General features: G+C 45.3%; 6 protein-coding genes across 16 annotated transcripts; 2 read left to right on the top strand and 4 right to left on the bottom strand.

Moving 5' to 3' along the window:
- The first annotated feature begins 4,430 nt into the window (after positions 1 to 4,430).
- CLDN14 (claudin 14) lies at positions 4,431 to 5,216 on the top strand. The gene is given in 5 exon segments (XM_032681139.1): positions 4,431 to 4,589; positions 4,591 to 4,627; positions 4,630 to 4,707; positions 4,710 to 4,808; positions 4,811 to 5,216. Coding segments are annotated over 5 exon segments (684 nt in total). The 3' UTR covers positions 5,122 to 5,216.
- A 16,413-nt stretch (positions 5,217 to 21,629) lies between these two features.
- On the bottom strand, positions 21,630 to 35,665 carry CHAF1B (chromatin assembly factor 1 subunit B). 2 transcript variants are annotated; one of them, XM_032681137.1, is made up of 14 exons: positions 35,607 to 35,665; positions 35,018 to 35,148; positions 33,078 to 33,210; positions 32,829 to 32,946; positions 31,431 to 31,534; positions 30,160 to 30,256; positions 28,677 to 28,761; positions 27,605 to 27,698; positions 26,336 to 26,405; positions 26,116 to 26,207; positions 24,925 to 25,087; positions 23,907 to 24,332; positions 23,047 to 23,138; positions 21,630 to 22,588 (listed from the first exon to the last, which is right to left on the bottom strand). In XM_032681137.1, the coding sequence occupies exons 2-14, from the start codon at positions 35,141 to 35,143 to the stop codon at positions 22,470 to 22,472; spliced, it is 1,719 nt and encodes a 572-aa protein (XP_032537028.1). In that variant the 5' UTR covers positions 35,144 to 35,148; positions 35,607 to 35,665; the 3' UTR covers positions 21,630 to 22,469. The 2 variants fall into 2 exon arrangements, with proteins under 2 accessions (XP_032537028.1, XP_032537027.1); XM_032681136.1 differs by lacking the exon at positions 35,607 to 35,665 and adding an exon at positions 35,271 to 35,492.
- A 3,658-nt stretch (positions 35,666 to 39,323) lies between these two features.
- Positions 39,324 to 61,677, bottom strand: MORC3 (MORC family CW-type zinc finger 3). Its single transcript, XM_032681135.1, has 17 exons — positions 61,551 to 61,677; positions 56,755 to 56,827; positions 55,231 to 55,363; positions 53,116 to 53,330; positions 52,180 to 52,327; positions 51,259 to 51,406; positions 51,040 to 51,171; positions 50,743 to 50,862; positions 50,205 to 50,302; positions 47,006 to 47,110; positions 46,786 to 46,908; positions 46,599 to 46,673; positions 45,952 to 45,994; positions 44,814 to 45,001; positions 43,615 to 44,464; positions 43,336 to 43,499; positions 39,324 to 40,540 (listed from the first exon to the last, which is right to left on the bottom strand). Exons 1-17 carry the CDS (start codon positions 61,587 to 61,589, stop codon positions 40,387 to 40,389), a joined length of 2,808 nt encoding a protein of 935 aa, XP_032537026.1. The 5' UTR covers positions 61,590 to 61,677; the 3' UTR covers positions 39,324 to 40,386.
- A 3,146-nt stretch (positions 61,678 to 64,823) lies between these two features.
- On the bottom strand, positions 64,824 to 113,892 carry LOC116783505 (protein dopey-2-like). Of its 4 annotated transcripts, none has more exons than XM_032681131.1 (37): positions 113,799 to 113,892; positions 110,601 to 110,775; positions 100,718 to 100,899; positions 100,435 to 100,605; positions 97,922 to 98,111; positions 97,191 to 97,289; positions 96,067 to 96,190; positions 95,320 to 95,420; positions 94,761 to 94,878; positions 91,932 to 92,052; positions 91,358 to 91,477; positions 90,646 to 90,751; positions 90,370 to 90,561; positions 88,533 to 89,226; positions 86,510 to 86,781; positions 86,158 to 86,310; positions 85,164 to 85,264; positions 84,150 to 84,340; positions 80,647 to 82,225; positions 79,976 to 80,087; positions 79,393 to 79,578; positions 79,106 to 79,231; positions 78,375 to 78,509; positions 77,574 to 77,629; positions 76,328 to 76,432; positions 76,183 to 76,249; positions 75,252 to 75,393; positions 74,968 to 75,050; positions 74,598 to 74,707; positions 73,519 to 73,665; positions 73,150 to 73,211; positions 72,397 to 72,525; positions 71,371 to 71,507; positions 71,013 to 71,068; positions 69,659 to 69,808; positions 66,994 to 67,123; positions 64,824 to 66,511 (listed from the first exon to the last, which is right to left on the bottom strand). In XM_032681131.1, exons 2-37 carry the CDS (start codon positions 110,736 to 110,738, stop codon positions 66,251 to 66,253), a joined length of 6,846 nt encoding a protein of 2,281 aa, XP_032537022.1. In that variant the 5' UTR covers positions 110,739 to 110,775; positions 113,799 to 113,892; the 3' UTR covers positions 64,824 to 66,250. The 4 variants fall into 4 exon arrangements, with proteins under 4 accessions (XP_032537022.1, XP_032537025.1, XP_032537023.1 ...); XM_032681134.1 differs by having other exon boundaries at positions 86,510 to 86,778; XM_032681132.1 differs by having other exon boundaries at positions 113,716 to 113,842.
- Positions 113,893 to 117,865: 3,973 nt separating this feature from the next.
- Positions 117,866 to 125,092, bottom strand: LOC116782609 (carbonyl reductase [NADPH] 1-like). Its single transcript, XM_032679421.1, has 4 exons — positions 124,810 to 125,092; positions 123,369 to 123,688; positions 120,233 to 120,340; positions 117,866 to 118,854 (listed from the first exon to the last, which is right to left on the bottom strand). The coding sequence occupies exons 2-4, from the start codon at positions 123,652 to 123,654 to the stop codon at positions 118,418 to 118,420; spliced, it is 831 nt and encodes a 276-aa protein (XP_032535312.1). The 5' UTR covers positions 123,655 to 123,688; positions 124,810 to 125,092; the 3' UTR covers positions 117,866 to 118,417.
- On the top strand, positions 124,703 to 136,559 carry SETD4 (SET domain containing 4). Of its 7 annotated transcripts, none has more exons than XM_032679413.1 (11): positions 124,704 to 125,023; positions 125,844 to 125,953; positions 126,527 to 126,622; positions 127,482 to 127,519; positions 128,459 to 128,547; positions 129,201 to 129,630; positions 130,675 to 130,849; positions 131,300 to 131,381; positions 131,645 to 131,725; positions 134,335 to 134,458; positions 136,153 to 136,559. In XM_032679413.1, exons 2-11 carry the CDS (start codon positions 125,884 to 125,886, stop codon positions 136,285 to 136,287), a joined length of 1,320 nt encoding a protein of 439 aa, XP_032535304.1. In that variant the 5' UTR covers positions 124,704 to 125,023; positions 125,844 to 125,883; the 3' UTR covers positions 136,288 to 136,559. The 7 variants fall into 7 exon arrangements, with proteins under 7 accessions (XP_032535311.1, XP_032535310.1, XP_032535304.1 ...); XM_032679415.1 differs by lacking the exon at positions 124,704 to 125,023 and adding an exon at positions 125,124 to 125,277; XM_032679414.1 differs by lacking the exon at positions 124,704 to 125,023 and adding an exon at positions 125,124 to 125,382.
- Positions 136,560 to 140,841: the final 4,282 nt, after the last annotated feature.

Here is a 140,841-nt window from a genome sequence, read left to right as displayed (position 1 = left end):
CCTGATCCACCTGGCACTTAAACATAATTAATCAGGATATTGTGAGATTATCAAATAAAACTAATTAAAAGGGTAAAATGAGTGTATATTGAGAGGCCTGGCTCAGCTGAGGTCCATTGTTCTGCAGCTGGCAGGGATATCTGGAAGGTGACATCCCATCACAACACTTTGCCCTCCCAGCCCAGAGGCTAAAGGGATTTCTGGAGTTTTTGAGGGAATTGGTGCGGGATTAGAAGGTGCTGAGTTAAACATAAGTTGGTAAGGGAAAATACCAAATTACCGGATTAAAACCCGTTGGCAGAACCTCCTGCAGCCCAGGGGAGGAGAAGCACCACAGTCACAGCCCTCAGGGAAGCAGCAATTCCGAGGTCTGGAGAAAGGGCTCGGAAAAGAGCGGCATGCGAAAGGATAAGACTGATACGGGTGGGGAAACAGTAAATGAGAAACAATGAAAGAGACAGCAGTAAAACATGCATCTGTTATTTAATCCTGGGTAAATACCCAGATAGTGACATCAGTCTCCGCTGTTTATTTGGAGCTTACTTTGGAGCCGTGTCTCCGTCTCTCTATCGCAGCTGTGGAAAGCACAGCCAAGGGTTTATCCCATCTAGGGCTGGTCCTGTACGACACAGGCATCAGGCAAAACCAGAGTTTGTATGGAAAAGTTGTCTTCCAGCCCTCGTGGTTGTAAAAATAAAGCTGGTGTGACTGGCAGAGCAAGGAAATTCAGGAGTTTCGGAGTTTCTCTTCACAGATTGTCACATCGTTTTGCAGTCACTCGGTGCTCAGGTGGGCTTTGAAGGTCATGAAGGTTCATGTGGACCACTGTCTCTTTTTTTTTCATTGTTTTTTATCCCAGACTGATGCCATCCTTCACTTCCCCACAAAGGCTGGTTCATGGAATTACAGAATCACTGAGGCTGGAAAGCCCTCCCAGCCCATGGAGCCTGTTCCTGGCGCCCACCTTGTCCCCCAGCCCAGAGCACTGAGTACCATGGGCCAGGCCTTCCTGGACACCTCCAGGGTTTGGGACCTCCAAACCTCCCTGGGCAGCCCCTTCCAAGGCCTGACCACCCTTTCCGTGGAGAAATTCCTCCTCCTGTCCAACCTGACCCTCCCTTGGCACAGCTGGAGGTCGTTTGTCCTGTCACTGGTTCCCTGGGAGAAGAGGTCGACCCTTGAGGTGAGAAAGCAAAATTTGCCCAATTTCTAAAAAAAAATACTTAACAAACACAAACCCATGTAGAAAAAAAAAAAAAAAGGCTTTTTTTGGTTTGTTTTGTTTTGTGTTTGACCAGGTTCAGCCCCCAAGAAACACGAACCCTGATCCCACTGCAGAGGTCCCGTTGGGAGCAGAGCTGGAAGGTGAGACATTTTCACAAGGCTGCTGATGTTATTGGAGATAAATGTGTGAAGTTGCTGTGGTTTTGCCACTTGGCATCAAGGAGGGCAAGGCATGTGGGATTGGCACTGAGCACCAGGGGCAGCTGGCAACTGCTGAGAAAGGCACGTGGGAAAACATGACGCCGAGCGAGCGGGGCTAATTAACAGTGGTTTCTTACATAGAAAGCTTTTGAATGGCTAATGGTGAAAAATAACACCTTAATGACAGCTAAAATAGCTGATACCAAGCCCCAGAGTTATTCTGACCTCCATTACATTGTGGGGCCACTTCCATGACCGGCGGTGTAAATCACATTTCCCTTTTAAATCCTGTTCTCCCCGGGATGAGGCTGCAAAGCCTCGTGCCTGACCTTGAAGCCTGATTGCAAAAGTGCAAGAGGAACCTGGAGCACTCCTCTGGATGGTGGGCAACACGTGGATATATGTGTGGGATGACCAAGGGAGAGAGGATCATCTTGGTTTGTCTTCATCTGCGGTCATGAAACAGGGAAAAATACTGAGGGAATGGAAAACACTGAGCAGGCAGGAGCAGGGATGTGAAAGGTGGTGCTGGAATTAGGGACACAGGAGGCCCAAACTTCCATTTCCAGCTCAGATGCAGATTTCCTCGTGCGAGCTGGGAAGGTCCCTCATCATCCTGCTGTGCCCCAGAGCCAGGTCTAGATGTCCCTGATCCTGGAGGATGGGTGACCAGGATAATTTCTCTTATTCATAACGATGTGTCTTCACGGGAGACAATCAGGAACATAAAAATGAAAAAAATACTGCCTGATTTCCCTTCATATGTGAACCAAACCCAAGCATCCAGAAGGCAAACATCCATTGAGGACTTCTGGAACAGAAATCAAATATCTCCAGTGCTGCCTTAAGCATTTGCTCACTTTTTGTTGTGTTCCTTTGTACTGGGCTTGGCCCTAACCCTGGGCCCTGTCATGTCGAGGCACTCTGTGACAGCTGAGAGAAATCTACAGCCTGCTTTTCCCTGGAAAATGGCAGAGAGACCCCATGGAATCCACCTGGAACGATGACTTTGGATATAAACCCCTCTGAGTTTGTTTGCCAATGAGGCAAATTACTCCAACAACCACACAAACTCAGTAGTTTTCATTCAGGTGTTATGTGAAGAGTATCTGAAAGGCCAGAAAGCCATAACAGTAGGAAAATCCTCCCTAAAACCCAGGCATACTAAAGGAAAGCTGGACTTTGGGGTTTCACTTCTTTTCTTTTCTTCTGGGAACTTCTTTGCAAATCCTGTCCAACATCCCATTACTCCCCATCCCATGCCTGCACACAGCAGACACACTTCAAATAAAGGAATATGTGGAAGTACAAGACCCTCAGCCCATGGTGTTGTCCTGCCTGGCCCATAAAATCCCTGTGCTTTTCAGGTTTTCCCTTTCTTTTGGCACAATGTCCAAGGCAGGTTCTGATTTGTTTGGGGAGGAGACCCTCCCATCTTACAAGAAAGATGAGACACTGGAGACAGAACATGAAGGGACAGGACAAAGGGGAGTGGATTCAAACTGAGAGTAGGTTTAGACTAAATATGAGGAAGAAATTCCTGGCTGTGAGGGTGGGGAGGCCCTGGCACAGGTTGCCCAGAGAAGCTGTGGTTGGCCCTGGATCCCTGGAAGTGTCCAAGACCAGGTTGGATATGTCTTGGAGCAACCTGGGCTAGTGGAAGGTGGTCCCTGCCCGTGGCAAGGGATTGGAATGAGAAGATCTTTAAGGTCCCTTCCAACCCAAACCATTCCATGATTCCATGATCTTGTAGTCAGGCAGAGATTGGTGCATTCTGGGACAACAGTCGGAGACAAACCTCGGCACTGATGCCCATCCCGAGCTCTCCTGCCTCGTTAGTGAAATAATGGACATTAAACCAGCTTCCACTTTGCTCCTTGTTCCTCATTCTCTTGTTCCAAGGGCATTCATCAGTTTGGCCAGATGGTTTTCCTCCCTTTCCCTGCCGAGGCCGAGCCCTGCAAACACTCTCTCCCGCGAACACGAGTTCAGCACATGCGCGGCCTCGGCAGGATCGGAGCCTAAATTCGTTCCCGTTCCTGAATTCCGAGATGGATTTCGATGCAATAGTTATTTACATATTAAAGTATCAGGTTTCTGCCCACACACATAATGCATGATGTACAACAGACCTCGCAAGGCAGCCACTGGAAAAGACCCCTAATCTGCGATTTATGCAGGAGGAAGAGTTCCTGCTCCTTGTTTTTCAGCTTGAATTTATACCTGACCAAAGGTGTTGCCCCTCAGAAGCTCCACGACGTACATCTGGTTTCACATGCTGTCCCTTCACCCACAGCCTAAAATCATAAGCTGAAACTCCAACAGACACCAATGAAAATTATTCCCCTTTGAGCTGCTTTATTAAAATACAACCTCAAGAAATACTGGCAAGCCAGGAAAGCGACTTTAATCCAATACTTGTTATCCTCTTCCACAGGTTTTAAATCACTCTCTTTGCTCCCTACTTCGAGCAATACACCCTTATTGTTTTCCTAGTCCTGCTATGACCTTCTGGAATGTTTTCATCGGTTAAAGCAACCTGCAGCTCCCTACTTTCTAAATCTCCCTCGTTCCAAGTGTTAACACCGGCTAATTCTCCGCTTCAGAAAGGAAATCGTGTTTGTTTTTTTGAAGAGTCTGCTGGGAAGGGGAATATTTGCATTTAAAATATTTTTTTTTCCCATTTCATAAATTGTCCTGAGTTCTCTTCCCAGCGGGCAGCAGGAAGGCTGTTATATAAGTGGAGAGGGAAGCTCACTTTTCCCGTTGCTTCCACGAAAGTACGATAACAGCGATAACTATGCTAATTATTGCACTAACTGGACCTGGAATGCCGATGCATTTGGGTAATAATTAACTCCTTTTTCCCTCAATTACCTTTTATTAGGAGAGCAGGAGGCGTCAAAGCAAAACAGCTGCACATCTTCCAAGAAAAGCCCCGTGTTTTCCGAAGGAACTCGAGCGGAGGCGCCTCGTTCAAGAGGAGCAGGCAGGACAAACATAACATGGCCAGCTCAGCTTTGGAGTTACTGGGCTTCTCCCCTCAGCCTGCTGGGCCTAATTGGGACGTTAATTGCCACCTGCTGCCCCACTGGTGGCGGACGGCCCACGTGGGCACCAACATCGTCACGGCCGTGTCCTACACCAAGGGGCTGTGGATGGATGTGCGCCTGGCACAGCGCCGGCATCTTCCAGTGCCAATCCCACGCTCCCAGCTGGCGCTGCCGCCCGACCTGCGCGCCGCCCGCGCCATGATGGTGATGTCCTGCTCGCTGTCGGCGCTGGCTGCGGGATGGCCGCGCTGGGGATGCGCTGCACGCGCTGCGCCGAGGGCACCCGCGGCCAAGGCCTCCGGCGCCGCGTCGGCGGCGCCGTGTTCGTCGTGGCGGGCTGCTCTGCCTGGTGCCCGTTTCCTGGAGCACCAACGAGGCGGTCACGGATTTCTACAGCCCCGTGCTTCCCGGCGGGATGAGGTACGAGCCGGGCCAGGCGCTGTACCTGGGCTTCGCCTCGGCGGTGCTGACGGTGCTGGGGGGAGCGTTGCTGTGCCGGTGCCGCGGGGATGGGGAGCGTTTCCAGCCCGGCAGCCTCCGGACTGTTCCCTCCTCCAGACCACCGGCTGCCTACAAGGGAAACCATCCCTCTTCCCTGACATCTGCTTCCCACGGCGGGTACAGGCTGAGCGACTACGTGTGAGTTCCCCGGGAGCGGCCGGCGAGACGCAGCTGCTTCGGGATCTCTGTGCGTGGCACCAGGCAAAGCTGAGGGAACTTTGGATTTACACTTTGAATTCACACTTTGAATTCACACTTTGAATTCACACTTGAATTCACACTTTGAATTCACACTTTGAATTTACACTTTGAATTTATACTTTGAATCATACTTGAATTTACACGTTGAATTTACACTTTGAATTTACACTTCGAATTCATACTTTGAATTCACACTTTGAACTCATACTTTGAATTATACTTTAAATTTATATTTTGAATTTACACTTTGAATTCCTACTTTGAATTTATACTTTAAATTTATATTTTGAATTTACACTTTGAATTTACACTTTGAATTCACACTTTGAATTTATACTTTAAATTTATATTTTGAATTTATACTTTGAATTTACACTTAGAATTCATACTTTGAATTTGAATTTATACTTTGAATTTACACTTTGAATTCATACTTTGAATTTGAATTTATACCTTGAATTTACACTTTGAATTCACACTTTGAACGTACACTTTGACTTTCTACTTTGAATTTATATTTTAAATTTACACTTTGAATTCACACTTTGAATTCATGCTTTGAATTTATATTTTGAATTTACACCTCAAATTCACATTTTGAATTTATACTTTGAATTTATATTTTGAATTTACACTTCAAATTCACACTTTGAATTCACACTTTGAATTCATACTTCGAATTTACACTTTGAATTTATACTTTGAATTCAACACTTTGAATTTACACTTCGAATTTATACTGTGAATTCATGCTTTGATTTTATATTTGAATTTACACTTTGAATTCATATTTCAAATTTACACTTTGCACTACACTTCGAATTATACTCTGAATTTATATTTTGATCATACTTCGAATTTATATTTTGAATTCACGCTTTGAATTTACTCTTGATTTACACTTCAAATTTACGCTTTGAATTCAAACTTTGAATTCAGACTTTGAATTTATACTTTAAATTATATTTTGAATTTACACTTTGAATTCCTACTTTGAATTTGAATTTATACTTTGAATTTACACTTTGAATTCCTACTTTGAATTTATACTTTGTTTTACACTTTGAATTTATACTTTGAATTTGTACTTTGAATTTATATTTTGAATTTACACTTTGAATTTACACTTTGAATTACACTTTGAATTACACTTTGAATTCATATTTCAAATTTACACTTTGAACTTACACTTCGAATTCATACTTTGAATTATACTTTGAATTCACACTTGAATTTATACTTTTGAACTTACACTTTGAATTCACACTTTAAATTTATACTGTGAATTTATGCTTTGATTTTATATTTTGAATTTACACTTTGAATTCATACTTTGAATTTACACTTTGAACTTACAGTTTGAATTCACACTTCGAATTTACACTTCAAATTCACACTTTGACTTATACACTGAATTCATACTTTGAATTTATACTTCGAATTCATACTTTGAATTCATCCTTTGAGTTCACAAAGGTTGTGACACAAAGTTTACCACTGTCCCTTTCTTCCTCTCCTTTCTTTCAAGAGAAGGGAAGAGTGTGGTTTTATGGGAATAAACTCAAAGGAGGCTTCGATATTCCCGGGACCTGCCAACCTTCAATCAGGGCTTTGCAGGCAGGTGTTAAAAGTGATATTTTGGGTTGTAGTTTGTGCCCTGCAACCAGCACTGAAGCAGAACTGGCCACAACTTGTTGGTTTTTTCCCAACAAAAGGTGCTGTTTTGCCTAAACCGTGGAATTCTGTGGGATACAGGGGGATTTTCAGCCTGCTCCGTTCCTCATTTCCAGAAGGCCACGAACGTTTCATTATGACAAGGCACTAATTTTGCTTTGACTTAACTGTTTGCTTTTCTACAGCCCCTTGAAACACGAATTTCAACTGCATTATGACAGACGTGCTTGACAGCCTGCTCTGGCCAATATTTCAAGTTACACTGCAATGTTTTGACCGTATCAAAATCAAATTTCAGCACGTTTTTGAAATGTGCAACGCCAGGGGAACAAACCACCTCAGTGGGTTTTTTTTTACAAGTGTCAATGATAGAGTGAAACTGGATGTTTGATGTTAAAACATTTTTTTTTTTTTTAAATTAAAAAGAAAATTTATCAGAATTTTGTCCCAGGATGAGCATTTAGCTTTTGAGCAGATTTAGCACTCTGTACAATCTATGCACAGACACTGGAAAAAACAGTTTCTAGAACCCTATTCCCCAGTTATATATAATGAAATATAGGCTCAGTCCTGGTATTTTTTACCTGAATTCCTGGCTGAAGGTGCATTAGGGTTAACAAGGGTATTTCCACCTCCTCCAGTGGGTTTTGGGGAACTTCCATTCCTCCAGGATTCAGGGCACGGAGCAGCTTCCATGTCATTCATGGATTGTGATCATTGCCTGCCAGGAATATCAAATCAAGACATTTCCTTCTAAAAATCCTCACGGAATGAAATCATTCCACAGCGTTGTCCAAACAATTAAAAAATCAAAATCATGAACAAAGAAGCCCAGCCCTCCCATTTTGTGTTCTAATCAAGTCCCACGCACATAAATTCTGGTATAAAACCATCCCAAGAAAGAAAAGCACTGAATTCCTGTTAAACCAGAAAGTTATGGGTCTCCCCAGTGCAAAATATGGACCAAACACACTGAAAAAAAGGTAATGACAAGACCTGTGAGGTAACTACTTTTAGTTTGCAAAAAAAGACTGTTTGCCATTATATTATTACCTTGTAGCACCTCCAGAGCTGGGAGCTTTTCAACATTTTCTCTGATTTCACCCTGAACCTTCCTTTTGAGGCTGATCACCTTTGCCATGTGTTTCGTGTGGATTTGAGTTGTGGCAGAGGGTTTTTCTGCATTGATGAAGCTTTAAAACAACAGAACTGTTTTTAAACAAACAAACAAACAAACAAAAAAACCCCCTGCATTTCTAAGCAATTTGCTGAGACCAGGAATAATAAAAAAGGATCTGGGACCAGGCTGGGATGATTTCTGGTGATGCAGTGACAGGGACAAGGGGGAATGGCTTCAAACTGAGGGAGTGCAGGTTAGATGGGATATTAGGAAGGAATTCTTCCCTGTGAGGCCCTGGCACGGGTTTCCCAAAGAAGCTGTGGCTGCCCCTGGATCCCTGGAAGTGTCCAAGGCCAGGTTGGATGGTTGGATAAACTTGGAGCAACCTGGGCTAGTGGAAGGTGTCCCTGCCCATGGCAGGGGGGTGGAATGAGATGATCTTTAAGGTCCCTTCCAACCCAAACCATTCCATGATTCTATGACTGGTCTCTGACACTGCAAACATCTCAGTAACAGCCTCTGAGGTGCAAAGAATCCACAGAAACTGCTTTCACGGTGGCTTTTTGGAGAAGATGGAGACCAGCTGCTCATAGTCCATTACACATTTTCTGGGATGCCTTTCCAGGAGGGAAGGTAGCCCAGTGAAGGTGGCCAATTACCAAGGGGTTTTCCTGTATTTACATTACAATAGATCCTGCCAAGTGATTAGATATCAACCTGAACAAGGGCCTTTGGACAGCCCTGAATGCTGGAACACGAGTCCAAGCGCAGGAAATGGGCTGGTGGGTCATTAGGTGGTGTGTTTGCAATACACTGATAAATTAACTCACTTGCCAAGATGTTTGTGTGGTGGGATTACTCCTGTGTAGTGCTATTCTTGCTGCACAAAGGCCCAGCCAAGCAGGAGACGTGACAGTAGCAAGAACAGTTTAGAAAGCCCTGGCAAAAATACCTGGAAGTGCTCGGATGTCAGTAAAGGCAGGGAAATGGTTTCTTTCACAGGGGGCTGTGAACCAGGGGATCTTGTTCCATTGTAAAAATGACAACGATCTCTTTTTCTTTCTTTTTCTTTTTCTTTCTTTCTTTCTCTCTTTCTCTCTCTCTCCTTCTTTCTTTCTTTCTCTCTATCTTTTGCTTTCTTTCACTCTTTCTTTCTTTCTTTCTCTCTTTCCCTTTCTTTCACTCTTTCTTTCTTTCTCTCTTTCTTTTTCTTTCTTTCTCTCTTTCCCTTTCTTTCTTTTTCTTTATCTCTTTCTATTTCTCTCTTTGTCTATTTTGCTTTCTCTCTTTCTCTCTTTTACTTTCTCTCTTTCTCTCTTTCTTTTACTTTCTCTCTTTCTTTTTCTCCCTTTCTTTCTCTCTTTCTTTTTCTCTTTTCTTTCTCTCTTTCTCTCTTTCTTTTACTTTCTCTCTTTCTTTTTCTCCCTTTCTTTCTCTCTTTCTTTTTCTCTTTTTCTTTCTCTCTTTCTTTTTCTTTCTTTCTCTCTTTCTCTCTTTTTCTTTCTCCCTTTCTTTCTCTCTTTCTTTTTCTTTCTTTCTCTCTTTCTCTCTTTTTCTTTCTCTCTTTCTCTCTTTTTCTTTCTCTCTTTCTTTTTCTTTCTTTCTCTCTTTCTCTCTTTTTCTTTCTCTCTTTCTCTCTTTTTCTTTCTCTCTTTCTTTTTCTTTCTTTCTCTCTTTCTCTCTTTTTCTTTCTCCCTTTCTTTTTCTTTCTTTCTCTCTTTTCTTTCTCTCTCTCTCTCTTTTTCTTTCTCTCTTTCTTTTTCTTTCTTTCTCTCTCTCTTTTTCTTTCTCTCTTTCTTTTTCTTCTTTCTCTCTTTTTCTTTCTCTCTTTCTTTTTCTTTCTTTCTCTCTTTCTCTCTTTTTCTTTCTCTCTTTCTCTCTTTCTTTCTCTCTTTCTCTCTTTTTCTTTCTCTCTTTCTCTCTTTCTTTCTCTCTTTCTCTCTTTTTCTTTCTCTCTTTCTCTCTTTCTTTCTCTCTTTCCTTCTTTCTTTCTTTTCTTTTTCTTCCTTCCTTTCTTCTTCCTTCCTTCCTTTCTTTCTTTCCTTTCTTCCTTCCTTCTTTCCTTCTTCCTTTCCTTCTTTCTTCACTCCCTCCCTCTCTTCCTTCCTTTCTTCATTTTTTCCTTTCTTTCTTGAAAACCAGCACCTGAGGTGCATTGAGTATCACAAAAACAGACAGAGTCACTGACTGAAAGAAACTCTCTGGGTCATGAACTGGTTGGTGGTTTTGTTCTGTTTTTCCCTCAAGTCCTGGAATGAGGTAACTGGATAAACCACAACAAAACTCGAGTCATTTCTTCAAGAAACGTGTCTGAGTCGACAAATAAGATGAGGAAATGAGCTCAGTTCCGTAATTAAAAGTTCTACTGATTTAAGACACCCAACAATTAGCTGGTAATTAAGGTTTTTCACATCAGTGTATTAAGATTAATGAAAATTCTGTGTCTACCTGTGAATATCTACTACTGATTTCCTGTTTACTTTACTGTTTATCATGGAATTACAGAATGGTTTGGGTTGGAAGGGACATTAAAGCCCATCCAGTGCCACCCCCTGCCATGGGCAGGGACACCTTCCACTGGCCCAGGTTGCTCCAGCCTGGCCTTGGACACTTCCAGGGATCCAGGGGCAGCCACAGCTTCTCTGGGCAACCTGTGCTGGTCCCTCCCCACCCTCTCATCCAAGAATTCCTTCCTGATATCTCATCTAAACCTACCCCTTAAGACTTTCCCCTTCTTCCTTTATTTTTAGAGGAAGACACCAAATATCTCCTGTTAATTCACAGTTCCCTTTGCCACGTGTCTCACAAGAAGGTTTTTGTCTGTGAGAATGGTGGGCCAGGGCAAAGTGTTTCATGAGTACCAGGAGCAGCTCAAAGAAGAGCTGAAAACCCATCCTTTAATTTTTCTCCCTATCTAAGACATCATCTCTTCCTTTCATGCCTTGCTTTCCCGTGCAGCATGAGGAATACGTTCTTTTTCACTCGTTTTCTTAAAAATTATTCATATATCTTGGTCCACCATGCTCCTATTATCCACATTTCCTATTCTTACCACCAGATGGGCACCTGGTCACGTTGATCCCCAGTTTAATTCGGATCATCCTTCCCAATTCTTCTGCCCACGGCATCAGAAGACGGGTTTAAACCTGCTGAGGCTTGATCCTGCCCAAGCATAAATCAGAGGAGCTCAACTGAAGTTTCTTCACAGCAGCTCTAGATAAGTTTCCCCCCTTTACAGCCAGTTTGTTAAACAGTTTTCTATAAACTCAAACATCTGAATGGGCTTAAAATGCTCTACAGAGAAGAAAGGTAGGATACACCAACCTCCCTCTTTTTTTTTCTTTTTTTTCCTGGGGGAAAAGCTTGTTAATTTTATTTTCTGCTTTAAGCACGAGGAAAACACATTAATTTCATTAGCTGCCACCCAAAAGATCTCTGGTAAGCAAACTGTCACAAAGCAGAGTGAATAAAAAGAGTGAATCAATGCAGAGATTTGATCTGTTAAGAGCACATGTATATACCTCACATCTATGTGTGGAGGTATCAAAGGGTGAAATTCTGGCTTGATTGACTTTACCGAGGTCAGGATTTCACCCATAAGCTCATTAATATCGTCGATACTCCCAAATCTATTATAGAGCTTTTAACTAAAAGGCCTCCAGAGCAAAAGAGAATCGAAGTCGTGGGAGTTCTGCCCCCTTAAGAGGGATGGCAACCCGCGGGATGTCTGAGGGAGTTCTCGAGTCAAGGACAATCCGTTTTACTTTTAAAACGCCCTTAATCACCGGTATCGATCAAGGCTCCCTAATGGGGGTGCTCTGGGATCCATCCCGGCTCGGGGATGTCGCCGCTTCCCCGGCAATTCCAGCTGGATCAGGCCGCCTTTGTGAGGCGTGTCAGCTCCAGCTCATCGCTCCCAGCCCTGCCCCGGGAGGCTGGCAGAGCAATCCCACACTTCCACCCCTCACCCAGCCGCCTGTTGGGTTTATTTGGACACATTTCAAAGGGCTGAGAGCTTGTCCCGTGGAAAACAGGGGAGAACAAAAGTCCAAGGAGCGCCAACGAGCCTTGGAAAACAGAGTTGGGACTCAGAATTGCTGATGCCTTCGGTGCTTTGGAAATAGGGTGGGGTTTGAGGTGAGGGGGCTGATGAGGAGCATTTGGGGTTGTTCAGCCTGGAGAAGAGAAGGTTTTGGGGTGACCTGATTGTGGCCTTCCAGTGCCACAAGAAAGATGGAGAGAGACTATTTCCAAGGGCCTGGAGTGACAGGACAAGGGGGAATGGCTTCAAATTGAATGATGGTAGGTGACAGTGTTACCCAAAACAGGGCAAACTAAGCCAAAATTCACCTCTACTCCAAACTTACATCTACTTAAAGATATTTCTCATCTTCTTCTTTTTTTTTTTTTTCCTAATAAAAGTGAATATTTTTGGCTTCTTTCCATCTGGTGAAGAAAAAGAGTTGAGAATAGACTTTTACAAGGGCCTGGAGTGACAGGACAAAGAGGAATGGCTTCAAACTGCCAGAGGGCAGGATTAGATGGGATACTGGGAAGGAATTCCTTCTTAGGAGGGTGGTGAGGCCCTGGCCCAGGTTGCCCAGAGAAGCTGTGGCTGCCCCTGGATCCCTGGAAGTGTCCAAGGCCGGGTTGGATGTGCCTTGGAGCAACCTGGGCTGGTGGAAGGTGTCCCTGCCCATGGTAGGGGGTGGGACTGGATGATTTTTAATGACCCTTCCAACCCAAACCATTCCATGATTCCATGATTTGTCTCATGGAAAACTCAGTGAAATGGAAGCAAATGTCTTCTAACAGCTGAATCCAGGGAAAACAACTTGTTCTTTTGGCTGATGATAACGTGGCAGAAACAACCTCTAAACAAACTTGATGATGAAGCTGGTAATGAACTAAATGAATTTACTAAGGGGGACCACAGGGTTGGGGTTTCTTCCATAATATTTAGCATTAATGTTAACAACTGTTAATAAATTAGGAGATGAGAGAAGAGAGGGATGGCAGCGAGCCAGGCAGAGGGAAATAACCTTTAAACACCCAAGATCTCCAATCTGTGAAAGAAGGACAGGGAGCTCACATTTCCCACAGTTGTGAGCTGAACAAACAAATCCCCCGTGGGTCCCAAAGGGCCTGGCTGCACACAGGAGCCCTGGGGCCTCTGCACCTCAGCCTTGACCTAAATACAGGGGGGAGAGAAGTGCAGGGATGAGAAAAGTGAGGGGAAAGACCTGCAGGGGAGCTCCCTGGAACACGGTGTCCAGTTTGGAGTTGGGTTATTTGGGCCTGGCCACATAAGGATCATGGAATCCCAGAATGGTTTGGGTTGGAAGGGACCTTAAGGATCATCCAGTGCCACCCCCTGCCATGGGCAGGGACACCTTCCACTGGCCCAGGTTGCTCCAAACCCCATCCAGCCTGGCCTTGGAGACTTTCAGGGATCCAGGGGCAGCCACAGCTTCTCTGGGATTTCTATCCCAAGCCCTCCCCATCCTCACAGGGAAGAATTTCTTCCCAAAATTTAATCTAGCCCTGCCCTCCTTCAGCTTCAGGCCTCTCATCCTATCTCCACCTGCCCTTGGGAAAAGTCCCTCTCCAGCCTTCTTGTAGCCCCTTGAGGCACTGAAAGGCTGCTATAAAGTCTCCCTGGATTCTTAAATGCTCTTTCAAAATATCCTCTCTTCTCATGGTTCAAGACATCAAAGAGGGCCAAGTCAACAATCATAACAACTTAATAATCATAGGTTTTTACACCACTGGTAGCTTGCTCTCTCTCTCTTTATAAATAAAGATTGACAAAACACAGAACACAATTAAAATTTCTTGATGATATGTCTTCAGTTTGCTCTCACCACACCCCTACATCTGGATTTGTCTGAAGGTTTTGAAATACTCTGTGCACCAAGGAACCTAAAACTTTGCCAGACTCATTCAGCCCATCTCTCTAACAGTTATGACAACTGATATAAAGGAAAGTCAAGGAATAAACGGCCTGATTTGGTCTGACAGAGTACAAACAAATGAGCTCCTGTGATAAGAACTGAACAGTGACAATTAGAAGAGCTGCTAAGAAACCCCATTGAGTGGGTTGTCCCATCAGCAGCAAAAAGCTCCAGGGCCCCTGGGAGGCAAAGGGCTCAGTATTTAACCTCAGATACAGATCAGAGAATGAATCATAAAATCATGGAATGGTTTGGGCTGGAAAGCACCTTAAAGATCATCCAGTTCCACGCCCCTGCCATGGGCAGGGACACCTTCCACTAGCCCAGGTTGCTCCAAGCCCTGTCCAATCCTCCCCTAAATCAGCCTGAGATGCCAGAGCTGACAGTCAACAGCAGGGCACAGACACTGGGAGCCCCTGGAGCTGGTCACAAACTGCAGCCTGGGGTGGGGAACTCAGGGTTCCAAATTATGTTCCAAAGCCACAGCTCACACCTGGGGCCCATGGGCAGCTCAGATGTGGCAGAGCACCACAACACTTATTTCTGAGTACAGGAATCCCAGAATCCCTGAGGTTGGAAAAGTCCTCCAAGATCATCCAGTCCCCCCTGTGCCCCATCCCCACCTTGTCCCCCAGCCCAGAGCACTGAGTGTCACAGCCAGGCCTTCCTGGGACACCTCCAGGGCTGGGCACTCCAAACCTCCTTGGGCAGCCCCTGCCAAGGCCTCATCACCCTTTCCAGCAAGAAATTCCTCCTCCTGTCCAACCTGAGCCTCCCCTGGCACAGCTGGAGGCCGTTCCCTCTCCTCCTGTCCCTTGTTCCCTGGCAGCAGAGCCCGACCCCTCCCGGGCTCCCCCCTCCTGTCAGGGGGTTGCAGAGCCAGAAGGTCCCCCCTGAGCCTCCTTTTCTCCAGGCTGAGCCCCCCCAGCTCCCTCAGCCCCTCCTGCTGCTCCAGCCCCTTCCCCAGCTTCACCAGGAAACACTCCCTGTGTCCAGGACAGGATGAATCTGCATCCCAGCTCAGTGCCATCTACAAATCCGTCTTCCCCATCCAAAGGAAAAGAATATCTCAGTGGAGGACGATCTGAATTATCTGCTACACCTGATTTAAACTTCACTGTACTCCATGGGAGCCAACTCCAACTCAGGTTTCACCTGAATGCCTGTGGAAAAAGCCACCTACAGCTCCCTGTAGGTCAATCCCAAAGGATGCAGCCAATAGCTCCTTTCCTATTTAAACCCAGCCTGAATTGGGTATTAACTACCTGCTGTGTTTGGCAGATCTCTTATTCCTAAAATAAATAACTGTATGAAAAGTCATAAACTCTATACTGGACTTTTTCATTAAAAAAAAATAATCAAAAAATAGAAAAAAAAAAATCAAAGTACTGTCAGGATTTGAGCAGCCTCACTTATTGCAGTAAATCTGGCTTCCACAGCTGTTCCTGCTGTACTGTGTCCTTCAGCCAAGAGTAGCTGCAGTCCAACATTTCCTCCTTAGGTTATCCCTCAGCCAGAGCAAAGCCAAGTGAGTTTTGGACAGGACTCGCATGCTAGAAATTATGAATGTGCTCTTATTAGAGCAGGTTGCATGTTTTACATTAAACAGCCATTCAAATAACAATCCAGCAAAATGCTGGTGGATATGAGAGTTACTTTGGCTAAAAGAACACGTTTTTCTTCCAGTCTCCATCAAAACTCACCCGTATCTATCACTCCGAGGATCTGAGGACGTTAATGAAGATTTTGCTTAAACTTGGTTGAGCTCCTTCCCTGGTGCCAGATCCTGTTCTCCTGTTTCATAGTTGCACCAGTTCAGAAATTGCCTGGTTCTCACTGGGGACGAGCCTTTTACAGGTTCCACTGCAGCTCATAAAAGAGGGGGGAAAAAGAGGAAAAAAAGAGAAAAAAAAAAAAGAGGGGAAGAAAAAAAGAGGAAAGCAGCATTTTCTCCTCCTGCCTGTTAAAAACTTGCCTGTGCTGAGTTGAGACCCACAGAGTGTCTCATAAAGTGGTTTGGTTTCATACCATCCCAGAATGGTTTGGGTTGGAGGGGACCTTAAGGACCATCCAGTGCCACCCCCTGCCATGGGCAGGGACACCTTCCACCAGCCCAGGTTGCTCCAAGCCCCATCCAACCTGGCCTTGGACACTTCCAGGGATCCAGGGGCAGCCACAGCTTCTCTGGGAATTCTATCCCAAGCCCTCCCCACCCTCACAGGGAAGAATTCCTTCCCAATATCCCTCTGTCAGTGTGAATCCATTCCCCCTTGTCCTGTCACTCCAGGCCCTTGTGAGAAGTCCCTCTCCAAGTCAAACCCTGAAAGAAAGATTTCCTATAAAACCAAGAGAATTTCGGTGTTCCAGCAGAATTCCATACCTTGTTCTGAATTCAAAACCAGGCCTGGCAAGCTGGTTAAATGAAGTTAAAGATTAGCAATGTTGCCATCATGTGGCTGCTCTCAGCAAAGGCTCAGGGCATGAGCCTGAATTTATTAATCACCAGAAAGCAGATTGCACCTGGATTCTGCTGTTAAAATGAAGAGACAGCAATTGAAGTTGTTGCCATTACAGAATAGAATTAGCCCTTTGTTACAGTAGTTGCACAGCAAGAATGTGTGTACAATAAATAAGGTTATAACACCCCTTCCACTGCGATTCTTATCCTCGTGGATTTATAGGTCGGATTTAAAACTGCACTGCAAAATTAATCTTGAGTTATCCAAGCAGAAACTATAAATTGAAAAGCAAAAATCACCTCTCAGTGCAGAAAGAAAGAAGGAATTAAAAAGGACAAGGAGTCAGTTTAATGCCCTTCACACTTGCAATAGCTTTTAAGTAAATTTTAATGTTCCAAGCCCTGAATTAATTTATCTTATGACTGCTATAATAATTTGTGATTTTCAGTAATTTGATTATGTTTTCTCTCTCTCCACTCCAATCCCTTCTCTGCAGAACCACACCAAGCTCTTCCATACTGACAAGAACATCCAAGGAAAGGAATTCCCACAGCCCACATCAGACAAGTTGGATGTTAGTTAGTTAGCAAGTTGAAAAAATAAAATTCTTCGTTCTAAATCTACCAAAAATGAGGCCAAATCCTGTCACCTGATAAGAAATCTCAGCTCCTGGCAGGAAATAATATAAACACCACTTGGATTTGCCAATTTGGTTAAGAAAAGAAAGTGTGAGTGTGCTGGAAAACACTCCTGGGTCATTGCAAACTTCCAACGTCATCTGGGAGGTGAGGCCCTGGCACAGGTTTTCCAGGGAAGCTGTGGCTGCCCCTGGATCCCTGGAAGTGTCCAAGGCCAGGCTGGAGCAACCTGGGCTGGTGGAAGGTGTCCCTGCCCACGGCAGGGGGGTGGGAATGAGATGATCTTTAAGGTCCCTTCCAACCCAACCCATTCCGTGATTCCGCGATTCGTTCGGAAAATTGCTTCCTGACTCCTTGGAAAGGGAGAGTGAACAGAAACAACGGGGCATTCCCTGCCATCCCAGCTATTGGCAAAGCATTCCCCTTTCCTTGGTGGAAGAACAATGTCTGGGCAGTTGTTTCACACACACACACACATTTTCCTGCTGTGGAGGATCCAAGGAACAGATCGCCACGAAAAATAATCCCCTTTACTGCACTGTCTGCTCGAAATTACACATTGTGTCTGGAAAAACATGGCAGCAGGAGGCTCCTTTGTGCTGTTCCTGCAGATCCAAGCAAGGAACACTGAATTTTGGCTCGTTGCTGGCTCCTGACTCTGCCTCCTTGCAATCATCCACCCCACAGCAGAGGTGCAGCGCTTTCGTGGGGTCAGAATCCAGAATGCTGGAGCACACAGCCAACACATTCCCCCTCTTCTCCTTGCAGAGTAAATCCATACCTTCTTTCCTGCCCTGCTATTGATTTATAAGTACATCCAGCTGGTGCAACCCCACCGGTGCCAGGAAAAGGGAAAACAAAAACATCCACGGGCTCCTGCAGCTCAAACTGCCACTTTAAACAAGTTCAATTAAATGGGCCGAGATCCCACAGATAGCCACAGCCATTCCCATTCCAACCTGGCCCATTTCCATTTCCCTGAGCAAACAACACTTCAGAATCCCTTATTTCAGCTTGGCTGGAATCAAAACAGAAATGCCTGCCCAGCTTATTTATTTACTTTTTCCTGGCTAAAGGGGGGAAGTTTATGCTGAGACAAAACCCGACATTATTTATCATCACGATTTATCATCGTTTTGCTTAAGATTCACATCATGGGGCGGGGGGGGAAGAATCCACAGAGGAATTTCAGGGAAATAATAGCCTTCAAAATTAAGCTTTTCTGGTTAAACTCGTAGCAAGGGAAGCATTTTAAAATGAAAAATACAAAAGACACCCACACAGGCAACAGTGTGTGCATGTCTAGGTGGACTTGGTGCACAGACTGAACCTAAGAGCAGATTTAAATAACTGGGTCACAGGATAATAATCAGAGCACAAAGAAATCCCAAACCTGAGGATTTTGGGGGAATTAAACACCAACCAGCCCTCACAGAAAAGATGGCAACAAGTTAAAAGGCAACAAGCAGGTTCTTCTCCTTTCAAGAGCACCAGGATCAGGTTTTCAGTCCCTGGAAGAGCCCCAAGTTTATGACCAGTTTCCAGACAGAGAGAAATCTGTGAACCTTTTTAATTCTTCATGCCCTAAGAGGCAAAACCCTCTCGGGTTGCAGGCCAAGAGGCCTCAGGGCCGTGGCTTTCTGGGATTTCCAGCTGAGGGAAGGAGCAGCAGGATTCTCAGCAATATCACTTGGGCTGCAAGTGGCTTCCAGGCTCCAGGAAAACGCTGGCATATGCTGGGTTGGCAGGCAGGGAAAGGGAAAACTGAACTGCTCCCACTTTGCACATCCCTGCTGGTGTTTGGGGCACCTGCAGCCCTGGCACCGGGGGCAGGATACCAGGGAGGCTCCACCAGGTCACACAGAGATCAGCAGAGGGCATGGAAGACCTTCTCCTGGATGGAAGTGGGAGGTGGGAGAGCAGGGGGAGCAGGAAGATTCCAGCAGCCAGGTCAGGGCAGCCTCAGCACCCACGGAAATGGCAGAGCCCCAAAATCCCACAGCTGAAGAAGAACAGAGCTGCTGTTTGGGGCTCTGGGCTGCTCAGGGAGGAGGATAAATGGCACCAAATGTGGGGATTTTGCTTCAGGGTTTGTTGCTGCCAAGTAAGGGCTGGGAGATCTCCCAGGCAGGTAAAAATACCTGGAAAATCACGGAATGGTTTGGGTTGGAAGGAACCTGAAAGATCATCCAGTTCTAACCTGCTGTCATGGGCAGGGACACCTTCCACCAGCCCAGGTTGCTCCAAGCCCCGTCCAACCTGGCCTTGGACACTTCCAGGGATCCAGGGGCAGCCACAGCTTCCCTGGGAATTCTATCCCAAGCCCTCAGCACCCTCACAGGGAAGAATTCCTTCCCAATATCTAACCTAAACCTATCATTCAATTTGAATCCATTCCCCTTTGTCCTGTCACTCCAGGCCCTTGTAAAAGTCTATTCACAACTCTCTTTTCTTCACCAAGTGTAAAGAAGCCAAAAATAATCTCTTTTTAATAAAATTAAAAAAAAAAAAGAAAGAAAGAAAGAAGAAATGTTTTCTGGTACATGTAAGTTTGGAGGAGAGATTTCTGCTTCGTTTGCCTTGTTTTGGGTAACACTGTCACCTGCTGGCAGGAGAGCGCAAAACTGAAGTTTTGTGGCAAGAAAAGAGACTTTTCATCCTAGAAGGAAAAATAAACCCAGGTAAAACCCACTCCTGAGTAAGAAGGATCACCACTGGTGACCAAAAATCCCAGTGGTACCAAACTCCCTCCTTGCAACCAGGACTCTCAGCTTCCCATCCACTTCCTTCCCCCAGATTCCAGTTTCCTTCTCAACTCTCTCTCTCTACATCCCAGCTCAAATTAATCCATACCTGTGACTTTTCCTCTCCCAACCACCTCCATTTCCACCTACACATTCCTCCTTTTTAACAAGGAAGGAATAACTCCCTGACAGGAGGGGGGAGTATGGGGGAGTCGGGCTCTGCTCCCAGGGAATGAGGGGCAGGAGGAGAGGGAACAGCCTCAAGCTGTGCCAGGAGAGGCTCAGTTTGGACACGAGGAGGAATTTCTCCCTGGAAAGGGTGGTCAGGAGGAATTTCTCCCTGGAAGGGGCTGCCCAGGGAGGTTTGGAGTCCCCAGCCCTGGAAATGTTCAAAAAAAACATGTGGATGTGGCACTTGAGGTTTAATGGTGAACCTTAACCTGGGCTGACAGCTGGACTTGATGATCTTAAAAGGTCTTTTCCAACCACAGTGATTCTGATTCCACACTGAAATTTGGTGTTGCCACGGAGCAGTTGGTTGGAACTGCAACAGAAGAAATGTTTGCAGGGGCAGGAAGGACAGAAGGGTGTGAAAAGCAGAAAGGTTTCATCTAACAAACCCTGATGTCATGGAACCCATGATCAGAGAACTCCAGTCTGCCTCCTCTTCATGATCCTGACACTGCCAGAGCAGAAAACACACAGACAAGTTACTTCAAAAAGCTGCTCTTCTTGATAACAAGTTTTTATTTTATGCTATTTAGTTGGTAACAACGTTTGTATGCACACTCCCTGTGTTTATACAAAATACAGAGTCTGTTTTGAATCCACAGACAAGTATCAAACAAATTCTGACCAAAAGGCAGTGGTTAAATAATTACAAGATATATAAATATATATATATATATATATGGAGAGCAGAAAAATTTATCATCAATAGCACCATGTCTGGTTGTCTAAAAACTAACCATGATCACACAGCAGGAAGTCTTTCCAGGAGCAAGATGAGTCATGAATCCCTACCCATCTTAAAAATTGCAAAATCTATTGGAAACCCATCTAAAAAGTTGCAAAATCTATTGGAGACCCATCTAAAAAGCTGCAAAGTCTATTTGAAACCCCCAGTGCAGTTACCTGTGAATCCATGTGAAACAAGGCCTTGTCAGTGCAGTGGCTCGTGGAAATATTTGGATTTTAAGGTGGGACCTCCACGTGTTTTTGTTGAAGAGCAGATGATCCTCATGATTTTAATTAGCAGTAACTCAATCAAGGAAAAGACCTGTCATTGACTGAGAGTTTAAACTGTTACACTGGAGATGATCTTCCCTATTTCTCCCCTTCCCTCTTCAAGGACCTGCTCGACTGAAATGATGCCCAAAAATTCCAAGGCATTCTTGGAAAAGTCGGGGTTTCAGGTTTATCATTTTGCATCTCCCAGCAGAAAAAAGGCTCTCAAGGCATGGATTAACTTTCCTCAGGTGATTATAAAACACAATTCCTAAGAAATCAAGCCCTGGCTTCTTAGAAGGAAGCTGGAAAAAAACAGGAACTATTTATTTGGAAAGAATGGATGTTTATATATAAATATAACAGATTGCAGAATTGGGACATAAAGGGGCTGAAAACCAAGCCACCATGAATTTTCTAAGACTCTTTGCTTATTATTGTTGTAATTTCTTTGTAGACAACACAATTCATTTATCTGAAACACTGACACAGGTATTTGTTAATATTTCCTCCGTGTCAAACTTCTGAGTCACTTTATAAAACTATTTCTGCTTTTCTAAGTATTAGTCCACTCTCTTAAAAGATGACAGAAAACAAGCACTAATTAATCACACAACCAAACCCAGGGAAGAATTAAAGGTCAAAGAGGTTTAATATGAACACATACATACATTGTGGTGTATTTTATTGGCTCAGGGAGTTAAGTTTTGAAAAAGGAAAAAGGGGGTATTTCTGATGTCTGCACTCAAATCCTGCTGCCTCAGGAAAATCTCCTGCCTGCATTTCGTTTTTAAACACAGAAACTAAACAATGAAGAGCTTTTTTTCCTGCTGTTTAATTCCAAACCAGGTCCCCAGAGGGTCTCTTCCTTTTGCCTTCTTGTTTCTTGCAGTTCAATCTTCCCATTTCTGTTGAAGTCATCTCAGCCCTGCTCTGTGTTGCACCCTGACCATCAGCTCCCATTCCACAGCTACTGAGGGGAATTATTTGACACTCTGCTCAACAAAGAAGCCAAAATGCTGGAATGACACAATTTCCTCTTTTTTTTTTTCCTTTTTTTTAGGTCTTAAACCACATCAGATCCCATGAATACATTCTATTCTTCTTGTGCCACACAGGTTACTGGAAGACATAATGCTTTGTAAACACGAATTTAGGGACTCTGATGGAGACTTGCAGGTTACTGGATGGCTTTTTAAATACCCAGATTTCCCTGATTTCCTTAAGCTCTGGCATTTCTTCAAGTCACTTCCCAGCTTATTTCTTCTTTCTGCAAAAACTACATTCCTGAAACCTGTGTGTCTTCTACTTGGCAGGTCCTTCACAGTGCCACAGCAAATATTCACAGGGAACTTTAATTGGGAATTGAGGATTTAACATCTGCAAAAAGAAATGCACTCAAGATGTGGCTGCACTGACTTCAGACTGTGAAGAGCCTGCTAAAAGCTTCTTTGTTTGAATCAGCTCAGCCCCTTATTTGTCTGGATCAGAGGTGGTTTGATGTTCAGGTGTAGAAAGAGGCATTTCCTCAGTCCTGGGACGTTTTGGTGCTGGGGGATTTTGAAGACTGTCATCAGATGGCAACAGCCTCTCTGAAACAAGCAGACAGGGAGATCATTTTAAGGTGAGAAAATTCAGATTAATGAAGTAAATTGGTTTGCTGAATTCACAAACAATTCAGCACTCACTAAAAAAAAAAAACCCAAACCCTGGTTTGAGAGAGTCCAGCACCTGAAACAGTGATATGCTGGAAGGTTAAGGGTCTTTAAAACCCACATGTAGGACCTGGAGAACATCAAGTCCAGGTGAATTTATTCTTGATTTCACTATTATAAAGCCTGTAGTGACATACAGCAGCTGCCCAAGAGCTACCACCACAGTGAGAACACATTTTGTATTGTCAAAAGCACCTTTCAAACACATCGAGACAACGAAGAAGTTTCAGAATTTAAAACCGGGTTTGGGGGTTTTTTTTAATAACATAAATCTATAATGGAAAAAACTGATTGGCAAAAGACTTGGCTGGATGTTGAGAGCCACAAAAGCTTACCATGGTCCTGCTCTGAGGAAGGAGGCCCAGGAGCTGTGTCTGTGTCTGCAGGGGTGGGTGTATCTGGCTTCAATGAAATCAAGTTTATTCTCCTTTAAAAAAGCAGAAATAGTTCAGTTGCTTTATGGACATCATTTCCACAAATATTTTACTTAAAGGTTTAATTCATATTGAATCAGTTAATTGTAAAGGTAGCTCAGATATATTTTACTGCACTTTTTTAATTCTCTTTATATGTTGAATGGAGCATGATCCCATTCCAAACCCCTGTCATGGGCAGGGACACCTTCCACCAGCCCAGGTTGCTCCAAGACACATCCAACCTGGCCTTGGGCACTTCCAGGGATCCAGGGGCAGCCACAGCTTCTCTGGGCAACCTGGGCCAGGGCCTCATCATTCTCACAGGGAATAATTTCTATCTAATATTTAAATACTTAATATTTAAATACTAACATCTGAAGGGTCTTGCCAGCTGAAGGCTTCAGGTACCATTTTTGTACAGACAGTGGGACCTGAAGGCAGAACCCCAGGATATTCCAAGTTGGAAAGGATGCACAAGGATCATCCAAGTCCAACTCCTGGCCCAAGACAGCCCCCTATTTCTGCCATATGGCCACGGCACAGCCATCAGGTGAACTCTGCCACTGCCTCACAATTCAGGCAGAAATCCAAAAGCTGCACATTCAGGGTTCAGGAGGCATCCTGAGCTCCTCCAGAACTAGAACAAAAAAGTTCCACGTCAAGGCAGCTCCCACCAAGACCCAGGGCTGGGAATTTCTGTCTAAACCCCAACCTTTGAACGTGGCACAAGCCCAGCTCGTCTCGGCGTTTACGACCGGGAAGGGCCACATAAATCTCACCTGGGCGCCTTGAAACAGGCCTGTAAAGTGTTGAGGGCAACCCTGCGGGGCTGCTTGGCCCCAGTGCTGGGGGTGGCTGCCTGGCTGCTCCTCCTCTCCTCCGAGGACGAGGCTGGAACGTTTTTGGTGCCAACAGGAGTGGAAGGCGAGTCCCTGCTGGCGGCGCCGGGTGTTCTGGGCTGGGGGTTGGCAGGGCTGGGATCGCTGCTCCTGCCGGGAGGAGTCCCCTCGGCCAGCCTGGAGCCCGGGGAGGTGGATTTGTGGGACTGGCTCTTCTTCATCACCTTCTTCTCTGTCGCACCAGGAGTCCTGACACTGATCTGGGGCTTCTCCTTCAGTGGAATTCCCAGCTCATCCTTCTCGAAGGTGACGAAGGAACAGTATCCATCCGTGGAGGAAATAGCCAGGAAGGATCCGTCGCTGGACCTATTTGGGATTTATTGTTTTGCCAGTAAAATTCAAGGCCAGAACTTTTTTTTCCAACCCTCACACCCTCATGTTGTCCCTGTCTTTTCACCCTTCCTTCCCCAAGTCCATGTGTACATTTAAGCCCTGAGCAGCAGAGCGGGATATCCCGAATGGGTTCAGTTTTCTAATTTCCCACATTAAATTAAAAGTGGGGAGTCAGACCAATGACTTTGTCCCATATGTGCAGAACCACGAAGCAGGATTGTGCAGATAAAGCAGATTTTGACCAGAGCACAGAAACCTGAACTCAGGTGACTTCCAAAACCTCCAAACAATTGAATTATTCCCAGTCACGCTGCCTGAACAACGAGGACTTTTCATGGGCATTTACCACGTTCATTTTCACAGGGAACTTGCACCTTTTTCCCCAATTAATTAAGAACCATAATTCTCCAGTTAACAGGTGCTTGCTGTTCAGACCCTGATGACAGTGACCACACATATGTCACAAATTAAATATAAACCCAAAAGATGCCTCACGGAACTTGGACACGGAAAAAAGGGAATTTCCCCTCTCACAACGAGCACCAGGAATAGAACAATTACTTACCAGGAAATGTCACTCAGGGTGTGATAATGGATGTTAGAGACATAACCAAAGGGGAAGGACTGCTCAGTGTCATAAAAAAGCACAGAATCTTCTGAGGCCACAGCAAACACCAGTCGATAGGGCAGGTTAAACAGAGCAGGGCACGATTTCTGACTGATCTCATCTAGAGAGCAAAGAAATGAACACACTGAGAATTCTCTCCTGCATTTATTGCAAGGTTGTGACTGCAGATATAATAAAGATGATATTATTGATTAGATATGCACTGAGAAGACAGCACTTGTATAAAATGTGTAGTTTAATGTCAAGTACAACATTTCTGTTGCCTGAAGTTTGTCCCCTGTTGTCTTAACTGAAGAGAAGTTGGCAGAAGCTTTTTCCCCTCTGGATTGCTATTATTTTGTAAAGTTTGTCCTATATTTTCCAGCTGAAATTTTTCAGTATATTTATATGAAGTTTAGTTTTACAGTCTCCCTTTAGAGCAGCTCCAGAGACAAATGCAGACACTCATCTCCTTCCTTTGCAACACACCCTTACAGGGGATCTAAAGATCACGATAAAAATACAACAGGTAGTCTTTAAATCCTCTAGGGAACACTCCAAATTGACCCTCTAAAGAAAGGAGCAAAGCTCTGCCTTTTCACCAGAGTAACAGTGGTCTTGTTAAAACATAAACCCTCCTGGGCCCACTGGGCTCACAGCAAGGCTGAACTTCAATCCCCAGGTAAGTTCTTGTGCCACTTCATACAACCCTTTCCCCACCTCAGAATTCCTGCTCTGGCCAGTAACACCAGCAACTGCTTCAGGTTTGGCTTCCTTGAACAAACATCAGCTCTCTGGTGCTTCTCTGATGTGGGCAATTGAGACTGAGAGAAAATATTTCACCGGATCACTCCTTTAGTGCTAAACCGAGTTATTTATTTTCAACACAAAAGAAAAACATTAAACAGCGTTTCTGTAGCTTGAGAGGCCGAGTAACAACTAACAACGTTTATCCACTCTATCAAAAGCTACTCACGAGGTGCTTAAGGTGAACTGAGGGTCTTAAGAATCAGGAAACAGCTCCTAAGATGTGGCACAGCACTGTCTTAGTGGAATGTTAAAAGGCTGAGGCATAAAAATAGTAAACAGCCAGACTGGCCCTTTCCCACATTTGCTGGAAATTCATACTCCCTGAAGGACTTACAGTACCTTTGTTAAATGCTCCTCTCAACTCGAAGTAGACTGGGCAGCAGCGAACGGCCAGAGTTCCCTTCCCAGGACAAGGCAGGTGACCCACAGGCCTTTCAGAAAGAATCAGGGGGTTCAGGAAACACAGCTCCACTGTTTCAGGGGTTTTTTTTCTTTTTTTTTTTTTTTTTTTTTTTTTTAAATAAAACCACACGTTTTTAAATCTTATTAAACTCTTTACCTTTTAAGGTTGTTCCTGGAGAAGACATAGGTGGTGTTGGTAACGTTTTCTCCCGATTCCACGCAGCCAGCTGAGAAAATAAAAGGTTACAACGTCACTCAGGAAGGTCCTGAGCACCCACTTGATGTCCATAACCATTCAGCTTCTCGGGAATCAGGCTTGTCAGTCGGGCAAAAGCACCCCAACACAATTTAAAAAGGCATCCCAAATATTTATTTAGCGCTGGTTTTGTTTCCTTTTTATACTTCCCCCCCTTCAAAGCTTCTTTTTGGTGCTGCCAGACATCTATAAAAGCAGTGCTTGTACCCCGATCCCCTCCTTGCAGTGCTGTTTTTTAGTCTGGCTGCAGAATGTTCTTAAGGAAGGACACAAACAAAGAGGGATCAGTTAAAAGAAACCACTCACTATCCTTTGTTTCTCTTTTAACAGAGTTCTGGTGTTGCAATTTACGTGTTTCAGTTCAGAAAAGCTTTATAAATCTCATTTTTATCGCAGGAGGAAGTTGATGTTATGGAGTGCTAAAGGAGCACTGTGTTTTCTTCAGCAGGGAGAATGAGGAATGACATTATTAGGATAAATGAGCATCCCTGAGCAGTTAGAAAGCAATATTGAGGCACATTCAAACTAGAACAAATTAGAGAGGGAGCTGGGGAGGCTCAGCCTGGAGAAAAGGAGGCTCAGGGGGGACCTTCTGGCTCTGCAACCCCCTGACAGGAGGGGGGAGCCGGGGGGGGTCGGGCTCTGCTGCCAGGGAACAAGGGACAGGAGGAGAGGGAACGGCCTCCAGCTGTGCCAGGGGAGGCTCAGGTTGGACAGGAGGAGGAATTTCTTGCTGGAAAGGGTGGTCAGGCCTTGGCAGGGGCTGCCCAGGGAGGTTTGGAGTGCCCATCCCTGGAGGTGTCCCAGGAAGGCCTGGCCGTGGCACTCAGTGCTCTGGGCTGGGGGACAAGGTGGGGATGGATCCATAGGGTGGACTGGATGATCTTGGAGGTCTTTTCCAACCTGAGTGACCCTGTGTTTGTGTTTGGCACCGACAGTGATCCCACACCTTGTCCCACCCCTCATCCCAGCCCCGCCTGCCAGGAGGGGCCGTGTCCGTGTCCCCCATTCCCGTGTCCGTGTCCCCCATTCCCGTGTCCGTGTCCCCCATTCCCGTTGCCGCCACAGGTTGGACTCGATGATCTCGGGGCTGTTTTCCAGATCTTGGAGCTGTTTTCCAGCTTGGATGATGCTGTGACACCACCTCAGCCACAGCCCTTGTTCCCATACCTGGAGTGAGCAAATAGGAGCCGTCAGGAGTGAAGCTGAGCCGCCGGAAGAAGGACTTCATGCTGTCGTCGTGGAACATCCGGTAGCTCCTGGCCTGCAAAACAGGGAAAACAGGGTTGCCAGGAGTGTCATGAAGCTGGAATTCCAGGGAGAGGAAACATCCAGTTGCACAACTCAACCCAGTAGAACTTTTAAGAGAAAATGTTTGAAGGAACCACGGCTCCTCCAAACTTTCTGCTCTGCTATAAATTCTTCACAGTTAAGAAAAACAGGCCCTGATCCCTCTTCGGCTGAACAAAACACTCCCAGAGCAGACCAGTAATCCCAAAAATAGTCAGAACCTGGAGAACAACATTATTTAACAGTCAGTGTGAGGGCCTGTTCCTCAGGCACTTAATTTTAACTCCAGTATTAGAGGTTGAAAGAGAAACTTCTCTAAGGGCAAACTGCCTGCTCTCAAGCCTGGTCTTCAGTCTCCATAAAACTCTAACAAATGCTTTCCCCAAAAAAAGAAAAAAGAACGAACAGAAGGAATTAAAAAGGTTATAGCCAGCTTGGAGGTGTTATTTTATTATCACTTAGAACTGTTTTGGTGAAAAGAAGCCCTTTGTTTTCTCTCTTAGAGAGAATTTCCTGAATTTTTCCCTAAGTCATGTTTTTCTTAAAAATCAGCCTACCTTCTGGAAAACTTCAGGCTGCTAACTTTAAAAATATTATTGCTATGTCATATCCATGAATAAACTTACAGCTACTGGTAGACATGCTTGAAGTTTTTCCTGTTAAAAATCCACCACACATGGTATTTTTCCAAAGCATTATAAACACTGACAACCAAAGGCATTGTGTGGCTGCTTTGATCAGATTAACTTGCAAGAAGTTTTTGGGGATATGGATTAGGGGTGATTCTGGTGGTGATGGTGGGACTGGGTGATCCTGAAGGTCGCTTCCAACCTTGTGTTAGTTACATGGATCACAGGAATGGCAAATTCTTGCCCTTTTGGTTTCATGGAACACAAAACTCATGGAAAAATATCCCCCAGCACAATTCTCCAGTCCCAGCAGAACAACGTACCTCTCCTTCAGCTCCTGCTCCAGATGGCATCTTGGTGACATTGAATGCCACTCTCTTGGTCTGGGTGCTGTACACCCGCAGGACCCTGCGTGGTGAGAGCACAGTCAGCTGGCACTGCAACACAAACCACTCACTGCCAAGGGACCTTAAAGCCCACCCAGTGCCACCCCTGCCATGGGCAGGGACACCTTCCACCAGCCCAGGTTGCTCCAAGTTTATCCAACCTGGCCTTGGACACTTCCAGGGATCCAGGGGCAGCCACAGCTTCTCTGGGAATTCTATGCCAGACCCTCACCACCCTCACATGGAAGAATTCCTTCCCAATATCCCATCTAATCGTACTCTCTGGCAGTTTGAAGCCATTCCCCTTGTCCTGTCCCTCCAGCCCTTGGAAATAGTCTCTCTCCATCTTTCTTGCAGCTCCTTCAGGCCCTGCAAGGCCACAATCAGGTCACCCCAAAGCTTGTCTTTTCCAGGCTGAACAATCCCAGCTCTCCCAGCCTTTCCTCATAGGACAGGATCTCTATCCCTCTGATCATCCTGGTGGCTATGAACAGCTTCCTTTCACCCCAAGTCTCACATAATGCCCCAGGACCTCCCTTCTCAGTAAATGACAATCACCCATTAATTAAAATCCTCCTCACAAGACATCACCTGGGGGATGTGTTTTAATGCCTAAAATAACCAGTGAATCCCTGACAATGCTTTGACTCAATAAGGTTTGTGAAGTTACCAGCACATGGATTCATGGAGGAAAACGGGAATGAGCAGACAGGGAACTGCCAGGCTGTTCCTACCTGTCCTGGAGGTTCCTGCAGAGTGGGAATTCATCCCAGAAAGACAGTGAACTACATCTCCATGAATCATGGAATCCCAGAATGGTTTGGGTTGGAAGGGACCTTAAAGATCCTCCAGTTCCAACCCCCTGCCATGGGCAGGGACACCTTCCACCAGCCCAGGTTGCTCCAAGCCCTGTCCAACCTGGCCTTGGACACTTCCAGGGTTCATTTCCTTTGGAACAGATGAAACCTGGAGCACATCTCTGCACAGAATGCTGGAACTCCCCTGACTTCACCTCACCAGGACAGTGGGAGCCCAAGCAAACCCAAGTGCCCATCCCACCTCCCAGCTCTGACCTTCCCTGAGTTATGCTGGCTTAAGATATATTTGGTATCAGCAACAACCAACAACATGAAAACTTATTTCCTGAAGAAAAATTCCTACACAAATCCATGTTAAGCTTATTTGCTGCCAAGAGAGGACACTCCCATTCACAGGCATCGTTTACCACAAGGAAAAAATTAAGCAAAGTATCATTTTACTTTCACATCAACCTCCTTGCAGAACAATCTGAATAAAACTAAAAAAGTCACATGTATCTGCTGCATTTCCTTTTAATTCATCCTCCATTGAGAAAGAATATTAATTAATATGAATATTTTATTATTTATGTTAATTATTAAAACACAGACCAGCAGCTCACCTGTCACAACTCAGGGTTGCAATGTACTGGCCTAGAGGATCCCAGGTTACTCCTTGGACATAACTCTTGTGCTCATTAAATATTGAAACCTTCTGTCCTGGAATTACAAACAGCTTTCAGATCCCAAGCTCAAACGTGTTGTAAAACATTTCTTCGTTTCAGAAATAAAACAAGACAAAAAATTAAAGTGTTAATTTGACGGTAGCTGGAAAAAATAGAAGAAACAGTTGCTTTTAAAGTCCAGTTTAAGGCTTGTTTGCTACAAAATAACTCAGATGACTCATTTCTACAGGACATCCTGTAAGTTTGTAACTCAAGGATTTCCAATCCCACTGCAGTGAGATGGGAATGAACACAACTGTTTTATACTCAATGGAGTTTAAAAAAAGTCACATCTTGCAAAACTGAGTCTGAATCCTGTATTGCTTCCCATTTTTCACCAAGATCATTAAATCATGGAATCATGGAATGGTTTGGGTGGCAGGGACTTTAAAGATGATCCAGTTCCAACTCCCTGCCATGGGCAGGGACACCTTCCACCAGCCCAGGTTGCTCCAAGTTTATCCAACCTGGCCTTGGACACTTCCAGGGATCCAGGGGCAGCCACAGCTTCTCTGGGAATTCTATCCCAGCCCCTCCCCACCCTCCCAGCCAAGAATTCCTTCCTAATATCTAATCCAAATCCACTCTGTGCCAGTTTGAAGCCATTCCCCCTTGTCCTCTCACTCCAGGCCCTAAACAGTCTCTCTCCATCTTTTCTTGATGGCTCCTTCAGGTACTGGAAGGCCACAAGTTGGTTTGTTGGGGTGTGGAGTAAAGCAAGGAGCTGTTTATTCATGAGTTCTGAGTGAAAAAATTGGGTAAAGTTCATTATGAACACTCCAAGGTGAAGGGGTTATTGATATGTCAAATTTGCTGGTCTGAGGATATCTATATATCTATATTATATAGAGAGAGATAGATAGATAGATAGATTTGTATTTATGTATATAATATATATAATATATATAATATATATAATATATATAATATATATATTATATATATATAATATATATTTATATATATATATAAAATATATTTTTTTTTATATAGCTGGGCTATCAGCCTCACAATCCCAGAAAAATCAGACTCAGAAAAACTAATCACTAAAAAAAAATAAAAAAAACCCCAAACATGAAAAAGATGTTTCCAATTTCTTGGTAAATCCCACGAGGCTCTTCCACCAGCTCTGGAGATGAAAGGGATAAATAAATAAACGTAGCATTTACCTTTATTGACATCCCACATTATAGCTGTGTTATCCACAGAAGCAGAGGCCATGTAATTTCCATCAGAGGTCCAACAAATATCATACACATCTTCCAAGTGGCCTCTGGAAGCCAGAGGAGAGGAAAGCAATTGTTAATTTGATAATTAGCAGCTACGTGTAAACAAGAGTTTAAGGCATTTTTAGGTAAAAAAAAAATTAAAGAAAAAATAAATCAAGAGACAAATAAAGCATCACTGAAATAAAACAAACAACATGGTTTTCAGCTGTTAAAATATCCCTTCCATGTTCAGAAGGTGGTAAACATCCTGGAACCAGCTAAAGGGCTCCATCAAAACCCATTTTTATTGCCTGTTGTTTGAAGAGTTATCACATAGTATGGCAACTTCACGTATTTGAAAATTTGGGTTGTTTCTTTGCTTTTAAGAGATAAATGTTCCTAAAGGATCCTGCTGGTACTTCAAGCAATCCCACCAGGGCTTCTGGAATTGTTCTCACAACCAACCTCAGCAGCTGCCAGGAATGTTTCAGTTATGGAGAGCAGAGTTACTTTTCATTTTTTATTTTGTGAGAACAGCTGTAGTTCAACTGCCAGTGATGTTTTGATGCCTTGGCCACTGTCAGCTAAATTTACTCAGCCTCAGCATGTACTGTGCATATTTTATTAACTGTGGTACACTTGAAACAACAGCTGTAATTGCATCAATCATTTTATCTACTGATGCTCTTGGCCTTAATAAAGATCAAAATTTCCACTATAAAGCCAGTAAATAAAACTTCACATTTCTTTTATGTATTTCTGTGCTGAGCTCTAAGGGACTGCAAATCTCAGGAACCAATTTCAGAGTGTGTGAGTTATGACTTCTGCCTTGACTGAAGATGTCACAGAAAAAAAGTATAGAGGAATAAGTTAAATACAATAAAATCAGAGAATCACAGACTGGTTTGGGTTGGAAGGGACTTTAAAGATGATCCAGTTCTCACCCCCTGCCATGGGCAGGGACACCTTCCACTAGCCCAGGTTGCTCCAAACCCCTCCCACCTGGCCTTGGGACACTTCCAGGGATTCAGGAGCAGCCACAGCTTCTCTGGGCAACCTGTGCCAGGGCCTCCCCATCCTCACAGGGAAGAATTTCTTTCTAATATCTAATCTAACCCTGCCCCCTGCCAGTTTTAGACCATTCCCTTTTGTTCTGTCACTCTCTGTGTGTATAAAACATCCCTCTCTATTCTTTTTATGTGCCCTCTCAAGGGGGGCTTCTAAGGATTAATAATAGAGCAAGCAAATCTTAGAGAGCACTGAATTTCTGCAGACACTGAAGACTGCACCACACGACAAAAGCCACTGGGGACCCAAAAACACTGAAGAGAAAAGCAGGCTCACAAAATAACGAGCTACCTTAAGGTTTTAACCACTGCCCAGTTCTCCTTGTTGAGCTGAGCTTCATCCTCATCCTGAAAAACCAGCGGCTCCAACTCCTTGCTGTCGTTCAGCTTCCACAGCAAAATAACAGCATCTGTGGAAGAAATGAGATGAAGAAATGAGCTGAAGCTCCTCTCTCTCCCCCACTCCCTGTTTCGTTCATGCGTTTCATGGGATCCAGCAGCACGATCATCCTGCACAAGACCCACGAGGGGCAGCTCTCACCGTCTCCCCCGGACGCCAGGATCTCGCCGCTCGGAGAGAAGCGCACAACGTTGACGGCCTTGGTGTGCCGGGCCAGGTTGGACAGGAATTCCACGATGGCTTTGCCGTCCGGACCTTTCTCCACCTTCCAGATCTGCTTACAGAAGCGTCACGGAAGTTTGGAGGGCCAAGGGGCAGTGTCACAGCGTCAGCAAGGCTGGGAGAGACCTCCAGGATCGTCCAGTCCCACCCCAGCACCACAACAATCACCCCGAATCCACGTCCCCAAGGGACACATCCAGACACCTCTGCGACACTCCCAGACACAGGGACTCCACCACCTCCCTGGGACACTTATTCCAAGGCCTGATCACTCTGGCAGGGAAAGTTTTTTTCCTAATCTCTGATCTGAACCTGCCCTGGTGCAGTTTGAGGCCATTTCCTCTCCTCCTTTCCCTCAGGACATGGCAGCAGAGCCCGACCCCCCCTCCCTGCCCCCTCCTGTCAGGGAGTTGGGGAGAGCAATGAGGTCCCCCCTGAGCCTCCTCTTCTCCAGATAAACCCCCCCAGCTCCCTCAGCTGCTCCTCACAGGACACGTTCTCCAGACCCTTCCCCAGCTCCGTTCCCTTCTCCAGACACACTCCAGCCCCTCAAATGTCCTTTTGGAAGTGAGGGGCCCAGACCAGAGCACAGGACTCGAGGTGCAGCTTCACCACTTCTGCAATCCCCACTTCCATCAGCCCATGGTGAGGCAGCCGTGCCCCTGCAGCCCAGGGACTCCACAGGGAGCAGAGATCCACCTGCAGCCCCTGGAGGAGCCCACACTGGAGCAGGGGGATGAACCCTGCAGGTTTGCTGGCAGGACTTGTGACCCTGTGGGGGACCCACATTGTTCCTGAAGGACTGACCCTGTGGAAATGGACCCACGCTGGAGAACTTCCCGTAAAACTGCAGCCCACGGGAAGGACTCATGTTTGAGAAGTTCCTGGAGGACCATCTCCTGTGGGATGGACTCCACATTGGAGCAGGGAAAGGTGTGAGGAGGGAGGAGATGGAAAAGGCAGGAATGAAGCTGAGTCTGGAAGGAAGGGAGGGGGTGAAGGGAAGGTGCTTTTAGTTTTCTTATTTCTCACTATCCTCCTCTGTTATCAACTGGCAATAAATTAAATTGATTTCCCAAAGTAGAATCACAGAATGGTTTGGGTTGGAAGGGACATTAAAGCTCATCCAGTCCCACCCCCTGCCATGGGCAGGGACACCTTCCACCAGCCCAGGTTGCTCTGAGCCCCGTCCAGCCTGGCCTTGGACACTTCCAGGGATCCAGGGGCAGCCACAGCTTCTCTGGGCAACCTGGGCCAGGGCCTCCCCACCCCCATTTGGAAAAGAATTTCTTCCTTCTTTCATGTGCATTAAGAATTCAAAAGATGAGAAAGAACTGCCTGATTTTGCAGAGGTGGTTCCTACAGCCACATCTCTGGGGACTTGTGCTAGTCAACATTTTCCTTAGGGACTCTCAAAAGGATGAACAACTGGGAAACAAAGTGTGCAAGCACCAACACAAATGACTGAGGAGAGATAAAGCTGAAGGTGAATGAAAAAGGCTGTACAAAGACCTCACACTGCTGAGTGACTACTCATAACATGGCAGACAAAATTCAACTGTGAGGAACGTGAAGAAATTAAAATTAGTTGTTTCTTACTGACCCACAGGTCTGTGCCCTCCATTAGCACTACTCCAGTACAGCAGCCAGCAGCTAAGGAGGTAATTTTCCACAAATAACACTTTGACACTCAGCAGCAGAACTCAAGGAGAACTCAAGAAGATGATCAAAGGGCTGGAGCACAAAGTTGCTGTGGAGACACGCTGGGAGAGCTGGGGGTGTTCAGAGTGGAGAAGGCTCCAGGGAGACCTCAGAGTCCCTTCTAGTGCCTAAACCCCGACCAAAGCAGCCGAACTCACCCTCACAGCCGTGTCCACCCCTGCCGAGGCCAAACGATTGATCTTCCCATCCGCCCCGTGCTGGAAGTCCAGGCTGTAAACAGGCTCCTTATTGTGCCACACGATTTCGCAGGTGATGACCTTCATGTCCGCTGAAGAAAACAAGAGCAAAAGCCCACCTCAGTTCTTGCTCCTTAGGGCTCCGGCCATCAAACTTCCCGCACATTTCGCAGGCACCGCTGTCACACCCCGCAACTTCCCAGCAGGGAATGACAGGATGCTTTGAGGAAGGCCATTCCTAAAAGTTAAGACTGAGTACGGCTAATGCGCCAGTTTCGGGACTGCAGGACAAGAATATAAAGCCCTGTCTCTCGGCCCACCCCACCATGGGTAGAAAGGCACAAAGGAAGAAAACCCCGCTGGGGTAACAACCCACACAGCGCCCGGTTACGGGCGGCCCGGCGCGGGGGGCAGAGGCGCCGCTGGCCGCTCCCCTGAGCCCCGGGGACCCCCCCGAACGCGCTCCCCACACGCCGGGATCCCCAAATCCCGGTACGGATCCCCCTCCCACACAGACACGGGACACATCCCCCCCCTCCTTCCCCCTCACCGTCCCCGGGCCGAGCGGCTCCCGCGCGCTCCCGCCTTTCCCGCCCCCTCGTCCCCACTCCGCGCATGCGCGCGCCCGCCCCGCGCGCCGCCTCAGCCGCCTCAGGGACTCGCGGCGACGGGACAGAGGCAAAAAAACCCCATCCAAATAAAGCTAAAACCTGAAAAAGTCCGGTGCTCGCCTGTCCTCAAAATAACAGATTTTTATTTATTTTTTTTTTTTGATTTAACGGGCGTCGCTGCGCTTCGCCAGCGTAAACGCCCTGTTGTCGTGCAGAATTCCCCTGTTCCCGTCCTCAGGTTGCCGAGGAGGAATAATTTAGATCCCGGCAGCAGAGCGTGTGATGGGAACCTTCGATTTCGTGGAGGTCGAGGGGCCATAAAAAACCCACAGTTGTATTGTTTTTCTCCGTGTTAATACCCAGAATAGGGAAATCGCCCACCCTGCACTGGTGGTGTTACTGTTTCATGCGCTTCTTGCTGCTGAACAAATGATATGGTTTCATCTTCTTCTCCTTCTTAAAAAAGGAAATATTTCCAGGCAAGGTCCAATTAAGCAAAAGTCCTAAAAATGTGTCCCCCTGGGTGAGGAATTGGGCAGTTCCAGCCTCAATCACCACGGGGGCACCTGCCTGGGTGGTGTTGGACACACAGGAGATTGTGGTTGTGCCAGGGAAACGAGGCAAGAATAAATCCAAGGTTTTCTACAGTTTCCCTGTGTGCTGTCCCATTCCTGAGAGGTGCTGGACAAGATGGAGATGGGGTCAGGAAATCTGGAGAGGAGTCTCTGTTCCCTCAGGCCCCGATCTCGGCTCGCTGGGAGCAGGGACAGGACCCAGGGAAGGGCTGGAGCTGGGACAGGGCAGGCTCAGGGTGGATCTCAGCACAAGGTTCTTCCCCCACAGGGTGGTGGGCACTGCCCAGGCTCCCCAGGGCAGTGGGCACGGCCCCAAGGCTGCCAGAGCTCCAGGAGGGTTTGGACAACGCTCTGAGGGACAGGGGGGAGTGTTGGGGTGTCCTGGGCAGGGCCAGGCCTTGGACTGGGTGATCCTTGGGGGTCCCTCCCAGCTCAGGATATTCTGTGATTCCCTGGTTATTTCTGCTGCCAACACCCGCCTTGCTCCTGAGAAGAGCCAGGAACAGACAGCAGGACTGGAAAACTCAGCATCTTTTGTGACCAGGTTGTGCCGACCCAGCCATAAGGGAAAGGGAGCAGCCGAGAGTTGTAAATCCTTGTGGTGGGAAGAAGCGACAAGAGTCAGAGAGTCCACAAACAATTAGAGAGTTTTATTAAACATTTATTAGTTTGTTGTTATTGTTACCGGTTATTATTGTTGTTATTTTTTATTATAGCATTATAGTTTGTTATTATATTATTTGCTATTTCTAATTTGCTGTTAATACTGCTTGTTATTGATTTGTCGTGTCTGGGATGTCGCAAAGGTCTCTGGGCACCCCCCACGTCCCACATCACAAAGGGCGCTGGAGGGCGCCCGTGTCACAAAAAGGGCCATCCCCGGCAGCGGGATCACCTGCTTAAATTAGAACTTGTTTTAAACATTTCTTTTTTTTTTAAGAAAGAAAAAAAGAGGAGACTGTATCCTTTGTTTGGCAGCAAAAAGCGCACTAAATAGCAACACCACCAGTGGGGAGGGCAATTTCCCAATTCTAGGTATTCACACCGAGAAAAATAATACGACCCTTCTTATTTTATCGCCCCTTGACCTCCACGAAGTAGAAGGTTCCCATCACGCCGCCTGCAAAGGCTGCCGGGATCTAAATTCCTCCTCGGCAACCTGAGGAGGGGAATAGGGGAATTCTGCGGGACACAAGGCATTTACACTGGCCAAGCACAGCAACGCCCGTTGAGTAAAAACACCCCTATTGTTCTGGGGAGAGGCGAGCACTGGGCCGGTTTAGTTTTAGCTTTATTTCTATGTTTTTGTGGTGGTTTTTTTTTTTCCCCCTCGGAAGCCCCTGAGGGCGCCTGAGGGGGCGCGCGGGGCGGGAAAGGCGGGAGAGCGCGGGGGGGGACGGCCCGTGTGGGGAGACCCACACAGGGGTTTGGGGGTCCCGGGGCTCAGGGGAGCGGGTTTGGGGTTCCCGGGGCTCAGGGAAGTGGGTTTGGGGGTCTCAGGGTGTGAGGAACGGGTTTGGGGTTCCCGGGGCTCAGGGGAGTGGGTTTTGGGGTTGCCGGGGCTCAGGGGAGTGGGTTTTGGGGGTCCCGGGGTGTGGGGAGAGGGTTTGGGGGTCCCGGGGTGTGGGGAACGGGTTTTGGGGGTCCTGGGGCTCAGGGGAATGGGTTTGGGGTCCCGGGGCTCAGGGGAGTGGGTTTGGGGGTCTTGGGGCTCAGGGGAGCAGGTTTGGGGGCCTCAGGGTGTGAGGAGAGGGTTTTGGGTGTCCCAGGGCTCAGTGGAGCGGGTTTGGAGGTCCTCGGGGTGTGAGGAGCAGGTTTGGGGCTCAGGGGAGTGGGTTTGGGGGTCCCAGGGCTCAGGGGAATGGGTTTTGGGGGTCCTGGGGCTCAGGGGAGCGGGTTTTGGGGTCCCAGGGTGTGGGGATTGGGTTTTGGGGGTCCCGGGGCTCAGGGGAGCAGGTTTGGGGGTCTCAGGGCTCAGGGGAGCAGCAGCAGTGCCTCTGCCCCACCCCTGCCCAGCATCATTTGGGTTCCAGAGGGGGTTGGTACCCCAAGGGGGGGAAAAAGGGGGTTTTAGCTCCAGAGGGGGCACAAAGGGGGTTGTTACCCCAGTCATGGGAGCACATCCATGGATCAACCCCGGGAACTTCCTGACATTCAGCTCAATCCACGCATCCCCTGGGTTAGAACAGCACTGCTTTTGCCATATCCAGGGCATTCCCAGACTGTTTCCATCCTGCTGTGCCCAGTCTCTGCTCAACACCAGGCTGAGCCCGTGCTCCTGCAACACCCAAAACTCCAAATCTTTCACCCAAAACGTCAGCCTTTCTGCACAGTATTTATTTATACACAAAACCAGTGCGTTTTGATCACATACAAGTTTTGATCCTGCAAACTCAGATTTATATAGTTTTATTTTTTACAAAAAATACATTTTAACAAGTAAATAAAAGCCATTTCCATTAGTCCACCCTTCTCCAAAGTGTAAATGTACATTGTAAATTTTTCCATTTTTAAGACAGACTTGTGCTGTATCTTGCCAGTTCTCTACAAGAAATTCAGCCAGAGTCTGGTGAAACAGAATAAATAATGACAACGAAATGGAAAACTACACACCAAGGAACGGAAAATAGACACTTTTAAAAAGTCCTCCCTAGTTCTGGTACAGCCACCCATTCACAAACCAAACCCTCCCTTTCTGCTTCCTAAAGTACAACAGTCCTGCTCTGCCCTTCTTGGCCTATTTGAACAGAGATCTTAAAAGTGAGACACTGGAAAGGAACCCCCTGAACTGCAGCTCCAGGGAACATCAGCTGAGGAACTCAGGACAGGAGCAGTGCCAAGGCCAGAAATGTTGGCTTCAGGAAAAAAGACACTTCCCTAGGAATTCACATCTTGAACACTTGATTTTTTTTTCTCTTCTTTCGATTTAGTTTTTATATTTCAGAGCAAGAACCCTTTTTCTTGAATAGCTGTTTCATAGAATCACAGAATCAGCTGGGTTGGAAGTGACCTCAGAGATCATCAAGTCCAACCCTTGATCCAACCCCGCTGTGGTTCCCAGCCCATGGCACTGAGGCCACATCCAGTCTGTCCTTAAACATCTCCAGGGATGGAGAATCCACCACTTCCCTGGGCAGCCCATTCCAATGCCTGATTACCCTTTATGTAAAGAATGTGAGGGACAAATCCCAGCACAGAGTCCAAGGTGCACTTGCTGTCTTTGCCACCCCTTTGCTCATTGCCGATGCCTTGGGAAGAAAACCCTGGAAGTGGCTGGGAATGCTGTCCCCACTGGAACAGCCATTGCTCTCGGGACCCTTTCTTCCAGGAGGTTTACCCAGGACCGTGGAAAAATGGGAACATTTAGAGCACAGAACTCTGAAAGGGGAGATGTGGCAAAGAGGGACTCCCTTACCTCACCTATAATCCAAGAGGTCTAAACCAGTGACATTTGGATGTTTTTTCAGCTCTGGCTCACTCTGTAGTTCACCTCACAGAGAAGGAAACATCCCTCCTTTTCCAAGGGCTCCCATTCAACCAGTTCATCACCAGTTTTTCAGGATAAAACCCTTAAGGAATCGCTCCTCTTTTGGTACTAAACCACAAATATCACCCAGATGGCAACGTTTTCACCCGCTACTTACATTTCTCTCCCATGAAAGCATCAGCCAACATTGCTGGGAGCAATGGAACAATCCTGTGGGATACAACAGCTCTGCCTGGGAAGGACATCAAGGAAGTTCTTTTTTGCATCTCTAAGATATTCCACTACTGACACTTTAGTAGAGGAAATAATCACAAGTATTAATTAATGCTCACGGAAGAGCCAAAGTGAACGAAAAAGCTTCGGTAGAAAAGTATTAAGATTCCTAATCGTATAAACATTTGCAAATTTAATTACAAATACGTTTCAAAAGCAAAACCCTTAACTCAGTACATGGGGGCTGGTCAATATGGACTCCTGTTCCTTCAGGAGGGAGCGAAGGGAACACCCACTGCACCTGTGGGAACATCGAAACGTGCCCAGTCCATACACTCAAGAGATAAAACTGGAGACCAGGGGAACAGGCATTATATACATTTTGGAACCTCCAGGAAGGTTATGATGGAAGATCAACTAAAACTCTGCTGAAAGAGGAAGATATTAAGTACTACTGATTTCATGCATTTGTTCTACGACCTGCCCTAGGATTTCATCCACGACATCAATGTCATAATTGACTTGCTGCAGGTCCAGGTCAGGCAGCATCGTGGCCAGAAGTTGTCCAACGTTCACTCGCAGAGAGCGGAGTTTCAGGCTGGGGAGAAAGAATTCCAGAGGATTAGATGGGAGTTCTGTGTTCAAACACAGAGTTAGTTCTTTATCTGACAGAGCTGGACTGGAAAGGCTCTGGGTGTGACTCCCACAAACCAACACAAAACTGATGCAGTTCAAACTGCACAGGAGTTAAGAGGTCCAGTCCAGGCAAAGTGCTTTGCCTTTTCCTTTCTTTCCTGGATGTCCCTGCTCTCTCCTATTCCCGATCCAATTCCTTCCAAATGAGCCATCCCTTCTCTCCAAAGTTTCCTTGCACCCTCAGATCCTTTAGCACCTCCAGGAACCAGTTTTCACAGTGCTGTCATATCCCAACCAACTGGTGGGGAAGTTACTTCCAACTCCTGGAACACCAAACACATTTCAGGTGCTGGAAGGAAAAATAAAAATGAAATGCTGCTGGCAGATAATTTTTCCTGGGGGTAAATCTCTTCTTGGAGATTGAAAGGGGGCTCTGGAAATTCTCCAGCTCATTCTCTACCCCCCCTGCCAAACATTCAGAGCAGGGCTAACTCAGAGCAGGGTGCTCAGGGCCTTGAGAATGTCCTGAGGTGGAGATTCCACAGCTTCCCCATGTCCTTTTTCCAGGCCTTGACTACCCTCCCTACCCTCCCTGTGAAAGCTTTTTCTCTCTAATACTTCAGCAGGAATTCCCTGGCTGCAGTTTGTGGTTGGTGCCTCTCATCCCATCCCTGTGCTCACGAGAAGCTTCATCCCTACCTGCTCTCACTGGGCTGCAGGAGAGAGCAACAGGATTCCAAGAGATCCCACCCTTTGTGAGGCTCTTTCCCTCAGCTTCCCCTTCTCTCTCAGGTGCTTTGGGCCCTTCTCACCTTGGTGGCCCTTCAGCAGCCCTGCTCCTCTCTGCCAGTGTCACTCCAGGGTGCCCAGAAGTGGGCACCGTTTGGTGTCTCAGAGCCCAGGAACAGCGAGGAATCCCTTCCCCACCTGCTGCCTGGACTCTGGCCAGCACAGCCCAGTAGGCACTGGTTTCTCCCACCACAAGAGTGCACTGCTGACTCACATTCCACTCCCACTGCCCCAGCACCACAGGGCATCTCCTCCCAAGCTGCTTCCCTAGGAATGGGCTCCAGCTTGTTCACTGGCATGGACTTTGCAGGTGCCTTGGTTGAATTTTCAGGTGGGTTTTTTTCAGCCCGTTTTTCCTGTTTCTCAAGGTCCCTCAGCAGCAGCTCTGCCCTCCTGAGTTCTCTCCAATTTGATGGCAGTGTGAATTTATTGAGTTCATTTTGCTCTGTCAGACAGACCATTGATCCCAGAATCATCAGGGTGGGAAGAGACCTGCAGGGTCATCCAGTCCCACCCCAGCACCACCAAATCACTCCTAATCCATGTCCCCAGGGGCCACATCCAGACACCTCTGGAACACTCCCAGACACAGGGACTCCACCATCTCCCTGGGACACTTATTCCAAGGCCTGAACACTCCTGCAGGGAGAAAGTTTTTTCTGATCTCCAATCTGACCCTGCCCTGGTGCAGTTTGAGGCCATTTCCTCTCCTCCTTTCCCTCGGGACGTGGCAGCAGAGCCCGACCCCCCCTCCCTGCCCCCTCCTGTCAGGGAGTTGGGGAGAGCAATGAGGTCCCCCCTGAGCCTCCTTTTCTCCAGGCTGAGCCTCCTCAGCTCCCTCAGCTGCTCCTGCTGCTCCAGCCCTTTCCCCAGCTCTGCTCCCTTCCTTGGACACGCCCCAGCCCCTCAATGTCCTTTTGGAAGTGAGGGCCCAGAACTGGACACAGGACTTGAGGTGCAAAGGCATTAACCACTCCTGGCCTTGCTCTTGATCCACACTCTGCCCTCAGTCACTCCAAGAACTGGTTGTTCTTAATCCCTTTGACTACAATGGGGCTGCAGGTGCCTTCCAGGTGGATTTGTTCCACGGTGTTCCCTGGGACTGAGGCTACAGTGACCAGGCTGGAGCTTTGCCTGTGCCTAAATCTGGGCATAACAACTGCCTTTTTCCAGGCATCAGGAATGCCAACTGCCACAACCTTTTGGAGAGACTGCAAGGCCAACTCTCCCTCCCTGGGCCAGCTCCTTCTGATGCCTCTCATCTGGTCCCATGGAGGAATTTGTTTAAATGGTCCCTTAATTCAGTCACTTCACCCCTTAGATCATCTCCTGGCTCAGGGCCTTCAGCTCATCCCTGCTTCCATGTGCTCTGTGTCCTCTGTGTGTGTGCAGTTCCTATTTACCAAGAGCTGCCAGCTCTCTATTTGTAAGTTTAAACCCTGCTTTAGTTCAAAGCTACACTCTGGACACAACCCAATTCCACAGGACTGGCCTGCAGCAAGGAGTTCTCCCAGGAAAGTTAAATTTCAAACCCAAAGACTCTTTTCAGTCCAGTACTGTTGCTTCAATAAAGAAAAACAGACTCTACAAGTGAAGTACAATACACAGCATAAGCTAAACATCACCCTCTTCCCTGCCTCCCTTTTCTCTCCTTGGTCTGCAAGTCATGTCTAGAAATTACAAAACATTTTTGATATTTTAAGAAGTATTCAGTGTGGCATTTCTACTGTGCCAACCCTGCTCACACAAACACACAAACCATAAGTTACAGAAACCACTTGATAAAAAAAACCCCATTACTGAGTTCGGAGTCACACGAGGCAGCAGGAAAGAATTCCAAACATCACATTTTATTATACAATTATCAAACATAACCTTCATCAAAACGTTTCAGATACAATCAAACAGCCAAAGGAAAAAAAAAAAAATCTTCCTTGAAATATCATCTAGAAAGAACAAAACTGATACCTTTCTCCATCAGAAAAATTTACAGTCTCTTCTACATTACTGGTGGTAGAACCATTTGCATGTGCAACTGCTTGTGGAATTGAAGCTTTCAGCTGGGCGAGTTCTGCCTTGAGTTCTTCACACTGACAGGCCATTTGGTTTTTTTCCACTTCTAGTAGTTCAATCTGGCAACAAAAAAGAAAAGAAAAAGCTCTAAAACCCGTACAGCACGTTGTGCATTAGAGCTGCTACGAAACAGGCAGTAAAGCCCAGAGATAGCAGAATGTTTTAACCACATACCTCACTTTTGTACCTGTCCCTCTCGATGCTGCACTTGTCCAGCTGCCTGAACACATTGTCCAGCTGCACGGCCATTTCCTCCACCTCACTCCTGCTCTCCCCATCAGCACATTTGCTGCACTCAGTTTTTAGGTTCTGCAGGGTATTGCACTGCTCCTGCAGCTTTGCTACTTCTCCCAAGGCCTGCTCGTAGAGAACAGTCACTTCTGCCAAGCTCCTCCCGTTGGCACTTTCCTCCTCACCCGAGGGAACTGTCTCTGTTGACTGGTGGCACATTTCCTTCTTTACATACTTATTATTCATTTCCAAAAGCCTCTCCTCCAGTGTTTCTACCTGTTTGGTCAATGCCTCGCATTTGTTTTGGTACATTTCCTTCTCTCTGTGTAACAACTGCAGCTGATTTCTCAGTTCATTTTCAGTCTCTGCAGGTGTCTCGGGAACACCGTTCACCTTGTGCCGCTCGGTTTCCACCCCTGCCCCGGGAATTTCGACTGGGATTTCATCTTCCACCTCCTCCTTTTTAACCACCAGGCCTGGCAGCTCTGTCTGTGTGGCTGAGCTCAGCTGTTCGCTCCTGGCTTCCGAAGTGGTCGCAGTGCAAAGCTCTCCGACCTCGCGGGTCTCCTTCTGCTTCTCCTCTTGATCCAGATTGATGCGCTCGGTTTTGACCGCGGGAGCATCAGGATCCGCTGAAGGCTTTGGAGTGCTGCTCTCCTCTAAGATGATGACATCTTCATCATCATCATCATCACCACCCTCACCCTCATCGTGGTGGTTGGCTGCTCTGTCACTCAGCCGGGGTGTCTTCAAGGACACGGGTGTCGCACAACTCTGCGCCCTCCGCTTGAGGCTGACAAGGGAAACGTTGAACTGATCATTGAACCGCACAAATATTTGTTTCAAACCACACCTGGTGTTTCTCTGAGCACGGTTAAAAACTCCATAACTGCAAAGGGATGTCCCCCTGCAGGGGATTTTAAGATGTGCAAAGCCAGAGTGAATCCCTTCCCTGTAAAAACAAGGGCCTGACACCCCCACGCTGAGTCACCACCTTCACACGCTGGTGTGAAACGACTCAGTATTTCCAGGAACATCCCCACACCCCCGTTCCTTAAGCAGCAGAGCTTAAGGAAAACACCCTGTGGAGTGTTATTAATTTTAGAAAGACAGAGGAATCTACTTTGTCCAGGTGCACTAACCTGCTGTCAGCATCTGGATGGAGGGAAGTGACTGATTTGATTAAAATAGGCAGAGATCTTCTGATAGGAGCATCTGATGATTTTGGTAAAAGCAACCTTGGAACAGCTTCCTTTCCACTCACAGCTGTGAATGTTTTGAAGTCTTTACTTGAAGAAACAGATGTTTTTAAAAATATTTCATTATTGATCTATAAGATAACATAAGTTAAGAATGAAAATAAACAGATATTAGTAGGTTCTTCAGAATAGACTTAAGTTCTCCTAATTATACACCAACACCTAAAATTCTGACTGACATTTATGTATTACAAGGATCTCCTTGAACCCAGGCTCAGGATTTTGCAGTAAGGAAGCCTAACTAGACTCCACATTGCAAATCCCAGTTTTCCCAGTTCAGAGTCCTGTGCAGAATCCCAGACAAGAGCTTTTCCCAAGCTGTAGCTCTGCCTGAAGTCTGCCCATCACACACAAACCACAGGACAGACATCCCTGCTAAAGAAGCTGCTCATAATTAACTCAGTTTGTCCAAAATGAACAATACTTTACTTCTAGAAATTACTTGTGTTTCTGGGGAGATGTAATGGCAGAAAAACTAACACAGTGAAGTTAAAACAGCCCATGTGACATCTCTTCTCCAGAAATGAAGCGGTCTTAGGTCAGCACTTTACTCTGGATGCAACCTGAGCTAAATCACACTCATGAAAATTTAATTCTGGGTTGCAATCTACACGTTCTCATCACTCAACCACACTGGTTTGCATCTGCATTTAATCTGAATTTGAGTTCCTCCTTGCACAGGTGTAGCTGCTACACCCCTGTCCACCCCCTGCCCCACTTTTAAGGGCATCTTTGCTTTCATATCCCCAACACATCCCTCTACACAAAATCCCCTTCAACATTGAGGTGCCATGTCATAAATCCAGCTATGAGTGACTGACATCTTTTCTACACTGCTTGGTGAGAGGCCTTTTGCCCCCCTCAAACTCCTTCCTCTTTCCAGTGCTGGATTTTCCATCATGGGACAGCAGAGATGGGGCATTTGGGGTTTACTCATGGTGAGCAAATCCTGTGCAGCAGAACAGGATGTTAAACCAGACACTTCTCCCCAGGGCAGTTTCCAGGCAGCTTCAGGAGTTACCTGGTGGCTGTAATCCAGTCTCTTCCTCAGTTTTTCCCTGTCTCTGCACAGCAACAAGGAAAAAAAAAATATAAATTAAGAGCTTAGACTCAAACACTTCGCTCATTATAAACCCAAACCAACCCCCACATTTAAAAGCAAACACAATACTAATTATCTCAGCTAGATACAGTACAGCTCTAATTAAATATTGTTTACTGAATTAAATTCTTCTGCATGAACCTAGTTCTTATAGCCTGAAGTTGGCTTAACTTCAAACAAGTTCCCTCTCAGATAAAGATTTATTTAAAAAAAATGGAAAAAAAAATCCCGAACTCCCAACTCTAAGATATAAGCCAGCATTAAAATTACTCAAATCAGGATTTTTTCCCCACACACCTTAGCCAAGAATCCTCTTAAACAAAGAAATTGAGATATTCAGCTGCTTCAATGTGGACCTTGAAAGTATCAGCTACACAGACAAGGTCTCCAGCCAGCCCTCAGATTTTGCTTCTGTAACATCCCAAACTATTCCCACACTGCTAATTCCTATGGAATTAGCATTTCCTATGGAATTCCTCAGAGCTGGACTTGAGCCCCAGTTGCTGCACTGCTCTCCTGAGCAGTTTACAGTGTTGAGACCTTGGAAGAAAGTCTCCAGAACTCACTTTTTCTTGTACGTTTTCTCGTAGGTCGGGTGTATCAAATCGTCGTCTTCCGGCTCCTCGGGCACGTTACAATTCCTGAGTTAAGGAAGGGGAGGAGGAAAAAAAAAAAACCCAAAACACACAAGAGCTTAACATCAGGTGATAAACCAAGAGCAGGGTGTAGGCAGTGCCTGGAATGTGGCCTTACCGGAACTGCGGGTCAGGGTTCAGGGAGCAGTACCACTTCTCCGGCAAGTGCTCGATTCCGTCCGGGAGCTTCCGCCACTTCAGGCACGCGTCGCACTGCACCCACGTCTGGTCTGGCTGCTTTCTGGGAGGGAAGAAGGAAAGGTTCACCCTCAGTGAGTGTAAAACAACAACACCACCAGCGTGTAAAGCTCTTGGCTGGTGCAGCGGTTGGTACTCACTGGATCTCCTCAACTGGCGGAGCCAAGGGATATTCCTCGTTCTTCTTCCTCTTCATCTCATTCCAGTAATCGTTGAGCTTCTCTCCCAGTGCTGCTATTGTGAGTCTAAAAGGACAAGATTTTAAAGGACCACCTTAAATAAGCCAATTCCAGCACAGAAAGAACCTTTAGAAACTCCAGTGACAGAAGTGGAAGAACGCTCCGATATTTCTACTCACACCACCATGCAAAAAACACTCAAAAGGCTTTTTCTTGGATCTTCTTTTTTTATTATTTCTTTCAGAAAGCCTTATAAAAGCTTTTTGCTTTCAGAAGGCTGTAGAAACGAGAAATTGTGTGAAATCGTGTTTGTCAGCAAAGAAATTACTGGAAATGCACGTTGGAGAACAAAGACTGAAATCCCGAGTGTTGGATTCTGAAATGCTGATCGTGGACAGGGCACACCCTGAAGGTGCCTCACCAGTTCAGCCCCAATTAGGGAAGAAAAAAAGAGTCCAAACCCACCAGCCAAGGCAGCCCCTTGCCCTGGGTTTGGCTGATTTTGTCCCTCCCTGAACTGCAAGGGCAGGAGCACTTGGAGCTCCAGGGAGATGGCAAAGCCGGGCTCAGGGCAGGGCGGGCTCAAGTGTCCCCGCTGCTCAAAGGAACAGCCCAGTCTCAGCCAGGGGCATTTGGGGCTGGATTTGGTTCCTGCTCAGGGCTCCTGGTGCAGCTCAGTGAGCACCAGAGCTGGCACAGCCAGCAGGGAGAGGGGAGGGAGAACAAGCAGCCCCACGGGTGAGGGGCAGGTCAAGGCTGCCCCTCGTCAGGGGGTGGAATTCACCTCCCAGGAACAAAGGGCTGAGGAACCAAGTCAGTCCCTCCCTGCCTGGCTTCTTCCAACGCCTGCACCCCCCAGGGCTGCAGGACACCAGAGTGTGTGCAGAGAACTAGGCTGGCCCAGAGGGCTGGGATCCAGATCAGCTCTGAAGCCAAGCCATGGATTTCTGGGCCGGGCCAAGGAAGCGGCACAAGGGCAGAAAGGAGCAGCCGTGCAGGGATGGGATCCCATCCCTCTGTGGGGAGGCAAGAGGTGCAGGACACCCCACAGCCACCATGAAATGACAGCAACAGGTCTGTGTTTCTGTTTTGGCCTGAAAAGCTCTCTTTTGAAAGCCTGGAGCACTCCTGGCAGGAAAAACCTTTGGAGAAGCCCTTGCAAGTGTGGTATCCCTGTGCCCACATGACAAGTGTGGGGGAAGATGGCTGGGGGGGGGAAACCAGAGAAAAGGGGGAAGTTACATTCCCATGGAAACAGAAGGTGGAACAGTACTGAAGTTACAGGGGGGTGCTCAGCCATTGGAATGGGCTGCCCAGGGAAGGGGTGGATTCTCTGTCCCTGGAGATTTTTAAAAAGAGACTGGATGTGGCATCAGTGCCATGGGCTGGGAACCACAGTGGGGTTGGATCAAGGGGTTGGACTTGATGATCTCAGAGGTCCCTTCCAACCCAGCTGATTCTGGGATTCTATGAAATGCAGTTGCTGCTTCCTGCATGGAATGTGGTCGGTACACAGGGAACATATTCCATGATGATTCCTCACACAACAGAACACACTCTCCACATTTTATTGACTGTATGTGGAAGAGCAAAGTGAAAGAACTGTCCACAGTTAGTGACAAAGGGATGCAGGGCTGGAGTCACTGCAGCTCCAGCTCAATGTACAGAGAGAATCAAGGGAGTTAAGGATGGGGAGTGAAACAGAGCAAGGTTTTAAAGGATTAACTAGGACAGGGTTGGTACCAGGCTCTGGGAGAAGCTCTGCTTATGCTGAAATACAACAGAGACGGCTTGTTCTGTTCTGCTGACTGTGCTGAAGTAAGAGATAGCAGAAATGTCATAAATAAAGATAAGGTGGGCATCTGAAGGAGATAAGAAGGGCATGAGTCAGGGCAGTTTTGCAAGCTCCAGAAATTAGGTCAGTGAACAAAGAAAGCTGAAAAGTTCAAGCGAGGAAGAAGAGAAGAAATGACCACCCGAAAATCTTGCCAGAAGTCGATTCTAGAAGACTCCGCCTCAACTCTGCCTGTTATGAATATGATAATTAGACGTAAAAATCAAATTAATATGTATGTGAAGATGTTGTAACTTCTCATGGAAACTGTATAAATTACCTGGCTTTTCACTGAGAACCTGGGAGCTGGTTTGTCTGGTGCTAACTGGCTAGGCCCCCAGTGTTGCACAAAATAAATACCTTTGCTGCTTAAAGACAAAAATTCATCTCTGAGCAGTTATTCTGTGCCCTTTTTGGCATCAATTCCTCACACAACACAAGACACTCTCCACATTTTATTGACTGTATATGGAAGAGCACAGTGAGAGAACTGTACACAGTCAGTGACAAAGGGATGCAGGGCTGGAGTCACTGCAGCTCCAGCTCGATGTACAGAGAGAATCAAGGGAGTTCAGGATGGGGAGAAGTTTGGGAAGACTCCACAGTAACTTCTGGGCTCTGCTGGCAGACTGAACCTGTCCTCTCCCAGAGCAACACCCATTGGGAAAGAACCCAAATCCATGTGTGCTGAAGGATTATCTCCAGCTTTAGTCAGCAGGTCAGTATCCTAAATTTCCAAATCCACATGAAAAGGAAGTGTGGGAAGAGAGTGTCTCCTCCTCTACGGGCACGTGGTCAAAGCAGCCCCAAAAGGAGCAGAGAGACAAACCTGACTGCTGGGGCAGGAAGTGCCAGGAACCAGCCTGGTCAGTCCCACTGACTGCTAGGGATATGTGGAGTGGGAAAAGTTGGGAAGATGAGGAAAAGGAAGGAGATAAACCCAGAGGGTCATCAAAGCTGACCAATTAGTGTTAACAATAAGCAGAACCAAACCTGCTCAGTCACACTGATTGACTAATTATCAAGAAACTGCTGGAAAGCCAGGATTTTGCAACTGCTAAGGATGCAAAACCTGAGGGTCTGGGATGTCTGGAAAGGGTCAGGGGAACTCTGCCAACTGCTGAGAACACGTGCAGGGGGAAGGAGGAACAGGGAGGAAGGAGGAGGTACACAAGGAAAAGGGATAAAAGGAGCTGGTTGAATGTAAACCACGTTTGCTCAGTACCCACGAGCTTTCATTCTTCCTATTTAGAGAAGAAACAGCTTTTATCATCAACTATTTCACAGTGAACAGCACTGGTGGATGGGAAAACCAGACAAAAATACCTGTATTCATTTGTGTAGTCGAAATCTTGTTTGTTGTGGGTTGGTTTGAGGAAGTTGCACTCAATAATCCCAACGACACCGACCCCCATGTTGTTTGCCTGCAAGAAATCAAGGTCTGTCAGGAAAACCCCCACACATTCCAGGCCAATACTGCAGGAGTTTGTCAGAGGTAATTATTAACTAGAGATACAATAGATAAAAAAAGAATTTTCTGGCTCATGATTCCTCTCCAAAGAGAAAATCTTGATATAAACCCTCAAATAATAATAAAAAAAAAAAAATCCTCTGTTCCACCCCTCTTTTTGTCCTGAGATATGCTCAGACCAATATTTTGGGTATCAAACAGCCTCAAACCCAAACATTAAATCAAGTGCATACAATTTAATACCATTTTTAACAGCTGCACACACTAGAAAAGGTGGTTTTATGAAGGACACATCAATATCCTCGTTTCCATCTGTACCCTTTGTTAAAATGAGCGTTGGAGTGACAATTATTCCTCAAGATGTTAAAATATTTTGGAGCCTTGATTTCTTACCTTCAGCTGGCAGCCAACTCTTTCATAAGCTTTGATGAGCCTGTTTTTGTGGTACATCATTATTCCATAATGATCTTTGTTTCTGCAGTTAAATCCAAATGTAATTCTTACCGTTTTGGCCTTTGACCAGATATTAAGGAAAAAAAAAAATCTGTTTAATCTCATGTAACATAAAAAACCAGAGTTACTCTGAGTGCTCATTCTGGGTCCTGGAACTTTAGGTTAATTCCCTCAGTCTGTCTTTACCAAAAAAAAAACAAACAAACAAAACCCAAACAAAAATACCACAAAGGATACATTCAGAAATTTGGGCCTGTATATGTCACGCTCAATGAAGGCCAAGCTTTTGGAAACCAGCTGTGTTTTCACTTTCTGTCCTCTCAGGATGATCTGCATGGTTGGCTTCAGGTACAAAATACTGCAGTAAGCCTGCAAAACACACATGACATTAAAATCAAAAGCATAAACCCTGTGGTTTCCAAAAATAAAGCCAGTTTTAACCGATCTCATACGCACTCGCAGGGAGTAGTCGCTTTCTGGAACAATCTGGTCCAGTCTCTCCTGTTTTTTATATCCTCTTTTGCCCGTTTCATCCAAGTCTTCTGGAATTCTGATGTCATACTTATCCTTGTCAAAGTCAAACTCTGGTTTTTCATTTTTATCTCTAAGAAATAAGATTTGAAAAATGCACTAATTACGGGGAGCAAAAGGTAAGATGTGGTGGTGGGTATCCCAAAAGTGCAAAGAAAAAAGGGGAATTCCTCTGATCCACAGTGGTTTTCCTCACAGATTTACTAAAAGTCACAAAGTTCACCTGTTCCTTTCTGATATCCAATACAAGTGAAGTGACAATGAATTATAACTTAACTCTAAACAGGGAACTGCCACTGCTACAACTGTTTAAAAATATATAAAAGCATCAACATACAAGTCAAGGCCAGAAAATGCTGGAAACAATCCCACAGAGGCAAGTGGATAAGTAAGATAAATCCACACAACTATTTACTTGCTCAGATTGCTGGTTTATTTTATGATAAAACAATTAAGAAGTTTAGAGAGGTCCAGATCCCTATAGAAGGACACTGTTGGCTCTGAGCTTCAAAATATCCACTGTTATTTGCCTGTACAGTCAAGTATTTTGTGTCTGGATTTCTGCATTCACAATTTCAGAGGTCTGAGGGAACAGATCTGTAATTTATCTATTTCAACTTTCCTTCTGGCAAAAGCAACAGTACCATGGCCCTTCATGCCAGCTGGAGTCCAGTTTCCCAGTTAGTTTCCCTCAGCCTTACTCCACCAAAAACCAACCCCAAATATCCAGTTATTTAATATAATATCCAGCCATTCCACTAAAAACCAAACCCCTCTGTATGTTTGCACCCACTGAAAGAAAATGCAAAGCAAATGAGAGACACGAGAGGCTGGGCTGCATCTTACTTTCTAAGATTCCAAATGATAATCCTGGTTCCCTTTTTCCCCATGATGGCGTCGAGCTCTGCCAGCAGCTTCTCCTCAGTGGAAAACAAGGAATGTGTCAAGATGGCCTTCAGGCTGTTCTTGGATTCTGCTGGGTCGCTGATCTGTCGTGGGCACTGAGTCAAGGACAGTGGCTTGGAGCGAATTCCAGCTCTCGGAACATCGGGAAACTTCCGCGCTCGCTTCCCGGCTTCTCATTCCCGATTCCAAGAGCTCAAACTCAACAGCATGATGCTGTTAAGCCAGCAATTCTTTTGCGGCAGTGCTGGGGACAGCTCCTCCACGAACAAGGATTTCCTGAGCTTTTATACACTTGAACTCCTCAAGCCCCTCCTGGACATTTCATTGTTACAAGGCATCCACATTAATCTTCAGTTAAAGGGAACTTAAACTTCTTTTACTTAAATAGTCTTTGAAACAGTTACAAGACATCAACATCAGTCTTAGTTAAACTTCTGCTTAAACAATCTTTGATTAATTCAGCTTTCTAGAGTGTATTTTCATATCTCATTGGGGCAGGATTCATCATCCATCTCTGGTTAAAGATTAGACTCAGACTACTTTCACTTAAACCATTTTCTCTTGATTTAGCTCTCTACAGTGTAATGGTTTCCAAAACTAATTCAAACTACAGCTGCACGGGTTGCTGACTTTTTAATTCTTACTTTCCACTTTTTTTTAGCAGTGTTTAGGAAAGGGTTTCGAAGTTACAAAGTTTAAGCAGTCAGGGTAAACTATAAGACTTTAAAGATTCTTAGGTTATCACTGGGATCATCACACCACAACCTCTTTGATTCCACACCTCACGAATCCCATCTCCCAGTCCATAAAACTAGACCTCCTGCAGGGATATCACACCCCCTCCCCCCCCCCCCCCAGAACCTGCTGGAAGGATATGCTGGCTGGTGAAGGTGACGATGGGCACCATGACGTGCTCTGCCTTGGTGACCTCCAGGAAGGTCTGGGACAGGAGCCCCACGCTCATGGTGTCGCCGTTCTTGGTGAAGACGATGGCGTCCTTGCCCAGCCGCATGGAGCCCGACTTGAAGCCGTTCCCGTACAACCCCACCGGCACCCGCCCGTTCATCACCGACTTCTCGCTGAAGCCGAAGCTGCGAACGCAGGAAAACGTGGGAAGGGCGGGAAAAATCCCTGCGGAACTTGACACCCCCGACCCGCCGGACTCGACGGATGTCCTGGTCAGAACAGCTGGGACCAGCTCATCACTGGATGGGTGCAACCCAAAACTGTGCATTCTAGAGCCTTCCATGCCATTGCCCAGAAACTGTTGTCAACAGACCATTTGCACCCTCTGCCCAGAGCACTCCTGACTCCTCAGGTTATAAACTGGGTGTTCAGAGGCCTGTGAGATAGGAGGGTGCTCCTGTCCTCATACCCTTTGTGGAACTCCCCGCCCTGAGGGAGGCACTGGGCATTCCTGCCTGAACTGGAGGATATGTAATCTTGGGGTCTTGGGACTTTTTTAACCACTCGTGGGATCCAGAGGAAAGACTGCAGATCACCACTCTCGACCAGATTGCAACCACCACTCTCGACCAGACTGCAACCACCACTCTTGACCAGACTGCAACCACCACTCTTGACCAGACTGCAACCACCACTCTTGACCAGACTGCAACCACCACTCTTGACCAGACTGCAACCACCACTCTTGACCAGACTGCACCACCACTCTCAACCAGACTGAGACCACCACCCCTGACCAGAGTGCACCACCACTCTCACCAACAGGTTTTCCCCTCTCCCTTTCCTTTGGACTCAGGGGGCCCAACAAACACCACTGTGTTCATGCCCCAGGGTGCTGGGTTATACATTTGGGTTTTGTGGGTTAAACCCAATTGTTTGTCTGTATAATCTGTATTTATTGTATTATTTTATTAAATTGTTATTCTGACTTACAATCTCTCTTTTGGGTTGGGTTCATTTCCCCTGCTGGTTTGCCTTTAAACCAGCACAATGAATTAGGCTTAACACAATGAGTTTGTCTCTTGTTTTAGGGATCAGGGACTCCTTTTAGGGATCAGGGACTCCTTTTAGGGATCAGGGACTCCTTTTAGGGATCAGGGACTCCTTTTAGGGATCAGGGACTCCTCTACAATTAAACAACAGACAGGGAAAAAAATCCTGGAAGTCACACCACAGGAAAATCTGCTTCTATCTTTTAAGCATGGAACAGAAATATCATCTGCCTGGAATTAAGTGTAAGCATTCTCATGGGATTCTAATAATTAACTTCACAATAAACACTAAGAAAAGCCCCTAAACCTCTTTTTTTTCCCCCTCTACTTGCTAGAAAATGTTTGATCCTCGAGTTTCTCATCTGTAAGTACACTTAAAATAAACCAGGAAACTGCATATGGAACATGGAATTTAGCAAGCTGTTAATGATGGTACCTAACACAAAAATAACTGTTTGAATCCAACCTTGCTCAAGTTGAAATCTGCAGGCAGAGCAATATTTTAAAGGATTTATATTTCTCCCTAAAGGAGAAGTTGGACAGAAACCTCTTTATTAACTGTAGAAATAAAAGATCAGTCCAGACCCTACAGAGTATTTAAAGATAAATAGACAAGTCACATTATCATTCATTAAATTATCCACCAGACCTTCTGTTATTAATATTCCAAAGGGGCTTGAGCTGAATCTCCCTTTTTTCTTGTTTGCTAAACAAAAGTAAAGATAATAATAACATTAATAATTCTCTTTATCTCCACTAATGGGCCCTACAGAGAGGTTGCACAGTGTGTGGGAAGTTAAAGGGGAAGGCTGAGAGAAAGGATCAAAGGAAATTAGGAGATCAAAGTTCTGTGACAAAGTTGTGTGGAAGTTTCTGTAGCATTTGTAGGTTCTGGAGTCTCACTTGGATAATCACTGCCCTTCAGAAATGTTGAGTTTCTGACCCAAAGGAGTGAGTTACATCTGAGAAAAAGGAATAAGCTGATCACTAACAGAACTAGGAGCTGGAATTCCTACAGAAAGGGGTTCTCCACCTTAGCATTTTGTGCAGCTTGTCCGAGTTCATCCCGTTCCCATTGTCAGTGAACGTCAGGCAGATGTTGTCGTTGATGACTGTCTTGTCAATCCAGATCTGCTTTGCATTTACATCAGGGTCATAGGCATTATCTGCAGGAAAAGGAGAGGAAAAAAGGCTGGGATACTAGAGGTAAAAATTAAACAGTCTGAGTGTGAACATATTTTGAAGTGCTTCAGCTGTCAGTGTTCTAAACTTACTTAAATCAAAACGTTACAGGGAAACAGCTGCATCCAAACCTGGTGAACCCCACCCAAAACCCAACACACAATTCCACAGAGATTACAGATGGTTATAAATTATGTCATTATAAAATATATTTTTATTATATAATACTTATTATATACTGTTACAAATTATTATTATTATTATCCCCAGGAACACAGAGGCAAAAAAACGTAGGTGGAGGCTCAGCCATGAGAATTGAAAATGAAACCAAGGCAAGTTTCTACTTCCATTTGCTGCCCCCAGAGCAGCTGGTGCAACATTTACTTTCTCCCAGCCATGGGGTGGCTCTCCCAGAGGGAATTACAAAGTGCTTCAGACTCAATTTTCTACTGACAGGATGGGAAAGAGCTGCCAGGAGCGAGCCAGAAACCGGGGCTGCACAAACCTTCCCTGGCAGCAAAGCAGCTCCAAATCTCACCTGCCCTGACACCACTTCCTGGCATTCCCCATCCCCTCATCCTGGAATTCCTGAGGGGGGAGAGCACAGGCAGAAGGAGGGGTGGGATGTGATGGCACAGCTGCCTCACTGCCTGTTTTGCAGGTTCAGCTGAGGGTTAATAAATAAATAAATAAACAAACAGCTCAAGCCCATAAAAAGCAACCACAGCTTGGGAGGGTCCTTCCCACAAACATTAAGTACCAATTGTATCCCCAGTGAAAAACTTCACAGAATATATTTCAGCATCAACAAAAGAGGACACTTCAGGTACAACTGACAGCTTGGAAGTATTTGGGGTGTTAAAAAAACTGAAATGACTTAACATATTGTTACCCCCAAACCAGCCAGTCCTTTCCAAGGCCACGTGGTTCTGGTTTCCTCCTCTGTGGCAGCTCTGGCCTTATCTGGGTAAAAAACTCCCATTTTCTTTTGTTAGGTTCATTTTCTCGAGAAGGGAAGGGAAGGAATGTGTGACCAGAGGAGTTGCTCCCTTTGGCAGCAGCAAACTCCCCAATAAACTTGGCAAGTCCTCCCAAGCCACACCTTTATTTTGAGGAGCCAGTTAAATAAGTCTGCTGCTCATTCCCTACCTGTGGAAAAGAGGAACACTGAAGGTATCCAGTTAACTGCTGCTACTCAAAATCAAAGGCAAGAAGATCACCAACACAGGAAAGAAAAAAGGCAACCTGAGTGTGCCAAAAAAATAAGCTGCAAGATTCTGAGTGGTGACAGGAGCAACTTCTTCCCCTCCCTACCTGAAGGAAAAAGGTTTTATGACAAGAAAAAGAAAATATTTCAAGCTCTTGGTCCACATACCTATGAGCTCTGCAATTGCACTGAAGGGCCAGGTGTGACTGGTGGAGTTGGTGTGCAAGAACTTGGGGCAAAGCTGAAAGAAATCACAGACAAGGGCATCAGTTTGTGCTCCCCAACCACACCGAGCCAGAAAACAGGTTAAATAAAGGAACCCTAAATGAAGCTGTTTTGTACAACACTACAAAAGGCTGTAATTTAATTTACTTTTGGGATGTTGGTGTATTAATATCTTTTCAAGGGATGGTTAACACAGCTCTTGGAGGTGACATTCAGCACAGTCTCACACCATCCTCTGAGAATGGGTTACGTTGTCATCCTATCAAAGTCTCTTTATCTTTTTAAAAATAACTATTGCTCTATAATGATGCCAGAGGTTACAGAAAACACCAAAGCCTCAGCAGCACATGCTCTCAGATGTTAAAAACTCATTTCTTAAGTCAGGACTATTAAAACTTGATCTGAACAACGAGCAGCACCCAACACCCTCCATGATTTACTGTCCCTGTCACGGCTCCCTTTGCCCACAGTGACCAAAACCACCTCTCAGACCCTCTCTCAGCACTTTGATCTCTTACATTTTACCCTCATTTATGATCAGGAGCAACCAAAGGCACAACTACAACTAGAACTGGATGAGAACATGCAAATAAAGTACCTGTTTACGGGATGTATCTTATAGATTTCAGTGACTAAAGCACTCCCAAGTGACTCAGGAAAGCTCAGATTTACACATATTCCCCTAGACCTGAAGACCAGGAAAAGCAGGACTAAATATCCATGGAAGTTAAGGACTTGTCCATGCAGTGTCTGGAGCAATTGTAACTGCTGCAACCAATGGCTGTGTTTGCATTATCTCTGAGGAAAGTGCAGTTACACTTTGACAAGGCCTTTAACACAAACCCACTGCAAGGATTTGCTTAAGCCCCACTGCCTGATGATGGCAGGAAAAGCAGCATCAGTAACACACCCCATTGAAAACAGTCCTGGTACCTCTGAGTTACATAAAAACAGACTATAATCCACGTTATTATATATATAAAATAGAAAAGTTATTTTTAAATACTGTGTACAGATCGATAATTCATAATTTTTACAGAACTAGTCACCGACAGCCACTTTTCTGTAGCTAACAAAGTCTAAATAAAACAAGTAAAAAATAAATAAAGCCTAAATAAAAGCAAGAGTGCTTCAAATCTCCAAGTTCATCTACCAGGGAAAAGGAATAATGCTAAAAGCAAATTGCAGAGCCACGAAGCAGGTTCCAGAGCAGGAGGAGGGTGAGAGCAGCCCTAGTTTTCAGATCAACATGAACTGCCAAGAAGTGTCACCCTGATCCCGAGGTCACAGGAGCACATGACACACTTCCAACTGCAACTTAATCCCTGCATTTCTCCACGGGAGCCAGAGCCCAAGTGAGAACAGACAGCACGTTCTTCCCCAGCCATCTGTGCTTCAGAACTCCAGTTTTACAAAACCTGCTCCGCTGAGCCCCAACAGAGACTTGCAAAAGAAAAATTCATGTCAGCTGTTAGTGGAAACCTCACATTTCAAAGGATCTTTGGAGTTCTTCCTCTGCCATTTCAGTGGATCCCAAGATCCCTGTGTTTATTCCCTGGCGGCATTTGCTCCTCTGTTTTATAAACTTCACGATTAAAACACACGAGAAACATGGTGGGGTTTGGTTTTTTTTTGCCTGAAATCCCTCCTTGTCAAAACAAACCCAGAGACACTGAAAACACCCCAACCCACCACAGGGACACACATCCAGGCATTTGGCAACTGCTGAAATCCTGGAAAACCCCAACCACACAGGAGGCAGACCGGGAATGTTGGCTTTACTGAAGCATCAGAACCTCAGCAATACAGACTTGGAAAGAAAGTCCCAGCTGTGGTTTTGCCAGAGGCACAAACCCACACTTGGGAATGTCACAGGATCACTGAGGCTGGAAAATCCCTCCAGGATCATGGAGTGCACCCTGTGCCCCATCCCCACCTTGTCCCCCAGCCCAGAGCACTGAGTGTCACATCCAGGCCTTCCTGGGACAACTCCAGGGCTGGGCACTCCAAACCTCCCTGGGCAGCCCCTGCCAAGGCCTGGCCACCCTTTCCAGGGAGAAATTCTTCCTAAAAAGGAAGAACCCTTTCCCCTGACCATCAGGGGAAGGACAGAAAGAACCTCAGTGTCACCAGCACTGACATCACCACCAAGAAGTCCCTTTTTCCCCAGGAAGCAAATCCTACACGTGCACAGAAAGCATCTCATTCCACCCCCTGCCATGGGCAGGGACACCTTCCACTAGCCCAGGTTGCTCCAAACTCCACCCAACCTGGCCTTGAGCAGCTCAGGCACTGAAACAAGGGCACACAGCAACACCACATTTAAAAAATGTAGCCCAGTGGCTTAAGGCCATTATTTTTGCAGTTTTCAGAGCACACCCAGCTGTCAGCAACCACTCCCTAATTCCTGATGAACTCCCCAGGAAATATTTCAGTCCATTTGGCCCCTTCCACTTCATTCATCAACGCACCACTTTAGCTCATGAATAATTGAGGTTCAGTAAGAGTTTGTCCCCTGGTGAAAAGTCACTTTGACAACCCAGTTGCTTTGCCCACTGAGCCAATATACTTTGTTACTAATTGTGTTTTGTTTAGTAATTTCAGTTCTTCTTTCTCCCGAGACCCAGCGCAGCCAAATTCCTTCTGGAGATGCAACCAAACCTCCCCCTCCTTCAAACTGTGTATATTTTAAAAACAAAAACTGCCCTGACAGGAGCAGCTCATGCAAGTATAACCAGCAGATATTTAAGAATAAACAGGTTATCTCTCCAAAATGACAATCCCAGGATCACTGAGGTTGGAAAAGCCCTGCAGGATCATGGAGTGCACCCTGTGCCCCATCCCCACCTTGTCCCCCAGCCCAGAGCACTGAGTGCCACGGCCAGGCCTTCCTGGGACACCTCCAGGGCTGGGGATTCCAAACCTCCCTTCCAGTACCTGACCACCCCTTTCCAGCAACAAATTCCTCCTGAAAACTTCCTGAAGTTTCCTCTCCCTCCCAGCTGCTCTATCCCAGCTCCACGACCGTGCAAGGAACCACAGTGGGGGACTGATCCAAACTAAAAACCACTCTTAAAATATTAACCTGGATCACTTCCCTGATCTGACTCATCCTGCAACCAACCCAAACTTTCACCAGAGCAACAGCAGGAGACGAATTCCAGCGTGGGAATGAGCTCCCAGGCCCTCACACTGCCTGTGCTGTTCGTGCTTCTGAAACTCTGGGAAATACTTTACATTTCCAAAGAGCAGAAGAGCCTGTGACCACCAGCTCTCCCCGTGGTTCTCTGGGTCACAAAGCCTTTCACAAACCTGCTCAGAGCTGTCCCAGCTGCTGCACTTGAGCAAAAAACCTACAGAAGCCGCAGCTTTCACTGGAAACCCACGGAATGCAAATTCTCAGCTACCCCTGGGACAGATAAAACCAAAGAGCAGCCTAAAAATAATTCAGAAAGTTAGCAAGAGCACCAGCTTCAGCCTCAGTGCCTCACTTGTACCTCTAAGAGTTCGGTGATTTCAGCCTGAGAACCATTTTAAACTCTGGCTTATGTTTGCAGCTGTTTTGCAAACGCTGATTATTAATGCTGATAATTTTTTTTTTCCCCCTCGAGGAGACAAATAACATGTCAAAAAACTTTAACTAAAGGGGGAACAGAACATTGTCCTAATAAAATACCAGGCAGAGTGTGGCTTTCCAACACAGGAATTAAAGGCCTGAAACGAAAGTGCAAGTTCTGAACTTCAAGCAGGTGACGTTTTATAACTCACCTCTAAAATCATTGCAAGTTATGTTCAGGTAATGCAAATTTATACTCAGGTGATACAAATTTATATTCAGGTAATACAAGTTTATGTGTTAAGGTAATATAAATTTATGTTAAGGTAATATACATTTATATTAAGGTAATATGGTTTCAGTCAAAAGTTGGACTCAGTGATGTTGGAGGTCTTTTTCACCCTAAATGATTGTGCAGTTTAAGCAGTGCTGAGAACATACTGATGTACCTTTTTCACTCCAATATTTAATTTAAAGTTACTTACTGCAGTGCTCCTGCTTATTTCCACTATTCTCTAAGTAAGGTGATGAGCCACGCTGCTTGTAAATGTAGGTGAGACTTACAGGCCTCGAGGGCTGAAGCCAGAAAGGCTTGAAAAAAACCTCCTGTTTCACCAAACAACCGAAAAAGTGGCTTTAACTTCATTTGTATCAGCACAAACAAGGCAATGACCAACTACCACAGAAGGACAACAACAGTGGCGAAAAGCAGAACACAGCAGCGTTTCCCTGCGCGAACACTCATCGCCCTTCAGGGTAATCACAGTTAAAATGTAATTAGGCCTCCTGCAACACAAGAGGCGAAGATCTGGAGTTACGAGTTCGCGATTAGAGGTCACTGCGCTCACACGGGCTGGGGAATCCCGGCCCCGACTCCCAACCCGCCCCCAGCCCGCACCGGCCCCCGGCCCAGCCCGGGTAACTTGATTTTCCAGGATTCGAGCCGGGATGGGGGCGGGAGAGGCCCCAAGTCCCCTGAGAGCGACGCGGCGCCCGCGCTGAGGGAGCAACCCCGGTAGGGTCCAAGGCCAGGCTGGCCGGGGCTGCGAGCGCCCTGCCCGGGTGGAGGGTGTCCCTGCCCGGGTGGAAGGTGTCCCTGGCCGTGGCCGGGGGTGGGAATGGACGGTGTTTAAGGTCCCTTCCCCCCCGAGCGCCCCGCGCCGCCCCGTTCCCCCGCACTCACCGCGCTCAGGCGGATCCCGCCCTGTGTTTTCGCCGCCATCTTTGGGCCGCGGCCCCGCGCGCGCTTCCGCCTCCCCCCGCCCTGCGCGCTTCCGGCCGGGAATGCGGGAATGGGGGACACGGACACGGATACGGACAGGGATACGGACGGGGATATATATACGGACACGGACATCTATACGGACAGGGATATAAATACGGACAGGGATACGGACACGGACATATATACGGACAGGGACATGGGCACGGACATGGATACAGACAGGGACACGGACACGGACACGGACATGGACATGGATACGGTCACGGCCCCGCCCGGGGCGGGGCGAGGGGACAGGGAGGTCGGTGCCAAACACACCCACGGAACCACCGAGGGCTGGGAAAACCCTCCCACGGCATCCAGCGCACCCTGTGCCCCATCCCCACCTTGTCCCCCAGCCCAGAGCACTGAGTGCCACATCCAGGCCTTCCTGGGACACCTCCAGGGCTGGGCACTCCAAACCTCCCTGGGCAGCCCCTGCCAAGGCCTGAACACCCTTTTCAGCAAGAAATTCCTCCTCCTGTCCAACCTGAGCCTCCCCTGGCACAGCTGGAGGCCGTTCCCTCTCCTCCTGTCCCTTGTTCCCTGGCAGCAGAGCCCGACCCCCCCCGGCTCCCCCCTCCTGTCAGGGGGTTGCAGAGCCAGAAGGTCCCCCCTGAGCCTCCTTTTCTCCAGGATGAGCCCCCCCAGCTCCCTCAGCCCCTCCTGCTGCTCCAGCCCCTTCCCCAGCTCCATTCCCTTCCCTGCACACGCTCCAGCCCCTCCATGTCTCTCTTCCATGAGGTTCCAGACCTGGACACAGCCCTGGAGGTCCCTCAGCAGTGGCAGCACAGGGGACAATCCCTGCCCTGGGCTGTGCCCACACTATCCCTGATCCGGCCCAGGTTCCATTGGCCTCTTGCCCCCCTGGGCACACCTGGGCTCGTGTCCAACCACTGTCACCAGCACCCCCAGGGCCTTTCCCAGTGGGCACTTTCTAGCCCAGTGGATAAGGACCTGGTGGTGCTGGGGGACAGCTCTGTTGCTCTCCAAGACTCCATGTGTTGTTGTCTGTGGCTCCCACAGCCCCACATTTCTACTTCTACATTTCTACGTTCCTGCTGCTTTCCCATGTCTAAGGAAGGGAACAGAGCTGGGGAAGGGTCTGGAGCAGCAGGAGGGGCTGAGGGAGCTCGGGGGGCTCAGCCTGGAGAAAAGGAGGCTCAGGTGGGACCTTCTGGCTCTGCAACCCCCTGACAGGAGGGGGAAGCTGGGGGGGGGTCAGGCTCTGCTGCCAGGGAACAAAGGACAGGAGGAGAGGGAACGGCCTCCAGCTGTGCCAGGGGAGGCTCAGGTTGGACAGGAGGAGGAATTTCCTCCTGGCAAGGGTGGTCAGGCCTTGGCAGGGACTGCCCAGGGAGGTGGTGGTATCACCATCCATGGAAATGAATGTGGCACTTGAGGACGTGGCTTATTAATGGTGGTGGTGCTGTTTGATGGTTGGACTTGATCATCTTAAAGGTCTTTTCCAACCCTGACGATTCCATGATTTGGCCCAAGTAGCTGAGGTTGTTTCCTGGAGCAGAGCAGGATGACTGTGGAGAAGCAGTTGGGAATTTTGGCTGGCAGTCCATGTCCACTTTCCAACCTCCTCCCTGTGCCTGCACTGTGCTGTGTTGTGCTTATCTCCAGCAGCCAGAACAAGGACATCTGTCCCAGACAGTGCTGTCCTACCTCCATATGGCCTCTTCTCCAGGCACATCCTGTTCTTTCTCACAGTGTGTTATTCCCAACAGTCCTTGGATGGCTCTGTGGCTATCGGTGTTTGGCACAGACACATCAGCCCCTCGTCTCCTGGGCTTCTGCAGTATCTCACCCAACATCCCAAAAGATTTACAGGCTATGAGGGAAAGGGAGAAATCTGAAAAGCCGCTTTCAGGGAGTCATTTGAACCACAGTCCTGTTGCCTGAGGAGTAAAACCCAGTGGTATGGAAGAGTTTTCTCCCTTCCAAAAGAAAAGGCATTTCCCTTGGACATACAGAAAGGTCCAGCCTGAGGCTGTGCAACAACAGCCCCTGATGTCTCAGAGAGAGCTGCTCCCTCTGTACAGGGGTCAATCAATGATCCTCTGGTGCTTCAGCAGAGCTTCCTCCCCCTGCTCCAGACACACAGCTCCACACAGGACAGGGATCTCAGGGTGGAAAGTTCAGGAATGTAAAAGACAGGGACACAGGAGAGGGAGCAGAGGGGGCTTGTGATGAGAGGGAGAGGGAGGCAGCAGCACAGCCAGGGGCCAGTGCTGACTTGTAGTGATTCAGAGCTCAGAGGGAGTTTTCAGGAGGAATTTCTTCCTGGAAAGGGTGTTCAGGCCTTGGCAGGGGCTGCCCAGGGAGGTTTGGAGTGCCCAGCCCTGGAGGTGTCCCAGGAAGGCCTGGCCGTGGCACTCAGTGCTCTGGGCTGGGGGACAAGGTGGGGATCCATGGGCTGGGAGGGCTTTTCCAACCTCAGGGATCCTGGGATTGGATTTGGGAGCTTTTACAGAGCCAGACAAAAATTAAAGTCTGTGAGTGAGCAGCGAGGAGAGTCTGAAGAATAAGAATTGCTTTGGAAAAGGTATTTCAAAATAACATTTAATATTATTAGAAGAATTACATTCATACATAATTTCGGATACATCACTTAATGCTCCACATTTCAAGTCCTGGGTTGCACCTACTACCTTTTTCTTTCAGGAAAATCAAATCCTTTGGATGTTTAAAAGTCTCCCTCTGTGGCTCTGCTGTCTCGTCACCGAAGTATCCGAAAGATAAAGCTGAGCTTGGTTAGACTGAAAACAAGCAGAGACTGGAAACACAGCAAAGCAAAAGCATTTTCTCTCCTGGTCTTGAGTTCCAGGCAAAAGGGTTTCCAGATTTTATTGACAGTGAAGTTATTCTGCTTTGGCAGGACCAGGTTAGAGCAGGCCAGCCCTCCTTCAGTGGATTTAACAGTGGGAGCATAAGGAGTAAAACAACTGTAGTTAGTCCCCATATGGGAAAGGAATAAAGTTATGGAATAAAGGAATAAAATATGCTGGAGATCCCTTTGAGCCTTCCACTAGACCAGGTTGCTCCAAGCCCTGTCCAGACTGGCCTTGGGCACTTCCAGGGATCCAGGGGCAGCCACAGCTTCTCTGGGCAACCTGTGCCACCTCCCTCATCTCATCAGGGTTTTAAGGGAAATATCCAAGTATGGAATGCAACTAGCAGAAAGCTGGCAGTAAATCTACCAAATCATCCTGAGTCTCAAGAAAATAATCCATAAAAACTGTTGAGGATATGTAGGTAATGGACACAAACGTTTTAAAAAATAACCTGCTCCAGTATTCAAGTAATGCCTTCAAAGGGGAGCTTTTCACTTGTGCTCATCCCAACAGCATTAGAAATCATTAATAAATTAAATCCCTAGAAATAATTCACATTCTTAGTCACCACACAATATCACACCTCAGTCTATCACTTTCCTTAACTGTAAAAATGCAAAGAGTCCATTTAAGTTTAGCACAAACCTACCCTAGTATTATTTTCACAGAGCATTCCAGTATTAGCAGAGTAAAATATGTTTCATTACTTTAGTTTATAATCCCTGGGTGAAAACTTCATCTGCCTGAGGGTCAAACCCACTGCAGAGAAGCCTCCCACGTTTGTTGTGTGGGTTTTGAAAAAATAAATCCTGCTGACACTAAACCACTAAACCTTTTCAGTTTAGCACTGTGAGGATCTCCCTACCTGTCTTGCCATCTAGGAACAGCCAAATACATTCTTTTGTACAAAAAGTGTTCCTAAAAAAAAAAAAAAAAGACTATTATTTTCATTTTCATTAAGCTGCTGAATACAGCAATTTATATTTTTACAGAATTATCTCCATTTAGTTGCATTTCAGAAGTTGCAAAGTGGCCTGAGTCACTGAAAGAACAAAGCATTTTTTTTTTTAATTTAAAAAACTGAATGATCATACTGTAATCAATTCATTAAAATTAAAAACCCCTCAAGTAATGCTAATTACAAAATGTTACAGCAGAGGTTTGTCTTTTATGCACATTTTTATCTAGGAATTGCTAAGCCTGGAGGATGCTGTTATTGTACAGAGCTGAAATTACAGGCATGGAGAGGCTGCACAACGTAGGAGCCTCAGAAAAATCCATCTGGTTGGAATTTAGGTGATTTCTTTGGAATTTGGTAAGTTTTAGGCCAAGTTAAAAGGGCTTTAACCTCAGGAAATGACTTATCTGCAAACTGATTGTACTCTGACATGCAACATTAGCTTTTTCTCACCTCTACCTTCAGAACACAGTTCCAAAAGCAGCTTAAAATACTTACTGGAGGAGTTCCAGGGCCATTGCTACTTTCACCAAGTCAAAAATATTCTCCCCTTATTTACAAAATGCCTTTAAGCCTCCCCAAAGAACACCAGTAAAATACAGTAACTCTGATAAATTACCATGAAACTGCACTTCCCCCCCCCCCTCACCACCACCACAGGAACTCGAGATTCCTGCTTTTTAACACCAGCTCCTGGATTACTGGAGAGCACTCCCAAAATGTAGCTTGAAAGCTGGGGGGAATAAAAAAAAGGAATTGCAGCAACGCTTTCCCTTGTTTTGCTGTTTTTCCACCACGATCCAAAGTGTCCGACACGTGGCTTAACTTTCCATGTTCTCAAGGAAGTCACATTCAACACTGTCTTCCAGCTGCTGCAAGATCCTGGGGGTGCTGCTGCTTCCAACATAGTCCATGGAAACAGCTGGGGAAGGGTGGGAATTTTGGGACTCGTTCCTGTTTGCTGTAAATGCCCAACAGAGAGTCTGGAAGAAGGGCATGAGCTGGGTGATGCTGGAGACGGAGCGCAGGGTCAGCAGGGGGAATCTGTGCTTCTTGGGAACTCCCTCAGTGTGCTTTGGTTCCTGGGAGCAAAATAAAAGGAGATTTACTAAAGGTCTTGTCAGAGAGGAGTTGTTTTCACTGGTGGCTGTGGGCAGATGTAAGGGAAAAACAGGAAAACTGCCTCTTGCTCCCTTACGCTCACAAGCAGTTTGAAAGCCTAAAGACCTGTGAAAGCAGATGATTTTTAAAAGCCTCATGAATTTTAGTAGAATATCGTGGAATCACATGGTTTGGGTTGGAAGGGACCCTAAAGATCATCTAATCCAATGCCCTGCCATGGGCAGGGACACCTTCCACTAGCCCAGGTTGCTCCAACCTGGCCTTGGACACTTCCAGGGATCCAGGGGCAGCCACAGCTTCTCTGGGCAACCTGGGCCAGGGCCTCCCCACCCTCACAGGGAAGAAATACCTAAAAATCTGTTGCATAACTTAAAATCTTGTCACCTGTTTAGAAAAGTAAATTAATGGATTAAAAAAAAAAAAAAAAGAGAAGTTTCTTTACCCTATATTTCATCTTGAGCAGATCCATGATCCTCACAATGTGTGGTCTGCATTCCTGATGGTTTTCTACCAGGTGAGAGGTCACAGGACATGACTCTGTGTCCACCTCTGGGACAAATGCCCATTTGTACCTGAAACAAGATTCCTTGATAAGAAGGAAATCCCTGTTTGGATCATTCCTAGTTTGGATCATTCATAGCCCTGGTTTCTTTCTAGCATTTGTATTCTTTTGCTTTAATGAACAAGTACATTACTACCTTGTCAGTATTTAAATGCAACTACCCCCAAAACATTCCCATGTGTGTGCAAAGGGAAAACAGCCTCCATCTTTCCCTTCTCCCAGTTTTTCCAGGTTAGGGAACCTCTGAAAGAGATGGTGAAAGATGGTGAAATTCTCCTACCCTGGCAAGACCAAACTGTTCTCCCAAATACCCCAAATTACAACATCAACACCTGCACTTGCAAAAAGAACTGAGGGCAAAATGAAGTCTGGGAGAAAACAGATGTGGAATGACTTTAAAGGATAAGAATGGGAACAACGTGGTGTGACAGGACAGTCCACCCTGAGCAGACCTAAAATCCAATAATGCACACTGTGCAAGCCATAGAATCACAGAATCATGGAATCTGCTGGGTTGGAAAAGACCTCTGAGATCATCAAGTCCAACCCTTGATCCAACCCCGCTGTGGTTCCCAGCCCATGGCACTGATGCCACATCCAGTCTGTCCTTAAACACCTCCAGGGATGGAGAATCCACCACTTCCCTGGGCAGCCCATTCCAATGGCTGATCCCTCTCTCTGGAAAGAATTCCTTCCTGATATCCAACCTAAACCTCCCCTGGCACAGCTGCAGACCCAGCCCTCTTGTCCTACTGCTGCTTCCTGGGAGAAGAGTCTGAACCCCCCCTGGTTCCCCCCTCCTGTCAGGGAGTTGCAGAGAGTGAGGAGGTCTCCCCTGAGCCTCCTCTTCTCCAGGCTGAACAGCCCCAGCTCCCTCAGCCTCTCCTCACAGCACTTGTGCTCCAGTCCCTTCCCCAGCCTCGTTGCTCTCCTCTGGACCTGCTCCAGCCCCTCCATGTCCTTCCTGAGCTGAGGGCCCAGAACTGGACACAGCACTCCAGGGGTGGCCTCACCAGCGCTGAGTCCAGGGGTAGAATCACTTCCTTGGACCTGTTGGCCACACTGTTCCTGAGCCAGGCCAGGATCCATTGGCCTTCTTGGCCACCTGGGCACACTCTGGCTCCTGCTCAGCTTCCTGTCCATCCCCACTCCCAGGTCCTTTCCTGCCTTTTCTGCATCATGCCAGCTGTCAGGCCAGTTCAGCTGCTGCCTTGGTGTTCAGTTATGCTGAAACCCTCCTGGTTCACCAGACTTGGAACACACATCTTTTCTTTGACACAAGATGTGACATCCTTACAGATGGCAGATTCTTCCACGTACTCCCTTGATGTGTGGAGCTTCTCCTGGGAAGCAGGGATGCCTCCCCAGAGGTTAAGGGAAAGAGAGAGATCTGCTATCTCATATGGTGACTTATATCAACCTCTACTTAATGATTGTTTCTCTTGCTACCTTGGATCTAATTGCTTTAACATAACTGCTTTGTTACAGTGCATTATATTACTTTGCTATATAACACTCTACTAGTAGATTTTTTTTTTTAGTTTTTACACCGTGTAGTAAATAATTCTGATGAGGATCTTTCCTCTGTTCACCTGTTTGTTAATTTCTCATAATAAATCATTCATTTATATAAATCTTTCTGGTTTGCCTTTGTTGAAACCAGTGGGACAAAGGGGTTTAATAGCTCTGTAATTCCTTTGAATTTAAACTGCTAACACAGTCTGGGGCTAAGATGGGATTCAGCCACACCTGAACCCTTCCCTGGATCTTAAAATGTCTGGATCTTAAAAGGAATAAGTTATTTATGGGGATGCTGCCCTAGAGACACTGCTGCTCTGAGAGTGGAAAGGATCTCTTCCTTCTTCCCTCCTGGACTTTCATTTGGAAGGGACAAGAGTTTTGATCCATTGTAAATACTGCTTTGTCATGGTAGAGATTGTTGAGATTGTGTGTGTAATGTATTGTAATATTTATTTTGTACAGTCATTGTAATATATATATTCCCTTCTTCCCATTTTGAGTCTCGTGTGGTGTCTGGAAAACCCATCTCACACTGGGTTGAGATGTGGGGGGGGGCTTGGGCTAGGGAATTGGATTTTGGGGCTCTCAAACCATGACATTCATACAACTCCATCCCAAAGAAAAGTGATGTTTCACAGACTCTGAGTTTACCTTTATGACTTGTAACAAATTAATAAATCAACCCAGAGATTAAATTAGCGACAACAAAATGAACCCAAAAGGAATTTCCTAATGACTGTGCTAATTTTTCTTACCCCAAATTATCAGATTCATGTAAAACCACGAAAACATTTCCAAACAGGGAGGAGGAAAAAGGTGAACTGGGGAAAACCCATCCCCTAATTAGTGTGAACTGACTCCTTGTTCCTTCCCAATCCTGTCACCATAACTGGCCACAGGGAGGAGGAGTTTAGAGAGCCAGGGAGTCCTTCCTGCACCTCAAGACTCGCCAGCAAGGCTTTGCTTTTTAAAACCTTCCCTGAGCCTTCCACTCTCCCGGGACACCGGGAGAACAGGGACTTACATTTGGAACAAGTGCATCCTGTCAGGGGGGAAGGAAAGCGCCGTGTCCAAAAATTTACAGGCTGAGAGGTACAAGGAGAGCTCGTTGTGCTGGATGTCAGACCCGCTGCCATCCCCTGGGCCTCTCTGCTTGCTTAGTTTGCTGTTGCTCCTGCGTGAAAATTCAAGGAATGGCCCATTAAAACATAAATTAAAGGGGTTTCATTCCCACGTTTACAAAAGCAGGCACTGCTACGACTGGTTTTATTCTGTGGGAGATCATAGGAAATTAATTATGGGTTCAATATCAAAAGGCAGGAGGAGAAAAATAATCTAAAATGTACCAAGAAAAAAAAGGCAGCATGTTAAAATATTCAAATGCTGACTTAGTATTTAATCTTATCTTTGTATGCAATTAATAATTATTATAAAAATATATATTATAAATATAAATATATATCAAATAGATTAATTTAATAATTAATAATGATATAAACATATTATATTATTCCATATTATAATGTATAATATCTTATATATGATATATATTACATATTATTGTAACATATATAATATATATTATATATTAAAATATATACTATATTATAATATATATACTGTATTATTATATATTATTATTATATTATTATAATATATTTTATTATTATATATTATTATATTATATTATATATTATATTATATATTATATATATATCATATATAATATATATTATCTAATTATATATTATATATATTATATATTATATATTATATATTATTATTATTAAATATAATATATATACTATATTATAATATGATTATATTATTTTATATTATATTATTATATAATTATTATATTTATAGAAATATAATTATAGAAATATAAATATAATATTAGTAATAATATAATATATTAATAATTATATGAATATAATATTAATAATTATATGAATATATTAAATATATTAATGTAATGATTAATTTAAATAATCAGTATATTGATATATAAAAATATATATTAAATAATTAATATATTATATATAAATATATATTAAATGTATTAAAATATATAAATATATATATTAAATATATATTTTTAAGCATCTCACTATTGTAGCTAATATAAAATAATAAATAAAATTTATTATAATAATAAATATTTATTTTATATATAATTATTATTATATAAAAATTTCAGAGTATAAAATAATCCTAAACTGTGACTCATGAGCACCAGAAACATAAAAGTGCAATACCACAAAATCTTGTTGGCTCCTCCCTACCCCAGATAATTAATTAATTAAAGAAATTAAAACTGGCAGATACAGAACAAGCAGCTTTCACAACTTCTCTTTCAGATAAATGGCAACACTCACTTTGATGGTTCCTCTTCCTCAGTCAGATCTTCTTCCAGCTGAAGGAATGTCTGGATCTTAAAAGGAATAAATTGTTTATGGGGATGCTGAAATGTTCATACAACTCCATCCCAAACAGAAGTGATGCTTCACAGACTCTGAGTTTACCTTTATGACTTGCAACAAATTAATAAATCAACCAAGAGACAACAAAATGAACCCAAAAGGAATTTCCTAATGACTGTGCGAATTTTTCTTACCCCAAATTATGAGATTCACGTAAAACCACGAAAACATTTCCAAACAGGGAGGAGGAAAAAGGTGAACTGGGGAAAAACCCCATCCCCTAATTAGTGTGAACTGACTCCTTGTTCCTTACCAATTCTGTCACCATAATTGGCCACAGGGAGGTGAGATGCTGAGGAGAAATCCTTAACAGGAGAACTCGGAAGAAGAGGAACATCTGGGCAGCAACCAGAGAGGTCTGGCCCACACGGAGGTTCTCGGTCAGTCGTTCTGGGGGAAACACAAAGAAGTAAAAAAAACAAAAGAAAAGCAATGTTTTCTTGAATTTGGGAAATAAAAAGTGTAGAATCACAGAATGGGTTGGGTTGGAAGGAACCTGAAAGATCTTCTAATTCCAATCCCCACGGGCAGGGACACCTTCCACCAGCCCAGGTTGCTCCAGCCCGGCCTTGGACACTTCCAGGGATCCAGGGGCAGCCACAGCTTCTCTGGAAATTCTATCCCAGCCCCTCCCCACCCTCCCAGCCAGGAATTCCTTCCCAATATCCCATCTAACCCTACTCTCCTTCAGCTTAAGGCCATTTCCCTTGTCCTGTCACTCCAGGCCCTTGTGAAAGGTCCCTCTTCACCTTGTGGCAAAACAAAATATTTTGCTTTATCATCAGTTTTGGGCTGAGTCCCTTCCATTCAATGAACAAAATTAGGATCCAGACAAAGCCTGAAGCTGTGGTGGGTTTACAGGACACAAAATTTGGTCAAAACTGACTTTTAAGGAGAACAACAGCTGGAAGGTTGCCACAAAGTAATCACATTTCCAGACCAAAGGTCTCGAAACACAGATTCCTCTCTTTAATGAGGAATTTAATTTAGAGACTGATAAATTTTATTAAAAATAAGGAAAAATGGAAGTGTGTGTCAGAAAACAGGTGACATTCCTTTCTTACAGAATTTCTATCACAGAATGGTTTGGGTTGGGAGGGACCTTAAAGATGATTTTGTTCTGACCTCCTGCCACGGGCAGGGACACCTTCCACTAGCCCAGGTTGCTCCGAGCCCCGTCCAACGTGGCCTTGGGCACTTCCAGGGATCCACAAACTCTCTGAGCAAAGAGATCTGTGATCCAGGTGGAAGAGAAAGGCAGTGGAAGGGCAGATCTTACCCTGTATCAGGGGCAGGTAGAGGTGGTACTGGTCGGTCTCCCCGCTGAAGACGGCGAACGCCTGACGCTTCAGCAGCATCGCCTTCTGCTCAAAGCTTGGGTACAGTTTTAGGGCACTGCTCTGCATGTCTGTGACAGAGAGAACAATTATCTAACCATGGGAAAGACTCCCTGTGATTTGGGCTGAAAATAATCCCCGTGTCCTGAAATCTAAAGGAGAAAAAGCTCTCTTTTTGGGTCCGCCGGTGGCGAATTCACCTCGCGCTGTAAACCTTCGCTCTCCTTCTAAAAGGCTGAAAAAGAGATTAAAGCTGCTTGAGGCAAATTGAAGGGCTGCTATCATCCCATCCTTTCCCCCAGGACCTATTCTTCCACACTCTCCTCAAAGCACCTGACTCCAAGGTTTTCTGCCCTGGCTCGTGCAGAAAGCTCACAGACACCTGCAGACTTTGGCAAAGTCTCCTCCTGGAAAAGGTCACACTTGAGCAACTCAAAATTAGGGCAAAATGTGAATTCAGGAGCCCAGCACAAGCATTTCTACAACAAGCCCACTTCTAGTGTGTTTTAGACGTGACTAAAATACAGATTTAACTCAGCACAGGCAATAAAGTTGACAAATATGGTCAAATTATGCTGAATCAGCAGTGTCAGCATTTTATTGCCACATCAGGATATTAAAAATACACCTGGTACCTCAAATGGAAATAGATCCCAAACTGATGCAGAGGTGAGTTCTCAGCAGCTGATACTTACTCATCAAATCTTTAAACATGGTTTTCTCATGTGTCAGGAGATGGTCAATAATGGATCTCCAACTGCAGGAGATAAAGAAGGGATTAGAGAATCAGGGAAAGCTTTGGAATAGATTCACCTCAGGAAAGATTGGGGTCAAACCTTTCAAACAAGGAAACAGTTTCCAAACAGGATTCATGAGCAGACTTGTATGTGGGTTAACAAATAAGACACTGAGCAGAATTAGGGGGTGAGACCCATTTTTAACATTATTCCATGCTGTAAAGCAGTACCAAATGGAATTTTCTTCCCAGTGTTAGCCTTCTCCTTTACAGCCTTTCCTTGCCAATTCAGAATGCAAGCTTGGAGTGCTACAATCCCATGTCTTACTGAGTGCATGAAGTGTCCATCTGGAAAAAAGAGGGATCCATGTACAACTCCAGCACTTCTTTTTTCCAGGCTCTCTTGGTGTAGGCGTATCCACTCAAGGAGCTGAGCAACTGAGCACCAGCACGGAAACTGGGAATGTTGTAGGCACTGGGGGAAGAGAAAAAAATGATAAACGGGTATTTTTTTAAAGTAAAGTTTATGTATATAGGAAATAAACTCGGGACAGTGGTTTTAAACTGCCAGAGGGCAGAGTTAGATGGGATATTGGGAAGGAATTCCTGGCTGGGAGGATGGGGAGGGGCTGGGATAGAATTCCCAGAGAAGCTGTGGCTGCCCCTGCATCCCTGGAAGTGCCCAAGGCCAGGTTGGATAAACTTGGAGCACCCTGGGCTAGTGGGAGGTGTCCCTGCCCATGGCAGGGGGTGGCACTGGATGGGCTTTCAGGTCCCTTCCAACCCAAACCATTCCATGATCTCTTTGTCCGTTGGCTGGTAACTGGGAGCAGCAGGAGCTGGGCAGACCAAAGCAGTTTGTGCAGAAGCAACTCCCAGTCTGGGGAGGTATTTCCAGACGGGTCACATCACAGCCTGTCTCCACTACAAGTGTGAACCAAAACTTCCCTCCAAAAAAAATTTCCAATACACTTTGCATCCTTGTCAGCAGAACCCTTGGATATCACCCATCTCTCCCTCACTTTTGGCTGAAAAACTAGGCACAGGATAGGGAGATATCCTGCTCTTCCTGCTTCCTGGTGGGTCCTGTGATGTGCACAGTGCTCTGCTGCCCCACCCCAGAGTCTCTCCACATTCCCTGACAAGCACAGAGAGGGGAAGCTTTGAGGAAAGGCCAAAAATCCAGGTGGGAGGAACATCTACAGCTAAATGGGAACTGCTGTCACAGAGCTCAAACCACACAAGGTTGTAGCTCCCGAGGGAAATACAGCTCAAACACAGCTCAAATACAGCTCAAGCCTTATTAGAATGGAAACAAGGAGTGGGAAAAAAAAAAGGAAAAGCAAAAATATAACACTGGGGTCCAAAATTCAGAGGACAAAACCAGGTGTGCAGAGAGAGACTCACCTGTGGTTGCGCAGGTAAGGGAAGACGTAGTAGAGCAAACGTGAGATCAGTGGCACAGCTTTGTCCTTCTCATCACTCCTGTAAACCATGTCCAGAAGAGAAGCAAGGACCTCAAAAAATGAAAAGAACATCTCTTTAAACCCAAAGCTGGCATTTCTGGCAGAAGGGGAACGTGCCACGTTCCAGGCTGGAATGTGTGTGCCCATGGGATGCTTCAGGGAAGGTTTGCACTCCCATTTTATCTACCTGGGAAACTTAATGTTTAGTAAGTTAAATTAAACTGCTTAATAATATCAGTGCTTAATTATATCAAACCCACTTCAGCTTAATAATATCAAAACCACCCCACAGATGAGAGGGTCCTACTTACTTCAGCAAGGAGAGAAAGGGCTTGGACACTGTATATGGAGGGAGCAGAGGCAGAAACCATTGAAGATGGTGCCACTGAGGTATCTGAAAGAGGCAAAATAATTTAGTGTTCTTCTTCAGGTATGTCCAGATTTTGCTGTTTCCTAATTTGCCTCCCAAACAGAACTGTTGGTATCACAGTGGAATGTAAACTTGTGCAAACCACACACTGTCAAACACCTTGTGCTCTTCAAGGCCTTCAGCAGAGGAGAGGAGGGAGCAGGAAGCCAGAGAAAACCACTTTACCATTCACATCTTCCATGTTGAAGTCGTCTGGTAAAATCTGAGGCTGAGCTTTCACTTCCAGGTTCCTGCTCAGCCAACTGGTCTGTTCCAGAGAAGAACCGGCCACAGTCCCTACGGCCTCCAGGATTTTTTGGGTCACCTCCTGTAACATGAGCAGAAAAAGTGGCATCAGATGGACACTATCATCACTTGGCATATTTAATTCCCAGGGAAATGAGAAGCTGGTGACTGTAACTAAACCAAACCCCATCTGGCCAAAGCAAAGCAGAGGCCACTTGGGAAAAGGCTGTAAGATGGCAAAGCTTTCTGTCACTGTTGTTATTTTGTTGGCAAGTCTCTGAAGCAGAAGTGGAGACTTAATTGCTCTGTTGGCACATAAAATTACTACAAACATAACCACATCTCACCACCTCAGAGCCAAAACTGCACCCACATAAGTGGTGCTTGAACTGTTGTGGTGAAATCACCACCAGGACAGGAGGAAAATCCTGCTCTGCTCCACCCCTTTACACAACAGGTGAGTTCAGAGTCATTTCCATTGCCAAACACAGCTGGGAGCTTCAAGGGTAATTAGGCCACTAGTTTTCCTAGATAGCTTTGAGATTTCAGTATTTACACACGGGAGATGAACCCTTGACACCACACTTGTGTTACGACTCCAATTCTGAGAGAGATCGTTAAAACTACCCAGGGAAATCAGCTTTGAAAAGTTCGTGGTTTCACACAACATTTGGACAAAATTTTGTTTGTCCCTCCTGTTTGAGCCTCCCTTATTTACCAGGCCTCAGCCACAATGTGTGGATGCACATCCAGGCATTCCCAAAAGCACAGGGGAATTCAGATGCAAAGGACAGAGCAGGTCATCTCCACTTTTACTCATAGGTACAGTGCCAGATTTAGGAATTGAAAAGTGAGCATTTATCCACTGTACCTGCAAGTCTTTTTGGTCTTTTTTGTTTTCCAGAGTGGGTGTCCTGGTCACAAAGTCATTCAGGGTGCTGTGGGAAAAGCAATTCCCTCCAGGTTAGTGGCTGTACGTGTCTGTCAATGCAGCTCTAAAGCTTCTCTCTTAGTACCTGAGGAGGAGGAAGTGTCCAGGAGGAGCCAAGTTCAACTGCACAGACTCCTTGAGGAGTCCTAACAAGGGCTGGAAGTTCTCCTGCAGGGCTGAGACAGGCAGTCTGCCAAAAAAGCAACACCAGAACACACCTGAGTGAAGCTGGAGTCATGGAAAGAACAAAAAACAACATCCAGGGGTAACTCCTAAACATACTGCTTACAGTCTGTTGGACAGCCTGATCTATCCCAGGCTTTCCATGGAAGAAAAGCCAAGTGTGTGAAGAAGAGTTTTGATCAAAGGAGTATTTCCAGTGGACTGCCCAGCCCAGGCTGCAGCCATGGCAGTTTTACTGAATTTAGAAGTTCTCTATCCATTCACTGGGCAACACAGAACAGATGAGGAGAAAAATGATAAAAAATCATAGAGACATGGAATGGTTTGGGTTGGAAGGGACCTTAAAAATCACCCAGTCCCACCCACTGTCATGGGCAAGGACACCTTCCACTAGCCCAGGTTGCTCCAAGCCCCATCCAACCTGGCCTTGGACACTTCCAGGGATCCAGGGGCAGCCACAGCTTCTCTGGGCAACCTGGGCCACGGCCTCACCACCCTCACAGAGAAGGATTTCTTCCTAATATCCAGTCTATCCTACTCTCTGCCAGCTTGAAGCCATTCCCCCTTGTCCTGTCACGCCAGGCCCTTGGAAATAGTCTCTCTCCATCTTTCCTGGAGCCCCTTCAGGCCCTGCAAGGCCACAGTCAGGTCACCCCAAAGCTTCTCTTCTCCAGGCTGAACAATCCCAGCTCTCCCAGCCTTTCCTCCCAGCAGAGCTGCTCCAGCCCTGGGATCCTCTTGGGGCCTGCTCTGGACTCTCTCCAGCAGCTCCATGTCCTTGCTGGGCTGTTCCCCAGGGCTGGAGCAGCTCTACAGGGGGGTCTCACCTGAGGGGCACAATCCCCCCATCACCTCCTGCCCACGCTGTTTTGGATGCAGCCCAATCTTGCTCATGAGATGCCTCAAGTTGCTCCATGAGCATGAAATGAGGTTTTCAGGCTGCACAATCAACAGAGCAATGGAACAGAACATCCCAGCCCTGGTACTCCATGTCTGTGTGGCAACAATGAAGGGACAGCACATTTCCTGCACAAAGGTGTTCTGTGACACTGGGATACGAAGATCAAAGTCAAGCAGAAACAGTGATGCAGAGTGTTCTCCTGACCAGAGTCAAACAAAAAAATTCTCCTTTATAACATCTGACTGACCTTTGAATGAAAGCATAACTGAACTGCAGCATTGGGATATCCACGAGAGAAGATTTCTGAAAAAGGAAAAAGCAACACCACAATTATTTGCCATCAGAAAGAAAAAGAAGGTCCAGGCTGTGCAATACTTGTGTTCAGTGGTTAACATGCCCTTCAAGTGAAGCCACTTGTACTCCAAGAGGTGACCAAAGTATCTGTACAGCAGTTCAGGACAGAAATGCATCCCTGAGTCATAAATGTGCAGCAGCTTCACAAAAATGTCACCGTCCCCAGCACTGGAGGCCCCCACACCTTTTCATTCCCAGCAACTTCTCCAGGAAAATACTGGAATCACAGACTGGTTTGGGTCAGAAGGGACCTTAAAGATCATCCAGTCCCACCCCCTGCCATGGGCAAGGACACCTTCCACTAGCCCAGGTTGCATCAGGGTCCATCCAGCCTGGCCTTGGACACTTCCAGGGATCCAGGGGCAGCCACAGCTTCTCTGGGAATTCTATCCCAGACCCTCTTCACCCTCACAGCCAGGAATTCCTTCCCAGTATCCCATCCAACCCTGCCCTCTGGCAGTTTAAAACCACTGCCCCTTGCCCTGTCATGATCTGCTCAAAAGTGATGTTCAGAAGAACCTTCTTACACTGAGGGATCAAAGCACAGAAACCCACATTCTGGAAAACAAAACTTACTCAGGAGTAAAAGAGAATCCCACACTTAAAAGAAAAACCTTCTAACAATGCTGAGCAGACACACTGGGACAGATCCAGGAGAGAATATATGAAAAAATGGAATTATCTCCGTGGTTACCTCTTCACCCTTGATCTGTGCTGGTTTCTTGACCACCTCTTTGATAAGATGTAAAATAGTGTCAATTTTCAGTGTGTTAAGGGCACAAATTAGGTCCACAAGAATAAGCTGAGATGCACTGGCCACTGGAAGGATCTGACAAAACAAGACAAAGCAAAAGACAAACCCCTCAGACCCCTGGGCCACACAAACCAGCTCTTTGTGTGATTCCCCAAACATCAAAACTTATACAAAATGTACATTACAGGGGTTAAATCAAACACAGACCCCTTTGCCATATACAGGTCTTCTTCCAACACCTTATGAAAACAACTTTTTCATAAAAAGAACAGTTTGATCATGCTAAAATGAAAAGAAAGAGGTTCTGATCAGAATAAATGCTCAGTTCCAGAGAACACTACAGCTCTGGCCTTTCTCTGGAAATGGAATTTGATTCACGGTCTTGAAAACATAATTGTCAAACTGCAATCCTAAGATTGCAATCCAGTGTTGAAGAAAAAACTGCCTGTTACTTCTAGACTTAAACTGCTACACTGTCCTTTATTTGATTATTTATTTAGGTTTAATTGTAGTCCTGATGCTTTTCATAAATAAGGGCACTTCAGATTTTTCAGTCACTTGTAAAAAAACCCCAAAGAATCAACAAACAAACCCAGAGTTTAGAACTGATCATGCAAATATAACATCTGCCTTTACACTGGAAAACTAAGGGTGCCTTTCTTGAGTTTCACCTTGGTTTTACTTTGACTCCTGTGAGGTTTCTTGCTGTTCCAAACTGCTGCAATTGCTGCCATCAGCTGGATTCCAAGTTGGGCTGTCAGTGGATTCAGGAAGTCCAATATTTTCATTCTTAATGTCTGCAGAGGGGGGGAAAAATAACTAACTGTCAATACCATCCTTTGTAAGGTAAAAGATATTCAAGAAAATACAAGATATTCAGAAAATACAAAATAAAAGAACTCTGTAAAATGCACTGATGAGGAGGATGAGATACAGGGCAGCTTAAAAGGACTCCTACTTTGGTTGCTTTAAAGTAGACTGAAGAAGAGCCTTTGGTTGTTCCAAAGAAGTCAGTTGGTCTTTTTTGAGAGTCTTCCCTCTTGATGACACTCCAAAGCAGGGACATGGTGTTGATAATGCGAGGCAGTTCTTCCAGGATGGCATTCCTGGCATTCCTCAGGTTTGCAGGTTCAGCTAAACATGACTAGAAAAGAAACCCCCCCAAAATATGGATATTAAAATACATCATATCATGCACCACAGAGGCTAAAAAATGTAGAGAACACATCAACATGTTATCAACTCAAAAGAAAACAGAAGGGTTTGTTAATGACAGAGCAGAGAAGCTACACAGGACTAATATTTGCATCACCAAGAACATCTATTTAAAATTAATCTTCTGGCTTCAAATAAAATTAGGTTCATCCTCTCTCCCTAAACTTTGATTTAGTTCAATTTTTGGGGTGTGCTGTGAAGTTTCTTTAAGGTTATCTTTTTGTATAAGTGGTTTGCTACTTCTATTCACCCCTGAGGAAAAAGGGATGTGGACTCTGCTGACCTGGAGCTGAGTTCTCAGGTGAGTGGTGGGCATTAAAACTTACCTTTTTTGTTGGATTAGGATGGTCCAGAAGGCAGAAGTGACCAATGGTTGTCAGACCTTCCAGAAGGGTTAGTGGGTAATCAGGTGTCACATTTTCTCTCTTGGAAGTTAAGCTTTGGAGGAGGATTAAAAACCCAAACAGGTTAACAGGCCACGGGCTATTTCCTTGATTAAAAATTCCATTCCTGTTTCTATTCAACAGTTAAAACTGGAGTGACCAGATAGGACTATCAAAGGATTCCCAGACTATTCTTGGACAACCCCATTTTGTTGTTGAGATCTTTTAGAATTTTATTATCCACCTGACTATAAATCTTCAGCATTCAATTACTTTTCCCTACTCCTTTCACTTACTGCCTGTTCTGAACAGCCTCTCTTTTTCTTCTCCAGGGTGTCTCTCCTAAATTAGTCCTCCAAAATCCTCAGCCTTGTCAAAACTGGGAACTTCTTTTCTTGGATGGAAGGCAGAGGGGGACAGGCAATATCACAGCTGCTGGTTCTCTTTCCTCTCTTCCTCCAACTGCTGCAACGATCCTGTCTCCAGCTCCCCTGGGCTCCAGGGACAGGTGCAGCAGGATTTGAGGATCAGACTCTGGGAGCCACAGGGCTAAACCAGGGAGTTCCTGCACACTCACTGCTCTGCACAACAAACCCCACCCTGCTGACTCTTACCTGGCAGATGTTTTGGCAGATGCCTTCACAGCTTCGTTTTCATACTGCTTGACAAGCTCATCCAGGTTTTTACAGATCTGTACCACGAACGGTGCCACAGTCCAGCCCAGGGATTTCCCAAAATAGGGCAGGGAAGACGTGACCAAGCCCACCCAAGTGGGATGCATCCCGTAGCCATACTCCGGCTGCAAACCCCGAACCACGGCAGAGACAAACAACCCCTGGGAAGTGATGGGATGTGGATACACATATTGCATGGCCCCGATGGCCTGCTGGAAGTTGAGAGCCTGCTGCCACTCCTTGGAGAGGTCTGGCTGATTCTCCTGCTCCTCGGGGGTCTGTCCGAGGTGGTGTTCCAAGACAACCAGCACCTGCAGGAGCTTCAGCAGCTCGATCTGCAGCGGGTGTTCGCTCCAGATCTGGTCGTGCCCAAAGTTGATCAGGCTCTCTTCCCAGAGCTCTTCCTCGGCACCACGGCCGGCCCCGTCCGCCAGGAGCAGCTCGTAGCGTTTCTGACTGATGTACATGGAGGCCGACAGGGACAGGAGGACGAACTCCTGCACTTTGCACCTCCCCAGCAAGCTGCGGATGAACTCCACGTTCCTGCTCTCCGCCGCCTTGGCCACGGTGGCCAGCTGGGCCACCACCCGGATCAGCACCTCCACGCTCTTCACCTGCACGTCCCTGTTGCCCAGGAGGTCCCTGTGGGTGACCTTCAGGCAGCAGGGGTAGTAGGAGCGCAGGAAGCTGAGGCAGAGGTAGGTGAGCAGCTCTATCAGCAGGGAATGGGGACACACGGTCGGGGACTGGGGCTGGAGCTTCCCATAAAAACTCTGCCCTACCAGAGCTTCCTGGTGGCGAGCCAGGAGGTTGTAGATGAGGTTCAGATGCGCTGTGGAGCTGGTGTCCATGCTGGTGCTGGCCACGGCCTCGATGAATTCCTTGGGGTTGGTTTTGAGCACGGCCTCCAGCACGGAGAAGGCGTAGAGCACCCTCCTGGAGTCGTAGGGCTGCAGGTACAGCAGCATGTGCTTGAACAGAGCCTCCACCATCTCCTGCTTTTCCTTCTGCTGCTTCAGCAGCCTGGAATGGGTGATTTCCTGCAGCTCCAGGTCCACCTCTTCGTCGCTCGACAGGGACTCCGAGGCCTGAGTCCTCTCGGAGTCGGCACGCACCAGGTTCAGCGCCGCGCTGGATTTGGAGCTGTCGGACAGGAGGAAGCTGAGCACGTTCCCGGGATTTGGGGCCTCTCTGTCATTGTCCTCGTTGCTCACCTCCTGCAGCTCCAGAGAGGGAGAGAAGGAGGATGTGTTCTCACTGTCGTGGCCTGTGCTGGTGTCCGCGGACTCCGTGTGCTCGCTGTTGTCTTGGTCACCATCTGCTTCCTGGGAAATTATGGGATTACAGGGTCCATCATTCTCAGGTTTTAACTCCGGATCTTTTTCCACTTCTGCCCAAATTGCCTCTCTATCCACAGTAGTAAACTGGCTCAGTGGAAGGTTTTCCTCGGAATTGCTCTCGGAGATGCCGGACTCTTTCATAGGGGCCTTTTTCTTGCAAAGCCAATCATGTATGAAGTCTGAAAAAAACACATTTTTGGGGTCAAAAAGAGCACATAATTGTCTTTTCCACACATGAAATCATATCACAGTTCGAGTTGGAAGGGATGTTTAAAGGTCATCTGGTCAACACAAGGTGCTTTATATTGAATAAACCATTGCAAGAAAAAAAAGGTTACAAATCTGCTCTGCTCTAGCCTCGTATTAATTGTAATGAGTGCGGTAAAAAATGGGTTAAGGCAAGAATTATTTCTTTTTTAAAGTGGTAGAGCAGCTCTAACCTACTGTAAGCAGAGAGAACAGGATCCAAACATAAAGCACGTGCTGTTTCTCTTAGGCTGTGGCTCCCTGGATGTGACAATTGTCTTTTTTGTGCTTCCTGAACACTAAATCAGGAGATCAGGAGGGAAATGAGAAGGATAGCATCAGAGAGATCAATTAATTAATTAATTAATGAGCTAATGCTCTCCTTGATTAAATGCTGAGGAACAAGCTCTGTGTTTCTATAGCATCTCATAAACAGGTCCCTGTGGATGCCATAAATGGGTGACATCCAGGTATTTGCCAATCCAGGCAGGAAAACACTGCTGCAGGCTGACAGCCTGCTAAGAGTCTTGAGACAGGTGACATGAAAGTTTCTTTACACAAAACTTCCAGCTGCTTCTCCACAGCCCTCCTGCTCTGCTCCAGGAAACCACCTCGGCTAGTTGAGCCAAATTATGGAATTGTTAAAGTTGGAGAAGATGTTTAAGATCATCAAGTCCAACCACCAACCAGCACCACCACCATGTTCACCACTAAACCACGTCCTCAAGTGCCATATCCATACGTTTTTTGAACACTTCCAGGGATGGGGACTCCACTACTTCCCTGGGTAGCCCCTTCCAGTGTTTAACAACCCTTTTCAGCAAGAAATTCCTCCTGATGTCCAACCTGAGCCTCCCCTGGCACAGCTGGAGGCCCTTCCCTCTCCTCCTGCCCCTTGTTCCCTGGCAGCAGAGCCCGACCCCCCCCGGCTCCCCCTCCTGTCAGGGGGTTGCAGAGCCAGAAGGTCCCCCCTGAGCCTCCTTTGCTCCAGGATGAGCCCCCCCAGTTCCCTCAGCCCCTCCTGCTGCTCCAGCCCCATCCCAGGTCCCTTCCCTTCCCTGCACACACTCCAGACCCTCCATGTCTCTCTTGCCACAAGGACCCAGAACTTGGCATGTGATGCCCTGCCACATTCCTAAATTTTCCCAGATTCCTAGGTGGCTGGAAATCATCTTCAACTCCAAACATCTCTCTTTGCTTCTCCATCTCAGCTCTGGGATACCTCTGCCACAAAGGCCCAGCTCTGCTCTTGCATCAGGGCAGATCTTCTTTGGACACAGGTATTTTAATTTTCAGAACTCAGCAACATCAGGTGAGGGTTTGTGTGTCATGTTTCCCACACCAGCAAAATATTCCTCACAACCTGGCTGATTGTTTTAATGTCATGTTGAGGGAATCATGGACAAAAAGTATTTGGCATAAAGAAACCTGGGGCAAGACTGGATGGAGAGAGTAAGATCTGCCTGTCCATCCTCCCCATGGAACAGTCCCTGGATTGACACAGTCACCAAAATGCTCCTGGATTTCTTTTGGTTGCAGACCTAGTTTTGCTCAAGAAGGGATCCTGAAAACAGTGGATGTGCAGTGTGGATCATCTGGGAATGGCAAGGAGAAGTGTGGGACGAGATCCCAGAGCTAAGCAGGGAGCAATCCAAACCAACAGACTCCATAATAAAAACGATCATTTAGGCCTTCAACCAGCACAAGCTACTCCTGAACCCTCCTTCAGGCATCACTGTAGGTACTTGGATGAGGAGGAATCCATGGATCTGATGGAAAACAACTCAGGGGAGCAGGATGACATCGTGTTTTGGAGACTCCCCTCAGGAATTCAGTCTGATCCAAGAGCAGCTTTACCTGCTGAGTGTTTCTGCTTGATGTAGTGGATGGAGGTGCGCTGTGTCCTGGGATGCAGCAGGAGCAGCAGGATTGGCTCCAGGATCCGGGCCACGTCGTTGAGGGACAGAGCCCGGATGAGCCAACCCTGCGCCGCGGCTCCGATGGCACCGTCGGAGCAGTTCAGGCTGTCCAGGACCACAAACAGGGACCTGAGGGGAGAAACCACAACAGAGGCAGCTGAGACCCCCCCCAAAAGGGTTAATGCATCCAACAAAATCCCGGGAACAGACAGGGAGCACGGTCAAGGAAGCACCAGCCAATGGATCACGTCTGCTTCCAACAGCTGGGTCATGCACATCCCCCTGGGCTGAGCTCAGGGACACATGGATTTGTAGGAACGAGGCCACACATTTCCTCACACTCTGCTGGAGCAGCAGATCTCAAAGTTCTTCCCCATATTTATTTAGAAGGAGCCTCATTTTACACAAAGGTCTCGTAAAGAGGAAGCGAAACCAAAATAAGATCATTTTTTCCCCTACTTTTTCCATAAGTGGCTGGTGCTATTTTCCTTTTGTCTCGTTTTACACAAAAGTCTTGTAAATACTAAAATAGGCAAAACTAAAATAAGATTATTTTTTTCCCGCTTTTTTTCCCTGACTTTTCCCACAAGTAGCTGGTGCTGTTTTCCTTCGGAAGACAAACCACTCCAAGATGAAAAAAAATATCTGCTATGCAGCAACTTGTTTGCAAACTACTCTTTACAAATGAAGCTCTTTCTATTTTTCCAGCACCTTCCTTCATCCAAGAAACCACTCCCTGCACTTGGGAGTGCTCTGCAAAGGGAACAGTGCCAGGAAGTAGAAGATCTTCCTTTTGCTCATTGTTTACTCTCTCTCTCCCCAGAGGACTCCTCTCCACATCAGAAAAGAGGAGACTAAAGCATGAAATAATTAAATATATAAATGCAATGATATAAATGCACGATATAATTAAATATAAATGCAATTCCAAGCCAGTGGAAATGGGAAATACCTGTCAAAGGAGCGGTTGTGAGAAGTCACTCTGCTGCCTTGGATCTCTCTGGTCAGATGCCACATGACAGAGAACCTGAACAGGGCCTCCAGCCTTGTCCCCTTGGCAAGGAAAACGAGACAGACAGAGATTTAGAATCATGGAATCACAGGCTGATTTGGGCTGGGAGGACCTTAAGGATCATCTCCTTCCATATATCTGTGAATGCACAATGGAAACCCAACAGCCACAGCGTTTCTGGAGCGTAAAAAGATGTGCCAGGTACACCAAAAATGTCCTTCAGGGCTCCTGTGTGGATATTTTAGTCTTGGTTTGGTGTCAGGGAGGTTTAAAAGTTGGGTGACAACTGGGAGGACATGGGTGTATCAGGCAGGGGTGGTTGTGGGGCTTTTTGTTTGGAAGCTTTTAAAAGATGTCCAAATTTTTTCAAGCCTCAGAGTTGCAAAATACAGGAAAAAGACAGCAAAGGGGCTGGGTTGGGTTTTATTGTGCAAGGCACTTCTCAAAAATGTACTGGCAGTTGTTAAAGAACTGCTCTGTCATTAAGGAAAGTAATTAATGACTGGCTCACTTTAAAATACAACTTAATCTGAGAATCAAACACTAAGGTGGACAGGGGGTCAACATGATGATGACAAACATTTACAAGGTATTAAAGTCTTTTGTTGGAGTATGAAGCTTATAAAACCAACCCAAAACCAAAGTGATTTTACACTTATTGGTGGAAATACTGACAAAACCAGCAAGTTTTTAGATACTGCAGGATTTGGGCTGAAACTAAGAAAGCTCCAGCAAGGACTGACAGAGTTTGTATCCATGGATTAAGTTCAGCAGTAGCCACATGATGAATAAATCCCAGGGAATTGTAAAGGCATGAGCAGAGTCTGTGAGGACAGAGGGATGACAGGAATAAAGACTTGGGGTGGAAGGAAATTTGGGAAGCACTGGAACAACTCAGCAGGGATGAAGGGGCTTCAGAGGACTCAGGACTCACTTTATCCCTGTCCAGCAGAGCGTGGCAGATGATGTCCTCACAGATATTTGCTGAGGGGGCCAGGCAGTGCAGCCTGTAGAACAGTTCCACACAGGGAATGTGGTGCTCCCGAGTCTCCTTGTTCAGCTGGTTCCAGAGCACACAGGCTACTCTCTAGGGAAAAATAAACAAATAAATATAATAATAATAATTATCATCCTCATCCTCATCATTTCTTTCCTGACTTCCAAGCTTTCCATTGCATAAATACCCCTAATGTTACCAAAATGGATTTCCAATTTGTCCTAGAATCGTGGAACTCTGCCAGTCAGAGGTTCAGGGTGGGGAAAAAAAGGAGAGGAAAACGGACAACCTGGTAGAAATCTGTTTTCTCTGAGATCATCTTTAGGACTCCAGGAGCGATGGGAGGGAGGGTGACCATCTGCAGCTTGCCCAGGAAGGGGTTGTGGCTGGAGACTTTGTAGCGCTTCATCCTGTCCTCGATGACCAGAGCCAGGGACTGGGAGTGGTTGATCACCTCCAGCAGGGTGAAGATGGACACGTTCTGGACGTAGCAGTCGTTCACACAGCAGCAGATGGTCATCAGGGACCTCAGCCACAGAGGGAAGCTGGGATCACAACCTCCTCGGAAGGGAAGGGAGACAAAGGGTTGGAATAATCTCCAGGTCGGGGTCACGTTCCCAAGAATTCTCCAACCAAGGTCACAGGACAAAAGAGACAAAAATGACTTCCTAAATCCAAGTATTGTGCTAACATAGAATCACAGAATCAGCTGGGTTGGAAGGGACCTCCAAGATCATCAAGTCCAACCCTTGATTCAACACCACTCTGGTTCCCAGCCCATGGCACTGATGCCACATCCAGTGTGTCCTTAAAAACCTCCAGGGATGGAGAATCCACCACTTCCCTGGGCAGCCCATTCCAATGGCTGAGCACCCTCTCTGCAAAGAAATTCTTTCTAATATCCAACCTAAACCTCCCCTGGCACAGCTGAACACCCAGCCCTCTTGTCTTGCTGATGGTTGCCTGGGAAAAGAGACCAACCCCCCCCTGGCTCCCCCCTCCTGTCAGGGAGTTGTAGAGAGTGAGGAGGTCTCCCCTGAGCCTCCTCTTCTCCAGGTTGAGCCCCCCCAGCTCCCTCAGCCTCTCCTCACAGCACTTGTGCTCCAGTCCCTTCCCCAGCCTCGTTGCTCTCCTCTGGACCTGCTCCAGGACCTCAATGTCCTTCCTGAGCTGAGGGCCCAGAACTGGACACATCATCAGTATTTCATAGAATCATAGTTTGTGTTGGAAGGGACCTGAAAGATCAGCTTGTTCCAATCCCCTGCCATGGGCAGGGACACCTTCCACTAGCCCAGGTTGCTCCAAGCCCTGTCCAACCTGGCCTTGGACACTTCCAGGGATGGGGCGTCCACAACCTCTCCATGTTTTCCCTAATTCTCCCAGCAGAAAGCTCTTGCAGGACCCCAGTAACCCACATAACTAGTGGCTTTCTGCTTTCCAGTTTACATTTATTCACAACTAGTGGTCAGAGCTGCTCTTTTCCAGCTGCCATTGTCACAGCCAGCTCCAGAGGGCCGCTGATCCAGGGATGTTTTTCCAGCAGCATGGAGGTGTATCATTCCAGAACCCACCAAGCACACAGGGAACTGGGATGGCTGACAGCCAGTCAAGCCATCTTTGCCTCTCCTGAGGGAATAATGCCAAGTCTGCCATGTCCATGCCAAGCAGAACAGCTGACCCATGGAGATGATGGGAATATCACCACTTGGCTAAGGGAGACAGTAGAAATGAGGTGAGGAAGAGAATCCCATTTCCCAGTTTCTCCCCTCTCCATTCCCTACAAACCTATTTGTCAGCTGGTCTTCATGCCAATAACTGAAGCTGAGGAATGAGCTGGAATTCCAAGAACAAACAGGCCCTCCAGTTGTACAAGATTATTCTTACACGTTACATTGGACTCCTTTGATTTCTGAGGGTTTGGGAAAGAGATGGTTTTGCTTCTGTTATGGTTTAGAGCTCATCTGCCTCTAAAACATCTTTTTTTGGGGGAAACACAGCATGTGGACAGTGGGGGATGCACATCCTGAAAATCCTGAACTGTGCCACAGGGTCTTTTCATCCCTTCAGCTACAAGTTTGGTAATTAAAGTTTCAAAGGAATGTGAATTTGAAAAGCTTGGCAAAGCTTGTGCCTCAGCTGCAGGACACAAAACACACGCTGAGGTGGGCAAGTCTTTAATTCACAGGCAACTTCAGCCCTGTCAGAAGGGTTTTTTACTGGCCCTGGTCATGTGTTTTTGCAAATCCCTAAGTTCCCACTGCTATTTCCATCCTCAAACGCTCAAGCTGCCCAGGAAAGGAATCCTTTCTTACCAGGAACCTCAAACAGAGAGAGATACAACTGTTCCATCTCCTCCTCCGACAGGTAGACTGGGAACGTGGTGCAATCCAGCAGAAGGTGACAAGCTGCAGAGAAAGCTTCCTTGCAGTCACCTTTAAGGGGTCCCAAGACCAGCATCACTTGTTCCAAATCCCACTCTTCTTCCTCCTTTCCCTTTTTACTCCCAGAGTCGTGGTCAGGGAGCAGAGGGCTGGAACTCTTGCTCCTGAAGGGAGACCCCCGGGCTGAGAACAAGTCTGAAAGCATTTGTTTAACCTGGGGCACAGTGATCTGCTTGGCATCCCAGGGGCTCTTTTTCTTGCTGGCACTCTCAGGGAACCTGTATCCATTCTCCTTTTTCTCCTTCCCACTCGGATTCGTTGCTGTAACGCCCTCGTTGCTCGTTTCTTGGAGCTGCACCCCGAAAATGTATTTACTGGAAAACTTGGCAACCAGCTCTTGGATGCACAACAGAGTCTTCTGGATGCTCCCCCCTTTCTTCCAGACATCATCCCTCTCCAGGGTCACTGTGGGCACCCCCAGGTGCTGGGAGAGCTCTGGGGATGAGGCACTCAGACCAATTCCACTGTCCTCTGACTTGAGGGGCTGGAATGGAGCCTCCTCCTCCTCCTGCAGCACTGACTTTGTCTCCAAGGTTAAGTCCACATCTTCCTTTGGCACTGGGCTCTGAAACAGGAATGTTCATGTGGTTAACGTGGCACTGGCAACAGAATCTTAAGCTGGGGAACAGCAATGACAGAAAAACCTACTTCCTAAAATTTGCAATTTCCAGCTACTTTTACAAAACCACGGGATCACAGTCATTTCTAAGCAGTTCCATTTAACTGCCTTTAAAACCCAGCAAGTGTTTGTATAAACCTCATGCCTGGACTCAGCAAACACCAGTGGATCTGCGGCTACAGGTACTTAGCAAAGGAATATTTCCTTAAAATCAGTGTACCACCAGAACAATGTCACAAACACTGGATTATTTCCAGCCAAAGGCACGCATTTGTTCTGCTGGAAAACTCTGGCAGGCTGTGCTTGTGTGGCTGCTTGATGCCATTTATTCCTCATTCCTTATCATGGGCTCTTGCACACAAACAATACTCCATTGTGTACAACTGAAATATTAATTGAAAGCCTTGCAGACCTAACCAGCTGTGAAGCTGGGCTTGATTTGGCAACTCAAATTTTGAGCTGCTCCCTGCTGCTGAGTGCCTTTTCCAAAACCATAAAGCTCACATTCTTCTCAAGAGGCAGGATTACAGCCCCAGTTTCAGACAAGACTAAACTCCTTCAGTGCCACAAATAACTCTAACAAGCCAGAACTGAATATCCAGTAAGAATAACAAGGCATCAGATTGCTCTGGAAGGAGCAAAAGATAAGCTTCAAAAAAATCTTTACTGCTGCAGTTCCATATTTCATGGAATCACAGAAGGGGTTGGGTTGGGAGGGACCTTAAAGATGATTTTGTTCCCACCTCCTGTCATGGGCAGGGACACCTTCCACCAGCCCAGGTTACTCCAAGTTTATCCAGCCTGGCCTCGGACACTTCCAGGGATCCAGGGGCAGCCACAGTTTCTCTGGGAATTCTATCCCAAAGCCTCACCACCCTCTTCCTGATATCCCACCTAAACCTACTTTCAGTTTGAATCCATTGCCTCTTGTCCTGTCACTCCAGGCCCTTGGAAATAATCTCCATCTTTCCTTCAGGCACTGGAGCAACAGTTATTATCTGTTTTATAGGTTTTAAGTTCAGAGAATTTGCATTTTAAAGAAGTGATGTCCGAGTTTTAAACACCTATGAGGAGTTCCAAAACACCTACCCCGTTTCCACTCCCTGTCTCGATGTCCAGGTAGGAAGGGGGCATTTGCACCTTGCTGAGCACCTTAAAACAGGTCTTTAAGGCATGAGTGAGTTCTGGCAAACCCAATAATTCCATGTTTTCCAGGAGAGACTGCACCATGTAACTGAGCATCTGGGGCAGGTACTGAGTCTGCACTTCAGAGTAGAGTTCCTAAAACAAACAAGTAATGTTTAAAATAGTTATCACACCCTTATCCCTCACTGATCACTGATGGATAAAGTCAGGGGGCCTCACCAAAGGGATCACATCGAGAAGGAACACCAAGAGTGTGCAGAGCTCTGAAATTGTAGGAGGAGTGCTAATATTTTCCAGAGGATATCTCATCTCTGAGGATTTGTTTCTGCAGTGAAAGAAAAGACATGTTGTTATGGAAGTTTTTTACGTCAAAATTCTAGTTACAATCAAAAAAGCCTCGTTAAAACCAGCACAAAACACTGAACAGCTTTCTGGAGAAAAGGACTTTTAACACAGCAGGATAAAACACTCTGTCAAAACCACCTCAACTGCACGTGGGATGTTATAAAGTGCTGCCAATTTTCAGGTTAAATCTCTATACATAATCTTATAACTTAAAGTATAACCTTTCTTAAGAGTTTAAAAAGGTTAAAAAGAGATAACACAGAATCACAGAATGGTTAGGCTTGGAAGGGACCCTAAAGATCATTTAGTATCTTTATTTTTCTTCAATCTTTCTCCATCTCCCCTCCCAACCCTTTTTCCTCCTTCAGCTGTCATTTTGAGAGTAATTTCTTTTGTTCTCAGGTTGATAATTTCCATCTAATTGTTCACCTGCTTGCATTATTGAATTATCTTAGGACACAGCTTATATATCTGGCTGGTTCTAACATGTGTTATGTCCCCTGAATTTAAAAGCCTCATTATTATCTCAGACAGCTCTGGAATGGCATTTTTTTAAGAGGCCACTATTGCTGGAAAACACAAACACCTGAAACAATCTTCAAAGCATCTGGTCATGTAATCCCAGAGGAAATCTGTGCTTAAGGAGGTGATCAACAAATTGACTGTTTTGACGATTTCTGAGGCGTTTTTGTTCTCTTTGATTGCACTGTTTGAGGGGAGAAACAAGGGAGAGAAAGAGATGTCAGTGAGGATTCTGAGAGCACACACATCATAAAAAAACCCCATGGATTATTTCAGATCAAACACTAAACCAGGCTGAAAGAGCTGGAGTTGGAGCATCTTTCTCCCAAATGATGCAAATCCAGCTTTGGAAGTCACCAGGCAGGGCTGTGTCACCACCCTGATTCTTGGCTGATGTCACTGGGGTTACTCAACACCCATCACATGCAGTGAACTTCATTCTTTTTCTGCTAATCCAAGAGAAATCCACTGTGTGTGGGGGGAAAAAAAGGGAAGCCAGAGAAAAAAAAATCTCATCTTCTCTACAGAAGTTCACTTTGTTCCAACCCAAACCTTCCTTAAACCGCTCGATTTTAGTAACTTGGCTTAAAATAAATGATCCAGTTTTCAGGTCAGGGTTGAAAAACTTGCCATTGTACCTCGCCAGGATGTTGCCACTTTGGTTGTAGCTGAGTTTGAGATCAGAGCCAAGGGCATCTTTGCAGTAGGAATAAAAGGCTCTGAGAACTTCCAGGAACAGATCCCCAACCACCTGTGGCCCTGCAAGAGAAGGGAAAAAGAACTCAGGAATTTTATGGCACTGGTTCTATGTTACACTTTAGCCACTGGAATAAGGCACCTGCAGGAAACTCTACATAAATTTGCAGTTCAAGTGCCAAAAACAGTCTCCATGGCTGTGTCCATAAGGAAAACAAGCAGGTTTCCCAGTACACATTTATCCCAGTAGCCTTGTTCCCATTCTGAGGGACAGAAGCTGGGAAAAATCAGCAAACTGAGGAAGTTCAAATGCCTAAATATCTAAAAAATCTAATATCTAATACCAAACCTAATATCTAATATCAAATGCCCAAATATCTAAAAATCTAATACCAAATCTAATATCTAATATCAAATGCCTAAATATCTAAAAAATCTAATATCTAATACCAAATCTAATATCCAATATCAAATGCCTAAATATCTAAAAATCTAATACCAAATCTAATATCCAATATCAAATGCCTCAATATCTAAAAATAAATAGTAAAAATGCCTAAATATCTAAAACAAAGGGGTTTAAGAAGAAAGTGTAAGTTAAGTATGTGCTGGCAACTGCATCTGATCTTCAAGGGTCAGTCCTGCTTTGTAATAATTACAATACCCTAAATTTGGAATAATTAAAAAAAAAGTAGTGTATAAAACATTGCAACGATTGCTTCTAAAAAGGGAAAAAAAAAAGTTAAAGTGGCTAAGAGTAGCAGAAAAGGCCAAAAATTCTTGTTATGTGTTAGTTTGATACTTTTAAATAAGAGTTGCATTGCTAAATCCATTTCCTAAGGAAGTTAAAGTCTTATTGGCTTAAGGCTCTAGAAGTTATTATTTTGTGTGCTGGTTGGAACAGAAAGATTAAACTGGATAATGCAGTTTAGCTAAATATCCCTTATTTAAAAGGGATTTATAATCCCTTATTTGCAGTTCAGATTAACCCTGGTTGTCACTCAGCCAAGTAACACGTGCAGTAAGGGAGTGTCTGTTACCTACTTTCTAAATTAACCAATTTATAATTATTATTAATTTAAAATGTAAACAGCCTCAGTCTCTTTGGCATTTTTGCCAGTGAAATATAAGAAATTTTAATGGCAGTAGATTTTTTTTTCCTAAAAAAACAGCCAAAACCCACCTAAAACCAGCAGAAGAGGACACTGGCACCACTTGCCTTATAAACAAACAACTCCTTCTCCTAAGGTAACATTTATTTCTTAGGTAAGAAATACAGAATCTTCATTTTTGCTGGCAGTGCTTTGGTTATTTTTTACCAGGAAATGTGCTTAGAAGGATTTTCCTGACTCAGGAAAGAGGATAAGCCTCCCAGACCCAGGAGCCTGCAAAATGAGCTGCCACTCAGGTATTTATTCTCAGTACATGAGTTTTATTCTGAGTGTCCAGGCTGACTCAGTGGGAACATCACTCCCCTCCCAGAATGCTTTTAAATCCCAAATATCTGTCAAGTCATTTTGAATTAAGTTTTCATTAGAAAGGGGAACTTGCCCTTTAAAACAGGGATGGGCAGAGTGTCACCCTTGTGGTGCTGGCAGCTCCAGGGACACAGCAGGACAGTTGTGGGACAGGGAAGAGGAGTTCAGCAAATGAACTCCAAGCAAAAAATTGAGCAGAATATTGAGACAAAGGCAGAAAGGGTTCTTTTTAACTGCTCCCCTCAGATGGCAGAGCAGGGCACAGAAACACAGAATCACCAAGGCTGGAAATCCCTCCAGGATCATCCAGTGCCACCCTCACCCAGCACCACCAGGATCACCCCCAATCCATGTCCCCAAGGGCCAAATCCAGACACCTCTGGGACACTCCCAGACACAGGGACTCCACCACCTCCCTGGGACACTTATTCCAAGGCCTGATCACTCCTGCAGGGAAAAATTGCTTCTGATATGTGATCTAAACCTACCCTGGTGCAGTTTGAGGCCATTTGTTCTCGTCCTTTCACTTGGGATGTGGTAGAACAGCCCGACCTCCCCTGGCTCCCCCTACTGTCAGGGGGTTGCAGAGCCAGAAGGTTCCCCCTGAGCCTCCTTTTCTCCAGGTTGAGCCCCCCCAGCTCCCTCAGCCCCTCCTGCTGCTCCAGCCCCTTCCCCAGCCCATGGATGCCCCCTGTGCCCCATCCCCACCTTGTCCCCCAGCCCAGAGCACTGAGTGCCACGGCCAGGCCTTCCTGGGACACCTCCAGGGATGGGCACTCCAAACCTCCCTGGGCAGCCCCTGCCAAGGCCTCACCACCCTTTCCATGGAGAAATTCCTCCTCCTGTCCAACCTGAGCCTCCCCTGGCACAGCTGGAGGCCGTTCCCTCTCCTCCTGTCCCTTGTTCCCTGGCAGCAGAGCCCGAGCCCCCCCCGGCTCCCCCCTCCTGTCAGGGGGTTGCAGAGCCAGAAGGTCCCCCCTGAGCCTCCTTTTCTCCAGGCTGAGCCCCCCCAGCTCCCTCAGCCCCTCCTGCTGCTCCAGCCCCTTCCCCAGCTCCGTTCCCTTCCCTGCACACGCTCCAGCCCCTCCAGGTCTCTCTTCCATGAGGTTCCAGACCTGGGCACAGCCCTGGAGGTCCCTCAGCAGTGGCAGCACAGGGGACAATCCCTGCCCTGGGCTGTGCCCACACTATCCCTGATCCAAACCAGGTTCCATTGTCCTCTTGCCCCCCTGGGCTCATGCCCAGCCCCAAAGCAGTGACCAGCAGTGAGAGGAGCAGTGAGAAGCTCGTTACCTATCTCAGGTTTGTCCAGGAGGCTGATGAGGATGCGGAAGGGTTTCAGGTAAGCCTGGTGCTGCTCCTCTGTATTGTCAGACTCGGGGAATTTCTGATGCAAAATTACAACCAAACTCTAGTAAGAAGGAAAACATCAGAATGTTACACATCAAAGAGAGACTGTTGTTTTATTAAGGGCTGAAGTGTTTCTAATTTTGATTTTTGTTTAGGACTGGCTACAAATGGAGCTTCGGTTTTCCATCCAGGGCAGACAAATCAATGGCATCTCATCATCTGTTCCCAAGGGCTGGCATTATTCAGAGAGGCATCTTTCAATAATTCAGGTAGCTCAGCAAAGATGCTTCCCTTTGGTTTCCTTAGATTCCATTTGTATTGTGAGCACATAAATATTGGGATAAATACAGCCCAGCAGGCACCGAGAGAGATGAAAATATAATCACCAAAGGATGTTATCTTTGGGGACAAAAAGTGAAGGACAAACCAAGTGGCAGAGAGAATAATTCTGGACAGTTTGTGCCAATATTTTAAAGGGTCATGAATTTATCTGTGTACCAACCTCAACCAAAAGATCTTTAGAATATTTCCCAAAGAAATAAACAGCCTGGTCTTCAGAAGTTGTGGAGTCTGGAGCAAAAGTACCACCTTTAATATCAGAGCCTGCAAGAGAAACAGAGGCAGCAGGAGTAGAGAGGCAGCACAGAACACTGAAATCACACTGCACTTTTAGCCTTTTCATTTCAACACTTGGCTTGAAACTAATTGTCCAAAGATATGGCCCAGTTTGAGGCATCCAGATACATCCAGTGCAGCCCATAAATCAAAACCAAGGCCAGATCCAGTGATGGAATCAGCAAGGGGAGCTTTTATGCAGCTCTTGCCCTGTCCCTTTCAGCCTCAGTTAAAGGAGGCAGATGTGGAGAAGTGGTAGCTCTCTTATCCTGGATAATTAAGCCTGTGTGGGAATTACCAGACTATTACCAGAAGAACAAAATTAAAAGATTGCTCCTTTCAGTCCACTGAGCCACTTCCCAGCAAGCTGTGGATGAGGCCACAAATAAATCAGATACCTTGGGATTTGGGACAGAGAAATGAATTCACCTCTGAAGAGAAGAGCTCTTTGCCAAATGAATGCTGAATTTTGTTTAACCCCAATAAATGGAAAATAAACAACACTTTTATTTTATCCTTGTTTGTTAACTACTGAAAAAGTTAACGAGTGCTTAAAAAAATTGTCTTTTTAAGCATTGATTGTTCTGCTCTCAGGCACTCAGAATATTGACTATCCTTGGATTTTGGACAGTACCTAACAACCATGCATACAGTCTTCTGTTGAGGGACATGTCTCTCCTCAGCAGTGTCTGGGTTGCTGCTGACAGGATGTAGATGAGATCAGCCCTGGGCAGCAGAATCGTGCTCTCATTGCAGTCCTGGGGCGGAAAACAAAGATATTTCAGCTCTTTGTGAACACTCAAACAACTCAAATTGTTTTTTTTTTTTAACTGGGGATAATTAATGTTTTGAAAAAAAAAAAAAAGGCAACAAACATCAACAACAAACTACTTTGTATGGTAAAAATCTCAAGAAAGGGAATGTGACACGACTGTGATCACGGAATCATGGAATGGTTTGGGTTGGAAGGGACATTAAACATCTTCTAATTCCAATCCCCATGGGCAGGGACACCTTCCACCAGCCCAGGTTGCTCCAAGCCCCGTCCAACCTGGCCTTGGACACTTCCAGGGATCCAGGGGCAGCCACAGCTTCTCTGGGAATTCTATCCCAGCCCCTCACCACCGTCACAGGGAAGAATTCCTTCCCAATATCCCATCCAACCCTACTCTCTGTCAGTTTGAAGCCATTCCCCCTTGTCCTGTCACTCCATCCCTTGGAAATAGTCTCTCTCCATCTTTCTTGTAGCTCCTTCAGGTCCTGGAAGGCCACAGTTAGGTCACCCCAAAACCTTCTCTTCTCCTTAACACTTAAAAACATTTGCTGTATTCAGAATACTGCCTGTCCTACCAAGTAAGTTGGGAAACAATGGGAACCACTCCTATTTCAAGTTAAATTTTCTCCCCTAGTCTCTACCAGAAGCATTTTAGTTTAGTGCAAACAATTCCAAATGCTGAAATCCTACTTGAAAAAGCTCAGTATTTATTCCACATGAGTTTCTCAGGCCTAAATACTTCAAGCACATCCCAAATATCACAGAATAACCCCTGTGAAATCATATCTTCAGGCACATCCTTTGAAGAGCCTGAGAAGCAGCAGAGTCTCCCCCACTACTAAAATTCATGGGGCACAAGAAACCACAAAATTCATTGATTTTGAAGGTACAAAATCCAGCCTTTTGGCAACAACAGAGGTGGGAGCTGGGCTGGTTTCACACAACACACCTCCCATTAGACAATTCCAAAATAGTTCTCTTACCAAAGCTGTGTAAAATGGGAAGAAGAAGAGAATTGCTTCCAGAGTGTTCCTCTGCACAAGGACATTGGAATCCAATACTGACACACACAGAGACTTGATCTGCAAAAGGAAAACATAACAGTTTTTTACTCCTTAACAACATTTAAGGTACAATCAAACAATCACAATAAGGAAAGGAAACAAACTTGGTTACCTGTCAACAATATTTATTTCAAATAAGAGGATAATTCAATAAACTGAGCCATTTAACTCCTGCACCCAAAATGAGTTCAATTTTTGTGGATACTATTAAAAGAATGGTTAATACTTAGGAAATATTTGATTTTGTAACAATATAGAAAGTCCCAGAGTTACACCACCAGCTACCAGACAGGATGTGAAGCCTCACAAAATGCAGATATACAAGCACTCTAATTAGCCTTACAATTATCCCATCCCTCAAGTTAACATGAACTACCACCTCCTGAAGATTTACATTTTACTGGATAAATAAAAAGACACTAAATTGCAGAATTATCCTGCAGAACTCACTTTGGGAACTCCACATTAAATAGTGTATCACAGAAAAGCTGGTCTTCAGCATTAAATTTCATTTAAGTAATTGTATTAAGCAACTTCAAAGCAAGGACCTTTCAGCCTCTTTCTCTGGCTTCAAAATATTTTTAAAGAGCCTGTTGTTGTTCTGACTCAATGCAGGGAAGGCAAGATAATGTGGTAGATAATGAACTTACTGTGAGCTTGTGATCTGTGCCAAGCATGTACTTCTGCTGCTTCCCAGACTGCTCCCTGTTGATGTGACTGACCACAAAGAGGGAAGCAGGAAGCCTGATGGATGGACTGACCAGGACACTGCCCCAGAGAGCTCCATAAAACACCTCCTGGCCCATCAGCAGGGAGAGCTTCACCAGCAGAGCATCTGTCCTGTAGGGAAATATATTGGATTTGAGAAAAAGAGATCTTTGTTGGTTCAGTTTTGCCCCATGCAAAGGCAATTATCCACAGAAACAGTGCTGGAGCTGATGTAATTTGATGTAATTTAATATCTTTATTGATGATTTAGATGAGGGGATTGAGTCCATCATCAGCAAATTTGCAGATGACACCGAGCTGGGGGGGAGTGTTGATCAGCTGGAAGGCAGGAGGGCTCTGCAGAGGGACCTGGACAGGCTGGATCCATGGGCTGATTCCAACGGGATGAGGTTCCACCAGGCCAAGGGCCGGGTCCTGCACTTTGGCCACAACAACCCCCGGCAGCTCCAGGCTGGGCCAGAGGGGCTGGAGAGCAGCCAGGCAGGAAGGGAGCTGGGAGTGGGGATGGACAGGGAGCTGAACAGGAGCCAGAGTGTGCCCAGGGGGGGCAAGAAGGCCAATGGATCCTGGCCTGGATCAGGAACAGTGTGGCCAACAGGTCCAAGGAAGTGATTCTTGCCCTGGACTCAGTGCTGGTGAGGCCACCCCTGGAGTGCTGTGTCCAGTTCTGGGCCCTCAGCTCAGGAAGGACATGGAGGGGCTGGAGCAGGTGCAGAGGAGAGCAACGAGGCTGGGGAAGGGACTGGAGCACAAGTGCTGTGAGGAGAGGCTGAGGGAGCTGGGGGGGCTCAGCCTGGAGAAGAGGAGGTTCAGGGGAGACCTCCTCACTCTCTGCAACTCCCTGACAGGAGGGGGGAGACAGGGGGGGGTTGGTCTCTTTTCCCAGGCAACCATCAGCAAGACAAGAGGGCTGGGTGTTCAGCTGTGCCAGGGGAGGGTTAGGTTGGATATCAGGAACAATTTCTTTGCAGAGAGGGTGCTCAGCCATTGGAATGGGCTGCCCAGGGAAGTGGTGGATTCTCCATCCCTGGAGGTTTTTAAGGACAGACTGGATGTGGCATCAGTGCCATGGGCTGGGAACAGCAGTGGTGTTGGATCAAGGGTTGGACTTGATGATCTTGGAGGTCTCTTCCAACCCAGTTGATTCTATGATTCTGTGATTTGATTCTCTTATCTTTGTGCTACCAGCATTGCCCTTTCCTAATCACAGAGACACAGAATGGTCTGGGGTGGAAGGGACCTTAAAAATCACCCAGTTCCACCCCCTTCCATGGGCAGGGACACCTTCCACTAGCCCAGGGGATTTTGTACAATCAGACAGGAACAACCAAACCCACTCAATCCTTTGTCCCTGTGCACAGCCACTGGAATTGGGTTTCTATCCAAACTTTTCCAGGAAATACCTGCAAACATTAAACCCTGACCAAACTGCTGCAAAACACTGATGGTGAGAATTGGGAAACGCTGAACTGGAAGCAATTTCAGCTGATGTCAGACCCTGGAAGGCAATTTTAGCAGTTTGGGAACTGGAAGTTATCCTAAAAATCTGTACTTTGCAAATCAACAGGCTCGATTTTGAAGGCACTGGACAAATAAAAATTAGAGATGTGAACTCCCCATTCCTGGAGCTGTCCAAGAACAGGCTGGGTGGGGCTCTGAGCAACCTGGTCTAGTGGAAAGTGTCCCTGCTCATGGAATTTTAATCCTTAATATTGAAGATCCTGAAAATGTTCAGCCTCAATATTGAAGAAGAATTTGAAAATCCATCCAAGGCATCTTCTGACAAGAGATCTCGGTCTTGTAGAATTATTAGAATGAGTAAACTAAAGAAAAGCTTCCCCTTGTAGATTTTTGCATTTCACAAACTAACATTAAATGGATTTTTAACATAAATTTTTCACAGTTCATTGTCAGTTCCTGTCTCTGATCTTGCCTGTTCAAGGCAAAGAGGAAAATGATGCCCCCAAGAATAGGGAAGAAAGGTATAAAACCAGGAGCTGGAAGTTCACCTGCAGTTCCCATTAAACTCACTGCTTCAAATTTAGTCAAATGATACAGAAATACTGGAGGGAATTCAGCTGCTCTCTTGTGTTATGACATTTAAATCGAATTTATTGGCAGGGCAGTGGTTTGGGGAGTCAGGTTAATTATTCAGGAGTTCAGAGGAGCTTTGAGAAACAGTTTTTATTCCTTTCTCTCAGCATATTTATTTTTAACCCTCCTTTTTCTCTTCTCTTCTCCTCCTGAGATGAAAATGGAAGGGGAAAGGGTTTTTCTGCTTCAACATCTTTTTGGGACCCACCATTTTTCCACTTTTGGAAGCTGTTTTATTCACTTTTCTGCACAGAAATCTGAGAGAGATTTTTTAAGAATTCCCTAAAAACACAAAATACTGTCTGTTGCTTTTAAATTAACACTTAATAATCAATATTACCTGTCATAAATTTCTGATCCTTCTTCCAATCCAGGCAGGAGCCCAATGACAAAGGCTTGAAGACCAGGCAGGAGGGACTTTTGGAGAGGAAGAAAATATTTCTCATACAAGCCCAGGAGAACAGGCCTCACTGACATTGCTGCATTTGCCAGCAGAGGAAACAACCCAGAGCTTTAAAAAAAAAAACAACAAACACCCCAAAAAAAGAACAAAAATTAGTCAAATAAAATAGACTGTGAAATACTTATTTCTTAGGATAAAAAAAAATAAAAAATAAAATTACCTGTACAGGAATAAATCCTTGGCAAGCCATTTGGTCCCAATGATCTTAAAGATGATTTCATAGGTTTCCAAGGCCTTTAAATGCACTCCACTGGGAAGGGCTGGATGCAAACACTGGGATAATCTTTTACTGATGATCAGCCTTCTTGGCAGGAGAGAATATTTGAGGTTACTCTGAAGAGCCTGTGGGAGAAAGGAGGTGAGAATAAATGGTTGTAATGTAAAAATATAACATGTAGGATGACTGCAGGTCAAAGGTTTCCTAATAGCGTGGGGAAAAGTTAAATCCATTCAAGAGTTTTCTCTCATAAATTAATTTTGTTGCACTGAAACAGCAGAATTTGAGCTTTCATGTGGAATCAGCCATGAACAATCTGGAAAAGCCTGGTCTTACTTTGCCTAGATGCTGGAAAAGGAGGCCAAAGGACAGGACAGGGACAGGGGATCCTTGTCCTTTCTCCAGGGGAAGTATGGGAATGACAAGAAGAGCATCTCAGCTTTGAAGGGATAAAGAAAGAATTAAATATCTATCTTTACTCATAAACTTTCATTTCATGGATAGAATCATGGAATGACCTGGCTTAGGATGGACCTCAAAGCTCATCCAGTTCCACCCCCTGCCATGGGCAGAGATACCTTCCACTAGAACAGGTTGCTCCAACCTGACCTTGGACACTTCCAGGGATCCAGGAACAGCCACAGCTTTCCTGGGAAACCTGGGCCAGGGCCTCCCCACCCTCACAGGGAAGAATTCTATCCTAATAGCTGAAATATAAACAACAAACCTTCTGACCAAAGCAGACATGATTAAATGGGACAATAACACCTTATCTGGAATTCTGTGTGGAATTCAGTAAGTTTAATCACCACTCTCCCCGTCCTGATGTGGAAGTAAAAGATCCTCAGGGCAGGGAATGGGTAACAAAGTGCTGCAGACAAGGCCAGGTTTCCAGGGAAAAAATAAAATCTCCTTTCCTTGGAAAGGTCACTCCTTTCCTAGAGCCACCAGGGCATGTCATCAGGGTAAAGAAGTTGTCCCTTTAATCCAGAGACAACCAAAAAGAGAAGTTGCAGGTCAGTGGCACTGTCTGCACACACAAACAGATGGAAGTCTGGGATGTTTTCATGCAAATTCTTGGCTCTCCCCAAGGTTAAATCATGGTCTTATCCTCCCTAATTGTTTTCAGTTTGAGAAAATGTTTTGGAAAACCAGCTGAGAAGGGAGCCAACCCTGGGAAAAAAACCCAAACCAGGTCAGTGACGATCCCAAAGTCACTGGAACGCGAACACTCGGCAGCAGGAAGAGGAGGAGATAAAACCCATCACCCTCCAGCAAAACCAGCTGTGGAAAAAGAGCTTCTGGTAATAAAATTGACTCAACAACAGTAAATAGAAACGTCCCCCCATTCCTGGTTCACACACAGTGCAGATGCCACTGGGAGTCAATTCATTTCCTTCCCTCCCTCCCCTGGATGAGCAGATTTTAAAGGGTAATAAAAATTAGAATCCAAGAATCCAGCAGTGCTTCCCACACATAACTAAACCAGGTTGTATCTGTGGAGTTACCTCATTTATATCTTTAATATTTGAGAGATTTGCCCACTTTTTACATGAGTAATATTATTTCAACATTCAATATTGATATCTTGAGTACTTGTAATGACTTTGAAGATTGCTGGGAAGCTGGACTTTGAAACATTCTATTTATATCCTTGGCATGTATTTGCCCACACCCTCTGTATATAGAAAAGAAGTTAATTACATAAAAAGGATGCCAGTGGTAAATATTTTTCCTCTCAGGCTTCAGCCTGAACAAATATTATCTTAATATTCCAACAGTTCAAATTTAAATGTCAATTAGGCAGAAAATGAGAACATTCTTTGTCTTTCTCACAGACAATGTGATCCATTACAGAAATAATGTCTGGAGATGTCTGGTTTGGCTCCAACATTTCCCAAGGATATGAAGTCAATCTCCATCATCAAATAAGAACTCCCCTTCACCAAACATCAGGGACAGGGGAGGAAAACATTTGGAATTATGGAATTATGGTTTGGGTTGGAAGGGACCTCAAAGATCATCCAGTGCCACCCCGTGCCATGGGCAGGGACACCTTCCACTATTCCAGGTTGCTCCAAGCCCCATCCAACCTGGCCTTGGACACTTCCAGGGATCCACAGCTTCTCTGGGAATTCTATCCCAGCCCCTCACCAACCTCACAGCCAAGAATTCCTTCCCAATATCCCATCTATCCCTGCCCTCTGTCACTTTGAAGCCATTCCCCCTTGTTCTGTCACTCCAGCCCTTGGAAATATTCCCTCTCCATCCTTCCTGGAGCTCCTTCAGGTCCACAATCAGGTCACCCCAAAACTTCTCTTCTCCAGGCTGAACAATCCCAACTCTCTCCAGGCTTATTAGGAATTAGTGGATATTCAGGGATAAATCAGTTTAAACTATGTCTCCTGGGTAACTCAGAAACCTTCCCATGTCCAAATTCCAGCAGGTGAGACTTAACTCAGGACAACATCACATTTGTGTTCCTTCCCCTCAGCAATCAGAAGACAAATTTCTGATTTATATACATACATATATTTGTATATAATATGTATTTATATATTATATATTTATATTTCTATAATATATATTTATATTATATTTTATATATTTTATGTATTCATGTATATGTTATATATAAACGAAGAATGAAGATTTGAAGACATTTACTATGACACTCTAATCATAAATCATATCCTATAATCCTAATAAAAATGTTGAGATTTTCAGCTTCTGAGATGAACCTTCCATCCCAAAAACCCCCACAATCTTCTTTTTTGTGGCTTGGGTGGAAGAAACACACAGCTGGACACAAGCCACACTTGCCAGGATTTAACACTTTTCTGACAGTTGTCTCTGATTTTTCCAGCAGATAAAGGGATTTTAAACCACTTTCCAATCTCTTGGAAGATTCTGGTTGCCCCAAAAGCCCTCCCAGGCCTGGCTGCTGCTTTGCTGGAAGGTTCAGCCCCTCAAAAGCTTCCCCAGGAACTGCAGGGACCAAAGGATTTTAAAAGGGTTGAAAGGTGTTAAATTAGCAGAGGGACCTAAAAGTGTTCACTGAAATAAGAGTGACATGATAACACACATAATTCCAAATGCTCCATCAGCTGCTGGGAGCTGACAGGCAAAGTGAAGGAGCTTGATTTTTAAATATCCTTCAGCTTTCAAAAGTGAAAATAAAAAAAGAATCAGTTGATCTGGTGTGGGGGCAGATGATGATCCCATCCCAAACCAGGGCTTCCAGGTTCAGGATCCAACACTAAATAACACACAAGGATGCTCAGAGTTGCTTTGAAATCGAGATTTTAAAGGTCCATTTTTGGACTTTTTGCCATTCTTTGCACCTGTGCCTTAAAACAAAACCAGACATACACACACACACACTGAGGAATATCTGCATTTCCACAGTTACTGGTTTAACCCCTGCACTGCTTTATAGCACCACCAGAAATCAGAGAGATCGATTAAAAATTGATAAAACCCCCATGCAAATCAAGGCAGTATTTTTATTTAATTAACTAGAACTCCATTTATAAGATTTTCCTCAACTAGGAGATAATTCTTTAGTATCTTTAGTTTTAGACAACAGTGGCTGGGAGGGCAGGGGGAGAAGGGAGAGCCCCTGATTCCATTTTCCAAAAGAATTCCAAACAGAGCTCCAGCTTCCAGAAAAAAAACCAGCAGGAAGTTGGGAGAAAAGAGTAAACTAGGAGGTGGAGTTGTATTAAAAAGGGGGAAAAATGTGTATAAAATATGCCTAGTCCTGCATGTTGCATTTGTCCACGGGTGTGGTGAAGTTCCATAAAGCAATTAGGAGGTAATATATAAATATATATTAAAAATATATATATATTTATACACACATATATAAAAATATATAAAATATATAAATATATACAAATATATAAAATATATATAAAATAAAGATATAAAAATATAAAATATATATAAATATATTATAGAAATAGAAATATATAAAATATATAAAATATAAATATGTATTCTATAAATATAAATATATATTATATAGATATATAAAATATATAAATATATAATAGAAAAATATGAATATATAAAGATAATAAATTATATATAATTAATATAAATATGAAAAGATATATTTTTATATGTATTGTCATAAATACAAAAATATATTTAATAAATATAAATATATGCATATAAATATATAAAATACAATATTATATAAATATTATATAAATATAAATATACATTATATGTAGATATATAAAATATATAAATATATATAATATACAACTATATGAATATATAAATATAGCAAATTATATATAATTAATATAAATATGAAAATATATATTTTTATATGTATTGTCATAAATATAAATACATATTTAATAAATATATATAATTATATATTTAATAAATATATATAAACACATACATATGAATATATAAAATATAATATAAATATATAATATACAAACATATGAATATATGAATATATAAATATAATAATCATATATATTTAATATAAATATGAACATATATCTTATTGTAATAAATATAAATATATATTTAATAAATACATATAAATATATATTTAATAAATATATATAAATATAAAATTATAAAAATATAAAATATAATATAAATATATATGATATAAATATATAATATACAAACATGAATATATGAGTATATAAATATAGTAAATTATATATAATTAATATGCATATAAACATATGTATTTTAATATTTTGTCATAAATATAAATATATATTGAATAAATATATATAAATATAAAAATATTAATATAAAAATATAAAAATAAAGATATATATTTAATATTTTATATATAAATATATATTTAATATTTAATATATTTAATATATTTTTTATTTATATATATATATATATAAAAATATTGTCCTCAGCAGAAAGCAAGTGGTGTTTGTGTCTGTAGTTCAGGCAGCAGTGGGTGGGAAGCCCTGGCAGTCTGAGCTCTCCCCGTGAAGCAACTGGTTTAATTAATGGCCCCCCCTCATTAAATCTGCTCCAGAAGAATCCTCCTTTTCTCTCCCCTCAAGAACAGCCAGACTGTGCCCTGGAGTGTTACTGGCAAAAACAAACAGCAATTGTGCAGCTCCAATGATTTTGGGGCCTTGCTTTCCCCTTCTGAGGCAAGAAAAGCCCCTCCCCCAGAAATAAAAAATAACAGACTCATTTTCTACTGAAAGTTACCTTTTTATAAAAAAAAAATTCCCTTGAAATTGCAGAGTAAAGATTAAAACTTGGTGTTGTTGTTACAACCTGGGCATGTGCACACTTGTGTCATGCCCAAGGATAAAAAGCAGTTTGAAAGTGCTCTTTTAGAGCCAATATTATTTCTTTAGAGGCTAAATATTTAGGGGAATAAACATCATGGAATCCTGGAATGGGTTGGGTTGGACATTAAAGGTCATCCCATTCCACCACCTGGCCTTGGACAATTCCAGGGATCCAGGGGCATCCACACCTTCTCTGGGCAACCTGTGCCAGGGCCTCCCCTGCACAAATTTCAGAGACTTTTTAAAAAAAACCTCCTTTTCTTACAAAAGCAGGCTGTGGAATCCAATATTTTCTGCTCCTCAGCTCTTCATTTTACAAATTGTGCCACTTATCTACCATTTGCCTGCAGCCAGAATGAAAATTTCTGGAAAATAAATGTCAATAATCTGGATTAAAAACCCCAATGTGAACAATGCACTTGGATTTTCCCAACTTCAGCACATCTCTAACCTCTCCATTGCCTGAAGTTCCCCCTCCCTGACACTTTTATATGTATTTTATATAATGTACATCCTCTGTTTATACTCTGAGAAGCATTTTGGAGAAGAAAACAATAAACTGATAAACCCACCTATGCTGAACCACCACCTATTTCTAGGTTTAAAAAGACACCATCCCTCCAGTTTATCAAGGCCTGGAAGTTATTTCTCACTGAAAGTGAAGCTGAAACCCTCCTTAAAACACTAAAATCCATATTTCCTGCCTGTTTGATCCACCCAGTTGCACCTGCCTATTTATTTATAAATAATAAATAAATATTCTTTATAAATAATTTATTTATAAATAATAAATAAATACCTGCCTGTTCTTATTTATAAATATTATTTATGTTCTTATTTATAAACATTACTTATATTCTTATTTATAAACATTACTTATATTTTTATTTATAAACATTATTTATATTCTTATTTACATTACTTTCCACTGTTTCTCCTTCCCCATAATGATGCATCATGACCTCAACTACTCAAATTAAAACCCCCAAAAACCTTTCCCTTACAAACTTGGGGTGCAGAACAAATTCCTGCCAATCCTTCCCTCGTGTTCACACCTGGTACCTGCAGCTCTTTTTTTACCACTGCAGGGAATTTTCATCTTCCCTGACCTTAAAAAGCCCAGGTCAGCCCAAAAAACATGGGTCAAACTGCAGTAACTCACCTCAGGCTCCCTATAAAACCTGGGAGGGACACACAGAATTTCAGGACAACGTTCATCTGACCCACTTTAAACAGCAAGAGATGAGTCACAAACCAAAAAAAATAAAATAATAATAATAATAAAAAAATTAAAAAAAACCTTATTCCTCTCCCTGTCTAAAAAGAATTCAAGGTGAAGCTGTCAGCACTGAAGTCCTATCAAGTTAGATAAAGGTTCACCCCTCTCAAATGACAAAATAAAATCTTTCCAGATCTACAAACTGCCCCATTTTGTTGAATATTCAGATTAAAGTCACTTGGGCTCCTCTGGTTTTTTTTTTTCCCTGGTTCTGGAAGCCACCATAAAACATCATTTAGAGCTGTAGAAGCAACAGAGAAACTGTGAAAAACAACTTTTGGTTTATCCTGAGTAGAAGCAGAGAATCACTGTGGTTGGAAAAGACCTTTAGGGTCATCCACAGATGTTGGATCTTTTCAGCAGCAGCAAAAGCTCCAAGGCCACTTGGAGGGATCCAGAGTGGATCCAGAGCAGCTCCCTCTGGTCTTTTTACCTCATCTTTGAGGAGCAAGAGCCTGTGTTGCTTCCTCCAGACCTTGGATAATTCCACTGAGTTTCTGATATGAAGAAATAACAGAGAGGTGATGTGTGTGGGTCTCAATAGTGCCCACAGGAGAAAAAGCCTCACAAAATATTGCACCCACGCGGGCAAGAACATCTTCCACGCCGCTCTGGAAGGATGGGAAGAACTTCTGGAACTCAACTTACTCCTTCTCTTTTGTCCTTCCCTCTCTCAGCATCTTCACACATGCTTAATGCCAATTATCCCTGCACATCCTGACACTCAAGATCCTTAATATAACATAATAATAACATTTTTACCATTTTTACTGCTCATCTCCTCTCTCCTGCCCATCCTCTCTCCCTGCTCATTCACCTCCACTGGAGGGAAAAAATGAGGCTTTTATGCTAAAAACACCTCCCCCAGCACTGACAAAACCCACCAATATTTATGTTTTAGGATGTAAGAGACCAAGTAATCACAAGAGTTAAGGGAATAGTTACTGACATCTTATTTCAGCCTTTTGGCAACTCATTCCCCTGCCACATCATCCTCATTTTCAGATAACACACAGACACAGATGAACACTGGGGATGATTTGCTCTACCAATTCTTAAGCTCCTAAAAAGATTAAGTCCATAAAATACCACAGCAGATGGACTGATGGATCAGCTAAAAGCTTTTTCCCTTGGTTCCTACTATGCTGCTACATATATCTGGCAATTCTTGCACCTGAATAAGAGTTTGAGACAGGTGTTAAGCAGTTCAGTGTGCTCATCTAGGCCAAGATCAGAGATCAAAGCCTACCCCTCACTCTCATTATTTCATATTTTCCCTTTTGAGAAAAGCATTTTGAAGGCCTCTGGCTCTTGACTCAACAGGAATCATGATGAAACAGTGAAGGTAGAAATGTGCAACTCCTGCTCCAGAGCAACTCCTGTGTAACTCCTGCTTCAGCTTCTCACCTCTCTGAAGAGGGAAAAACATGGTTGCCCTTAAAAAAAACCCTCAATTTGGCAAATGTTGCCCCAGTTTTGGATGTTAGCCAAGTTTTTGATGCTCTCACAGTGCCCTGGATAACCTGTCCAGCACACAGGTGGACAAATCCATCCCACTCTGGCTGAACAACTGGCTCAAAGGGTTGCAGTCAATGGGGTGACATCGAGCTGGTGGCTGGTCACCAGTGGGGCTCCCCAGGGCTCAGGGATTTAGGGCCAGTGTGTTTTATGTTTTAATATTTTTATAAATGATCTGGATGAAGGAATTGGTGACAATATTAAATTCCTGATGATACTAAACTAAGAGCAGCCATTGACTCCCTGGAGGGTTGAGAGATCCTGCAGAGAGATCTGGACAGATCAGAGAGCTGAGCAGTCACCAACCGTGTGGAATTCCTTAAGGCCACATGTTGGATTATCCACCTGGAATGGGGTAAACACACAAACTGGGGAATGACAGATTGGAGAGCAGCACCAGGGAAAAGGATCTGGGGGTTTGGGTTGATGGCAAGTTGAATTTGAGCCAGCAGTGCCCTGGCAGCCAGGAGGGACAACCACGTCCTGGTCAAGGGAGAGGATTGTCCTGCTCTGCTCTGGGGGCACTTTTGGGACATCAAGTTATTTGTGTGCTGAGGGGAGGGTGACCAAGATGGTGAAAAGTCTCAGGGACAAGATTAAGAGGGGCTGAGGGCACTTGGCTGGTGCAGCTGGAGCAGAGGAGCCCCAGGGCAGAGCTCAGTGGGGGCTGCAGCTCCTCCCGAGGGGCAGCTCCGACCTCTGGGAGCAGGGACAGGAGCCAGGGAAGGGCTGGAGCTGGGACAGGGCAGGCTCAGGGTGGATCTCAGGACAAGGTTCTTCCCCCAGAGGGTGGTTGGGCACTGACCAGGCTCCCCAGGGCAGTGGGCACGGCCCCAAGGCTGCCAGAGCTCCAGGAGGGTTTGGATGACACCAACTCCTGTGTTTGAGTTTCATGTTGTCCTGCAGGGAGCACAGACTTGGACCTGATGCTCCTTATGGTCCCTTCCAACCTGAGCTATTCCATGGCTCCATGAATTCTCTGGATTCTCCTTCCCCTTGAAAACCCTGCAGAATTAAGGTTTAGCAAGGACAGCAAAGGCTGTGAGGCTCCATCAGGGAACAACAGATGTTTCCCTCTGAGTTCTGCAGGAGTTGCCTCCTCCCACCCCTATTTCCTCAGGGACTGTAACCACTCACCCCACATACACTGAGGAGGAGTTTTATACTAAAAGAGCCCAAAAGGGACACAAAATACAAGCACCTTGTTTCTTGGGCAGGAGGAAAGGACACATATCCCAAGTGTTTTCCAATAAAGTCTTTTCCTTTCTTTCTGCCCGTCTCTCTCACTCCATGGTCACACAAAAGACACTCTCTACTCAATTATTCCCTCAAATCCAAGGGAAGGGTATGGTCAGGGAAATGGGATCATTAAATACAAGCTTTGAGTCAGAAAAAACACTCTAAAACTTCTGACCTGTTTCATATAAAAGCTTTTTAGCTGCTCTGAAGTGAGCAACCAGCACCCCGAGGTTTCTTGGATGCAAAAATTAAATTCTCTGTACAAAGGGGAAAAAACCACCATTTGAAGGGAAGCTCTGTTGGTTTCACCAGAATTTCTCACATTTATATACAATATACTTACTTAACTGCTTCCAATACCCTTCCTTTATAAACTCATATTTTTCTGGAGTGAATTTTTTAATTTTTCAAAGCATTAAAAGCCACGGAAAAGTTAAGAACAACACAAATATAATAAAAAAATGCAAAAAAATTATTCCTGTACCTTGTTGAGTTTGCCAAGGGAAGATATCAGATCTGCCCATTCACTGGATGATTCAAAGTTTCTCAGAGCTTTCTCAATTGCTGAAGCATAATTCCTGTATCTGTAATCCCCCAGCAAATCCTGCTCTTCTGGATCCATCTTTGGTTCTCATAGCAAGGTGGAAGCTCCTGGTGAACTAAAACATGCAAAGAGTTACAAAAATAACCCACATTTTCAGCTCTGGCAAACTTAAAAGTACTGTAAGATAACAACAAATATGCAGAGCACAATAAACAGGTCAGCAGAGCAAGCTGAAACACAAAGTTAAGAGTCATGCCCAGGGAATTATTTTTAACTCCCCAGTGCCTCTTTTGGAAGCTCTGCAGTCACATTTTCCTACTCATGAACCGTGTTTTTCCCCTCCCCTGCACGTGGATGTCCCACAAAAACAAAGGAAAGGATGACAAAGTCTCCCCCTCCCCACTAAACAAGGAGAAGGAAATAGCTTTCATAACACGTTATCTGTGCTGAGCTTTGCAAGGTCAGCGTGGAATGGGAAACATTCCATATCCTAATGCAGCTTTCCAGAGGAATCCTGCTAAAGGGCCTCTCAGCAGAAGGAGCTCTCAGGGCTCTGCATCTCAACTTGGCAGGAGCAGATGCTCGAGTAGCAGAGCAAGGTGTTGTGCCAAAAAAAGCTCGGCCACGCATTTTAATCCTCCTTATTTCGACAAAAAAAAGCATCCCCACGTTTTTAGGAAGGAAAAATAAGTTGTTCAGATCCCATTTTCTCATATTTTGCAAGGCATTTAGATTAAAAATCCAACATACACCTTGGTTTAGAACAGTGGAAAACGAGCACAGTTGGATTTTCTGTACTGAAAAACGATTCCTTCGCTCCTTTGTTACCTCTGACACCTTCGCTCCTTTGTTACCTCTGACACCAGTTTTCCTGATGGAATATACAAAACTATTCTTCTGGAATATTCTAAATATGCTTAGGTTTAGGAACAGCAGGTTTAGGTCAATCCCTGCTACATCACTGATGGAGAAAAGAAAGCACAGCTCTGAACCAAAATATTTTATGTTTCTGAAAGACATCTGCATTCACTTCCCTGTGGTTAGAACACAAAAATACACTTATATTCTTTTAGAGCAGGTCTTCATTAACTGCAATACACAAATCAATAAAGGATTTTTGGCAGGAAACCCTCAGAAAAATGCCTGATGAATCCCCAAAAGAGAAAGGATTTTAAATGCACCTTTGCATTCCCCTGAGGAGGATTCAGCCACTGCCAGTGCAACCACCCTGTGCCATCCAAACTAGATCCACCTCTAGGGAAAAAAAAAAATAAATATCACACAGTGTCATCAGGGCCAGATTTGGTTGGTTGGGTTTGTTTGTTTGGCTACAGTGAGGGTTTAATTTTTGGGTTTTTCCCAGGATGTTTGCAGGGCTTCTTGCAGCAGAGAGAGTGAAAAACCCACTGCCCTGCAGGGTAAACCATTTATCTGGGATACAGCTCTTCTTGCTCCAACAGGGATTTAAAAGAAAAAAAAAAAGTCAGTTCTCCCATAAAACCCAACAAAGTGGAAAACTTGCAAGATACTGTCAGCAAAAAATCAGGAGTAATCTGATATAAACAGTGCCAGGGAAAGAAATGGAACCTTATTTCCCTCATCTCCTCCAAGCACCTTAATCACTGGATTGTGCTCCTACTCTTTAGATCAAAGCATGAGCTAGGAAGTTATTCCAGCAGCTCCCTGCCAAGTCAGGGCTGCTGGCACTTCCTTAAACAGGAGATTTGTCTGGATCCCCTGGAATGGGGCAGCAGTTCTGCTGACAGAACACATCAGATCTGGAAATGCTGTAAAACCACTCAGAGAACGGGAATCGATCCAATCATCAGCAGAATGTCAAGAGGGTCTAAATATCCTATAAAAATCATGTCCCAGAGCATTTTTTGGAGCATTAAAACCTGGCGTGTTTATCACAGAGTGGTTTGGGGTGGGAAGATCATCCAGTTCCACCCCCTTCCCCCATCCCAGGTTGCTCCAAGCCCCGTCCAACGAGGCCTCGGACACTTCCAGGGATGGAATTTCTCTGGGCAACCTGTGCCAGGGCCTCATCACCCTCACAGGGAGGGATTTCTTCCTAATTTCTAATCTAAACCCATTCTCTCCCGGTTTAAAGCCATTTAAGTAAAATCTAATTAGTTTCTGAGGGTAAAAGAGAATGTACTACCCAAGAGAAAAAAAACCCAACTAATAAAACTTCATTTAGGAGGGGGAAAAAAATGTGTTACTCAGTTCTTAAGACGCTGCATTTGGATTTTGCAGTGAAAGGACAGGTAAATGGGGTATTCCCAAGCAGAAAAGCAGGGATGGATGGAATGCTTTAGCGTGGATTGACGGCCATGCACCTCAGCTGCCAGACGTCAGCGAGGTTTGACAAAATCCAGTAATCTAAACATGGCCAACAGATCGTGTTTGTGCTTGGACACAAAGGCAGGAAGATTAAAAAAAAAAAAATAAACGCTTAAAAAAAAGCCAAACAAAAGCCGCTTGCCAGTGACCTTCAGGCACATCTCCCAAATCCTGGGTCACAAACTTCCTTAGTGAATCCTGATGTTAATAGTTTCTCATCAGCTTCCAGCGTTGATGGTAAAAACACAAGTTCCACCTCCATACGAGGAAGAACTTCTTTCCATGGAGCGGGGCAGAGCCCTGGAACAGGCTGTCCAGGGAGAATCGCGGAATATCCTGAGCTGGGAGGGACCCACCGGGATCATCCAAGGGTGCCCAGGACACCCCAAGAATCCCCCCCCGTCCCTCGGAGCATTGTCCAAACGCTCCTGGAGCTCTGGTAGCCTTGGGGCCGTGCCCGGTGCCCTGGGGAGCCTGGCAGGGCGTGGATTCTCCCACTCTGGAGACATTCCCGACCCACCCGTGTTCCTGTGTCACCTGCCCCAGGTGACCCTGCCCGGGGGGGGGGGTTGGACTGGGCGATCTCCAGAGGTGCCTCCCAACCACAACCGTTCTGGATTCGGGGATTCGGGGAGGTGAACGCGGCGCTCCCGAGGCACCGGTGCTGCCCCTCCAGCGTCCCCATTTCCATTCCCATTCCTATCCCCACCTGCCGGGGCCGTGCCAGGGAGTCACCCCCGAGACAGAGCGGGATCCCCCTCAGCCGGGTCCCCTTCCCCTCCCTCCCGGTACCTGCGGAGGGCCCCGCTGGGTCCCGGGGCGGCGGCGGTGACGTGTCCCGGCGCGGTCCCGGCGCGGGGCGGGCGCGGCTCCCGCAGTGGATCCCTATGGAAACGGCCCCTCTGGAAAACCGCCCCCGCCCGCGCCGCCAGGGCCGCAGCGGGGCGAGACCACCCAGCACCGCGCGGGGGGCGCCATCGCATAGCCCAGAGTAGCACGGCTCCAGGTGTCCCCGTTACGCCGCGGTCGCTCTCGGTGTCACCCGCTGTCGTTGTCACCCTTCTCCCGGTGTCATCTGCTGTCGTGTCGCTGAGCGGCACCGCCCGCAGCGGGTCCCCTGTCACCCCGCTCTCCCCCTCCGCGGTGAAATGGTACAACCCGGCGGGTGGACGAGGCGCCGGGCGCCCCCTGGCGGCGCGAGCGGGAACGGCGGCTCCCCCCGCGGCCGCTCCAGCCGGGAGAGCCCCGGGAAGCGTCGGGAGCATCGGGATAATCGGCACCGCTCCCTTGTCACGCCGCACCGGCCTCGGATGGCTTGAAAACAAGGACAAGCTGTCCCCGCCCCGCAGCGAGGGCCGTAACCTGCCCTGCAGGTAACGCGAATGTCAGCGCTTCCCGTGTCCCGGCCGTGCTCCCGGTCCGGCCGGTTTGAGGGAAGAGGCGGATTTGGGGGAATTTTGTAGACGGGGTTTTCCCGTGGGGTCGGTTGTCGCATTTATAGCGGGCTCGGGGTCGATATGAGGAGCCCTCTGTTCGCGGCAAAAGGCTCGGGAGAAGGTTCATGTGCGGGATTTGCAACCAAAGGGACGAGGAAATCGCACCCGGGAAGGAAAATACGTGATCCTGCCCCACCGGGATTCATGGACTGTGGAAACGCTGCTTAACCTCAGTTTCTGTGCCCTACAAGGATTCATGTACTGTGGAAACATATTATTCAACCTCAGTTTCTCCCTTCCCTTCCCAAACCTTCCCTTCTCAAACCTTCCCTTCGCTTCCCAAACCTTCCCTTCGCTTCCCAAACCTTCCCTTCGCTTCCCAAACCTTCCCTTCCCAAACCTTCCCCAACTTTCCCTTCCCAAACCTTCCCTTCTCCTTTTCCCTTCCTTTCTCCTTTTCCCTTCTCCTTCTCCCTTCCCTTCCCAAACCTTCCCTTCTCCTTTTCCCTTCCTTTCTCCTTTTCCCTTCTCCTTCTCCCTTCCCTTCCCAAACCTTCCCTTCTCCTTCCCCCTTCTCCTTCTCCCTTCCCAAACCTTCCCTTCCCAAACCTTCCCTTCCCTCTCCATTTAACAAGCAGGCAGAACTTAATCCTGGTAGTACAAAGTAGATGGGAAAAAAAGCAAAATCAAGGAAAATCCATCTGTTCAGTCCCTCAAGGTGAGAGAAACCATTCAGATTTTGATGGAAACTGTTTGAGCAACGACCTCCAGCAAGTGTTACGTTAATATACTGTTTTCTTTTCTTGAGCCCACCTGCCTTTCCCCCTCCTAGGTAGATTTTTGGGATTTTAGGATATTTTTCAATTAGTTTCTGAGGGGTTGCTCTCCCTCTTGAGAAGTTCTTTCCCTCACAAATTCGTGTTCTTTGCACCAGTTGTGTGTGGTTCCTTCCGTGCAGCAGGGCATAAATCCTGGCTCGTGCTAAATCCTGGCATCAAGTCATGGATTTACTGATGGAATCACTGCTGGAGGCAGCCAGGCTGCACTTCAGTATCCTGAAGGTTCACTTCAAATTCCATGGGATGGTGCCAGAGATCTGTTTGGTTCTCACTGGGAAAGTCAACTGCAAATGTGTGTCACTTCTCAGGTGTTTTTTTACACTTGTCTGCATGTGGGGTGACACTACAAGACTTGGGATCAATTAAAATTATCCATGACATAAATGAATTCTCAAGAGTTCTTGTCATCCAGTACCTAAAGGGGCTACAGGAAGGCTGGAGAGGGACTTTGGACAAGGGATGGAGTGACAGGACAAGGGGAATGGCTTCAAACTGATAGAGTTAGATGGGATATTGGGAAGAAATTCCTGGCTGGGAGGGTGGGGAGGGTCTGGGATAGAATTCCCAGAGAAGCTGTGGCTGCCCCTGGATCCCTGGAAGTGTCCAAGGCCAGGCTGGAAGAGGCTTGGAGCGACCTGGACTAGTGGAAGGTGTCCCTGCCATGGGTGGCACTGGATGGGCTTTAAGGTCCCTTCCAACCCAAACCATTCTGGGATTCTCCCTCAGAAAGTCCCAGGGCCCTGGCACAGTGTTTATACCCAGCTGATGTGGCAGCAGGTACAGCTTCCCCCCCAAAAAAGCCTGGCTGTGTCCTGCAAGAGCTATGGCATTCCCAAGGAACTGCCTCCCCTGAGCTCCCACAATTGTGAATCCAACTCCTTCATTGTCCCATGTCACCACAGCTCCTGCATTTCCAGGCATTTCCTCTGGCTAACAAATTCCAAAGTAAAGCTGGGGAGTGACGTGCCCCCAAAAGAGAAGCAGTAAATCACAGGTGGAAGTTTCCTCCAGCACAACAGACCAGAATTATTCCAGCCCTTTCCTAACCCTTAAACTGGACACAAGAACCACCCTGCAAGAGCCAGAATCTGAGAGCAACAGAACACTTCAGGCACAACAGGCACGGGAGAGAAGCAGGGGGGGAGCTGAAAACCCCCAAGTAAATAGATAATAAATAAATTTTGGTTGGACAATGCAGGCCCTGTGCAGAGCCCCAGCCTGGCCCTGGCTCTGCTCCCAGCAAACAGCCCTTCCCTGGCACTCTGCCCTGTGCTGTCCCAGGACACATTCCCACTGCCAGTGTCAGCTTCTCCTTCCTGACTGATCCTGGGAACAGCCTTGTTTCCACCTCCAGCAGCTGAGGTTGGATCCACCCACACAGCTGATTCTCCATCCTGGAATACCACAGCACAGCTGCAAAGGTTGTGAGAACCTCTGTCCTCTGTCCTGCTTCCTATTCATTCCACAAAAAAAAATGTATTATAATCAATATTGGCATGAGAAATGACATTGCTGACAGTGACAATCCAGCCAAAACCTTCCACTTTGCGTCCTCACCCTGACACAGAATAAGTGGGTTTAACAAACAGCAAACACTGTGAAAGAGTTTAATTTCAAATACATAAAATCATCATGGAATGGTTTGGGTTGGAAGGGACATTAAAGCTCATCCAGTTCCACCCCCTGCCCCGGGCAGGGACACCTTCCACCAGCCCAGGTTGCTCCAAGCCCTGTCCAACCTGGCCTTGGACACTTCCAGGGATCCAGGGGCAGCCACAGCTTCTCTGGGAATTCTATCCCAGACCCTCCCCGCCAGGAATTCCTTCCCAATATCCCATCTAACCCTACTCTCTGCTAGTTCAAAGCCATTCCCCCTTGTCCTGTCCCTCCATCCCTTGTCCCCAGTCCCTCTCCAGCTCTCCTGGAGCCCCTTTAGGCCCTGAAAAGCAGCTCTAAGTTCCTCCTGGAGCCTTCTCTTCTCCAGGCTGAGTGTTACATGAAGTTTCACAACTTTACAAAACTCTCCAGGTCGAATTTTACACCTTTTGTAAAAAAACTTTCAAGCCTATAACTTGGCTTGAGTTTTTAATAAAAACTCAAACCAACAAACCACATCCAGAGTCAGGCTCAAGAAGGAACTTTACAGATCCTGGTGGATACTTAAGAAACTTAATTTGTATTTAACACTGGAGATACTATTTACACAACAGGACGGTGGATCCTTCAGTCAAAAACTTTGCACAGGGATTTTGTAGCTGTTGCCCTTAAACCAAAGGCCTGTGAGATTTTTTTCCTTTTTCTTGTTCCCAGAGAACAGATTTCCATGGGAATTTTTGGGGCAGCGCTCGACCTTGTCTTCAAGGAGCTCTGGGCCATGACTCATTTGGCAATTCCTCACAAAAACAATGGCTCCTGGATCCTTAAAAGACCAACTCCCAATCACACTTTGTTCTGTGCTGATAAGCAATTCATAAACCCACACATATTATTTACCTCCAATGTCCTTCACTCCTGCTCCAGTGCACTTAATTCAGCTTTTTAATAAGGAAACTTCTGGCTGTGCAATAAATGAACTGAGGGAGAGTTTGATTTATCAGTTCTGTGGTTTATTTTCTCTTTCTGTAGTGCAGAAATCACACATTCCAGCCACAAACTTGGCTGCAGAAAATCAAAATGCATTTTCAAACTTGAGAAATACTTAGTACCAGAAGAAGCCAGTTGCATGAACACAAATCAGTAAGTAATTATTTCTTGACATTATTAATAAAAACAACTGATTACATGTTTCTATTAATGACACATCCTTGCTATTTTTATTTTCTCCTAATTAAATTTTCTTCTGACAGTAAGGAATGTCTTTACACAGCAGTGATTCTGTTCTGGTCTTATGAGTCTCCCCCCAGACTGGTCACCCTGAAGCCCTAAACCAACTCGCTGTCCTTAAGAAACAGCCTCAAGAAGCAGCTCTGGACCTCACAGAGATCTGCTGTGCTCAGAAATCATAAGGCACCTACCTCCTCACCCCAGCTCCATGCCTCCTGTCTCAGGGGAGTGGGAAAAGGGCTGGCAATGACATAATCAAGAGGAAAATCAGGTAAACGAGGTCAGGCACCTTCCCATCCCCACTTTGCTCAGCTCACCAGGGTCGGACAGTTTTCTCACTCACAAACTGCCCGTGAGGAGCGTCAGCATCTGAAGGCAGAAGGGCCAAATAAACGGGGGTCTCAGCCCCTTCCTCTGGGGATTTGGTGGCCTGGGGACCTGCCATGTCTGTCCTCACCCAGCCAGGGCAGCAGGCATTGAGGAGGATGTGCTCCCCTTTCCTGTTTTGGTTTAACAGCCGGGCTTGGATCCTGGACAGGACGGTGACCCCGATTTTGGACACCCCATAGGCAGTGTTTGGCCAACCCTCTTTGTCGTGCACGCCCTTCTTGGTGTCCTCCACGAATTTGTTCATGAGCTGCACCAACTCCTCCTCTGTGATGGTGTCACTCCGGAATTTCTGCTGGAGCTCTTGGCTGCAGCGGCCCAGGGCTGAGCAGCTCACCGTGCTGGACACGTTCACCACCCGGCCTGCAAAAGGCCAAGAAAAACTGATTATTTTTGACACTTCTTAAGGCCAGCACTGAGCTGGGGCTGCTCCACAGCTCAAATATTTCGTGTGGGCTATTTTGCAGAACTCTGGGGAGATCAGAGGTAACTCCACGTCACACATTTCTAGGAAAATCCCATTCCAGAGGTGATTTAATTAAACCCTCAGCATCTGTTCCTGGATGTATTTCAGAACAGTTTGCACTTTATACTTGTCCTTCCCAGACTTCTAGCTCCAAAATTGCCCTTTTCTATGGCCCTGAGCAGATCAGCATCACAATACATGCATGTTGCCAGCAGGGAAAGATCCTTATTTAGTAAGTTTGGAATAAAGAAAGACAGCAAGCAGCATCTCCCTGGAGTGCTCTGTGGTTTTTGCAGAACTCTGGGAAGATCAGAGTTAACTCCACGTCACACATTCCTAGAAAAACCCCGTTCCAGAGGTAATTTCAGCTGTGCACCTGCAAAAGCTCTCTATCAAATGTCACATAAGCCTCCAGGAAACAACCCCTTACAATCTGTAGGTATTTTCACAGTGCTAAGAATACCTGAAGATTTCCTAATCCCAGCACAAAAACCTGCAGTGTTCATCTCCCAGCACTTCAGTACAGAGCAGTGAGTCAGTTAATCAGTAAATCATTCGTTGTCTCCAAAATTATCTTGCAATGTTTCCCCTCTTTCTTGAGACTTTCCAGCCATTCAGGGGATTTAACCTTATAAGGCACAGAAATTAATCCTTTCTGTCAATGATTTTATTAAGGCACTCACCCTTCACCCTTAGTATAAGAGTATAAGTTGTAATTTTGGCACTGTTTACTCTTTCCCTAGCTGGCCCCCAAAATTCATTTATTCTGTCTTCTCCTTCTCCACCAGGAACTAAAAATTCCCAAATTCTCTTTCATCTGCTTCACTTCTCTTCTCTTAAAAACCTGGATGTGTTTATATGTTAGTATAAACTGTAGTTCATTTATAGCAGCAAACACACCACAGCACCACATCAAACTCAGCTGAAAGGCTGGTTTTGGGTACATCCCTATCCCAGTTCTGTCATCAAAATGCCCTTTCTGAAGCAAGAACAATTTATGGGGGCAGAGATCACGGACAGAACATGAGGAAGTTCTCTATGGCTTCACTTCAATCCACAACAAGAATGCAACCAGCTTGAAGGCAGATTTAAATATACACAGCAGAGACATTTTGGGGGTCAAGAAAGGCTCTTTTTGGGGTCAAGGAAGCCCATCTGTCCTTACCTACAGCACAGCCCCACTTGCTATGGGGCAGTGTCTGACACTGGAGAGGATTTTCCCATTTAATAAGGGTCAAAATTCACACAAAACTATTTCTGTTATGTTTCACTTACCATAGGGCTTCATAAGAGGCAACAATTCTGTGCAAACATTCTTGGTTCCAAAAAAGTTTGTCTTCAGTGTGACCTCAGCTTGGACTGCAAATGGAGTCTTGTCCTGAACTTTTCATGGCAGGTGGGAAAGAGGAGAAAAAAAAAAAAACAACCAACCAAAAATCAGAATTGTACTGGTTGAATAGAAGTTACCAACCCCCAAAAGTTTATCTTAGTTATTTTTTACACTGCCAAACCTCAAGAGTGTAGCTTATTTCTTTCCCACTAATTAGAAAACGGGCATAAGATCAATTAAAATCTATAAGAAAAGCAACATAATTGACATTAATGAGAAGACCTGGCTCTGCAATATTGTATTAATGAGTTAATCATGTTTTCACCTCTTCTTAGCTGAAGGGTTTTGGCTTTACCCCAGGAGAGCCAGTTGTGTTCCCTCTGCAGGGTCATTTGCCACCCCCAAGTTGTCTGGTCTTTCTGTCTTTTATATGGAAAAGCCATGGAAAAACTGCTCTCCTGGGATGTGCTGCCCAACCTGCCCAGTGATCTGCCAGGACCCACCCACACCCAGGTTCTCAGCTGGGGCTTGAAGTCACCAACATCGTAAAAGCTTCTGTAGGATTTGGTGCAGCCTGAATAAAGAAACTGCCAAAAAACCCCCCAGCCCACCCCCAAAACTGAGCAGTACTTGTGTCATAAATCACATAAATCACCCCCTGAAGTGACAGATCTGTGCTAACACACGGAAAAGAGTGGGAATTAGCAGGCAGGAAAAGGAGCTGCCTGACCTATGGCAAAGAGTTATGGCAGTGGGAGAGCTAAAAACCTACACAGCTCCAAACTTTTGCTTCCATACCCTCCCTGCCTTGGAGAGAGGAACTTCCTCACACTCCCAAACCCACCTGGAGACACTGTAACATCCTACCCTTCCTTGATTTAACAGAATTTATAACTGTTCTCAGAGAGGCTCATCCAGAAGACAACCCACAGTTCCATAAGCATTTCATCCAGGAACAGTTTTTGCTGGACAATCTGGGGTGCAGCACAAAACCAGAATGATAAAATTTAACAGCAAATCTAATCACTGACAGACTGCAACAGCACAAGAAAGAAGGGAAAGCATAAATCCTGGGATGGCAGCAGAAACTTGGTGAGGCAAGAAACAGGTTTGGGTAGAAACAATAATCCTGGGAGGAAGAATTAAAACAAAAATACAGGATAAACATCACAGCAAGTTCTTACAGACCTCCAGACTCTGTGTCAGATACACAGCAACAGCCACAAGAGGCTCCTTTATCACATTTCTGAATTGTGGGACATACTGCTGACTCAGAGTTGGTGTCAGCTTGAAGAAAGTCTGGGCTAAACACCTGGAAGTGATATTTTAACTGCTGCTGCAATGTTTTAATACCTCTCTATCCTGAACACACCCTGCATCTTGGAATTGTATTAAGAGCTGCCTCCTATTAAAGTGATCAAACACAAGCAATTTTTCTATAAAGTAACATGCAAAACATGCAGTGAGTGGGTTTTAGAAGACCATCACTGCACTCCCACTCCATGAGAAGTTCCATCTTCAGGGGCAGGGGAGGTTTGATCCATAGTCCCTGACAGGCCTCCTTAATCCACCCTGTGAGCAGAGGAGTCAGCACAAGGCTGGGCCTGAACAGCTCCCTGTCCTGAGACAGGCAAAGAGATTAAAACCAACCAAAACCAACCAGAAAACAGGGTCACAGAATGGTCTTGGTTGGAAGGGACCTTAATCATCCAGTGCCACCCCTGCCATGTGTAGGGACACCTTGCACTAGCCCAGGTTGCTCCAAGTCCCATCCAACCTGGCCTTGGACACTTCCAGGGATCCAGGGGCAGCCACAGCTTCTCTGGGCAACCTGGGCCACAGCCTCACCACCCTCAAAGGGAAGAATTTCTTCCCAATATCCCATCTCTCCCTGCCCTCTGGCAGTCTGAAGCAATTCCTCCTTGTCCTGTCCCTCCAGCCCTTGGAAATAGTTTCTCTCCATCTTTCCTGGAGCCCCTTCAGGCCCTGCAAGGCCACAATCAGGTCACCCCAAAGCTTCTCTTCTCCAGGCTGAACAATCCCAGCTCTCCCAGCCTTTCCTCCCAGCAGAGCTGCTCCAGCCCTGGGATCCTCTTGGGGCCTGCTCTGGACTCTCTCCAGCAGCTCCATGTCCTTGCTGTGCTGCTCCCCAGGGCTGGAGCAGCTCTGCAGGGGGGTCTCACCTAAGGGGGTAGAGGGGCAGAATCCTCTCCCTAGAACAAATAGTCAGCTTGTGATTTGCTTTATCTAACATGATCTTGACTTGCTTTTATAAACACTTACAAGAAGAATGCACTTTTCCACCTTAAAACTGCTGTGGCTTCCTCACTTTCCCTGTGTTCCTGTCCCCTGGGAGATGAAATGGTTACACTCTTGCTCAGCACAGCAAGTTTTAGGTTAACTGGATTACAGGTAACTGAATGGCCTGAGAAAGTTAGAGATAAGAGAAACCACCCAGGGCCAAAGTTTCTTTTTTATCAGCTGGATGCCTTGGATACCTAGAACAAAGTATGAGGCTTGTGGAAGAGAGAAAATACATATCCCCATGGAACATGGCTGATATTCACCCTCAGGATGGGCTCCCATGGCCCTGGTGAAACTCCTGGGCATTGAGGCAATTATCCCAACTCCACTCACAGGCACTGTGTGCCTCAAGGACTTCCATGCTCCCTGGGTGATGCAAACACAGCACTCCAGGGAAGCACGTTTACAGAATCACAGAATCGCTGAGGTTGGAAAAGACTTCCAAGATCATGGATCCCCCCTGTGCCCCATTCCCACCTTGTTCCCCAGCCCAGAGCACTGAGTGCCACAGCCAGGCCTTCCTGGGACACCTCCAGGGGACTCCAAACCTCCCTGGGCAGCCCCTTCCAGTGCCTGACCACCCTCTCCAGGAAGAAATGCACAGGCACAGTCAGCCCAAGAGATCCCAGAAGACCCATTTCACGTTGTCCTCAAGTCAGGAAGCCTGCCCAGCCAAAAGTGCAGCATGCCACTGGCATACAAGTGTCGGCTGCATCCACGATCCTCTCCACCCAGCTTGGCAGCACACAGGACTACCCCAGACAGAGCCCTTCCTACCTTTGAAGGCGATGCCTGCGTTGTTCACCAGCACGTTCAGCCCTCCGTATTTCTCCTTCAGGAAGTCCCGCAGGGCTCTGATGCTCTGCAGGTCATCGATGTCCAGCTGGTGGAAGAGGGCCCGGAGCCCTTCCTGCTGGAGCTTGGCCACTGCCTCCTGCCCCCGGCCGGGGTCCCGGGCTGTCAGGTACACATCCCCCGGGAACTGCTTGCACAGGTCCCTCACGATGGCAAAGCCAATCCCTTTGTTGGACCCCGTCACCACAGCCACCGGCACGCTGGACATGGTCCTCCCCGGCTGTGTGCCCAGGTGACAGCAACTGCCAACAGCAAAGAAACCTTCCCTCAGATGGACAAAGGCGGATAGTGAAAAGGAATTGAAGTCAGGGAATGGTTTAGGCAGGAAGGGACCTTAAAGATCATCTAATCCAACCCCCTGCCACAGGCAGGGACACCTTCCACTAGACCAGGTTGCTCCAAGCCCCGTCCAATCTGGGCTTGAACAACACCAGGGGTGTGGAGTCCACAACTCTTCTGGCCAATTAGTGTTTTTTTTGTTGTTTTTTTTTCTTTAAAATACTATTTCAAATTCCAGCTTGAATTACGTGAAGCTACATTACTGACTGGAACTTCCTAAAGTAGCCTGAGGTGTCCACAGAGAAATACACACCCAGTGCTAAATGTTTCGAAGAAAACCCAGCCAGTGACTGGGCAAAAAGAAGAAAAAAGGTCTTTACCACAGAAAGTCAATGAATAATTTTTAGTACTGAATTACCTTTTGGCAATTCTTCCGCACTTACACCTCACAGAAAGCCCATTTCCTTCTTTTGGGAATATTTCAACTGGTTCAGCTGAAAAACTCAGGCTCCAAACCTGAGCAACCTGGTCTAGCGGAAGGTGTTCCTGCCCACAGCAGGAACTGGATGAGCTTTAAGGTCCGTTCCAACCCAAACCATGGGAAAAAAAAAACCATAAGGAAGGAGCAGCTCGATCTCCAAGTGCCAGGTGGGAGAAGTAATTAGAGGATTTTCAGAGGGAAAGAGCAGAGCACAGGCTGACAACATTTATCCTGTCCAACACACCATCACCTCTAGACAGAAAGCCTACTTGCTGTTTTTCAAACAGATACAGCGCATTTAAAGAAGATGCATTTCCCGCACGAAAGCAAGTTTAAAACGCTGTTTTTACATAATTCCCACCTCTCTTCCCATCTCGCCTGCAACTAACCCCGCGCGAGGATGACACCCCAACCAGCTCCTGCCTTCCCAGAGCCAGGAGCCCCCGTCCCACCTCACGGCAAACGCGCTTTTCCCTCATTCCCACCGCCTCAGGAGCGGGTTCCTGAGGGGGAGGGCACGCCCGGGCCGCCATGAGCCCCGACCCCCTCAGGGCACCGCGGTCTGAGGGACCCGGGGGGGGCTTCCATCACCTCTTCACCCACCTCCAGCACCGCGGGTGCCTTCTCCCTCGTCCCTCAGCTCCGCACAGCGAGGAAAGCACACGCTGTTCCCCCCAAAAACCTCAGACGATAGCACTACCGGGGAAGGGAGATGCGAACGCCCCTAAAATGGCGGAGCAGCCCCGCCTCCGGGGCGGGAGTGAACCCGCCATGAGGGGAAACCAGGCGATGGCGGTACCTGTGTCCTGCCCAGCAGGTGGGTTTGGAGCAACGGGAAGCGATTCCAGCCCGGGAGGGACTCGGGAGCGGCAATTTAGGTTGCCAGGGGAGGGTGCTGTTGGGTCTGCCGTGGAGGGTGCGCGGGGCACGGGGCGGTCCCGGAGCGGTCGCTTCCCTTGGGAAGTTCCCTCGCAGCGCCGCCTTCGAGTTTTCCTTCTCTCCTTCTGTCCCGGGGGTTTGTGCCGAGCCGGGAATGGAGGTGGTGTTAGCACAGGCTTCCCGGTTCGAGGGGTAGGATGCGATAGGGTGGTGTTGTCCAGGAGCCCGACCGCCTATGGGTGCTCCCGGTTCCCCGCCCGGCCTCCCTCCTTGCAGGGAAAACCTGCGCTCCTGAGGGTCAGTTCAGGGCGCTTTTGGCAAAGCGAAGGATATTGGGAAAAGGTTCTTCCCCCAGAGGGTGCTGGGCACTGCCCAGGCTCCCCAGGGCAGTGGGCACGGCCCCAAGGCTGCCAGAGCTCCAGGAGCGTTTGGACAACGCTCTGAGGGACAGGGGGGAGTGTTGGGGTGTCCTGGGCAGGGCCAGGGCTTGGAATGGATGATCCTTGGGGATCCCTCCCAACTCAGGATATTCCATGATTGTGGGAAAGATGATCCAGTGCCACCCCCTGCCATGGGTAGAGACACCTTCCACCAGCCCAGGTTGCTCCAAGCCCCGTCCAACCTGACCTTGGACACTTCCAGGGATCCAGGGGCAGCCACAGCTTCTTTGGGAATTCTATCCCAGCCCCTCCCCACCCTCACAGGGAATGAAAAGTACTTTAAATATTTGTAAGTAACTTTTTTTTTTTTTTTTTTTTAATTCAGGTTGTCTAAATAAAGCAAAATCTGTTGCTTAATATGAAGAAAAACAGAGGTCGGACAGGCCGGAAGAGAAGAAGAAAACACTCGCAGAGTTTTGTGGATGGAGGTACTATCCCTGAAAGTTAAATGATAAAATAACCAATTGCTTTTCCAGGTATCTTTCTATGGTTTATATTTGCAAACACCTTTGTGTTTTTTTGCTCTCAGGCACGTGGTAGGATTGTTGGGATTGTCCTGGGCAGGGCCAGGAGTTGAACTCAATGGTCCCGATGTGTCCCTTCCAACTCAGGATGTTCTGTGATTTGCAAAAACCTTTGTGTTTTGAAAATGATAATAATAAATGTTACATTTTTTTAATATGCAAATATTGTAGTATTAGTTTACAGTCACCAGCACGGTGAGCTCTCTTTTTCTGGCTCATGACAAGTACTACATTATTCTTAAATTCCTTGAATATGCTGAATAACTCACACAATTCTGAGACCTCCCAGTAACCAGAGGCCCAAAATTTAGTTAGTTAGTTCTAGGGGAGCCTTTCTCACTATTTTTTTATGCTTTAAAATGTCTTAAGATTTGCTTGTCTGACTATACAGTGAAATTTTTAAATTTCCTTTATTTTCCAACAGGAAATTATAACATTTTATAGAATGAATCTTTTTCTTTTTTAATTTATTTTTAGTGAACTGCAGTCACAAGCTGGAATACATTCAACTTAAGAAATGGCTAAAAGACAGAGGATTTGAAGACAGTATTTTAAGGCCAGCAGAGTTCAGGGGTAATGTTTTAATTTTTTTATTGATGGTACAAATTTCTGATTCCTCTAAGAACAGTAGATTCCTGATGTAAGTTTTTTACACCTGACTGGCATCAGGAAAAAAGCCAGTTACTGTTAGTCTTCTAAGGATTTTTGGCAAATGCACACGAATGTCAATTTAACAGAAACAAAACTTGCACACCTGTGCTGAATTCCTGGTAAAAGCTGAAATTTTAAGTGTAAGTAGCACAGTTTTAAAGAAGTGTTTTTGTGTTTCCAGCATTGGAACCTAACCTTGTTATCAGTTGTTCCATCTTTTTTTTTTCCTCAAGCAAGTTCAGCAGATCTAGTGATACACATAAATAAATTATTTTAGAGCTGGGATTCACTTAGTAATGTTTACAATAAAGGTATATACTTGTATTTTTTTCTCTTTAAGTAGGTTATATACAAATTTTTTGCAATATTAATAGAGAGTAAAAAGAATAGAATAAATCAGAGAAAGATATTGTGACTAGAAATTATAAAGTATAGTTGAAACTCTGAAACCAAGAACTGCAGCTGGTGATGAGAGATATGTTTGAAACAAAAATTGAGAAAAACAAGTGGAATAATTGCTAGAACTGGGAAAAAAAGAGGTGAATAATGTCTAGAACTGAACAGCAAGTGCTGCAGGGGATGCAGGGAAAGGGTCCTGAGAAATAAAGAGAGTTGGAGAACAAAGAGATTAAATATATGTATGGAACAACCCCTAACTGGCTTTTATGGTTTGGAAGAGATAATGTCTGTTATTTTAGAGCTTTTCCTTGCTGACCTGATCATAGATTCCTGATTTCACATATAGACATGTATTTACTTGTGCTCTTTGTTCCTGCCTCAGAGACAGGAAGAGGACTGATGGCAACAAAAGCTCTTCAGGTCAGTGCTGTTGGTTCTGCTGCAGGAGCTCCTCAGGTTCTTTTGAGGTGGAATGAGTTTTTGCAAGAAGCAAAGCTTAGAATTCCAGACAAGGTCTTCATAACCCCTGTTGTGGATGTAATTTCTGGCCTCTGACCTTCACTTTGAAGCTTCTGTGTTGGTAGATTAATTAATAGGAACATCATTTCTCGGGCATTTCCAGCAGGAAAGGGGAATAATAGAAAAAAAATTCCTTGCCCTATGGGTATTGGAACTCTGACTGAAAAAACTTCTTTGTTGGAGAAGTTTCCTAAGTGCTGTGAGGATAGTAAATGAAATAATGGTGAATCAGAGCCAGGATCTTTGGCAGAACAGGGAGCAAAGCAAGAGGTGGGAAGGAGATGCAGTGGAAAAGCCACGTGCAGAGGACAGTGTGTGTTCTCATCCTGGCTCAGGTTGAGACCTCAGAAGCCAGAGGTTTTCCCCAGTGCTGGGAGCCTGCAGTGGGTGCAGAGCACTGAACCCAACTGGGCTGGAACGAGACAGGGAGAAATCGGGAGATGAATGGGAAGAGAATTAACTGGATCCATGTCCTCCCCCTGCAGCAATGGGCACACGTGGCTCCAGCCAGGCATGAAAGCTGATTTACACCCAGCAGCCTGGCAAGCAAGGTCAGGGTAGACATGACCTAAAATATCCCTGCCACGTGCTGCTGGGTTGATGGAAATTCAGCTGTTTGTGGGACCTGATGTAGAATATATCTCAGTGCAAAGAAAGGGAGGAGCCAGGCACAGACTTTCTGTGAACAGTGATGGTTTGTACTGGCTGCAAGTGTCCTCCTTCCCTGGGCTGGGACTCTTTCAAACCCTCCCAGTTCCCATGGGAGTATGAAACGAGTCACTTACACTTGACTTTTACTGTTCTTTGTGTGTGATTATTGTTTTTTCTCTTCCCTCAAAGGCAGGGGATCTCATTATTTCACTGCCTGAGAAGTGTTTACTCACCACAAGCACTGTCCTTAGGAGCTGCCTGGGAGGATACATTAAGAAGTAAGTGAAAAGTGACACTTGATGGACAAGTTGGCCTGGAGAGTGGGTTGTTCATTAATAGATGAAACATCTGAAGTGGTGGGAGAGCTTTAAACTGCATTCCCTGAGTGGTAACTATTTCTTGTGGCCTTTCGTGGGTGTGGAATGCTCAGATAGGAAAGGTTTGGGCTGAAAACATCCCCTTTTAGCTCAACAGACTAAAGCACAGACTGGAACTTGACCTGCCTCAGAGCCAGCTTGGACCTAAATGTCACTTAGGAATGATTTCTTGGGAATTTGTGAATAAGCTTCAATAGGAGAAGGAAGATAAAAAGGGGTTGCAGAGCAGTCACATGAACATGACCTTTTAGAAAATTCAGAACAAAGTCCTATCCTGGACATTGAGTCCTTGTATATCCTAAAAAACCCCACCCCACCCCCCCCAAAAAAAAAACCAACCCAAGGGGTGAACCTGAAGTTGTTATTCCAAACCAGCTTTTATTGCCCCCTTTGAAACCATCCAAAGGGCTTGGAGGTGAACTACAAAGCAGTTTAAAATAGAAGCTTTTTATGACATCTAAAAGAACACTTGGAGAGATAAAACACCCAATTCCCATCTCACCTCTGAGTATCTGCTGGGTTGGTATTTTTATTTTTCCTTTCTTTTCTAATAGCTGGAAGCCTCCTGTATCCCCTTTGATGGCACTGTGCACGTTTTTAATAGCAGAGAAACATGCTGGGGAGGAATCCCCCTGGAAGCCATACCTGGATGTTCTGCCCAAGACTTACACTTGCCCTGGTTGTTGGGAACATGATGTAGTGACCCTTCTTCCAGAACCTCTAAGAAAGAAGGCTCAGGAGCAGAGAACAACCATCCACGAGCTGTATTTGTCTTCCAAGGCTTTTTTCTCTTCCCTGCAGCCTTTGTTTGCTGAGGACACAGGAACTATTTTTACCTACAGTGCTTTGGAGTGGGCTTGGTGCACTATTAATACCAGGACAATATACATGAAACATCCACAGAGGGAATGTTTTTCTCTGGAGCCAGATGTTTATGCACTGGCACCATATTTAGATCTGCTAAACCACAGTCCAAATGTTCAGGTGAGAAACTGAAAACAGATCACTTGGTTTCTTTATTTGTAAATGCACTGTCTCAATACAACAGGCATTTTTGTGATGGGTTAGGAGGGTGTGGAGGTCAGGGAAGGATCTCCCAGGGGGGAAAATGTCAGTTTGGGAGCATGTAAAGGGTGAGGACTCACGGGTCATAAACATACTGGAGTTTGTTCTTCAGCCCAAGGCAGTTGAATAAAGGTAATTGTGGTAAAGATCACCAGGAACTGGAGTGACAGGACAAGGGGCTTCAAACTGCCAGAGGGCAGAGTTACCTGGGATATTGGGAAGGAATTCTTCCCTGTGAGGATGGGGAGGGACTGGGATAGAATTCCCAGAGAAGCTGTGGCTGCCCCTGGATTCCCTGGAAGTGTCCAAAGCCAGGTTGGACGGGGCTTGGAGCAACCTGGGCTGGTGGAAGGTGTCCCTGCCCATGGCAGGGGGTGGCACTGGATGGGCTTTAAGGTCCCTTCCAACCCAAACCATTCTGGGATTCTGTGATTCCACAATTCAAATTCAGTTCGTGCAGCAACAGGGAGAGCCCCTGGGTGAGATTTGCACCCAGGGGAGCTTTTGGGAAGGGCCATTTGTAAACATAACCCTGCTCTGCTTCCCTAAAAGGCTCAGCTCCTGCCACAGATTCCAAGTTACACAGTCCCTGTGTTACTTCACCTCTGGCTGAAGCTTCTGAGCAGCCTTAGGGAAGTGTGGAGAGCAGTTCCACCTTCTGTCAGGGACTGAGTGCCAACACAGAGCTGGGACAGCACAGGAAGGGCCAACTCTGCACGAAACCATCTTTAGTTTGTAGATTTGGAACCTCTCTAATAAATCTGCCCAGTGGGTGGCACATGCTGCAGGCCAGGGCTTTGATGTTTGTTCTTCACACTCATGGGCTGCCTTCTCAGACCTCTGAAACACTTTTCTTCCAGTGTTAGAGAAATGTTCAGTACTTTTGGATCTTAATATTCAAGGTTAGGTTCCTTTTTTCACCCTGCCAAGAGTAAAACCTTTTCTTTTTTTAACTCCACCTAGGTAAAGGCTGCATTTAATGAGCAGACAAGGAGCTATGAAATTTGGGCAAATTCCCAGTGCAAGAAATATGGAGAAGTTTTTATCTGCTATGGACCTCATGATAATCAGAGGCTGCTCCTGGAATATGGATTTGTTGCTGTGGATAACCCTCACAGCAGCGTTTATGTCTCCTCAGGTTGGATTTATAAATTGTCATTGGAAGCACTTCCAAGAAGTGGAATAGGGTGTGATGCCTCTGCATGGAATTTAAGGGTTGGAGTTTTAAAATTGAAAATGCTCTTTGTGAACATTTTCTTTTACAAAGTTGTGATTCTTAGGAGAATCTATGTAGAAATTCCAGCTGGATGTCTAAGGTTTTACCATTGACTTCAGGATTGGAGTTCTGATCCTCACAAACTGAAGTTGCTGAGGGTGGTTCATAACTTGTTTGAGTCAGGATTTTTGCTATAAGGACACAAAAAGCACTTTTGTTCTGTGAAATTTCACTAAATTGTAGCAGGTTTTTTTTTGTTTGTTTGTTCCTTTCAACCTTGAAAAATATGGTTGCAGTGTTATTTCAAAATTGGTGATTGTGCTTTATTATATGTAGCATTTCTTTAAATATCTAAAATGTATTTTTGTGCAGATACTCTCCTCAAATATCTTCCACCACTGGACAAGCAGAGAAAGGCAAAACTGTCCATTCTAAAGGATCATGATTTCCTAGAGTAGGTATCTGGAGTTTTTTGTTTCCTGGTGAGTTTTCTTTTCAGTATTTTCTGGGAGGCAAATTCTGCTTCTAGTATCAAAACCCTGCAAAAAATGATTATTTGTTTGTTTGGTTTTTTTTTTGACAAACTAAAATGCTTGTGAGAGGATGTAGAAGTTGTAAACACCAGAATCAAAGCTTGAGATCTCCCCTTGTCAGGAGGAAAACTGTCACACACTGTAAAAGCTCACTTATACTTTCTTACCACTTTGGACTTTTTAGAAACCTGACCTTTGGCTGGGATGGACCATCTTGGAGACTCCTCACAGCCCTCAAGTTGTTAAGCCTTGGAGCAGATGAATTGTAAGTTTTAGCACTCAGAGTATTTAGTCCTTGTGCCATTTTCTTCTGTTTCACAGAATCACCAAGGTTGGTAGAGACCTCCAGGATCATCCAGTCCCACCCTCACCCAGCACCACCACAATCACCCCTAATCCATGTCCCCAAGGGCCACATCCAGACACCTCTGGAACATTCCAGACACAGGGACTCCACCACCTCCCTGGGACACTTATTCCAAAACCTGACCATTCCTGCAGGGAGAAATGGTTTCTAATCTCCAACCTGAACCTGCCCTGGTGCAGTTTGAGGCCATTTCCTCTCCTCCTTTCCCTCAGGACATGGCAAAAGACCCCGACCCCCCCTCCCTGCCCCCTCCTGTCAGGGAGTTGGGGAGAGCAATGAGGTCCCCCCTGAGCCTCCTCTTCTCCAGATAAACCCCCCCCAGCTCCCTCAGCTGCTCCTCACAGGACATGTTCTCCAGCCCCTTCACATGTTCTCCAGCCCCTTCACATGTTCTCCAGCCCCTTCACATGTTCTCCAGCCCCTTCACATGTTCTCCAGGCCCTTCACATGTTCTCCAGCCCCTTCACATGTTCTCCAGCCCCTTCACATGTTCTCCAGCCCCTTCACATGTTCTCCAGGCCCTTCACATGTTCTCCAGCCCCTTCACGTGTTCTCCAGCCCCTTCACGTGTTCTCCAGCCCCTTCACGTGTTCTCCAGCCCCTTCACGTGTTCTCCAGCCCCTTCACGTGTTCTCCAGCCCCTTCACGTGTTCTCCAGCCCCTTCACGTGTTCTCCAGCCCCTTCACATGTTTTCTGGACCCTTCACTATTTGCTCTTTGCTGGCTGGGTGGGAGATCCTGGGACAGTGGGATTGCATCTCCTGTGTTGTCTCTCATTGACTCCAGGTGAGAAGTGAAAAGAAGAAAGGCAGACAACACCATAAAATATAAAATCATTGCCTGTTCTGCTTTGGTCTTTTACTTTCTTGTATTAATAACTCCACCCCTTTGTTTTCCTTTTCTATCTCAAGATATTCCTTTAAGGTTCAGTCTCCTGGCCTTTTTCCTGTCGGTTTGATGCAATTTTAAATGATTTCTTTGATTCGTGTGTTCCACGGGTTGCTGTTGAAATTCTGGGGCTACTAAATTACTGAAATCCATCTGCAGTGACTGTCAGGGCAGTTTGATCATTTATTCCAAATGGCAGATCTGCCTCAGACAGCAGGGATGGAAAATGCTTACCTGGGCATTGCTTGGAGCAGTAAATAATTAAAACCAGTTCTATTGTTCCGAGCTGTTTATGCTTTGAAGCTTCATTGCTGAGTGGAGTAAGTTGATGTAAGAACTAAAAATAAATCCCTGTGGTTACAGGCCCAGGTGAGGGGAAGTTTAGGAGAAGCACATGTTTTATCCCTGAGCTGGGAATTGCAGCAAATCACCGTGTGGGGGGTTCGGACGTTTTGGGTTCGACCATTTGCGTTCAAACGTTTCGGTTGAAACATTTTGGTTCAAATATTGTGGTTCATACATTGTGGTTCAAACATTTTTATTCAACATTTGGGCTGAAAGATTTGGGCTGAAAGATTTGGGCTGAAAGATTTGGGCTGAAAGATATTTGGGCTGAAAGATTTGGGCTGAAAGATTTGGGCTGAAAGATTTGGGCTGAAAGATTGGGGCTGAAAGATTGGGGCTGAAAGATTGGGGCTGAAACCTTGGGGCTGAAACCTTGGGGCTGAAACCTTGGGGCTGAAACATTTGGGTTGAAACCTTGGGGCTGAAACATTTGGGTTGAAACCTTGGGGCTGAAACATTTGGGTTGAAACCTTGGGGCTGAAACATTTGGGTTGAAACCTTGGGGCTGAAATATTTGGGTTGAAACCTTGGGGCTGAAACATTTGAACTGAAACATTTTTATTCAAACAAACATTTGGGGTTGAAACATTTGGGGTTGAAACATTTGGGGTTGAAACATTTGGGGTTGAAACATTGGGGTTGAAACATTGGGGTTGAAACATTTGGGGTTGAAACATTTGGGGTTGAAACATTTGGGGTTGAAACATTTGGGGTTGAAACATTTGGGGTTGAAACATTTGGGGTTGAAACATTTGGGGTTGAAACATTTGGGGTTGAAACATTTGGGGTTGAAATGTTTGGGGTTGAAACGTTTTGGTTCAAACAAACATTGTGATTCAAACATTTTGATTCAGACATTTGGGTTCCAACATTGTGGCTCAAATATTTGGGTTCCAACATTTTTGTGGAAACATTTTTTGTTGAAACTTTTTTGTTGAAACATTTTTTGTTGAAACTTTTTTGTGGAAACGTTTTTTGTGGAAACGTTTTTTGTGGAAACATTTTTTGTGGAAACGTTTTTTGTGGAAACGTTTTTTGTGGAAACAAACATTGGGGTTGAGACCTTGGGGTTCCAACATTGGGGTTCCAACCTTCCAACCTTGTGGCTCCAAATGTTGTGGCTCCAAATGTTGTGGCTCCAAATGTTGTGGCTCCAAATGTTGTGGCTCCAAATGTTGTGGCTCCAAATGTTGTGGCTCCAAATGTTGTGGCTCCAAATGTTGTGGCTCCAACGTTGTGGCTCCACCATTTGTGTTCCAACCCTGTGGTTTCAGTGCCTGCTGGAGGAGGACGCTGCTTGGGGACGTCATTTCAGCCAGAAACCAGGAGCAGACCTGGAAAATAACAACCCAAATCTGTCAGTTTTTAATAGAGGAGACCCAGCAGGTCCTTCTCCAGGTAATTGGACTGGAGGAACAAGGTAGCCCAGATTCCTTTCTTTCCTAGAAATGTCATTTTCTGGGCTGACAACTGGGATTTTTCCCATTTCCCCTCTTTTTATTTTTATTTTATTGTTACTATTTCTCCTGTAGAAGTTTTAAAAAAATGCTATTTTTATGTGGTTCATTTAATCCCTACCACAGATTGCCACAAATTTTCTGTTCATGTCCTATTATTAAAAAACACATATAAATTCTAAAATATGTATTTTATATTTAAAATATATCTAAATTATAATATATAACATATATTTATGCATAAATATATGTATTTATATAAAACATATAATATATTTTTATATATTCTGTATTTAATATATAAAATTTGTAATATATTATTTATATTTATATGGAAATATATGTTTATATAAATATATAATATAGTATAATGTATAACATATTTATATTTGCATATAAATATATAGTTATAGGAAAAGATATAAGACATTTTTATATATTTTATATTGAATAGATAATATTTTATATTGAATAGATAATATTTTATATTGAATAGATAATATTTTATATTGAATAGATAATATTTTATATTGAATAGATAAAATTTATAATGTATAATATATATTTTTATTTATATGGAAATATATGTTTATATAAATGTATAATATAATATAATATAATGTATAAAATATATTTATATTTACATATAAATAGATATTTATAGAAATAAATATAATACATTTTATATATTCTATATTTAATAGATAAAATTTAAAATATATATTTATATTTATCTGGAAGTATATGCTTATACAAATCTATAATATAATATATAACATATATTTATATTTGTATATAAATATATATCTATAGAAAAATATCTAATATATTTTATGTGTTTTATATTTAATATATAAAATTTATAATTTATCATATATATTTATATTTGTCTGGAAATATATGTTTATATAAATATAGCATATAACATATTATTATATTTACATATAAATAGATACTTATAGAAAAAGACAGAGTACATTTTTATATATTTTTTATTTAATAGATAAAATTTATAATATATATTTATATTTTTCTGGAAGTATATGTTTATACAAATCTATAATATAATATATAACATATATATATTTGGATATAAATATATATTTATAGAAAAATATATATTTTATGTGTTTTATGTTTAAAATTTATAATTTATAATATATATTTATATTTATCTGGAAGTATATGTTTATACAAATATATGATACAATATATAACATATATTTATATATAAATATATATTTATAGAAAAATATCTAATATATTTTATATGTTTTATATTTAAAATTTATAATTTATATTTATATTTATCTGGAAGTATATGTTTATACAAATATATAATACAATATATAACATATATTTATATATAAATATATATTTATAGAAAAATATCTAATGTATTTTATATATTTTATATTTAACAGATAACATTTATAACATATTATATATATTTATATCTCTCTATATGTTTATATAAATACATAGTATATTTTATTTTTATATATTATAATGTATGAATTATAATTATATATATTTGCATTTAAAAATATAACAATTATATTATTTAAAAATCTCTAAAAATTAATATATATTAAAAAAATGTTCGTCATTCCATCCCATTTGTGCAACCTTCAGATTTCCCAGTTGAGAAGGAGCAAAGAGAACCTCAAACCCCAGCTGGCTCTGGTGGAAATGCTGCACCTGGAGGGGCTGAAGGTACTTCAAAAATCAGCTGAGGTTCTTTGCAACTCGAACATGGCAACACCTTGACCCCCCTGGAGCTGGGACAGCTCTGCTTTAGTGGAGATTATTTGCCAGGGAATTTTCCTTAAACTGCACAAAATTCATTTTTTTAATTGTGACTGTGCTGTGATTATTTTCCCTTTGAGGGGGAATCACGTTTCACAGAATATTTCCTTACTCCTTGTGGCGTTTTTAAAGACCTGTGTCTAAAAAAAAAAGTGTTTATTTTTGTAATTCTTTGAATTGCTTCCTTTTCCACAAGACTCCTCTATTTTTGAAATAAACGGAATCGAAGCAGGAAAGGTGTTCTGGGGAGTGATATAATTTAAGGAAAAAAAATGCAACAAGTGGAAACTGTGAAGTGTTCAAGCTCAGCTGCACTTTCAGGCTTTCCTTGGTACCTCGTGGACAAGAACATTGTTCACAGAATCCCAGAATGGTTTGGGTTGGGAAAGATCTTAAACATCATCTCATTCCAACCCCCTGCCATGGGCAGGGACACCTTCCACTATTCCAGGCTGCTCCAAGCCCATCCAACCTGGCCTTGGACACTTCCAGGGATCCAGAGGCAGCCACAGCTTCTCTGGGAATTCTATCCCAGTCCCTCCCCACCCTCACAGGGAAGAATTCCTTCCCAATATCCCATCTAACCCTGCCCTCTGGCAATTGGAAGCCGTTCCCCTTTGTCCTGTCACTCCAGGCCCTTGGAAATACTCCCTCTCCATCTTATTTTCGGCTCCCTCAGGTCCTGGAAGGATGACAGTGAAGAGGGCAGAGGGAAAGGGTTGGCAGAGGAAACCAAAGTCCTTTCTGGAGCTGGAAGCTCATTTCTTACAGCTTTTGGGCCAACTGACTTTCAGATTTGCCTAAACTGTGGTTTGAACCCCTGCCAGCCACGAGATTTTATACTCCAGTCAGTCCCAGTGGGTTTAGATTGGATATCAGGAAATATTTCACAGGAAGGGATGTAAAACACTGGAATGAGCTGCCCAGGGAATTGTTGGAGCCCCCATCCCTGGAAGTGTTGGAGAGCACGTGGATGTGGCACTTGGGGAGGTGGTTTAATGGTGAACGTGGCTGTGCTGGTTGATGGTTGGACTTGATGAGCTTAAAGGTCTTTTCCAACCTTAATGGTTCTGAAGCACTTCCTGGGATGAGATGACTCTGGATTTGGGAATGCTGTACCAATGTCACTGTAGGGAATTCTTACCAGCTTCCCTAAAGGTCCTTCTGTGCCACTGACTTTGTCTGCAGGGCTGAGACCTCACCCTGTGACTGTTTGACCTCTTGCTTTCTTTCAATAAAACCCTTTTCATTCCTCACACCAGATGTGGTTCCAACTTTACAATTTTATAACGAGAGTTAAAGAAGATAAGGATGTTTGGTTGGTTTATTTTCCTTTTTTTTCCTCTTTTTTCCCCCCTGGAGGTGGTTATTTTAAGAACAGCTCCCGTACGACGTGTCCTGCGAGGTGAATACGAGTCTGACAGGAGTTTATTTGCTTTGGGGTTCAACTGCAGGCTCCACATTTCTACCAGGTGGTTTGAATACAGGCTCTGCTCCTGGAACTCCCACACACCCTCCAGGGAGTGCAGGAAGAGGGTCTGGCAGTGCAGGAAAGCAGGCAGAGCACAGCAATTTATATCTTTATATATTTATACCTAGTCAGCAAAAGCTTAACCTCTTTTTTGATTCAAACCCAAACTATGTGCCAGACATCCCAAACTATGCCTCAGCATCCTAAGCTGAGGTGGGTGAGGAAGTAGCAGCACTGGGAGTGCTCTCCAGCTCTCTGACAGGACACTAAATCAGGATTTCCAAGAGTGAAAATCCTCCCTCTTAGTGTCTTGTTTAGTCAGAGCCCCTTTGAGCTGCTTTGCTGTAGTGGTTTGTCTCTCTGGGAGTCTGAGAAGGGATTTAGCTGGGATTTTAGTGGGGAAATCGTGCTTTATTTCCCTCTTTGCATCAATTCCCTTTCAGATTGGGTCTGCAAAGCTCAGGAGCAGGAGGAATAAATCCCATCTTCTGCCCAATAATGATACAAACCTGGTCTAGACCACGGCAGGGAATTAAAATCTCTTCCAGAAATGTGACTCAAAAAGGACATTGAGGGGCTGGAGGGTGCCCAGGGAAGGGCACAGAGCTGGGGAAGGGTCTGGAGAACACGTCCTGTGAGGAGCAGCTGAGGGAGCTGGGGGGGGTTTATCTGGAGAAGAGGAGGCTCAGGGGGGACCTCATTGCTCTCCCCAACTCCCTGACAGGAGGGGGCAGGGAGGGGGGGTCGGGCTCTGCTGCCATGTCCTGAGGGAAAGGAGGAGAGGAAATGGCCTCAAACTGCACCAGGGCAGGGTCAGATTGGAGATTAGAAAAAAAAGTTCCCTACAAGAGTGTTCAGGCCTTGGAATAAGTGTCCCAGGGAGGTGGTGGAGTCCCTGTGTCTGGAAATATTCTAGAGGTGTCCGGATGTGACGTTTGGGGACATCACCAAAAATTAACAATTTTTCTTCCTGTAATCTTGTCATATTCTGGCCAACCTCGTGATGGCAGATGTGGCAGGAGGTTTTGAAATGCTGAGGAGCCCACAGTGGTGGTTTTAAGCAGTTTTTTAAGGAGGAGAGGAAATGGCCTTAAATTGTGCCAGAGCAGGTTCAGATCAGAGATTAGAAAAAAAACTTTCCCTGCAGGAGTGTTCAGGCCTTGGAATAAGTGTCCCAGGGAGGTGGTGGAGTCCCTGTGTCTGGGAGTGTCCCAGAGGTGTCTGGATGTGGCCCTTGGGGCCATGGATTGGGGGTGATTGTGGTGGTGCTGGGTGAGGGTGGGACTGGATGATCCTGGAGGTCTCTCCCAGCCTTGATTCTGTGACTCCAAGAGGGATGAAGTGGGAATGATTCCGTGGCTTCACTGGAGACTCTGGGTTTGGGCAGGGTAATGAGAGGCACTTGATCTGTGATTGGAGCACAGGGCAGAAATAGCACAGCTTATTTCTTCATTTGTTTTTTTTTTTTTAAGGAGGGAGTTGATTTAGTGCAGTCTGAAGCCACTGAAAAATGATAAACACGAACCCTCACGACAATATCTTTCCCGTGTCAATTTATGTAAATCCAGCCTGGATTTTCTTTGATCTCCCCAGAGAGTGGATCCTAATTTGCAGTTTTCTTCAGCTGTAATGTGTGGAGATCATCCATCATTGCTAAGTGCCTTTGGGCCTGTCTGTTTTGGGACAAGATGAGGGAGTATCAACTCTGACTCGGATAATTAAAGCTTTTAAGTACACTCTGAAAACATTTCCGAGATGGCATTTGCAAAGGAAGAGCTTTTAAAATGATTTTACTCGGGGTATAGAGCCCCTCCCTGCCTAGACAGTAAAGAAAACCCCTTTAAAAATGCCCCCCTTGGGCAGAATTCGACTCAGCAAATTTGGGACTTGAGTGGTGGAGGTGATGAACTCCAGGGCAGAGGGAAATTGTCCCAGCAGAACTTTATGGGTTTCTTTAGACAATCACAGGAACAGGTTGCCCAGAGAAGCTGTGGCTGCCCCTGGATCCCTGGAAGTGTCCAAGGCCAGGTTGGACTGGGCTTGGAGCAACCTGGAATAGTGGAAAGGTGTCTCTGCCCATGGCAGGGGGTGGCACTGGACGGACTTTAAGGTCCCTTCCAACCCAAACCAGTCTGGGATTCTGTGAATGGAAAGAAAAAATCACATTTCCATCTCACTCCCCTGGATGTTCTAGTGGATACCTGTAATTCCAGAACTCAGGAAAGCTCTGCAGTGAGGTGTGTTCGGGGGAAAAGCAAAGATAATTAATCCCAAGCTAATTGTGTGTAACTAATGCAATGTCTGTGCTGTCCACTAGATGATGCAGCTGCACTGCAGAGAAAAAAGGATTTACGGTATATCCACATCCAGTTATAACCCTATTTACTGGATTATATTTTTTGTAGTAAAAAGTATTGTCTTCAATGACACACAACGATTGGATTTTGATAAATAGCTGAAAATTCCATTTTCTTGCTGCTGGTTTCAAGTGGAACTTGGAGCTTTCTAGTCTTTTATCTTCTCTCAGTTTTATTGTATTGTAGCTCGGTTGGAATTGCTGCTCTCTCAGCTTGAATCATGTCATTCCTCCTTGAGCCTGTCACTCAAGACAGAATTAATAGTTCAAATTTTGCTGCTTTGGGCTGGGTGATCTTGAAGGTCTTGCTGATTCTGTGAACTTTAATGGTTTAGTTACTGGGGTTGCAGTGGAGAATTCCCTGTTCATGTGTTTTATTTCTTCAGAATTTGGAGCCAGATGAATCTTTTGCACAGATCCCTCTCAATAATGTCCTTTGATGCAGCTGGTTGAACTTGGATTGAAATGTTTCCTCTGGCTGGGGTGATTTTGGAGAAGAGAAGCTTTGAGGTGACCTGATTGTGGCCTTGCAGGACCTGGGGGAGGTACAAGAAAGATGGGGAGAGACTATTTCCAAGGGACGGAGGGACAGGACAAGGGGGAATGGCTTCAAAGTAACAGAGGGCAGGGATAGATGGGATATTGGGAAGGAATCCTTCCCTGTGAGGGTGGGGAGGGGCTGGGATAG

Source organism: Chiroxiphia lanceolata, chromosome 2, assembly GCF_009829145.1.
Source record: "Chiroxiphia lanceolata isolate bChiLan1 chromosome 2, bChiLan1.pri, whole genome shotgun sequence".
Lineage (NCBI taxonomy): Eukaryota > Metazoa > Chordata > Aves > Passeriformes > Pipridae > Chiroxiphia > Chiroxiphia lanceolata.
The sequence above is the reverse complement of the archived record's forward strand: the minus strand, read 5'-3'. Positions and strand labels throughout refer to the sequence as shown.

What these genes read in the sequence shown, in the direction of transcription:
- MORC3 (XM_032681135.1), bottom strand. Translation starts at nt 61,589, where the DNA reads ATGGCGGCGAAAACACAGGGCGGGATCCGCCTGAGCGCG. An exon ending in GCGGGATCCGCCTGAGCGCG is followed by an intron (nt 56,828 to 61,550) that starts GTGAGTGCGGGG and finishes GATTTCTTTCAG; the next exon opens with CTTTGCCCCAAGTTCTTGCA. An exon ending in CATCCAGATGCTGACAGCAG is followed by an intron (nt 44,465 to 44,813) that starts GTTAGTGCACCT and finishes TTCCCTTGTCAG; the next exon opens with CCTCAAGCGGAGGGCGCAGA.
- SETD4 (XM_032679413.1), top strand. Translation starts at nt 125,884, where the DNA reads ATGAAGAAAAACAGAGGTCGGACAGGCCGGAAGAGAAGAAGAAAACAC. An exon ending in GCAGAGTTTTGTGGATGGAG is followed by an intron (nt 125,954 to 126,526) that starts GTACTATCCCTG and finishes ATTTATTTTTAG; the next exon opens with TGAACTGCAGTCACAAGCTG. An exon ending in TGGCAACAAAAGCTCTTCAG is followed by an intron (nt 127,520 to 128,458) that starts GTCAGTGCTGTT and finishes CTTCCCTCAAAG; the next exon opens with GCAGGGGATCTCATTATTTC.
- CHAF1B (XM_032681136.1), bottom strand. Translation starts at nt 35,292, where the DNA reads ATGGCCTTCCTCAAAGCATCCT. An exon ending in GAGCAGGAGCTGAAGGAGAG is followed by an intron (nt 27,699 to 28,676) that starts GTACGTTGTTCT and finishes CCTGTTTTGCAG; the next exon opens with GCCAGGAGCTACCGGATGTT. An exon ending in GCCTGTTTCAAGGCGCCCAG is followed by an intron (nt 23,139 to 23,906) that starts GTGAGATTTATG and finishes GCTTTTTTAAAG; the next exon opens with GAGAATAAACTTGATTTCAT.
- LOC116783505 (XM_032681131.1), bottom strand. Translation starts at nt 110,738, where the DNA reads ATGGATCCAGAAGAGCAGGATTTGCTGGGGGATTACAGATACAGGAAT. An exon ending in GGATCAGAAATTTATGACAG is followed by an intron (nt 98,112 to 100,434) that starts GTAATATTGATT and finishes ATTTCCCTACAG; the next exon opens with GACAGATGCTCTGCTGGTGA. An exon ending in CTCTCTGTTTGAGGTTCCTG is followed by an intron (nt 86,782 to 88,532) that starts GTAAGAAAGGAT and finishes TTCCCTTCCGAG; the next exon opens with GAGGTTGTGATCCCAGCTTC.
- LOC116782609 (XM_032679421.1), bottom strand. Translation starts at nt 123,654, where the DNA reads ATGTCCAGCGTGCCGGTGGCTGTGGTGACGGGGTCCAACAAAGGGATT. An exon ending in CGCAGGCATCGCCTTCAAAG is followed by an intron (nt 120,341 to 123,368) that starts GTAGGAAGGGCT and finishes TGCCATGAAAAG; the next exon opens with TTCAGGACAAGACTCCATTT. An exon ending in GCCTCTTATGAAGCCCTATG is followed by an intron (nt 118,855 to 120,232) that starts GTAAGTGAAACA and finishes GGCCTTTTGCAG; the next exon opens with GCCGGGTGGTGAACGTGTCC.